Source organism: Dendrobium catenatum, unplaced genomic scaffold (genome assembly GCF_001605985.2).
Source record: "Dendrobium catenatum unplaced genomic scaffold, ASM160598v2 original_scaffold_12804, whole genome shotgun sequence".
NCBI classification, from domain to species: domain Eukaryota; kingdom Viridiplantae; phylum Streptophyta; class Magnoliopsida; order Asparagales; family Orchidaceae; genus Dendrobium; species Dendrobium catenatum.
Genome location: NW_021331264.1, coordinates 249,007 through 368,573, shown reverse-complemented (window position 1 = coordinate 368,573; position 119,567 = coordinate 249,007). Strand labels below are relative to the sequence as shown.

Genomic DNA, 119,567 nt, shown 5'->3' with positions numbered 1-119,567 from the left:
CTTAAAGTTTTTGGGGAGGTCTCGGGGCTATATACAAACCCTGCCAAAAGCTCAATCCTTATCTCCAAAGATACCACCATTGCTACAAACATCTGTACAATCCTTCAAATTCAGCAATCTTACAATCCCATGACTTACTTGGGCTTGCCCATTTTCTATAAAAAGCTTAAAGTCGCTCACTTTCAACCACTACTCCAAAAAGTCGTTGTTCTCTTAGATGGTTGGAAAGCTAAATCATTATCATTGGCGGGCAGGGTACAATATATCAAATTCACCATGTGCAACACCTTGGCTTACTGGATCAGGGGATCAATAATATCGAAATCTTGCTGTAAACTTATCAATCAGATGTGTTCTAGATTCACTTTTTTTGGAGACATTAATATGAGAAAGCTTCAAATGGTATCTTGGAAACAAACTTGCCTCCCTAAATGCAATGGTGGTTTGGGAATTCCTTCTATGGACTCCCTGTATCATAGCTATGGTTGTTCTGTTATATGGAGGTTTTTAAATACAAAAAATTTACTTTTTGACTGGTGGAGGGAAAAATATTATTCACTATGGAACACTATGGCTGTGAACTGTACTTATTATTGGAAAGCTTTGTGTAAGCTTGCTGAAGACATTAGGAACTGTATTACCTTTATAATCAATCCGATGAGCTGCCTATCTGTTTTTTGGGACCCTTGGTGTGGGGGAAATTCTATTGCTAGCTATTTGAAACAAGAAAACACTATTGTTGCTTACTCTCAATACTTTGATTGGAAGGTGAAAGATTTAATTTGGGGAGCAACCTGGGCTGTCCCCAATTTTTTTGACAGTAATATTTCCAATTCTATCAATGCTGTTGCTATTGAGATTTCTGATGAGAGCCATCTTTGGCTGGGAAATCAGAACCCCAAGTTTGTTCATTTCAGGAAGCATTTTTTTGGGCATCTGGAGACTGTGAATTGGCACAAATACATTTGGCATAAGAGAGCTTCATTGCGTTTTTCTGTATACGCCTGGCTTGCTTTTAGGGGGGGATTGAAAACGTCCGATGCGTTAGCTAAACGTGGCATTATCAGTCATAATTCTTGCAGCTTCTGTCATTGTGATATGGAAACTCTATCTCATTTATTCTATGATTGCAGTTTTACTTTCAATGTTATTAAAAAACTGCTGCCCTGGTTGGGTTCCCTTTTGATGAAACCCAACCTATTTCAAGTCTATGATAGTATTTTTGAGCAAAAATTCAACAAACATGATCGACACTACTATCTGTTCACTGTGTCAGCTGCTATTTACTACCTATAGAGAGCAAGAAATGATAGAATGTTTGGGGGAATCATTGACAGCCAGCAAACAATTATTGTTAAAGTGAAAAAAGCTATCACACTCAAAACTCATGGCTGGAAGCACTAGTGTCTATTGCCCGTCCCGTTTCTCGTTGGGAGTTGTTTACACTGCTGGAAATTACTGTGATGTTTCTAGTGCCTTTTGTTTTTGGCCCCTTGTCTCTGGAATCTGCTTATTCATGATGAAGATGGGGCATATAAAGAATTTTGTGCTGCCTGTAAATTTTGCTTTGCTTATAGGATTCCAGGAAAATTTTGATGCAAAGGACAATGATGAATGCTGTTATTATAGCTGCCCCTCGGACGGTCTCCATGGCAACCAGGGGCTTATGCGTTCAGGCTGGTCCCACTCGAGCATCTTTGCCTGAACGCCCTGAGTCCTTTAGGCTTTGCCATTTCTTTTTTCAGCTGCTTTGTATTTTGTTTCTTTAGAACTTCCATTCTCTCATTTTTTGAGTTCTGGGAGTTTTAGTTTTTGGTCTTTTACTTTACTTGTAATTTTTTCTCATATATGATAGGGCTTTGCCCCAAAATTTCCCAAAAAAAAACCTTTATCTTATTTCTTATTTTTAATTAATAAAACTTTTAAAAAAATTATTCTCTTTCACTAAGTTCGCATCCCAAAAAAAATCTTATGAGATCGCACAATCAACACTTTTGAATTGCCCAATTTACAAAGCAAGCGTTTAAAAGAAGCTCAGATATTTAATATTTTAAAATTTTTGAATACTAATTTATTAATTTATAAATTATGCGCCCATTAAAATAATCTCAGAAAAAAATAATAGAAATTATAAGAGAGAGAAAAAAATTACAATGATTGCAACAATTCTTTTATCATATAATCAATATAAACAATAAGATATGTAAAAAAGTAATTGCATAATGATTTTTTTATAAATTAAAAAAATTGGCCGCAAATGACATTTTTTTGCAAGCCTATTTATTTTATATTTATTATTTTATATTTTATGATTATAATAATTGAATAGTTGCCTTAATTTCATGTCATCATAAATACTACATTCATTGAATAGTGGCATGTGGCAGCTGGTAAATTTTAGAAGATAAATATTTTATTCAGTTCAAAATAGGATTATTTACATAATTGTCCAAAAAAAAAAAAAAATTTGCATAGAAACCACTCAATTATTATGTATTGCATAAATTTGCTATTCTTTATATTTGATAAGATAATATTATAAAATTGGAAGTACTTGCATGATCTATTGTAGTTCTACTAGAGATTATAGGAGATGTACTAGACATATTTTAGTCAAATAATGATGGTTATTTGAATGACGGTAGTCGGATGATGGTGGTTAGATGATGATAAATGAACAATGATAGTTAGATGGTGGTCAAATGAAATTGATTGAGTGATTGAGGTCTGATGACGATAATCAAATGACGACGATAGCTAATGACGATTGTTTGTGCTGAACATCCGGTAGAGCTCTAAAGTCTTAGATTTCCAAGCTTCCTTTAGTATCAAGTATAAGAGAAATTATTCTATGCAGAGATCAGACGCAGAACATCATACCGAGATCAATTAGAATGCGCCAAGCTAGTGGTACCGAGCTGCGGTACAAAGCAAAGGGGTGACGTGGCACATTCTAGTTGGTCTCAGAATGACGTTCGACGTCCGCACAAAATAATTAATCCAAGTATAGACTCCCTCTTTTTATTTGGAGAATGGAGGTTTGTTTATGATTTGTGAGAGTTACATTTTGATAAATTTGACAACAATTTCATAATAGTCCATCCAATCACCCAAATTGATCATTTGTTCATAGGTTATTTATCCAGCATTTAAGTGCCTTAAAAGGTCAACATCAAATTATGTTTCTCTCGTTGGATTCATCTCGTGGAAGTACTACTCTCTTTGAATAGAAGTATAACTTTCAAAAGAATACAGAGAATGCAATATCGAGAGACCAATTGATTCTTCATTTAATATCTTGAATCTTATAAATATATTTGAAGTGTTTTATTTGGATTCATTTAGACTTTGTTTGGGACAGATGCTTCTTAAAGCGGCTTTCTAGCACCAAAAAAAAAAAAATTTTTTGTGCTAGAAGCTACTTTAAAAAGCAAGAAAAAAGCCGTCCCAAACAAAGCTTTAGACTTAAATTGGGCTACTTTTTGTATCGTTAAGGTTGATATTATTGAATGTTCAGTTCGCCTAATTGAAATCGGAGTTTGAATCATCTTGATTTTAATTCTAAAAGTTTTTAATTCAAATATCGCCTCAAGATTCATGTTAATCAAATGAATTGAATTTTCTTGATTTATATTGTCAGCCCCTTATTTTCGTACATCTTATATCATTTGAAAAAATATATATTTAGTCTTTAAAAAAATATGCATCGCAAATTTATAATTAAAAAATATTATAAGATGCCAAAAAAACTTTTTAGCATCAACGTAGACATCTTTTCAAAATTATGAATAAGTAAATTCCTATAATTTATAATTTTAGCTTTTTTTTTAAGTTGGCATGTGAATTGAAGCAAAAATGCTAAATTTTTTCCTTCAAATTCTTTAATGTTTCGTTTAGGATGAATTTTTTTTTTTTAATTTTTAAAGTAATTTTTTATTTTTAAAATTAAAAATTTTACATAAAAAATTACTTAAGGATTAATAAATATATTTGAATTTGTGCATGCTCTATTACTCTAAATAATATCAAAAAATAAGTGATAAATATTAAAAAATTTCCTAAGATATATATATATATATACACCTGCATGCAACTTAAACAAGAGCGGTTCCTTCAAGTTTCTCTCTCTAAAAAGCAGAAAATCTGCTCATTAGATTCCTCCGTCTGCATTCATGGTGGTCTCTCTCAGTGAGAGTAAGTTGCAGTGAATTTGGCGGGTGGATAAGAATTGGAGAGGAGTAGATTCGAGGAGGAGATGCGGTGAATTCTCTCTCTGTTATTCTATTTTCTTTCGTTTTCTCTCTCTGAATATCGGCAGCCAAAATATCGGCAAGTTGCTCCAGTCCCCACAGGAGAAGAACGCATCGCTCTCTATCTTATTAGTTATTATTATATTTTAATTTTCGTGGAGATATTGCAATCTATAAATTTCTGTAGAAGGATTGATATAGAGGGAAAGAGATTGGGGAGAGGGAAAAAGGAGAAGATTTGCGGTTTTCCTTAACTGCGACTGCGTCTCTCTGGCGGTTGAAGAGACGAACCGCTTCTATTTGAACAAGAATACCGGATAACTTTTTCGTTCGTACCCTAACCTTTAATCGGCTTCTGGTTATCCGACTTTATTTTTACCCTTTTTCTTTACAGTTTTTACAGCCGGCAATCTCCACTTTCAACCCGGTAGATTTGTTTTAATGAGGATTGAATGTCTTTGATCCGTGGAAGTAGTGCATTTTACTGTTTGGGGTTAAAAGTTATTTCGTAGGGATTTTTGGGGGTACGCGTTGATCTGGATTGGTTCCGATTTCTTCACCTTTGATACGATCGTATTTCTGTGATCTTAGTGGGATGAAGAAGCATTCAAGTCCGGAATGGGACTCGTTATACGGAAGAAGGAAGGAGGACGGGACACGGACCACTGATTCTCTTCGCCCCACCACTTACCTCCTTTCTTTACCCTCGCATTCTCTCTCTTCGTCTCCACTTCTTTGTCTTTCTATATCTCTCTATTGCGCGCGCAATGGCCCCCGTTTCTTTAATCGCCCACTCGACATCTGGAGCTGCATTGAGACTGGAGACTCTACAGTCGGTCATGAGTCAGAATAGAGTGAGAATTTTTTATTTATTTTTTTAAAATGGATGGATGGAGAAGCTTCGTCGCATGCCAAGCTCCTGTCTTTCTAATCTCCCAGTCGTTTCTTTTTGATTAATTTATTTGTGATGGTTGCTTTTGGCCTTTGGTTAGCTAATGGCCTTTCAGCAGTTTAAATGCAGGGGAGCCGCTACTTTGGTAGGCTCTTGGTTTAATGAAGCTGGCCTCCGGCAGACAACGCAGCCATCATATGCCGGGAAACAAGTATAATAATCGTAGTCAGAACAGGGTTGATAGGCTGCTGCGGGATAGGGAGCTCAGGAAGCTAAGTAAAACCATTAATATCGAAGATTACGATGCAGCTGGAAGCAGTGAGGATAACAATGGAGGTGATTGCTCCCGGGAGTCTGATCGCCTCCCTGAAGATGAGATGAGAGGGGCAGAGAACGCGCGGGAACATGAGGATGAGATAGACTCGTCTCTCCCAGCTGGCATGAGGATTCTGGGGGATGGATGCAGAGCTTCGGAGGGGAAGCCCATGAAGCAGAGGCTGCTGGTGGTGGCTAACCGGTTGCCTGTGTCTGCTGTTCGCCGTGGTGAAGATTCCTGGTCGCTGGATATCAGCGCTGGGGGACTTGTCAGTGCTCTTCTTGGTAAGTAAAAATGAAAAAAAAAAAATCTTCTTCTCATTACATGCATTACTGGAGAATATTTATGATTTCTAATAGAATTGTGATGATATGGTTGTCTATATTGCCTGCAAGCTGTTTGATTTTTGTTTTCTCTCCCTACTTTTATGCATTAGAGAAATTGGAGTTCTGAAATCTATAAACTTTCTTACATGCTTGTACAGGTGTGAGGGATGTTGATGCTAAATGGATTGGATGGGCTGGTGTAAATGTGCCGGATGAAGTTGGGCAGAGGGCACTTACAAAAGCACTGGCTGAGAAGGTCTGTTTTTTTTTTTTTTTTAAATAATTTCTTGGTTCAGATTCTGTCTTTCTTAGCTTGTTGGTTAGCAAATCTGTTTCTTTTGTAGCAGAGATGTATTCCAGTTTTTCTTGATGAAGAAATAGTTCATCAATATTACAATGGCTACTGTAATAATATTCTGTGGCCGCTTTTTCACTACCTCGGGCTTCCCCAAGAAGATCGACTAGCTACAACTCGGAGCTTCCAGTCTCAGTTTGACGCTTACAAAAGGGCGAACCAGATGTTTGCAGATGTAGTGAATGAACACTATGAAGAGGGTGATGTTGTTTGGTGCCATGATTATCATCTAATGTTTCTTCCTAAATGCCTCAAGGATTTCAACGGCAAGATGAAAGTTGGTTGGTTCCTTCACACGCCTTTTCCTTCATCGGAAATTCATAGGACACTGCCATCTCGTTCCGAGCTACTTAAATCAGTTCTTGCAGCTGATTTGGTTGGGTAAGCATATATTTTTCTTTTGATGGCGATGGCCATTTGTGATTGGCACATGAGCTCATAAAGCATGACACTCTGTAATCCACTGTGGAAACTCTTATCCACATGGGGTACACTCATTTTTATGACGGTGATAAAATGAGATGGATATAAAGTACCTAACTCTTTCCCTTTTCTCAAGGGGCGGAACCAACCTTAATTTTCAGGTGGACGAACTTATAAGTAACTGTTGGTGTTGCCTTGAATTTGGCTCGACCCTTCACTACAAGAAAATGGGTTAATAGCGAAAAAAAAATAGAGTAAAAAAGAAAATGGTATCTAAAGATATCTTTTTGCTACAAAAAGTAATTAAGGTCTTTAGATAATAAGGGAACTTGATATTAGTCACTAAAAATAAAAAAAAGTCTTATAATTTTGTCGCTAAGAAGTGTAGAGAATTATTTTTTTCATATATATATATATAATTTTGTCTTAAAATTTTGTAGCCATTTTAGTGACTAATGATTTTTTGTACTTGAGTACATAATATATTTTAAAAATATCATCAACATTTTATATAATGATAATTATTCTTAAACAAAATTTAGGTTAAAGTATGGATGATTTGTTTGAAAAAAAAAATCAAAATGAAGGAATTGATTAATCATTCAATTTCTATAAAATGTATGTTGGAGTTGCCTTGAGTTTGGTTTGACCCCTCGGACGTCCAAGGGGGCAGCGTCCCCAAAAAAAATTTTGTTGTAAGGATTTTTTTGGAATTCAAATTAATAAATAAAATGATGAATTCTCTTTACTATTTGTTGGGGGAAATTGCTTAAAGGCCATATTATTTTTAAACTTTTAGGGGGAGCAATTGCCTAAAAACCCTTGTAATAAAGACTAAAAAATAGATGGAGGGGGACAAATTACCTAAAGAATCATATAATAAAGATTTTTTTTTTAAAATTTTTTAGGGGGGCAAAGATCCGCCCCTGCTCTTCTCTCTCTCTCTCATTTGCACACTTGTTGGGTTTTTTCGTTTTTTGGAATGGTAGCAGGGATTGGGCTTTTTGAGAATCCCCACTTATTTGAAACCTTGTACAACTACCATACACATGCTTAACCCGTTTTATTTAACAATGGGCCTAGTTTGGGTAGGGTTATACCATTAACTTAAAAAAAAAATGAGAATATCTAGTTATTAGGTACTACTTGGAATGTCTAGTAATATGAATGCATCACAGATCCTTCCATTTTTTTCCTTCTTTCCTTTCAATCACTTCATATTGTTATGCATGGAGTTTCCTTTTTTTATGTTTTTTCTTTGAGTTTTATGTTGCATTTAGTTAGATCATTTTACATGTATAAGTTTCTGCAGCAACTAGTTTTTACAAGTTTTATTGATATGACAATATTTTTTGATGAGTATAGAAAGTAGGGATGCAAACATTTAAATTCCATCTTAATTTTTTAGGAACACCTTTGACGTGAGCTGTGGGTTTTCTTATTATAAATATTATTTTATGATGGAAGGGGATGAGATCATATATAATTTCACGATTAAAGATTCAAGCAAAGACTTAAGGATATTTGAATAGCTGGCACAAAGAATTCTCATGAACCAGCAATAGATTAGTACTTAAAATGGTTCGTTTAATATTGAAGGATTGAATTTTTCTTTTTAGTTCTGCTATGTGATTTACATTTGCATAGTGAGCTCTTATTACCTCGTTGGGAAACTGACCTTTCTATTGAATTACAAGCATCTTCTTCTCTGATGGTAATACACAGTTTTCACACATACGACTATGCAAGACACTTTGTAAGCGCTTGCACTCGAATTCTTGGTCTTGAGGGCACACCAGAAGGAGTGGAGGATCAGGGAAAGCTGACACGAGTGGCTGCGGTATAATTTGTGTTGTTAATTTCTTCTTTCATTTTTATATGAAGTATTCCCTTGCTGGTTTACTTTCATAGTTCAGAGCTTGTAACTTCCTTGTTAAGTTAGAATGCTTAGATATATTTTTGATTAGAAGTGCCTTGAATGCTCACTTCGTTTTTGTGTTTTGTTCTTTTTTTGGCACACATAATAGTTTCCTATTGGCATAGACTCTGATCGGTTTAAGCGAGCTCTTGAGCTCCCAGCAGTTAAAGTGCATATCAATGAATTGACGCAAAGATTTGCTGGTCGGAAGGTATGGAAGTTTTTGTTTATTATCTTCAAGCACTGTAAAAAGTGATTTTTTATTAATAAAGAATAGGACAAATATTTGATTTATGATCTTCAGATCCAAACTGTATATATTAACTTTATGACCGGTTATTCACCGTTCTCTGATATGTTAGGTGATGCTTGGTGTTGATCGTCTTGATATGATAAAAGGGATTCCTCAAAAAATTTTGGCTTTTGAGAAGTTCCTTGAGGAAAATCCAGAATGGCGTGATAAAGTTGTCTTACTTCAAATTGCAGTGCCTACAAGAACAGATGTTCCCGAGTGTATGTTTTTATTATCTTTAATTATTCTTTCACCGACTTAATGGTAGAGTTCTATTTTTTACCCGTATCTTTTTATATTATGTTATGATGAAATGGCCTCATATTAAACTCACATGTGTGTATATATATACATTCACGTCAGCATATGTTTTGTCCTTACAAATGATTAAAGGTATATATGGCTTGGGTGGCCCAAGACGGGCTTTGTTAGGGTAACAATAACAAGTACAACAACATCAACAACATCAAGCCTTTATCCCACATTGACTACATGAATTCTTTTTCTCCATTGTGTTCTGTTAAGAGTAAGATTCTCATTTAAATCTAATAAAGAAAAGTTATTTGTAATATTTTCTAACCAAGTCTCTTTAGGTCTATATATTACCTTTCTTAAAATAGTCCAAATCTAATACATCTACTCACCTAACAAGGTCATTGGAGGGCTGTCATTTTACATGACCAAACCATCTAAGGCTACACTCTCTAATCTTATTTGTCACTGGAGCTACTCCAACCTTTTCACAGATATGCTCGTTTCGTATACTAACTCTAAGAGTAAATTCACTCATCCACCTAAGCATCCTCATCTCAACAACACTTAACTTAATATTATACTTCTCTTTTAATGGCCAACATTCATAAAAAATTTATATACATCTAGGGTAATAATAAAAAGTAGATGCATAGAAAAGAAAAAACCAAATATAGTAAATATATAAACAAAGGCATATAGAATTTATGTGATTTAATGAGATTCACCTACATACACTGTCACATAATGATCAAATATTGTAATAAACTTTGAAAAGTTAGAGATAAGGATGGATAGACTATTTCATCTATGCTAATAGCCGAGAGAGAATCCATATACCTATTGTGAGAATAAGGGTTGGATGTGATGAAGTAGCATTGTAATTACTCTTCTTTTTCTATTGTATGAGACTTATGAAGATTTAAGGTGAGCTACTCATGACAACATAAACGTAGCATGGATAAAGAAGAAGATATTATTCAAAAGAATATTATGGGGATACAAAGATAGTTTGAAGGAGTCTCGCCAAAGAACGCGAATGGAAGAAAGCCACCAAGCTTCTCCTTTCATCAAATATAAGCAATGCCTTATATTGTTTAACCCAATATGATTTTTTGATACAACTCACTTAATATTTATAAACACTTAAATACACATTATTATAATCTCTTGGAGGAAATATAAAGAAGTTCCAAAATCTTTATGACTTGATTGCATAATTGAGGAGATTCTTGATTATAAAGTATACAAATCTTCCTTTATTGCATTGAAGTCTTAATGGAAGGTGGAGAGAGGGGAGGGTGTCTCATGTTTATTTTTTATTGTAACATTTTTTCCATCTCTCTTGGGAAAGAGAATAAATCCCAATAATAATTATTATAATGATCAATATCATCTTTAATTTCTCCAATCTTAATTAAAGATGTTAGCATAATCTTTTAATAAATGAAATAATATTTCTTTTATTATTTTCTTGATAAAATTGTAGCTTAAATTCTTTGTAAATTTAAGTGATAATTATAAAGATGGTAGCAACTTATCAATTTTCAAAGCATAAATTTTTTCATAAATTGATGATGATTGAATATCATATATTATAAATGGATGATGAGGAAAATGTTCATCAAAATTTTCATATTTGCATCATGATGAGCAACTATTTGCATGTTGATGACTCCACTTAAAAATTCAAAATCTTATTAAATTGAGAAATTTAATTCTTGCTTATAAATGTTCAATTTTACTTTGATCTTAGTGTGCATCAGAGACTAATTTGAAGCATCTCTATGGATGAAACTTATCTCCTATGGGAACCAAAAACAGCAATACCTCCTCTCAATTGAAGAAATTGAAACCTCTTCATAAGAATACCTACAAAAAAGAAAAAGAAAAAAACTCCTCTCTTTCTGTTGGAAACTACTACTCCCCTTCTCTCTCTTTTCTTTGTTTGCTTGTTGTTGTGAGATGCCTCTCCTTTTAAGGTTCCATTTATAGTCACAATAGAAAGAGGAGTTGTTCTTTAAGCACTACTGGATCTCTGAGGGCATGCATTCGGGGTGGGCCTCCTTGCCAATCAAAGGGGCTTGTCCTTGTTTTTTTCCTTGCATTTACTTTCAATTATCATACTTGTATGGAGTTTTGCTTTGATAGTATAGCCCTTCCCACCTTTTGCTTTTTTGTTTTGGGAAGGCATAGGATCCATACTTTTGTGCTTTCTTTTTAATCAATGAAAATGCAACTTTCAAGAAAGAGGATTGAAATGTAGAAGTAATTATAATATCCTCAAAATTTTACAAATTCTCTTAAAAAAAAAAACTCTTAAAGAATTGAATCTTATCCTTACAAATCTCAATCTAATATTTACAATAAATATAAAATCTCAATCATATCTTTGATATATTTGATAATTAGAACATTTTGATTCCATAAAGTAAATAATATTTCACTTGGATGAATCAATTTTTGGTGTACTAACTTTAGTATGGAATTTTTTCCTCTAAATTTAACTTTAGTATGGAATTTGTTTTCTTGAAGGGTAGGAGATAGAGTTCTTTACTAAATTAATGGTACTTTTTTTGTCACAAAAGGGAAAAAGAAGGAAAAAAAAAATCTTGTGACTTATTCAATTCTTTCATAAAGCTTTCAAATCATAACATATTCTTATTGGATTTAATGGAAGCTACATATTCAACAGTTTATCTTCTACAATTGTGACACTTAATTGTGGGCCTTAAAAATTTGTGCACTAGCCTCTTGCTGGGAGATTTTAGTGATGTTTTTGGGTCAAATTTTTAGAAAGTAGATTAGATTCGAGACTAATGTGGCTGCTGGCAGCCCAGCTGCTCGGGTGGGGCCCAAGACCTCTTTTATCATCTTAGGAGAAGAGGCTTGGAAACTCTTTAGGAAATATATAAGGGGCATTTATTAGGGGATTTTGTCTGTTTAAGGGGGGAGATTGTGGAGGGTTAGAGTTTATGCTGAGTTCTATTTTTTACAGCATTTTTGGTTGGGTGTTTGGGTTCCTAGTGGATGCTAGGAATTATGAGGGAGACGATTCACCTCTCGAATAGTGAATCAACTTTTATCTTGTCTTTCTTTGCTTGGAGATTAGTAAATAGATCCCTCTTGGTGTTATTTCTGAATCTATTTGGAGTGAGTTGATATTTTCTTTATTGTTGTGTGCTATTTTGATCATCAAGTCATATCAAATTGGTATCAGAGCATGATTCATGGTCTATGATGCCAAGAAAGTTGGTGCTTTGAAAGAGAAACTAGAAGAAAAAGTTAACCAATTCAAATATTAAGTTGAGGAATGGATTTCATCTTTGGAAGGAAGGTTTTCTAACCGGACATGTTGAAGAAAATATTTGAGCTTCATACCCAAATGGCAAAATCGGAGCTGGTGGGTGGCCAAGGAAGTGGGGGAAACCCCAAGATCGCCACAATGGGGGGTGATCGAGAGGTAGAATCTTGGCGACGGGGAAAATAGGCCACCTCTTGAACCGATAACCAGGAGGGAATTTGGTGAAGGATATGGCATGAGAATAAATTGGGAGAACGAAATGAGGAGGGTTGATTTTGAGGAAGAGGATATATATGAAAGGAAGAGAGGTGGGAGAGAACAATGGAGAGATCACAACAATCGCCACATAGGAGCCAGAGGTGGAAGAGGAAGTTGGGGCGGTGGGGATCCAAGAGTGAGAAAGTTGAAGATGCCCTTTTTTTTAGGGGCAAGATGCTCATGGGTGGATTTATAGGATGGAGAGATACTTTGCGATGAATGGGCTGACGGAGGAGGAGAGGCTCACAGCGGCGGCTTTTTGCTTTGAGGTAAATGCATTGTCTTGGTATCAGTGGAGAGACTTGAGAGATCCAATCCGATCGTAGAGGGAGTTAAAAGATAGTTTATTAGAATATTTCGAAATCAATCGGGAAGGAGATTTCTACGAACAGTTCTTTACTCTGGTTTAGGAAGGGACAATGATGGTCCATGCGGTTTTTTCTAGCATGGCGGGAGACCCAGTTTTCCATAGTTTTCCCCTGAACAGGGGAGACGTCGGGAGGCTGTCAAAATTTTGGGTGAACATGCTACTACATTCGAGCCTGATTTGAACTCAAAAGGACAAGGACTTGGACATTAACGTATTAAGTTCAAACTTTAACAAAAGACTTAAAATCAAACTTAAGCAAGAAGAGTTTGAATTCAAAGAATTGAACACTTGAACTCGTTTTTGATCAAATGAGAACTTGAACTTGGACAATTTGAACTCAAGCAAACATTTGAGTTGGACCACAAGGGACTTATGAACTCAAACCGAACTTGATTGAACTCTAAGGAACATGAATTATGACTTGACTTGAATGTCAAAAGAACAAAAAACTTGAGTATGAACTTGCAATTCAAACAGCAGGGGACTCAAACGAACGGAAGAGGTTCGCTTCGAGCCTGAACTATACTGGGACTCAAAACTTGAACTAGATTTTGAACTCAAGTGTGACAAAATTAAACACTAATTTAAACTTGAATTGAGCATAAACCTAACTCAAATTTAAATAAATCAGTGAGACTTGAGCCAAGTACATGAGAGCTTGAAAATATTGAACTTGGACCATGCAGTATCAAGTGGGGTTTGATAATGAACTATGCTCAATTTGAATTGAATGATCCATAATAATTCAAGTCGAACCATAGCACAAGGAATTCAAATGAACCATAAGAGATTTGACAATGTGGAGTTGGAACCAAGCATGAAGGAGCTTGATATAATGCTTAAAATGAAGTTATGAGTGGTGAGATGGCAAATCCTAATTAAGTGCAAGAGGTACACACTGGACATAATGGTAGAGCCTCATGGACAACAACAATTCATATACAATGAATGTGGCACCCTACAAACCGTTGCAAGAAAGAAGTGGAAAGGATATCATCCATACTCTTGATGCAAGAAATTTGCAATAGCATGATCTATTCATAACATAAGGGAGTTTATAATGTATGCAACAAATTCCCTATAGACATTAATAAAAAAGGGGGTGAAACATGTAGCCTATAGCCTACGAGCAATAAAGTTCCCTGCAAGAAATGTTGCAGTTCATTGATCAATGTGCATAATGAACTTGATGATAGATCAATAACGAATGCAACTCATCCGACGAGCAATGCTAATCTACAGATGGACAACTACACCCACTTGTGGATAATAATACTGACAATTATCTTATGTATACACTCAAAGTGATTGAATGAAAAGCATTTAGTGAATAAAGCAACTGTTTTGCATCACTGTCTTGTGAATAGCAAAGAGGAAGTTGATAATAATCAGCACAACAATCATGCAAGAAGATGTGACAACCTCTACTTCGTCCACTCAAGAGCACTAACAAAGGGATATATATAGTAGAAGATACTAAAACTTATCTACGAGTGGCACTAGAAGATCCACATTCAGCGCAGTCTGCCCACACATAATGGGAGAAAACTTGTGATGTATAAAAAGAATTTATATCCATGCAATAATGGTGAATGCATCACTGATATTGGTGGATTCTCTACAGGCATGAGATAGAAGAGCGTGGAAAGCGCAGATGTCCGCTAGCACTGACAAAAGATTCTCCATATGTATAATAACATAATTATGGATGATGATCAGTAACATGCCACCGGATCTGCAACACTCATGTAAGCAGACAGAAGGCGTCTACAAGTTACAATGGCACGCCACTGGATCTGCGACACTCATGCAAGCAGACAAAAGGCGTTTACAAGTTACAATGCCACGCCACCGGATTTGCGATATTCGTACAAGCAGATAGAAGGCGTCAACAAAGTCTGAAATAAGTACCCCCGCACATGCACTGTAATTTGTATACACATAAGTACACAAAAGGGGTAAATATAATCAAATCCGCATGGGCCCCGTCGAGCGTGTTATTGGTACACACGTGACGTCTAGGTATGCTACGTGGGTCAATAAATTTGAACCCAATCCTCCTAAGCAGGTAGATAAGAGTCGACAAGGCTTTACAAATAATTATAAAATGCCCCAAAACATCCGCATGGGCTCCGGCGAGCGTGTTATTGGTACACACGTGACGTCTAGGGATGCTGCGCGGGTCAATAAGTGAATTCAAGTTTGAACCCGATACTTCTATGTGGATCAATAGGAGTCGACAGGGTTCGAACAATCAAACAAATATACGGTAGTGACGACCAGTATATTTGTTTTAATACATTCATATTATGCCTTCAAAGCCTATAATAATGAGAATTCACTGATTAAGGTATAAAGCTTATGAAACCCGATCCTCTGTCGACAGCTCGATAAAGTTGACAAGATTCATTCACAAAATTCAAATATTTTCTAATGGAAATGACCCCAAAATACCTCGATGATGGCCGTGTTGAATGCAAATCTCAACCGAAGGGGTCCATTTCCAGTATTTCAACATGCCACCCATAAAATCCAAAATCTAAAAAAATCCAAATTTCCCCCAAATTATCCAGATCCAGATATTTAAAATTAAAAATCAACCATCTAAACACTTAAAGCAAATCCATCCACCCTTCGCAATAGTTTGCCGAGGTGGATAAATCTGAAAATTACTTCAGCTCACAAAGAGTTAAATGCCTAGTCGAAAATATCACTAGGATCTATTCTCAAACAATATCCTGCCAATAAGGACGTGGTACGTGTCCTCTGACCAGCGGTTTTGTCGCCAAATGGCACCGCAGGATAAACGGTTATGACCCGGGGCCCTCTGAATCGAGTGGTTTTGCCGCCAAATGGCACCATGAAATACCGGTTATGGCCAGAGCCAATACGCTCCTTAGTGACATCAAATCCTTGATATATGAATTAATAGGATATGATCGATAGGGCACAAAGCCCTCTGTTAGTTAAGGTGGATTCAAATTTGTCCCCTTGTACAAACATCCCCCTAGGTTTACAAGGTCCCCTTGGACGAAGCAACCCATGACTGCCGACAAGGATCCTTCTGTTAGGTTGGGTCGACTACCTCCTCTAACTAAGTAGACCAGGGATCACGATGGCCCGGGACGACGAAACCATGAGATCTTGATCGGGTCCATCATCCATTCCCCTACCATATGCTTTAAGTGCAAGATGGTGAAAATTTCTATTTTTAAATATCATTTCTTACAACTTTCCAAATTTCCAAATCCAAACCCATTGCTGCTACTATATGCCAGATAACGCATATCTCTACGTATCTGATTGACTACTAGCCTTAATCGAAAGTTCTCTCTCGTTACTAGGAGGGGTAATTAACTATAGGGCTTGTGCCTATAGGAAACCAGAACTCAGATCATAAAGACCTCGCAAAATGAGGGCAAAATCTCTGGGTAATGTCTTATCTACAAACCCATCTGCCTTCCAAAATTTACCCCAGAACTTATTCCGTTAAAACTCCATCGCCGAATAAAAAGCACGAGTGGGCGGAGGCCGGGGCCGAATTTTTGGAGCCCACAGATATTCTTATTGCTATTGTAAAAAACTTGTCCTTTTGCTGGAATTGAATTTGTAGCATGTCGTCCCTCCCGAAGAAATTGAAGACCTCTCCCTTGCAAGCACTTGAAAAGAAAACTCTTCCCTTTCTATATCAGTTGGCACCTCCACTCTCCTCTCTATCTCCTGTTTGTTTTCTTGTTGTTTTGGGGATGCCAAACTCCTATTAAATCTATATGTATGCTAATAATATAGAAAGAGAATAAGAACATGGAGTTAATTATAAGATTCCACAAAATTTTACAAAATCTCTTAGTGCGCAAAAGGATTCAACCATATTTTTGCAAATCTATATCCATTATTTGTGATAAATAGGAGATCTGTATCATATATTGTAGAGATTTGATAAAGTGGGCATTTTGACTCAATAACTTCAATAAGCTTTTCTTATAGCATTTAGCTGTAGCCCAGCCAATTGTCTTCACTGCTCTGGATTTCCAGTTGGGCTTCCTTGAGTTCTTGTTAGGCAATCTACCAATTATCAAGTAGATATATACTTTTCTCTTGCACTAGGTAATTTGTAGTCTTGTAATTTTTAACTTGTTTACCTTTTTTGCAAATGCTTATAAATTTAGCTTGGATTTCGTTTGTTTGTTTTTTCTTTTACAGCAAACTACAATAAAAACTGACTTTTCTTTCAAAGGGCAATTTTTTAGGCGTTCTTATTTTTTTCCCTGTCGAACAGATCAAAAGCTAACTAGCCAAGTCCATGAAATAGTTGGACGTATAAATGGACGGTTTGGTACACTAACTGCTGTTCCTATACATCATCTGGTTTGTCTTAACTACTCTCTTCATTGGTCTGTTTATTCTTATTCTTCAATTTTATCTAAGGCGATTCCAGATGTTTTAGATTGTAGTGTATTCTTGTCAGATTGTTTCATGGTTTATACTATTGGATTGTAACTGCAGGCTTTTTGTTTGTTGTAATCATTCTCCTATTCCTCGACCCGATGTTGAGTTAATATGCACTTATTAATATTGAAAAAGTGGAAAACTTGGAAATTGATGTGATTAAAAAACATTATTGATCAGAAGGAAAAATCCAAAACTCTACTAATTCTTTAGTCCCAGTTCTTGTCTAATGTCTCTCTTCTATGCCACTGATAGCATCCCAAGGCATATAATGTGCAGTCCTGGCGTCCAGCTTGGAAAAATCCTACATTAGACCTTGGGTCGTAAATTTTCTTTGCTAACTAGTTTATTTTATGAAGGTCTGAGCTATCTGTCTTTCTGGGTTTTATGAGACTTGTAATGCAAGTATTTTGTGTAAAAGGTTTATTTTTTAATGATTCTTCCTTTTTGCAGGATCGTTCCCTTGACTTTCATGCATTATGTGCTCTATATGCAGTTACTGGTAATTAATTCTTATATTTAGCAGATTTATGTTTCTCTTTTTGTGTGTTATGTATGCAACATGATGGAGAATGTAGGACATGAGAATAGGGGTATGAACACCATATGATACAGACACACGCATGCTTATTATTTAAAATATATGACACGGATATATCATTATTGTATAAAATCTTAAAAATTAAGAAAATTTTATAATAATTACACTAATTAATTAAATATGAAGTGAATTCATACAATCATAGATTTATTTCAATTGCCATTTGTCGCCCTTTTAGGAACTTGGGCTATCATGGAGATTTCATTTAATCTTAATTCCTTGTCTTTTCGGAAAATTTTCAGATGTTGCTCTCGTAACATCACTTAGAGATGGCATGAATCTCGTAAGTTATGAGTTTGTAGCCTGCCAAGGTGCAAAAAAGGGGGTGTTGATACTAAGTGAGGTAAGAACTTCAAGATTTCTGAGTTTAATTGAAGTGCAATATTGTGTAACTTCATCCATCTTTCCATATTTCTAATGTTGATGCTTGAGATTTCTAGTTGTAATGCTTGTGTATTAGACTTGTTTTACGTGCAAAACAAATATTGCTTGATTGATAACAAATTCTTGATATTCTTGTCACAATTCTTACTTTCTTGGTTAGCAAATACATTTGTTGGTTCTACTTCTTTGGGCTAATTCTATTTTTTAAGTCTTCCTCGGCAAATTGGAAGTCATTTCTAAGGAGTTTTGAGTGTGGGCATAATCCAAAGAAAAATATTAAATACAAATATTTACTCATTCAGTTATTTTTCTCATTTTTATCTCATTGGTATTTTTTTTTTCTTGTCTTATTCTCTCTCTAAACTTGAGCATGATTCCTTCATGGATTATGCTCCATGAAGATATAGGAAAGCTTGACGCCTCATATGTCAGACAATCTCACTGGTCACCAACCCCGATGATAGCCATTATTTTATGTCTTATGAAGGGCTCCAACTTCTAACTATCATCTAGCCTTCAGAGGACACTATCGATCACACAACAGAAAAATCTCTGTTGACATCGATCAAGTTAACTACTAATCTCCAATCACTGAACCAACACTTCTCTTATGTTTGCTCAACAATTAGTTTAATAAATGAGAAGAATGAGTGATGCATGCCATATCATGCAATTATCATTTTTGATAAGCTTAAAAATGGTGGGTAACAAATTTGAATATGTTAGGTAGATAAGATAAGGTTATAAGTAATAGTTTGTAAGGAGTATAGATAGATATTTTATGAATGTATTGAAGGCACGGGTAACAAGTACATTATTTGGTTTTCACTTTAAAATTAAAATTAGTGAGACAATCAGACACAATATCCTGCGTAGAGTTTGAATTTTCAATGTATTGCCTTGAGAGAATTTTCTTTGTGTCATTCTCTCTTCATCATCTATAACTTGATCAAGGTTTTCCACTACCAAATATAATCAATAATAAACCTTTACGATTATCCTTGCCCTGTTATTTTGCTGCTTATTGATTATGAAATGTCTTCTACCTTGCAATACCCATTTATTTTTTAGAATCTCCAACTAGGAAAAATGTTTATTCTGCATTGCACTTTTAAGAACTCCAATAATAGATTTGAACATTACCTTCTTTTTTGATGTTTGACTTCATGTCATTTGATTTTCTCACTCAAGTTCATGTCATAAACATCATTAAGGTTTTTGTAGACCCCCCATGGATTAGTGGCAACTATCATAGTTCTAACCTAGCTCTTCAAAAGTGATGATAACAAGCTCAATGAATGGACCTTTTCTTCAAAGTTGATATCTACCGAGCTCAACTGAACTTGTAATTAAATTGAACTCATTGATATGCACTGCTACGGAAGTGTTCTCAACCATCCTAAGATTGAAAAATACAAGATACAAACATTAACTAGTCCAGCGGAAATACAAGATAAAATATTTGCTTATACAAATAGTTTCCCCACATTCATCTGGCTAGTATTCTCCCCCTCTTATATTCCCTCTCCATCGTTTATGCACTTTGGAGCCGGAAGAAAGTCTGTCACATCCTATGTCGAACTTGCTTTTGCCGATCACAAGACTCTATAATAGTCATTTGTTTCCTCTTGTGAAGGCCTCTAGCTTTCAACCATCACCGCTAGTGCTTCTGATCACATTTTCATTGAGGAAACTACCGTAACTATCAACTTCCAATCATTCCATCGGCCACATCTACAGCCACTACTTTTTCACCTAGTTGAATGAAGGAGAATAGTAAGTGATGCATATCAACACCTTTGAGAGCCTAAAAGTGGTAGGTAATGTTGACCTCAATAACAACTTCGAAACCGACTCGACCAAACAGTGAAAACAACAAGTGGAAGACACAACCTTGTGCGAATACTGTTCAAAATGCGTTGATAAAAAACCAAAATCACTCAAACAGTGAACCAATTGCAAAATGGAATATGTTGATGCATTTGGGACATCAAAAACAGCTTAGATTGATACTCATATTGAAGGGGCCATTATAAATTCATCTCCAAGCGATGTGACAATGCAATATCTATGAACGGAACGACAAAAGTATGCAATAAAAAACTTACTTCATAATAATAATAATATTTATTTTTATTATTACTATTATAGTTATTATTATTTGTCCGGGTGCAGTGTTAAATAGGCAATTCTTGGCTGCCTACAAAGTTTTTAGGTTAGATTAGGTTGATTATTTCCTTTGACTAAGTAGATTAGAGTCCATGATAACTTGAGATAATGAAACTATGAGTTGTTGATTGCGTTTGTCATCATTCTTTCCACCATTCGGTTTAAATATAAAGTGATAAATTTCAAGTCTTATATCAAATACTACCATACACTAAGCACTTAGCTTTTAACAACCAGCTTTAATCAAAAGTTCTCTTTTGTCACCAAGAGGGTAATTAATCAGTGAGACTTGTGCATTTTAGAAACCTTGAACCAGGGCAAAATAAAGGTAAATGTTTTGTGTATTATCTTATCTTCAAACTACTTTGCCTTCTAAAAATTGAGCTGGAACTACTTAAACCCTTTCAACAGAGTCAGGATATAAATTTTTGAAGCCCATATATAATTAATTTATGGCTAGGTAGATGAAATAAGGTAATACGTAGAGGTTTTAGGAATGGAGGGAAAACACATATAACAAATACGTGTAATAGATATGGACTTCACATTTAAATTTTGTGAGAAAATTAGGCTTCACATCTATCATTGTGCCTTACCTTATGGATTATAGAGAATGCCTTCACTTAAACCCAACCAATACACTTTTCTTTAAAGCCCACTGACATACACCTTCACACATACGCCAATTCATGAATCTTTTTTCGGGGCTTCCTTCTTGCATGCCTTTTTGTTTTGTTATCAGTATCAGCGGCAGAGGACCTGTAACTTCTTTGGCCAGGCCTTAACATCTTTCTCATTACACTCCCCTCGCTTATGTAGAATTCAGTGAAGCAGGACTTTTTGTAATGGTAGCGATGTGAAACGTAAATGCCATGTACTTGTTTAGGTGGCAAGATTAATTAAATCCCAAATCAATTTGGGGAGAGAGAATGAAAATTTGAAATTAAATTTCAGATTAAGTGGAATTGCCGGGATGAATTTGAATTTAAATTCAAATTTAATGGGGAGAATTAAATTGGATGAGAGGGAATTGTGGGAGGTAATTATGAAGGCTTAATGAGGGGGCCTATTAATGAGATAGGAAAGAGATTATGCCCAATGAGGGGGCTGGCCACATAGAGAGAGGGAGGAGATTATTTGTCATAAGTAGAGTGGGGCCCACATTACTAATCAAAGATTCAATAAAATCTGAATTAAAATTCAGATTTTGAAAGAAAGGAAAATTTTCAATAATGGGGCTATCAATTAGAATTAATTGGAATTTCAAATTCAAATTAACATCCAATTAATATGAAAGCCTTAAATCAAGGAACTATTTTAGGAAAGTCTTCAATGCCTCTTGGAAGCAAATTTGAATTTCAAATTTGAAATTCTCAAGAGGGAGGCCGGTGGCTTGGTCGTCCCAAGGAGCCGGTGGTGGGATTGGCCTTGGATGGCCGGCAGTGGACTTATGGGGGCCGGTGGAGGGGATTTGGGAGGAAGAGAGTTTGGTTAGGTAGAGAATAAATAAATTGGGTTTAGGAAAAAGAAAATCCGGAGCTACACACCTCGAGCAACACCTCCAATAGAATTCACAAAGAGATCTACAAGCGCCACTTCCTCAAGAACTCACAAAGAGATCTTGGGAATCTCGGAACTCACAAAGAGATCATTCCACTTCCTCAAGAACTCACAAAGAGATCTTGGGAATCTCGGAACTCACAAAGAGATCCTTCTCCTCTCATGAACTGACTAAGAGATCAAATAAGTAGAATAAAATTTCATTAACAATTCATCATCCCATTACATAAGAAAGGGCCTCTATATATAGGCCTAAGAAACTAAAACAAGACACATATGCTCCTAAGGCTTACATAGGACGACCCTCTTATGTGAGGGGTGAGGGTAAAAACGGAAAATTCATAATAAAAATTTAAAAATTACAAATAAAATATAAGATAACGTGGGATGTTGACAGCCGTTGATCTTCAGCTCCTTGGATAGTCATGGACGGTTGGATGTCCGCATCAGGTAGTCATTGACGAGAAGAGGGAAGCCTCTAGCTGCAACGTCTATGTTCTACTTGTGTCTGAGCTTTCCAGAAATGTTTGGGCTTAGTAACGAACTGGTGTTTGGATGGACAGGAGTTTTAATGTTCAGGAAGAGGAAGGATAGGAGAGGAGGGAATAACAAAGGGATTTTTTTTAATTACTATAGATGAATTTTTAATTACTTTTGCAATTAAATTTTTTAACAGGTGTTGTTCTGACAACCTACATGGACAAAAACAGATAAACATAAGGAATATAAAACATAAACGTGAAAGATTTAAACAAAATACCTGGCTGATCGAATTGATGTTGCAACATAGGTTAAATTGGCGAATTTTCCTCCTTTCCTTTATCCGCTACATGTCATGTACACTCCTGCACACAGTTAATTGCATGTAGCTTTTCTGAATTGTTCCTTGTTTTTCAGTTTTTCCTCTTATTTCCACACTTTCCACAGTTCTTCTGGATGAAGTTTCCATGCTATTTAATTTTTTATATAGTTTGCAGGTGCAGCTCAATCTCTTGGAGCTGGCGCCCTTCTTGTAAACCCATGGAACGTCACAGAGGTTGCTAAGTCAATAGGTTATGCGTTGAACATGCCTTCTGATGAGAGAGAAAAGCGCCATAGGCATAATTATGCCCATGTAACTACACATACAGCTCAAGACTGGGCAGAAACCTTTGTAAGGTGCGGATCTGATCAATATTGTCAAATACTATATAACTTTCTCTTGTCAAATGCCAAGTTAGTAGCATATTCACCATCTCTGCTAGAAATCAGCTAGATATTTAAAAAAAAAAACAATTTGATAGCTTATTTGCTTTGTAGAATGCTTAACCCTTTTTAAATTTCCACACCCTCCTGCCACCTGGATCTCCAACAACCACATGTTTGTATGACTATGTGAACACATCTCATCCCTTCTCATTTAATTAATATCTATGCTAAGCGTATCTCTCAAATGAGTAAATGGTTTGCCATGTGTATTATCATGCATTTATTAATAAAAAATTTCCCTTTGTTAACTAGCTTCTTTCAATTCTTATTCTCATTTAAATATCTTTGACAGCACGTCCTTTTGTCCAAATTTATGGAAAGAAGGTTTCATAATTTGAGATGTTAACATTTCTATTTCCAAATTTATAGGTTTTCTTTCTTTCTCAGATTTTCTATTCACATTCCCTAAAAAAACAAACCTTGCATGTTGCTTCCGTTTTCTAAATTTATCTTGTGGACCCTGTTCCTGCATCTCAACATGGTTTTATGGCTTTTGTTTGTCTAGTTTGCTTCAATTATGGTGCTTTGATTTGAACTTTTCTAGAAGTAAACTCTCTCTCTCTCTCTCTCTCTCTCTCTCTCTCTCTCTCTCTCTCTTCTTTTTGGACAACTTTGCTGTCTCACGTATGAGGCACACTTTTGGGGTCGTTTTTGTCTAGTCAGAAGCATATTTTCACAGGCATTTTGATGCTCTAGGACATTATATACAGATCATGATCTCTCATTCTTTTTAATCTTTAATAAAATTCAGGCACTTCTTGAATGTTTCTCAACGTGGTTCTAACACACAATGGAAATAGTTTGAAGATAAAAAATGTCACTCTTTGCCTAATATGAACCAAATTCATTTTATGTTAGTCTTTTTTCTTCTGGTCAGTTTCCCTTACCACGGCTATCACTCGGGTAGCTCCTAAGTTTTGCCTTCTGCATTTTATCTACAAATACTAAAATGTATATGCTGCTATTTAATAGTTATTTAAAACACATTATATTTCATTTGTGGGGTTGTGCATAGATTCACAGTTGCAAATATAATAATCATGTGCCTACTGTGTGTTCCTTATTTTTTAAGCATAGCAGTGTCAGTGTAGTTTCGTAACCATACTTCATACTCTCATCCCTTGTCCACACCTAAACTGAGAAATTATTCTGTGCGGAGGCCGGACGGAAAGAACCGTCCAGATTTGATGCGCTTTAGCTGTTTTTTGCTGCGTTTTTGCAAATACTCAGTAAAAGGGCAACACATATACATTCATAATTGCACTTTTGCTACCCTTTTACTTAGTATTTGCTAAAGTACAATTATGAATGCATATTTATTGCCATTTTGTTGAGTATTTGCAATAGCGTAGTAAAAGGGAAGCAAATCCGGACGGTTTTTGTCGTCCGCACAAAATAATTTCTTCACCCAAACCTCTCCTCTGAGGTGAATATACCTGCTCGTGCACGTTCTTTTGCCTTATTACATTTTTTTTCCCTGTAGTGAACTTAATGATACTGTTGTTGAAGCTCAGCTAAGAACAAGACAGGTCCCACCAGTGCTGGATTCTGATTTGGCAATTCATCAATATTTACGGTCCAAGAATCGACTTTTGATACTGGTATTGTCTAATTGTATACTCCAACTTTAGATTTCATTAAAGAACATAAAATTCTGCATGCAATGTTTATTTTATTATTCTGATCATGTGTGAATACTTATTATAATCATCAGAATGGCTTCATGTTAATATGTATTTTTTAAAACTGAACCAGCTACTCTATTGCATGTTATAACAGTTTGAATTTGATGCCCTTTGGTTGAGCTTGTATTCCTGTTCGATTTTGTTAATACCATTTTTTTATATGCTTAAGCAAAGCACTTGTTCAAAACCGCAGGGTTTCAATTCAACACTAACAGAACCAGTTGAGTCTTATGGAAGGAGAGGTGGAGATCAAATTAAAGAAATGGAGCTTAAGTTACACCCAGAGCTGAAAGGCCCCTTGGCGACATTGTGCAGTGATCCAAAGACTACCATTATTGTCCTTAGTGGAAGTGACAGAAGTGTCCTGGATGATGTACAACTCTGTCATTAATTGAACTTTCTGTTGCATTAGATATTTTCCCTCCCTTATACATTCTTCTTTACTCCAGAATTTTGGGGAGTATAACATGTGGCTGGCAGCAGAAAATGGGATGTTCTTGCGTCTTACTGGTGGTGACTGGATGACCACCATGCCAGAGCATCTAAATATGGATTGGGTTGACAGTGTAAAGGTGCTTTAAGTTTTATGATATTTAATGCATTCCTGGTTAACATTTAGTGCTTAGTGATTATTGTTTTCAATTTCATTGGATTTTCCAGCATGTTTTTGAGTATTTCACGGAAAGAACGCCCAGGTCGCATTTTGAACATCGGGAGACATCACTCGTCTGGAACTACAAGTATGCAGGTAGTTCTCAAGCAATCAATGTCATCTTTTGTCCTACAACTTTGCACCTTCCATGCTAATGCTACCTTCTTTCTTTGTTTTCACTATTTATGAAGATGTTGATTTTGGAAGGCTCCAAGCAAGGGATATGCTACAGCATCTATGGACTGGTCCAATTTCTAATGCAGCTGTTGATGTTGTCCAAGGTAGCCGGTCAGTCGAGGTTCGTTCGGTGGGAGTGACGAAGGTAGGCAAATTAATCTGTTTGAAACCAACTTAGATGCTGAAATTAAACTTCCATGTTATAGGTTGTACATTGCATATTTCATGGGAAGATTGGCACATTAATTCTATGATATCATAATTTTTATTCCTTGATTTTATATGTTTGGAAGTTGATAAAATAATCTCAAATTTCAAGTTCTTGCATTGTTCATATTTTTTATGTTTTCTCTTCCTCTAGTATTTCATTATAGTTCATCCTATGCTTCAAGGACTATTGTTGGTGGCTTCGATTAAAAAAAGTGTTCCAAACACCTAACATCATATCTTGTTTTATAGTTGTTTTCATCAAATTCATCTTTATGGAATTTACTGAATTTTTAATATGTTTAATACATGCAGGGTGCTGCAATAGATCGGATTTTGGGAGAAATTGTTCATAGCAAGAACATGGTTACACCTATAGATTACGTTTTATGTATCGGTCACTTCCTTGGAAAGGTTGGTTTTACTTGACCACTTGAATAGCCAAGCTTACCTGTTCTTATGCTATTTATTTGTTGCATAGTTGTTTTGAATCATTTTATCTTGTGTTTTTTTATGTAGATTATTAGAAACCAATATATGAGAACTAATTTTATAAATGGGAAAATCATGAAATTGGTGAAAAGAAAGCAAGCTTGAGTTTGGTCATCATAATCATCATTATAGTTATCAAATCCTATTTTTTTATTCGTCTTATTGAGTGTTGCATGAGGTGTTAAAATCTGTTTTTTGATATATTTTTGCACAAATATTATCCATATTTTTTTAGTCAAATTCTTATTCTTCTTTCTATATTAATTTTATTTATCATCTTTTTGGTGCATCTCTACCATTCATTGTCCATGCCCAAATCACTATCTCATGTGGATGAGTGACTTTACCCTTAGAGATAGGATATGAAATGAGCATATACGTGAAAAGGTTGGAGTAGCGCCAGTGGAAGATAAGATTAGAGAGAGTCGCCTTAGATGATTTGTTCACATAAATTTGCGGCCTTCTGATGACCCGATTTGGAAAGTAGAGGTATTAGATTTGAGTTATGTTGAGAAAGGTAGAGGTAGATCTAAAAAGATTTCATCAGAAAATATTAGAAATGATATTTCTTTATTAGATTTAAACGAGAATTTGACTTTTAACAGGACACCACGGAAAAAAAAGGATTCATGTAGCCGACCCCACATAGTGGGACAAAGGCTTGATTTTGTTGTTGTTGTTGTTCTAATTTTCATTAGATGTTATTTGAACAATCTTTCTAGTATAATAATATTTGAATCAATTCTTTCTAGCATTTTCACACGTCCATATTAACTTTTTTTTAATTTTTACCAGTCCCAAGTTACAGATTAATGACTTAACATTCTCCTCAATACTCATATACATACAATGTATTCCAACTTTTTGCATTTTATTAAGTTTACTTTTATTATTTCACGCTATTTTCTTATTGTAAATTTGTCACATCAAGATGAAATCGGGCAATGATTTTCATTTGGGCTTTCAAAAGATGATGACAATTAGTAGTGTTGAAAAGTAAGAGCTAACTTGGAACAAGTTGTTTTATGAAGCTAGAATCTGCTTCCATTCTATTTTTCTTACAAATTATTAAAAAACAAAATATCTTTAGTGTTGGTTTCTCTGTATGTTCCCATTAGCACTTTGTCTGTCATCTTTCTTGTTTTGGAAGAAGATTATCGAATGATTGGAAACAATTGTTGCACCAGATTTTTACAATTATCATCTGTAAAAAAACATGACTACATACAAGTAATATTAGCTTTGTTTGGTATTTGAATAATTTGGAACGCTTGATTACTATTTGTCAGGATGAGGATATCTACACATTCTTTGAACCAGAGCTCCCTTCTGATCCCCCAGCTTGTTCCAGAACAAAGACAGCAGAAATTTTCAAGGCATCTGCTGATAAGAGGAATACAGGGAAGCCCTCCAACATAAAAAACACAATGAAAGCATCACATGGAAAGAACCAAAAGGCTTCATTATCATTGGAAAGGAAGGTTTCCTCCTCATCATCTTCTTCATCATCTTCGTCGTCAACAACATCATCCAATCATAATAACAATCTCAGCCCTTCAAGATCATCTCATGATGTCTCGTCGTCCTGGCACGAAGGATCGTCGGTGCTCGATCTCAAAGGAGACAACTACTTCTCCTGCGCCGTCGGACGAAAGCGATCGAGTGCAAGGTATTTTCTCAACACCTCAGAGGATGTTGTGTTGTTTTTGAAGGATTTGGCAGAGTCCTGCGACCAAAATGCTTTTATCAACTCCAGCCAACTCTTCCTGAATGCTGATAGAATGAGATAAAGCTTATTCTGGTAGGAAGAAATTCATTGCAAGCTGATATGCCCCATTTGATTATGAAAGAAGCTTGTTTTGCAAGAGAAGGGCCTTTGTAGGAATGGTATTTTCTTAGGTGTTTGATAATATGTTGTATATCTCATCTCTTCTTCATAATGTTAAACAGTGTCTCTTTGATAACATTATATGAGTAAGTGTTGTTGTTGCTGTATTTTCTATCTTTTTATATTAATGGAAGCTACTCCTTTTTTTTTATTTTCATTGTAGGGAAGTTATGCAAAACATTATTTTTAAGTCAATGGGTTTTATTGTAAAATCACGTTTTCTAACTATAATATCTAAATATTCATTTGCTTCTTTTGCCTTTTTTTAATGTTTATTTCTGCCCTTCATGTAGGTGTTAAGACACAAGCTTTTGGCTTCAATTGGGACGACTGTCTTATTATTTTATAAAGTAATTTTTTAATACAAAAATTTTTTAAAATAAAAAATTTTCTGCTAAAAAAATTATTTCAGAAAGTAGCAAGAAAGTTGTCTCAAATGAGATCGTAAATGTGTGCGTCAATGTATTTTTATTATAGATTGAAGAAGGCGAATAATTTATATTGAATTTTGACTTGTAGTTATTTACAATTTGTCATGACTAGATAAAGCTTCTAACTATATTTCAAATATTTGATTTACTATTTGAGGAATTAAATATTTTAAATTTTGTGTGCTTATAAATAAAATGAGGGCCTTCTTGAAGAGAAGAATTCAATGAAGTTGAAGATCATTTAATTTTAATATTATTATCATTAAAGCACTCAAATATTAAAGAATAGATTACGATCAAGAAGATTAATATGAATAATGTAAATAAGTGTTTTGATTTATTCCTATTGTGAGGTGGGGCTTGGAGCTTGGAAATAAGTAGGCTTGGATCTTGAGAGCTTTGCCAAACAATTGACATCTATGGTTATTCCCGCTAACCAACCGTCACTTGATTATAGTTGTTCAATTATTTATCTAGGCTAAGGTGACCCAATTATTTTACATGATCATTGTCGCTCTACTACCGTCATGGAACAACTCTCGCGCAACCATCAATGTTTGACTTCATCACTTGTCATCAACAATAAAGTTCATGCGCATCATCGATACCAATGCTGATATTTCATGACCAATACAGCCGACCACCACCATTGACAACAATAAAATTGATTCTCACCATTGTCATCAACCCTTGTGCTCAAAGCCCATATCAAGACTAATACTAGATTTCTTGGCCTCTTATTTTCCTAACAACTCTAAGAAGAATTGATCAAATAAACTACCAACAATCTCAAGAAATTTCTTCATGTCTTCTTCAACTTGACAACTTCCATCATCATAGTCATCATCCATAAATTTTGACTACTACATTATATCAACTCTTTTACTACGTCTAAGAAGGCAGCATTTATAATCTATAAAATACAATAATATAATCATTTTAACCAAAAGTCAACACTTTTGATTTTTATCCTATAACTCATAACAAAACTGCGGTTAATTTTATGTAAATTACTTGGACAAGAAGAGGTCTCTTCTTGTTCTCTTCCTGGTTAATTATAAAGCCAGCTTAGCTAATTCAATACATTAATCAATCCACAATCTTGCGGTGAATTATTCTGTGCGGACACCGAATGTCGTCAATAGCCTAATAAAAATGCGCCACGTCATCCCCTACTTGGTACCGAGCTCGATGCTGCTCGGTACTGAATGACGTGGCTGCACCTGATTCTCCTCTGGAAGGTAAGTTGTGTCAGGTATCCGCACAGAATAATCTCTCAAATCTTGCAACAAAAAGAGCCAATTGGCGATATGTTTAAGGAAGCAGTGAGTTGTTAATCTGATGTTAGTTGCCGTAATATTCTTGAATTTGGGATGTTATTAAGAAAAAAAAAAAGTTTATAGACCTCTGTGTCTACAAAAGCAGATATGTTGATCAATGAATAACGTATTAGCCAAGCATTAAGGGAAAAAAGGGGGTAAATGAAGAAGATTATGAGAAAACATTATCTTCTAATTCTTCTTCCTCTCTTTCTTATGCTCTCCCTTCTCCATTCTGCTTTCTGTAACGATCAACAGTCCAAGGTTTGATCAATCAAGCTCTGTTTTTTATCTAATTAAAGAATCCGTAAAGAAAATTTTCTTAATCCTTCAAAACCACAGGTTTTCATAGTGTACTTAGGCGAGCACAGTGGAAAATCAACAGCCGAGCAAATTCAGAACCATCACCACTCGTTCCTTCTCTCAATCAAAGAAAGGTTTGCGTCATGAATTTCCACGAAAATTTCTTCTTTTCTTCTTCTTGTTCTTCTTGCTGTCATTAAATCTCATTTTCATCTATATCATATCAGTGATGAATCTGCAAGACAATCTCTTCTTTATAGCTATAAGAACAGCATAAATGGCTTCGCAGCAACTCTTTCAGAGCAGGAGGCGGCTAAGATATCAGGTAAAACTCTGAGCTGAATGAATATTTGACTGATTTTTTGTTCTGCGCATCAAAAATTTATAGATTGAACACTTTTTAAAGCAAAATTTAATCTTGTTCTGATCAAGATTTAATCAGAATATTATTCAGACTTAATCTTCTTTCATTTATACAGAGATGGAGGGGGTGGTTTCAGTGTTCCCAAGCGAGGGGAAATCATCTCTTCATACAACTAGATCTTGGGATTTCATGGAGACCTTAGAGGGCTTCAATGGTCATGACAAAGATTTCATTGCACAGAACGCAAGCTATGGGGCCGATATTATTATTGGAATGCTTTATTCTGGTAATTAATTATTAATCAATTTAATCCTTTCCTTAAGAGGCTGTTTGGTATCGGATTTATTCCCGGATTTAAGTCGGATTTACGCTAAATCCAGCCAAACGGTTTTTGTGCGCTCATTAAATCCCGGGATTCCGTAAATCCTGGATTTAGGGATTTACGGCTTAAATCCCGGATTTACTAAATCCCTCTGTTCGGCGGATTTAACGGGATTTAGCCGAAGAAGCGCGCGAAAGGGAGAAAGTTACCTTCACAGCCAGCGAGGTCCCGTTCTTGCTTCCGATCAAAATGTCGAAATTTCCGATCCGACAGGAAGGGAAAGACGTCGAAGGAGCGAAGTTGAACAGCCACGAAGGAAACGAAGAAGCGACGCATGCAGTCTCTACACCTCCTGCGAAGCAAGAAGCCTAACAGCAACGACTAAAAAAGAAGATGAAAGGCAAACCTAGACGCCTCTAAGTTATTATTGATTAACTTAACTAATATATTTTAAAAAGATTAATAAATAAGTAAAATAATTTAATAATTAATTGTAATAATTAGTGATAAATTTATATGTAATAAACTGTAATGTACAATTAGTAATTAAATATAAATAAGAATTAGCTTTATTAATATACTAATGTGTATGTATATTAAATATTTTAAATAATTGTGTAAATATAATTAATGAATAATTGTGGTACTTAATATATATAAAATTATATACACACTTATTTTTTATTTTTAATTATGAAATTTATTTTTTTAATTTAAGTAATTATATTCTTCCACATTAAATCATAACTGTCATAATATTGAAATTGTACCAACAGTTTATAATGATTTAACAAAATTAACATTTGACATACCAAACAGTTTTCATGATTTAAAAACATCGGATTTACAAATCTGAATTTATAGGATTTACTAAATCCCACTAAAGTTAAATCCACTTGGTTGCCAAACAGCCCTTAAGAGAGGAACTTTTATTACGTCCGGTGCAAGGACGTAGAGGAACGTCGCGGTCGGAAGCAATTTTCCGTCAAAAATTAGGTATTTTCTCGGTACAACTAGGTATTATTGATAATAATGAGGAATACCGTTCTCTGAAGAACCAATACGAGTTATACCGAGCTGTACGAGAAATACCGAGTTGTACCGAGTTTTCTTACCGAGTTTTTCTAAGAAAACTCGGTACAACTTTGGTATAACTCGGTATTGGGTCTTCAAATGATGATATTATTCGTTATTGTTTGGTATTGCTCGGTATTTGCTCGGTACAACTTATTTTTTGGCTGGAATTTACCTCCGACTGGACGTTACTCAACGTCCGGTCGGAGGACGTAATAATTGTTCCTAAGAGAGAGAGAGAGAGAGAGATGCTAATGTGATGAAAAATGTACATGCAGGTATATGGCCAGAATCGAAGAGCTTCAGCGACGAAGGAATGGGACCTGTATGCAAGCGATGGAAGGGAGTTTGTGAAGAAGGAGAAGCTTTCAATTCCTCAAACTGCAACAGGTGAGATCTTTCATAGCTGCTCTTTTAATTTTTATTTTAAAACATTACAGACTACCTTTAAAATAATTTTTTGTCAATTTTCTTCCATAATAAAAAATGAAGCAGAAAGATAATCGGCGCGCGATACTACCTTAAAGGCTACGAATCCTACTACGGCGAACTCAACGTCTCCTACGCCTACCGCTCTCCTCGCGACCACGACGGCCACGGAACTCACACATCGTCCATCGCCGCGGGCCGCCCCGTCTCCGCCTCCTTCCTTGGCAGCTTCGCCGGTGGCACCGCTCACGGCGGAGCTTCTCTTGCCCGCCTCGCCATCTACAAAGTTTGCTGGCCCATTCCCGGCCCCAATCCCAACCTTCAAAACACCTGCTTTGACGCGGACATGCTCGCCGCCATCGATGATGCCGTCGCTGACGGCGTCGACATCCTCAGCATCTCCATAGGAGCCACCGGAAAGCCGCCGAGGTATGCGGCGGACCCCATTGCGTTAGGAACGCTGCACGCGTTGAAGAGAGGGGTGGTGGCTATTTGTAGCGCCGGAAATTCCGGTCCGGAGGCGGCGACGGTGGTGAATTTGGCGCCGTGGGTGATAACGGTTGCGGCCAGCAGTATCGATCGGGAGTTCGACGCGCCGGTTGTGCTTGGGAATGGAGCTGTTATTATGGTAATTTATTTTTAATTAACTCTTACTCTTTAAAATATAATTTTATTTTTTATAATTAATTCTTAATCTTTAAAAAATATATATATTTTTATAATTTAAAATTACATAAGAGCTAAAATATTCCTTTTATTTTTTTTCAAAGAATCATAATAATTTCCGATTATTTAAAAAGATTTCATTTTTGATATATTTTGCCACTATTTTCAAATTGAGACGGAATATTATAATAGGAGCATGATGTATAATTTAAATTAGGAAGAAAAAATAAAATATTTAAATTTTTTTAAAAAAGAAGCAAATGAGCAAAACAGAATGACGCATTCCACTGAATGTGTCAAATTTGGCGCATTGCTACAGTAATTTCATACTTTACTTCGGCTAATTGGGGTGAACGCGCCAAATAATTTGACTAGTTCTGAATCAAACAAACTGGTACATTCTTTAGAATATGGCAACTGATTTGACTAGTTTATTTATTTTTAAATTTTTTTAATATTTTGTTCTATTCCTGATTTAAAAAACACCTTGTTTGTAATAGTTTTATTATTATTTTTCAAAACAATTTTTTAGTAAAAAAATTTCAATTAAAAATTTTTTATAAATGACTCACATAACATCTTAAACTATCTTATAGACATACTAATTTGATTCATAATTAAGAAATGAAGGAAACAAATTAAAACTTTTAAATATTGAGAGACTATACTTTTCATTTAAAAAAAAATTAGGATCGCTTCAGTCCTTTTTAATTATAAATTATTTTAATATGTGTATAATATAAATTATTTTTTTAAATATTACATTTTTATAATTTTGTTATTATTAAACTTTGATATAATTTTTTTTATTTATCTTCATAAATTAATTTTCTTGGTCAACCTTACACATTCAGGGTCAAAGCATATCACAGTACAACGAGAAGATGAGGAAGGCCTACCCTTTAGTTTACGCAGGGTACATATTTTCTCCTCCCTCTTTAATGAATATCATGGAATTAGCTCACCAATAGATCAATTTTCATGAACAGGCAATGCCTTCCGAATTCTCTTGCGAGGGAGAAAGTGGAGGGGAAGGTGGTGCTGTGCTTAACCGGCACCGGGTACTGGGTGGCGAAGGGTGCGGAGGTGAAGAGAGCTGGCGGCGCAGCCATGATAATCGGCAATGGCGAGGCCAAAGATAACAGCTTTCCGTTGGTAGCTTACGTGCTTCCGGCGTCGGCAGTTTCGAGGCGACAAGCGCTTCAAATACGAAAGTACATTTCGTCTGATCGGAATCCGACGGTGGTGCTTGGGAGATCAAGAACTGTGGTCGGAGTTACTGGTGCGCCTGCCTTGGCTCCTTTTTCCTCGAGAGGACCTAATTCTGTGGAACCTAATATCCTTAAGGTATATTACATTGAAAGCATCAATGATTCGTTTTTTCTTTTGCTCCTTTCTTGTGACGACCTCAAGCAAGACTTTGATTTTCCCTTTCGCTCTTCTCTCACCCCCAAACGGAGTGGTGCCATTCGCCACCCGAAGATGATTCGCCACGGAAGCCAATTCCTCACGGAAAAATCAAAGAGCAAATGATACCACTCACAAGAATAGAGAGAAACCACCAAAAACCACCACCATAAAATGAATTCATGATACAAAAAAATAACAAAGAAATAGAATAATAAAATTCTTGCATGAATGTGAGTCACAAAACAGAGGAGGCTATACGGCTACACAAAGCTATACATCCCAAACTAAAAAAATACAAACAGAGCACATAAGCTAAAATAAAGAAACAACGTCAGCGCCAGTGTCACAGAGACCATACGTCATAGATATTTATGTCTTCTAAGTTCTAAGAGTCATGTTATTTGCATTCTTAATTTTGATCTTACAGTTCCTCTTGGCTCCAATGATAATGAGACGATAAACATAACTATTTTAATATATTCTAACATTTCAATTGAGACTACAAACATAACTATATATACAATATCATTTAATTAATTTGAATATTTATTTCCCTTATTAACAATCAATTAAAATTTGATGTAGCCGGACATTACAGCACCAGGGTTGCTCATACTTGCTGCATGGAGCGAGGTATCTTCTCCCACAAAGTTTGATGATGATCATCGCATCGTCAAATATAACCTCTACTCTGGAACATCCATGGCTTGCCCCCATGCCTCAGCTACTGCCGCCCTCCTCAAGTCAGTTCATCCTCAATGGACCTCCGCTGCCATCAGATCTGCCATTATCACCACGGGTATTATTTAATTAGCCAAGCTAGCTAGCCATTAAAATTAATTTCTGTTCTTCTGTTTCTCTGACATGACCATTTTATCACAGCAACTGTGAATAATGTCCATGGAGAACCTATGGTTGATGAAGCTGGGGGGATGGCTGGGCCCATGGCGGTTGGGTCGGGCCATCTTCGACCCAACCATGCAGTAAACCCGGGCTTGATCTATGATGCCACATATGCTGACTATCTGCTCTTTATGTGTGCTAGCACCAACAAGGAAATTGACCCATCATTTCCCTGCCCAAAAAGACCATCATCGTCATCTGATCTGAATCATCCATCAGTAGCAGTAACAGTCCCCTCAAATGGTAGCAGTACCATTGCAATCAATCGGGTCGTCACCAACGTGGGCCAAAAACCCGCCCGATATGAGGTTAGCATTGTAGAGCCATTAGGTTTCTCAGTGAAAGTCCAGCCGAAGATCTTACAGTTCAAAATGCAAGGAGAGAAGAAGAAGTTTCAAATCACAATCAGTGCCAAATCAACAGTTGCAGGTATCAGAAAAGTGCCATTTGTTTCGGGTTCATTTACGTGGTATGATGGGATCCATTATGTAAGGAGTCCAATTATTGTGAATGTCGCATGAGTGGTTTAGTTTAATGAAAATTCATTAAAGTAATGGTAAGTCTCTTAATGATGTTTTATACGATCTCTAGTGATTTGATTTTGTTTGAAAATTATGCATTTTTGTGCAGTAGTATATGTTTGTTGCCTATCATTAAGGTATTTTGAAAATTTTTGAATTCAATCCATTTGTACTTTAATTAATGAAATGCAATAAAAATGTGAAAGAAATATTGTATTATGATATGGTGTATTATGATGTATTATGATGTGGTGTATTGTGATGTATTATGATTTGATGTGTTGTTATGCTGACACTAGTAGGTAATCTAGGTGGTATTTTAATTTGTTACCGAAATGTTGTGTGCCGGAGCCAATGGGCGACTGAGATGGGATTTTGTTACCGAAATGTTTTGATGCCAGTATTAGTGGGTGACGACCGATGTGATATTTTGTTATGGTAGTGCCAGTGGGTGTCGAGGTGGGATTCTGATAGCAATGATATATGAAAACTTAGGCTTAAGAGTTATATATTCTTATAATCATTACGAAGTGTTCATTTATAATTCAGTTAATTTTAATATTTATTTAATTGTATTCGATATCAGTATATGATTTAATTAAATTTTTAGTTCATTTGTTTTGGATGATATATAAAAAATTATTTTGAAATTCAGAAGTCTTTCGCTTTATATTGCACTTAGTAGTGGCTCTATCTAGTTTAAAAATTGGTAGTTTTCTTTCAGTGCTTCTCCAACCGGATCTTGGGGTTAATCTTTTCGTAATCGGACACAATATGAACTATATGATATCAAGTCATATCGAGATGGGTTATGACAACTTAAACATATATGAAATAATTAAGTTTAAAATTAAAATTGTGTCAAAATAAGTAACCTTAGCCGAGAGTGTTATACCATGATGGAATGAGTAATTAACTATGAGGGTTTACAATCATAAGAATATTCAATCTCAAATTTAACTAATACTTAACATAATTATGAGGAAAATTTTGGTAAATTAAAATTTAATCTCCCTCATGAAAAATGAAATCCTAGGTCACAAGGGAGGGCTAGCTTGTGTCATTTTTCTTGAGCGAACACCATGGGCGGATCCCCATGTAGTTGAGGGGGGGCAAATGCCCCCCCTCAAATTTTTTTTTTTTTAATTTTAGTGAGATATTTTGAAATATTTTGAGTATTTTGGGTATTTTGCCCCCTCTCAAAAAATTTTTTTGCCCTCATTTAATCAATCCTAAGCATTTTTGCCCATCCCCCACAAAAAAATTTTTTTTTGCTCACTCTAAAAAAAGAAGCTGGATCCGCCCCTGGTGAACACTAACCTTCTCAACCAAATTATTAATACTTTATTTGAGATCTTTTTATTTTTTTATTTAAAAAATGTTTGATTTGCATTTTTGGTTATATTTATTCTTATTATATTAAATAAATCAATGTGCATTTAAAAACACGCAAAATAAAATTTTTATACTTTTATTCTTTAAATAAAAACCACCTTATCACTGCCCTCCTTGGCCAACCACACATCAATATCATCACTATTACCTTATAAAAATTCAATAAAAATAATAATAACATGCACTTATGGGAAACTAAATAAAAATATTTTATTTTTAATTAAAACATAAATAAAATGAATAATTATTTTCTTAAATTTCATAACCACTTAAATTATAATTAGAAAAATCATAGTAATTAAACTAATTAGTTTCTCCTTCTTCTCCCATGCATTCATTTGATAGGGATGAGTTGACTAGTTGATGTATGGACCATATCAACTTGCATGCCATGCATGCATGCCATAACATCCAAATCAAACCTTCAAATATCCATCACATCCTCTTCACAATCGCGCATGCTCCAGTGCCTTTCTACTTTCAAATAAATAAATAAAATTTTTAATTTTATGTAAAAAAAGTAAAAAAAATGTGTATGAATTTAAGATTAAATTTTATTTAATATAAAAGATAGAGTGAAAAAAAATATTGAAAATTTTTGCTTAAAAAAATTTGGTCAATCATAATTAGTGGGTCTCACTCAGATGATTATGCCAAAAGTCAGTTACTTGATGTTAATTGAAGTATTATCCTTTGCTTTAGGATATGATAAAAAATATTTAATGATATTTTTAATATTACTAATAATTAAATTATATAATTTGTTTTTCAAAACATGGGATTACTTCTATCAATTTTCATTCATTTCAATAAATAAGTTTATACCAAAAAACTAATATAAAAGTTATAGAAGTTTTTTTTTTTTTTTAAATTTTGCAATAAGAAAAAAATCAATAAATAACACAAATTCAATTCTAAGAATAAAAAATAATTATAATAAAAATATACAAATATAACTTTTTTATAAGTTCTTTCCTAGAATTTATTTAATTTAGGGATCTTATCCTTATATTTAGATTCTATAATTTAACAAAAAAGTAATTAAAAAAATAAATATATATAATCTTAATGATCTTCATTTTGTCATCTAATCTCTCATTATTTATCCTCAAATATCTCATTTTTAATTATTTTTGTCACTATTGTTTATATTATCATCTTAATTTAACGCTGTTGTTGTCAGGCCCCAAGTCCTGGATGAAAAAATTGAAGGTTTGTGTTAGATAGTCGACAGCTGGCATAAAATTTGTCGAATAATCATGACTTGAATCATTTTTCACATGAACCTTTTACAGAAAAAGGCAGACCCTACATAGTGTAACCTTAAAACCATTCTTAAGACTTGATGTTGTTGTTGTCATTGTTGTTAATTTTTGCTCTTTTTAATAAAATAAAAATGGCTTTTGAAGAATCAATTAAGTTTAAGTTCAAATTAGAAGGGGCTCAAACTCTATTAGGAATATTTAAACCCCTAATGTCTCAATTTTATTTTACGAAATTAATTTACTATTTTTTTAAAAATGGAAAAAACCAAATTTACTTTTAACCCCCTCGGTTCTACGAATTTCTCCAAGACCTCTCTGTCTATAAAAACAGACAGATTGATTAACATGTGAGCTAATTATAGAAAAGAAAAATCGAGTAGGAAATGTTTAGAAAATCTTATCTTCTTCTTCCCCTCGTTCTTTTGTTCTTCTATCCTGCTTCCTCTAGCAATCAACATTCCAAGGTCTGCTCAATCAAGCAGTGCTGTTTTTTTGCCTATTAAAAGATTAAATTAAGCTAATCAGAAATTACCTCACTTAATATATCCTTCAAATCCACAGGTTTTCATAGTGTACTTAGGCGATCACAGTGGAAGATTAACAGCCGAGCAAATTCAGAACCATCACCACTCTCTCCTTCTCTCAATCAAAGAAAGGTTTGCGTCATGAATTTCCACAAAAATTTCTTCTTTTCTTCTTCTTCTTCTTGCTTTCATTAAGTCTTGTTTATGTCATATCAGTGATGAATCTGCAAGAGAATCTCTTCTTTATAGCTATAAGAACAGCATAAATGGCTTCGCAGCAACTCTTTCACAGCATGAGGCGGCTAAGATATCAGGTAAAACTTTGAGCTGAATGAATATTTGACTGATTTTTTTCTGTTCTATCTTCTGCGCATCAAAAATTTATATATTGAACACTTTTTAAAGCAAAATTTAACCTTGTTCTGATCAAGATCATTTAATCAGAATATTATGCGGACTTAATCTTCTTTCATTTTTATACAGAGATGGAGGGGGTGGTTTCAGTGTTCCCAAGTGAGGGGAAATCATCTCTTCATACAACTAGATCTTGGGATTTCATAGAGACCTTAGAGGGCTTGATCAATGGTTATAACAAGGATTTCATTGCAGAGAACGCAAGCTATGGGGATGATATTATTATTGGAATGCTGGATTCTGGTCATTAATTATTAATCAATTTAATCCTTTCTTTTATTCAATGTTAATACAATGAAATTTGTACATGCAGGTATATGGCCAGAATCGAAGAGCTTCAGCGACGAAGGAATGGGACCTGTAAGCAAGCGTTGGAAGGGAGTTTGTGAAGAAGGAGAAGCTTTCAATTCCTCAAACTGCAACAGGTGAGATCGATATTTTCTGCTGCTCTTTTAATTAATATAATTTCTATCTTTAAACTATAATAAAATAAATCTAGATCGTAATCTTTAATTAGAGCTTGCTTAACTCTAATTACTTTCGAAGTTAAAACAAGAAAGACAACTTGTTTTTCTCTTCGGAGCTTATATATATAAAACTTTATCTTCCGTTTTGTTGATTTGATTTGTTTATGAAAATAAGCGTTGTAATTAAGAGCCAAATGAACAAGAAGACTAATATTGTCTGGAAGACTTGAGTAATATAAATACTTTAACCCATCGTTGTCCTCTTCGAGCTTAGAATGGCAACAAAAACATACTGTCCTTGAGGACAAAGTGATTTGGCTTCTTCTTCAGATGCAGATAAGGGATCTCTGATGATAAGAATCTCGTGAACTTGCTCCTTGCTCGCTAAATAATTTCCTTCAACACTTCAAATTTGAAATCTAAAGAGAGGGAGGGAGGGAAAACCCTTAACTAAAAGAAGGCTGCTAACCCTTAAAAATCAAGGTGTTTTTTTAGTGTAATGGCTAGAATTTTCATAAGAAATTTTGCATTTAAGCGTGCTCATCATAGAGCAATTCTGGGATGGATGCATGACCTACTGAGAAGTTACACTAACAGGTCAAATCCGTGAAGCTCTTAGCCTAAAGCGGACAATATCTCGATAATTAAGAGTTTGAGCCTTTACAAAGAGATTGGTTCTAAAATAGCTGATTAATTAATTTTTTACTTAAAAAACTATTTTAAGAAGCATTAAGAAAGCCATCCCAATTTTGCCCGAATGACTTGATACACTTTATGTAACTTTCATTTATACTTTTTTACTTTTTTTTTATACTTTTTTACTTAAATAGATAAATATTGTTGAAAATAATATTTTTTAAATTTATCATATAAATGAATAAATTTGAGTATTTAATTGTTTCTATTTTTATCATTTAATAAATAGTTTGATAAAATGTTCAAATAAGGTATGTTACTTTATATTTCCTTATGGTTATTATTATATATTCAATAATGGCATACAAAAGAATCAGATTAAAAGAAAAATAATAATTTTATTTTCTAAAAAAAATAGTATTAGTTATATATAAACAATAAAATTTTTAAGAAAATTAATTAAATTCTAAGACCTCATAATTGGAACACATTCATATAACTTTAGATTTGTGAAAAAAAAAAATTATCAGAATATTTTAATTAAAACATTAATGATGATTTATTTAAGTTAAATATAATATTATTAACAATGAATAAAAAGCAAGTCAAGTGATTCTAATTAAAAATTTAATATAATTTTTAAATGAATAAGAATTATATTTAATATTTTATATTAAAAAAAATTTATTATATTTATCTCGCCGCCATCGACGACGCCGTCGCGGACGGCGTCGACATTCTCAGCATCTCCATAGGAGCCAACGGAAAGCCGCCGGACTATGCGGTGGACGCCATTGCGTTAGGAACGCTGCACGCGGTGAAGAGAGGGGTGGTGGCAGTTTGTAGCGCTGGAAATTCCGGTCCGGCGGCGGCGACGGTGGTGAATTTGGCGCCGTGGGTGATTACGGTGGCGGCGAGCAGTATTGACCGGGAGTTCGACGCGCCGGTTGTGCTCGGGAGTGGAGTGGCCATTATGGTAATTAGTTAATTAATTAATTACGACTTGCAATTTTGAAGTTGGTTTTTCTAATTTTTCTTTTTTTAAGGGTCAAACCGTAACGCCGTACAATCAAAAGAGAAGGAAGCCGTATTCATTAGTTTACGCTGGAGACGCTGAGGTTCCTAATACGCCATTAAACGCCTCTGGGTACTTATTTACAACTTCGTTAATTAAGCTTATCAATAAAATAAAAAAATAATAATATTTTTTTAAATATTAGAAATGGACATCACACCTCTATTTGACTTCTATTTTTATACAAATTTTATAAATAAAATAAAATTTTCATAAAATTTATTGTAGTATGATATTATAAAAGACTATTATTTGAGTTTTTGGAAATTAAAGAAAAAAATTATAATACACTTAATTTGGTCTAGGGGTGCCAATGATTAACATGATCTAAAATATTTAGTTAGGTTCGGGCCCAGAATTCTATTATGGTTTACCCGCGACCTGATTTTAACATGAAAATGACCTATTTAAATTTTCCTATAAATTTTTTTTTATTTGTTGGCGTGATTTGTTTTATCAATTTCTCTAAACTCTATAATTCATAATTTATGAAAATTTAAAAAAAAATTAAAATGAGTTATTTGATCAGGTTCGAGTCCACTATTTAGGTTGTAATAATTCTACAACAATTTTTATAAATAAGGGAAGAAATTTTTTATATTTATTTAAAATAGTGCTATATAAAAATTAATTAATTATCTATAAATTAGATGCATATCAAAATAAATTAATCTAATTTTTCTTCATAATAAAAAGAAAAAAATAGTTCATTTTTAATCACAATAAATCTTAATTTTTTTTATTAGTAGCACTTATTATTAATTAAAATAAATTTAATAATTATAAGAATTTATTATGAAAAAATATTTAATCGGAATATCTTAAGCAATATTTTTCTGAACAGACAATGCCTGCCGAATTCTCTCTCGACAGAGAAAGTAAAGGGGAAGGCTGTGCTGTGCCTGAGAGGTGCCGGATTGAGGGTGGCAAAGGGAATGGAGGTGAAGAGAGCCGGCGGGGCGGCGATGATTCTCGGCAACGGCGAGGCCAACGGCGACGAGATTCCGGTGGACGCTCACGTGCTTCCGGCGTCGGCGGTTTCCTCGCGGCACGCGATTCAGATCCTCAAGTACATCGACTCTGATGTGAAACCGACGGTGCTGATTGGAAGGTCGAGAACGGTGGTCGGAATTAGTGGTGCGCCGGCGATGGCGGCCTTTTCGTCGAGAGGGCCTAATAGATTGGAACCCAATCTCCTTAAGGTAAGTACATAGTTATCAGTAATTTTAAAATTTATTTCTTAATCAAGAACTTAACTTTTCACGTATAAATTAGTAAAATTTATAAAGTATTTAGCTTTAAGTTTCATTTGGGACTGCTTTTTTATTGCTTCTTAAAACAGCTTTTTAGTACAAAAATTAAAAGCCGCTTTAAGAAGCAGTAAGAAAGTTGTTCCAAACGAAGCCTTAGTCTTTCAACGCATTTCACCTTGATCTGTTGGTTGAGAGCTTTAACTATCAACCAATAGGTCTTGGATTCGAGCCTTGTATATATAATGTATGTGTGAGTTTGACTAAGTGTCTTTTTGAACGACTTTTTCATTGCTTCTTAAAACAGCTTTTTAGTACAACAACTTTAATTTTTATACTTTAATCTCCTATTTACAGCCGGACATTACAGCACCAGGGTTGAACATACTCGCCGCATGGAGCGAGGCCTCATCTCCCACAAAATTGGAAGATGATCATCGCATTGTCAAATATAACCTCATGTCCGGGACATCCATGGCTTGCCCCCACGTCTCAGCCACAGCTGCCCTCCTAAAATCAGCGCATCCTCTATGGACCTCAGCTGCCATCCGATCAGCCATTATGACAACCGGTAATTCTACGCAGCTCATCTTGAAATCTTGGTTGGAAGCTTTACATTCGAGTCTTACGTATGTGATGCATGTGTGAATCCGACGTATTTGACAGCAAGTGCGAGCGATGCGGAAGGCGAATCCATGGTGGATGATGCTGGAGGGTTGGCTGAGGCCATGGCATTTGGAACAGGCCATCTCCGGAGCAGCCATGCATCAAGGCCAGGGCTGATATATGAAGCCTCCTATGCTGACTATCTGCTCTTTATATGTGCCAGTGCTAACGTGCAAATTGACCCGTCAGTTCCTTGCCCGCAAAGTCCATTATCACCGTCTGATCTCAACCATCCATCGGTCTCGGTAACGATCTCATCAAACGGCAGCAGTAACGGTGTTACCACCAGGCGAGTTGTCACTAATGTGGGCCTAGGCCCAGCTCGATATGAGGTTAGCGTGGTGGACCCGTTGGGTTTCTCGGTGAAAGTCCGGCCCAAAATCCTACGGTTCAAAATACCGGGGGAGAAAAAGAGTTTTCAGGTAACGGTCAGGGCCGCCAAATCAATGATGGATGTTGGCCACGTGTCAGCTGTATCTGGTTCATTTACATGGTTAGATGGGCTCCACCACAATGTAAGGAGCCCGATTATCGTGAATATAGCTTAGTAGCAGATGCTCATTAAAGTTGCTTTTATAATTTTGTTTTAGTGATAATAATGTATTAAGATTTCTTTTGGTACAACTTTTAATTTTCTAAAATATTTTTTAATATAATTTTTTTTTATTACAAAACTATTTTAAAAAGCAAAGAAAACTATCCTAAATGAAACCTAAACCTTTTACAAATTCAAGCTTCATTTGGGATGGCTTCTTAAGTAGCTTTTATGTACAAAAATTAAAATATTTGTACACAAAAGCTGCTTTAAGAAGCAGTAAAAAAGCTATCCCAAACGAAAACTTAGTGGACTAAGATTTCATTTGGGACAGCTTTCTTATTGCTTTCTAATACGACTTTTTAGTACAAAAATTTTTAATTTAAGAAATTTTTATACTATAAAGTTATTTTAGAAAGCAGTAAAAAAATTGTTCCAAATGAAACATAAAACTTTATTTGGGATGGCTTTCGTCCTGCTTCCTAAAGCAACTTTTTAATATAAAAAATTTTAATTTTTATACTAAAAAAACTGTCCCAAACAAAACATAAGAGAGATTCTATTGAACCTTCAATGAGCAAAATGTACATTAAGTCGTTTATCACATGAAAAATTAGTAGATTTGCAGAAAACTTAAGTACAGATAGGATTAGCAAGCCAATTAGATGACAGGTTAGATAATTACTTGCCCTTAGATATCTGAGATCTAAAATCTCATAAGAGAGATCACCTTAGAATTTCACAAACAGATTGATTTGCTACACAAAGGTGCGTAATAGTTCAGAAGACAAACATTGGAACATACAAACAAGTATATTGAAAGAGTCTGCAAATAAACCAATCACATAATAATTTTTTTCATAAACACATTTACAGAATGATCAAACTCTTAATAATAGATATAATGAAGGAAACACACTTCCTGCAAGTGGCAGATTGCACGCAAAGCAAAGGGCAACAAGTGGTAAGTTTCTAAGGCAAAAAGTTCTTACAAGTGGGTGAAAAGAAGCCAAGCGACGACAGCCAACATGACAATGACGACAACCGATAATAACAAGCACAAGCATGAGCAGCCTCCTTTTGTCCGCTTGTTGAGGATGGCCAACCTCTTTTGCACACGCTGCATGTATATAACAGAAAAAAATAAAAAATAAAAAAAATAAGGGTGAAGAACAAAGAGAGCGAAAGAAAGTCAACCAGCTATAAATCATAGAAAATGACAATCAATCAAGCATTAATTATCAATCAATATTACCTAAATGTGATAAATTTGTAGTATATAGTTCGAGCAAGTAGGTGTGGAACAAGGAGGATCTCAAAATCAGAAATTTTCAAAATTTTAAAGAATTTTGCAGAATATCTTTAGAAGCTTCTAGAAAGTTCTCAGAAATTCAAGATTCTTCCCAGAAGTATCTAGAAGCTGATGAGAATAAAAACACCAAAACCATCTATATAGCATAAGGAGTTTAAATTTTGAAATGGCAACGGACGTCAGACACTCTATAGGGAGGGATGCCAATGATTTTAATTGCTTTGCGGAGTGGTTCCAATTTTCATGTTTTAATTCTTGATTATTTAAGATTGGTTGGCCATTTTATTAGGCTAGTTTATATTCTTTAAGTTTGAAATTTGAACTCAGATTTAAATTATTTATAGACTTTCTTCTTAAATTTATATTTAGGGAGACCAAATGTATGCAGTTAGAAGCAGTTTGGATATGAAATAAAGCTGATTACTTCATCACTTAATGGAAATTTACGTCTGAGTTCTTGTTAGAAGCATCACATCAAGCAAAATTTATTTGTTTTCAATGATTAGTTTATGTAATTTTATTTTGTAATTTGAGTAGTTGATGATGGCCTTGAGAGAATGTGTATTTTCCATTTCCAAATGTTTGTGCTGGTCTATCAAACTAGAGATAGGAAGTTTTCTTAGGAATGTAAATTACTATCTTTGATTGAGAAAAAAAATCTCTTCCAATTTTTAATCTTGTGATAACAACTAAGACGTGTAATTCCTTCAAGTGCAATAGAAATGAAACTATTAACTCCGGGTGAAGTCATCTATTTAAGATAGTATGACGCTTGGAATTCTTACTTAGACAAGATATTTTCTTTCTCCAATTTATATTACATAACTTGTTATTGGCTTGTTATTGCTCCTAATTTTATTCAAATTTGACGCAACTAATATTCAAATTATGATGATTAAATAATAATTGCTCACTGATTTTGCGTAGTTCAAATTTCTAGATAAATACGATTAATAAAATATTGCTTGGATTATAATTCTCGCATATACTATTTATATTTAAAGAAAGTAAATTGTTAATTATTTAGTGGATAATGATTGATGAATCATAATTTCTCACAATATTAAAGTTGCATTACAACCCTGAATCATCCTACATCAAATTGAAATCAAAGTTTATAGTCACAACAACATGTGAAATATACAGAAGACATTAATTAGGATAATAAAAAAATTAATTAATGATACAGCAATTTAAATAAAATCAGGTAGGTTCTTATTCTACTTAACAATATAACTATCACATGACTCAACATTGAAGCCCTAAAATTGAAAAGGTTATAATCTTAAGAAATTTTTAGGAAAAAAAAAAAGAAAAGAAAAAGAAATTTTCAGGATGAATCAATAAATTGAAAGAATTTTTTAACATTATCACTTATTTAATTCGAAAGTAAGTTGTAGTTGTTGAAGCAAAATTACTAGGGCGTGCACAATTGCTTTGATAAAGTGCTTCAAGTAAAATTAAAAAAAACATGGGCTGACATGAAGCATACAATTAAAGGGAAATATCTAACAATTTAATGAATAACATAATGGGTTGCACAATCAAATTCAGAATTGTAAATAAAATGATTCAAGCGCTTTTGAATATTATGCAAGGTTTATAAGTCTTAGGCAAAAGTTAATGAAAGAATTAAGCGACAAATCAACAAAAATGTTATTTGCGGTTTCAATTACATTTTAAGTATTGAGGCATCTTACAGGTATTCTATTATGGTTATTGCAACTAGCCAATTCTTAAGAAAAACTCGATAACATCTCAACCATAAAAATACACATATACAAGAAACATATATAATTGAAATTGATATAGTTGAAGAAATGATAGTTCATGAGTATAATTCTAAGTGATTCATTTAATATGTTTCTCCTTTTTAATTTATCTCATCATCTCTTAAGTTAATCCTCCTCAGCTCTTCTCTTTGATCCTATTTTCATCTTGGTGGCTATAAATGGTGGTCATCAATACACCTACAATCAGGAATCCACATCAGACATTCAAAACAAAAAATGCACTGTGGAAATGAAGACCTCACCCCTTAAGGCTCCCTATGGTTTAAGGTTAGGCTTCATGGCTGATACTAATCTCAAGAATGTTATGTTAGATCTAGTATTTTCAACATTTTAGAAACTTGCAATGAACAAATCAATTATCATACCCATTAACAGGCTCAAATATAAGCACCCAAGTTCACTCGGGTCTAAGTGTCACCTGAGATGCCATGGAGAGCATAGTGCACATTTGCGTAGGTGGCACTCACTTAAACATCATTTTAATATTGGAGAATTTTTTATTATTGCTTAATTATTTTCTTGTTTGACTGACCAAAAGCCTTCATTAAGTTTTACTATGCGATGTTGCTCCATTTTCTTCAACCATGTTTAGCTTAATCCTTTTAATTTTAAGAGCAACTTCTTTTTACATTCTAGCATGCGACACAACCATTCTTCACATTCTTCTAAATCATAATTTTTTATTTTTACGGCACGCCTTTGTTGTGTATTTTCAAATTGTGTAGTTTTCTGGTGTTAATATACAATATAATATTATGTAAAACTTTTATAACATCAAATTTTATTATAAACTTCTTAATAATTTTATTGGCTAAGTTCCTGCAAATGTAATTAAATATGATACAATTCTTATTATTATTTCTATAGCATAAATTTTAACGAAATCACTAGTTAGCCAAATAAATATTGCCAATTTTAAATGCCCAAGAAATAGCCACTCTCAGTTTAACAAAAACTTCAAACAAAAAAGCCATAAAACAGCCTCAAATATGAGTATATGACATTTACAAAGCATTAATTGACTAAATACCTTCAGTAAATCAACCTCTAAATTTTAAAAGAAAGGTTTTATGCCTATTACTCTACTATTAACACTCCATACATCACACAATAGAAAAAAACATAAAATAAGATTCATAAATCCAACTCCAAATAATTGGGATAATTATGATGGTTATGTATTAAAAATTAGCACTTAATTGAAAAGGGAGAGCGTCTTGCCTATTGATTTTGGTCATTGGCAACTTTGGGCCTTGCAGCTTTATTATCTTCAAACTTATAAATATAACATGAATTTCCCCATTTAGGTAACTGTTTCAAAAATTCATATGCTAGTGAATTTAAGGGTTTATTTTTTTGCATTACATTTAGATCCAGATATCATGTAGTATCACACGGGCCAGAAGTAATAAGATTCAAACGCCTACAATTAATGACTTATAAGGAAAAGAAATGCATTTAGATTATTTTTCTCCATCGTGTATTATTAAGAGTCAAAATCTACTTAAATCTAATAAAATAATGTCATTTCTAACAGTTTCTAACCAAATCTTTTTAGGTCTATCTCTACCTTTCTTACTATAGGCAGAGTCTAAATTCAATAAAAAAAAAATTATTAACTGATTCACTCATGTCTCAACTATAAAATCTTGGCATAATTAAGACATGCCAAATTTCACCACAGCCAACTTGAGGACACATTTAAAAGAAATTCATAAAGAAAAACATGAAAACATTGAAAGAAATGACTAACTAGAATGATGTTACCTGCAGCCGAGAGTCTGTAACATCAACATGTTCGTCTAAATCATCCTGAAAAGGAAAGCATTAAAAAATTCTACAGCAACAAAAAGAGTATCAAAATGCTCAAATGCCAATGGTAGTAACGCATACAATTAATCTTGTCTGTAAATCCAGCTCTTCATTAACTGCCAATGCAATATGTTTTGTGCTCAACACTGTTTCCTCCAGCTGTTCAAGGCCCTCGTCTTGCTCTATTTATTAAAAAAACAATAAACAAGTATATAAACAAGTACCAAACGCAGAAACACAGCAATACAACTCAGAAGCCTTAAATATACCTTTCATAATTTGCCGTTGCAGAACAACCATACCATTGTTATCCAACCCTGTAGTTCTGTTTATCTCATCAGACTTCTTACTTTGACCAAGTAACTCTTCCCTGATAACACGAAATTAAACATTAAAAATCTAATGCCCTACATAAGTTTTTTACTCGTTAGCATTATTTTCAATGGATAAAAACTATTCTAAAATCCCATACAACAACAACAACAACAACATCAAGCCTTTATCCCACTACGTGGGGTCGGCAACATGAATACTTTTTCTCCATTGACATTTGCTTTGCTTTTGATCTCATGAAAGGAAAAAAATGGCAAGATAAATGAAAAATACAGCAGCAAGCTATCGTCATATTACCTCGTAGCAAAGTTTGACATGTTTAACGCAGATGCCATTTGCTTTGCTTTTGATCTCAAATTTGAAAGCATGTCTTGGCGCTTATGCAGCTCCTTTTCCGTTCTACAGATGTACAATTGGTTAATAAAATGCCAAATCATTTTTATATTCAAAATGTAAATCATGATGGTAAATCCTCATTCAAAAACCATATTAGAAGAATTCAATAGAATGTATCTAGATTGGGGGAAAAAATCAAATTGGACCAAATAAAACTTCAAGTTTAGGTGCATTAATGATATTGCGTGCATGTTGCTTAACAGAAGAAGAGTGAGATACCATTGTTGATTCATCATCATCATTAGTATTCTCCAACTACTTAGGATCAGCGTAATTAATCCTCAACTTATTATTCATTTATGTTTAATATTAGAGAAGTTGAAGAAAAGAAATAATTATTGTAAAGTAACATGAGAAAAGGATCAAAATGATCCCTTAACTCTTTATGAAGGACCAAAATGATCATCAACTATATTAAAGGAGCATTTTGGCCCCTTAACTCTTTAATGAGGAACCAAAATGGTCCCACAATGGGATTATTTTAGTTCCTTTTTAAGGACTTGAGAGACCAAAAAGATCATTCAATATAACTGGGGACCATTTTGGTCCTTCCTAAAGAGTCAAGAGACAATTTTGGTCCTTTTCCCAAACATAAATTTACCACCAGTACACATTCAAATCTTGACTATTCTCTGAGAAATGTGTTAAATGATCTTATGAAACTATTTGCCAAAATCTTCATTGTATTGCATTTCAAGTAAAAAGAAAAAGCTATATTCTTCTACAACTTCAAACAAATTACACCAAAAGGGGTGAAAAGAGAGGGAGGAGTGTGTTTCAACAAGAGCTAGTATATAGATAAAAATGTATAGGACTGCTTCTAATAAGAACCACAAGCTCGGGAAAAATCTACATACATTGGTTGCTTGCTTGGAAGCTTTAATAGAATAGACTCCAAACTATCCAATCTAGTCCCAAGAATTGTAATCTTCCTTCGAATAGCAGACATATGACGCTGGGTTTCAGGTCCTGATGGAGGCAAAGAACCCTTATCCGAAATCATGGAATTGATATCCTCAGCCAACCTTGAAGCATCATTCAACTCTTTCATCCATGACTCCAAGGAGGTTGCCATCACTGCTACATAAAAAAAAGAAAAAAGAAAAAAAAAAGTGATATCACTTAACAAAAAAACATGGAAGAAATGCATTGAAAACTTAATAAAATATGAAAAGTATGACAACAACAAATTCTAAAACAAAGAAAATAAGATCAAAAGAAAATGGCATACTAGAGCAGATACCAGAGCTAATACATGCTCAAATTACTAAATCCTAGAAGGCTGATGATCAAGCAAAATGAATTTCCCTTAACGTTTAAATACATGACAAAATAAAGGTAGGATTCTGTGGAAGGAAATATTCTATGGAAGCATACGAGCAGCAACAAGGGAAATAACAGGTATCTCTGCATCACGAATGTATTCATCTCCAATTCAGCGATACAATAACAGGGATGATAAACTGATGCTCGATAGAAAAGGACAATTAGAAAAGAAAAATGCTTCAAACAGGAAGATCACTCACAAACTAGAGCCAAGGAAAACACAATGAAATCAGAAAAGGGGAGAGACCAAAGACGAAATTACCTAAGTGCCTAAGAATAACGGAAAATCAGCCACAATGAGTGGAGTGTGTAGATGACCCCATCTATTTTAAGTCAAGCCGCAAGTGGCAGCTTCTCATCAGAGGGAGGATATGTAGATGACAACTTGGTGCCAAGGAGGAGCGCCTGGTTTAGGGGCGAAGTAAAAAATAATAATTTTTTAAATAGGGGCACAAATTAACAATTTTTAAAGTCTAACAAAACTGAATAAATCTAACTCTATATCACATTATTTTTCAGAATGGTGAAACACCATAAAACTGTCTCTGTAAATGAAAATTTTTTTCAAAAGGTTGAATATAGATTATTATTCACAAATCTAACAAATACGAATGAAATATAACTTTATATCATAATCATAATATACGCTATTATAAATCATCTTAAATCAATTTATGTCAATCTTAATTCTAAAAACAATATTAAAATAGTATTTTGAAAATATGTGAAAACAAGTATAACTACATTTTCTGAAGTTCAAAACATAAATTTATAATCTTTAAAAAAATACATTCAGTCATACATAATTTCTCATCTCATTTATCATAAAATATAAAATTATAATTAGAAAATAATGTCAAACAATGAAACAAACAAGTCGGTTGATCAGTCATCTATAACAAAAAACCTAATAATAAAAGAAAAAATAGGTGCGTGGAGATAAAAATTTTTTACAGAGATGAGATTAGGGGGGCAGGCTGCGACGTTATCAGTCTCGAATTGATATCAAACTTCCGTCAGGCATGCAATTTGCAGAACTAGAGAAGACAGAAAACTCTAAGGAGCTGTTCGGATGCAGACTTTGAGCAGGATTTAAGCACTACTTAGCCCAAATCATTCCTGACAGTAAAAAATTACAACCTTAAGGGGCTGTTTGGATGCAGGATTTAGGCCGGATTTGAGCTAAATCCAGCCAAACGGCCAAAAATGCAAAACCAAATCTCACGGTAAATCAAAGCCGCGGTTGACGGAAAAGTCCCTCTTTTCGTGGTAAATCACGGATTTACGAATCCTTTGGTTCGGCGGATTTACGGAATTTGGCCGAAGAAGCGCGCGAAAGGGAGAAAATTACCTTCACAGCAAGCGAGCTCCCGTTGTTGCTTCCGATCAAAAAAATGTCGTAACTTCCGATCAAACAGGAAGGGAACGTCGTCGAAGGAGCAAAGTCGGCAGCGAGTTTACGGGATTTAGCCGAATAAGCGAGCGAAAGACGATAAATATCGTTACCTTCGTAGCGACGTTGCTTCCGATCGGACAGGAGCAAGTCCTGAACCTTTTCAAAACTCCATTCACGCGAAGCCGAAGCAGCAAGGAAGAAATGGGGATGAGCAAAAAGCAGACCCTAGACGGGCCTAAGGCTCTTAAAAAAAAGAGGATATTGGAGATGGAGATAAATCTGATTTTGGAGAAATTCTAGGCATAAACATCAAGAACATTAAAACCTAGAATCCCATACACAAACATCAAGAAATCAAGCAATCAACAACTGTAGAAAATCAAAATAAGAGATTTTTATAGAACAGAATCAACGGAAAACACGCACCTCGAACGCAGAAGAGGATGTTGGTAATGGAGATGGGTCTGATTGTTCTTCCGGGATCCGACAATCGCCTTCCCCTTTCTCCTTCCCCCTTCTTCGCCTATCCCCCTTTTTTGACTCTCTTCCTTTTTCAGGTGGAGACTTTGGTAATTTGACATATCAGATAATCATATCGCAATGGGTATTTATAAATATGCCACAAAATTTTTATAAATTCATTATTAAAACTTATATTGATTTATATATATATAATTTTAAATATTTCAATTATATCAAAATATTGATATTAAATTAGATTAATTTAAAATAAATTAAAATTTATAATATTATATAGAATTTAAATGTTATATAAATAAGTATAAATATATAAATATTACAAATATAAATAGATAAAAAATTTAGGATATGTATATAAATTCTTTAAATTTAATTTAGGAGTGGAGTAAAATATAAAATTAAATAAGAATTATTATGAAATAAAATATTAAAATTAATAAATATACTCGTATCAAATTTGTGCTAACGGGACATCAATCTTAAAGTATTACGAATTTGAAAAAAGGCTCTGCTAGAGTTTGGCGATTTGTGAAACCCCTAGCCGCCCTTCGTCCACCTTGAAGTTTCTGCCTCTGTGAGGGGCTCCGGCTTTTGCTGGTGGCTAGTTTTTCCTCCCTCCACATGGAACCCCTCCTCTCCCCGCAAGATTTCCCCCCACTACCCTCGACCACTACTCCACCTTCTCCTAAGGGCTATGATCGGCTTTGGTCCAGCATGGTGGCCTTACCCGAAACTACCACCTCCTCCCTTCCCATCTCCTTCTTGGATACTCCCGAAGAGATAGTGCCTTTCAACAAAGAAAATATAGTTGCGGCCGCGGCTGCCCCTGAATGGGATCTTTGCCTGGTCGGATACTCTCTCGGTAAGAGGCCTTACTACGAATCTCTTCTTTCAGTGGCAAAAAAAGTGTGGAAACTTAAAGGTACATTTCTTCTCATAGCCCTCAGTGACGGTTTGGTCGAAAGGAGTGTGGCATTTCTTAGGTACCCTTCATTTTCCAAAAATGGTCTCCTCTCTTTCAACCGACTAGGGAAATTTTTTTCCCAGTTTCCATTTTGGTGAAGATCATTGACCTTCCCCTCGTGTGCTGGAATTCGGAAGGTATTTCGTGGATTGCTTCAAAAATTGGTATCCCTATAGCGGTTGATGCTCTAACTGCTGCAAAAACTAGACTGACATATGCCCGCATTTGTATTCAAGTGTCCGCCACTTCAAAATTCCCAGATTCCATCCCTATTTCCTTGGAAGAAAAAGTTATTCACCTTAAGATGCAATATGAGTGGAAACTGAATTTATGCTCTCACTGTAATACACTGACTCATTCTGCAGCTGCTTGTCCATCAAACCCTAACCCAAAACCTCCTTCTGAGCCTCCAACCCATGGATGCAGCTTCTCCAGATCGCCTCAGAATAGATTCCAATCTCGACCTCCTGCTCCTAAAGGCAATAATCTACTCAATTCTTCACAACTCTCCTCTCCACAAGCCATTAAAGACACAAACAAAATTCCCCCTGCACCTAGACTAAGGCGGGCTTGAATTTCTCTCACCCCGCTTCTTCTAACACCTTCACCCCACCACAAGTTATCATAAACACTCCTTCCTCTCACCCAAACCCAACAATTGATCCTTCTTCCATTCCTAGTTGTTCCTCAAACCCTCCCATAACAGCAACCTCCACATGCCTCATTTCAGAACTAGTGGTTCAATCATCCCATAACAACCCCACCATTCCAAACCTCAACTCACCCACCGATCCTTCCCTTGGGAAGACGGAGGAGGTTCAGGAGGAGGCTCCCTCTTTTTCTCTGAAGACCACTATAGACTCCACAAAAAATAAATTCAATGTTCTTCAGAGTTGCAACAATGAGCAGGATACTCTCTCTTCAGATAATTCCTCATCATACCATGAAGAGCATCATAGCAATTCTACTAGCAAAACCACCACTTCAGCCCAAAAAAAATCCTCCAAGGGGCGAGCCAAAAAACCCCCAAATGCCAAAAATAAATGATTAGTCCTTCCATCACAGCTTTGGAATGTTAGAGGTTTTTCCTCCTTTGACAAGGTTATTTGCTGCAGGAAACTTGCCCAATCTTTGAGGCTAGATATGTTATGTATTCTGGAAAACATGATTCACCTCTCTGCTTTGTCTGATTCCCTTTTTTGTAACAACCACTTGGTTTTTGATCAGGAAGAAAGCTGCAACAATTTCCTTGCTCCAATTCTGAAAGAATTTGGATTAAGTGGTCCCCTGATAGGATTTCCTTCAACCCTTTTTTCATATCTTCTCAGATGATCTCTGGTATGTTTTTTTTTTTTTTTTTCTAAGCCTTTTCTTTTATCTATTATATATGCTTCCAATAATTTGGATGAGAGGAAGGGGCTTTGGGAGGATATTACTTCTATTGAATCGTTGGAGGAGATCCCTTGAATTTTAACGGGGGATTTCAACTGCTGTAGATTCCCTTCCGATAATCTTGGGGATAATGCTCTAATGCAAAGTCGGCTGCATGATTTTAGTGATACCATCTTCAATATGAAGCTTAATGACATTGCTTCTGTGGGAAATCCTTATACTTGGTTTAACAAAAGGCTGGATAAGCTTATTCATATTAAGACTGATCGGATGCTAGTGAATGATGATTAGATGGCTTCTTTTCCCAACTCTCACTATGTCGTAAAAAGCCCCTTTTGCTCTAATCATTTTCCAATTGTGCTTCTTCCTGGTGAAAAACCTTCCACCCCTCATAGATTTCTTTACAAAAACTATTGGGCTAAAATTGATCAATTCTGTATGACATTGATGTCCATTTTTTCTTCTAAATATATTGGGCATCCTTTGGTTGATTTTTGTAATAAGCTTAAGCAGTTGAGCTCTCAATCAAAGGTAATAATTGGGCCAATTCCAATTTATTGGGTCGACATTTGGATTCTCTTCATCAAAAGCAAGAAGTTTTACAAAATATGTTAAGCAGGGATTACAACAATCCTGGTATCTCCCTTGCCCTCAAAAATATCAGTAATCTAGTGTTGGCCACTTCTAACTGGACTTCTTGGATTATGCAAAAGGCTAAAACTAAATGGCTGTCACATGGTGAAGATGATTTAAAGTTCCTCTTCTCTAGAATTAAGATTAGAAGAAACTACAAAAAGACTGTTTTATCTCTCACCATGTCGTCCAACTCCTCTTCTTACACTGACGCTATCAAGACTACCATCAAACACTTTCAAATCCTTTTCAATACGCAATCCCTACAGTCAGTTGATAAAAATATTTTTCCTAAAAAGAACTGTATCCCGCTTGATCTCATTGATAATTTTATATTGCACATCACTGATCAAGAAATTAAGAAGGTGATTTTTTTAGGAGCCTCTTGCTCTGCTCCTGAACCTGACGGTTTCAATTTTAATTTTTACAAGAGATCTTGGATTATCACTGGCCCTTCTATTTGCAAAGCAATCAAGGTTTTTTTCACAGTTCTTATATGCTTCGGGTTATCAAGAATACTGCTATCACTCTTATTTCTAAGAACAGCCACGCTTCTTCTAGATCGGATTTCAGACCTATCTCGCTTTGCAACACCATCTACAAAATCATTACTAAAATTTTGGCTTCACGCCTTAGACCCATAATGCCTCTCATTATTAAAGGGAATCAAACGGGGTTTATTCATAAGCGAGTCTCCACTAACAACATTATCCTTGCTAAAGAATTGCTCTTTCATTCTAGAATCTCCTCCAAATATAGAATCATGTGTGCCAAGCTTGATATTAAAAAAGTCTTTGATAATATCTTTAGAGATTTTATTTTAGCAAGGCTTTCGCAAAAGGGTTTCCCTAGCTTGTTCATAAAATGGGTGGAAGCTTGCATTAAGGACGTCAATTTTTCTCTATGTATTGATGGTGCCATAGAGGGATACTTTTCCTCTACTATTGGGATCAGACAAGGTTGCCCCTTAAGTCTGTTACTCTTCTGTATGGTCATGGATGCTTTCTCTTTCCTTTTGGATGATGATACTAAATTCCAAGCTCCTATGGTGGATGATATTCGCATCTCTCATCTTTTATATGCGGATGACCTTCTCATCTTTGGAAAAGCAGATGTTGAAAATTATAATAGTTTGGTCAAGATCTTGGAAACTTTCTCTTCTGCCTCCGGCCTTTACATTACTTATAGCAAGAGCTCTATCATCCTTCCCTCTAACTGCCTCAATGCTGACGCCATTTGTAGCACTCTTAAAATTCCTATTCCCTCTAAGTGCATTACTTATCTTGGTATTCCTATCTCTTCCTACAACCTTAAAGTTGTATATTTCTCGAGTTTGATGGAGGTTATTAGCCACAAATTATCCGGTTGGAAAACAAAATGTTTATCATTTGCTGAGTGATTACAATACCTTCGCTTTACTATATGAAATACCATTGCTTATTGGATTAGAGGTGCAATTTTACCAAAAACTTTTATGAAGCAAATTGATAAACTTTGTGCAAAACTTCTCTTTTTTTGGTGACATTTCTCTTGAGAAGTTGCATATGATATTGTGGAAAAATACTTGCAAACCCAAAAATCATGGAGGTCTTGGTATCCCTTCTTTAAAAGCTCTACATTTTAGCTATCATTGTGCTCTCATTGTCAGGATCTATAACAATAGGGATTTTTTGTCCAATTGGCTTTTGTTTAAGTACACTTCCCCATGGAAGCCTCCCCCATCAAAAGCTACCCATTTTTGAAAGTCTCTATGTAAGAATGCAATTACAGCTAGAGAGAAATTCCATTTTAATGTTTGTAATACCTTTCAAATTTCCCTTTATTAGGACTATTGGATTGAAGGTAAACAGATTGCTGAGGTTCTTGGGCTTTCTCTTTTGCAAGGGCTCTTCCCCATTAATGCTTCTATTGACGTTTTATTAAAAGAAGATGGGTGGCAGGTTCCCATCACTCTTTCCCCGACTGCTCTGAATATTCTGAACCTGCTTCAGTCAGATAATTCGATTTGACTGCATTGGAGTGATAGTAATAGGATGAGTCTCACTAAGTATATTAACTACTTTTATAGACAGCTTTCCACGGTTAATTGGCACAAAAAACATGCCTTGCGTTATTTTATCTACTGTTGAATGACGATCTCTAATGGTTTAAAAACTACGGACAACCTTATATGAAGTTAATCCTCAATTTGTTCTTTTGCAACTTATGTGCTGAATCTTCTTCCCATATATTTTTCGAATGTAACTTTTCTTTTGTTATCATAAGAAATTTGTTGCCCCCTCTTATTAGCCATCTGCTAAGGCCTAATTTGTTACAAGTGTTTGAGAGCATTTCTGAGGCAATTGTTAAAGTCCAGCCTGTATATTTCCTTTTGGCCTGTTGCTCGGTATACATGATCTGGAAAGAAAGAAATCAGAGGAAGTTTGGAAATTCTCAAGCCTCAATTGTCTCCCGGTTTCTCACATGATTCGAAGAGCTGCTTTCTTGAAAATTTCTAAATGGAAAAACTCGGTTATGCTGCTAGACTGGCTGTAATCTCTTCAGCTAATTTTTTGGGACTTCTCCAGCCTTTTCTTGGCTGTTCTGGAATAGTTTTCTGCCTTTTTCTGATCCAATTAGCTGATGGGTTTTGTTTTTTGATGGCGATGATGTTCGGATTGCCCCTCTCTCCTTGGACGGCAATTTTTGTCCATTCATGATGCTGTGGCTGATTTATTATTTGTAACCAGGGGAATATTTGATCTTCGGCAATCTCTATGGTTGAGCCCGCCTAACCCCGGGTTAGATTGTTCCACCTCCCTCTCTAGTTTATAGTTCAATTATTTGTGCTAGCCTTTTCTTTATGCATCTTTTGGCTTCTCATGCTCTTTAGTGTATTTTGCTTCACCTTATTTCTCTTACACATGTAACTATTTCCTGTTTAATGGAATAGGGCTCTGCCCTCATTTTACCCAAATTTTTTTTTTTTTGTGCTAACATATTTAACATTTAATAAATAAATAAATGTACATGTAAAAAATGATATCATTAATTAATTAATAAATGCCACAAAAATTATTACTGAACCCTTTTCATCAAACTCGTATACACCGAATTAAACTTACTCTATTATATATATATATATACCACATCACAAAATTATCTTGATCGGGCACGAATCTCGAGACAAAAGCTAGTTAGAAACTTAAAAAATTAAATTCGGAAGCTCCTGAACTCCGATTTCAGCGAACTTACAGTCAAACTGAGCGTCTTGGAAATATGAACCCAACGACACCAAATTTGACTCAATCCGAGCCCAAATGAGTCCAAATCAAGGACCTAAAGCGCTGTTGGAAGGTTCGAACCACAATTTGAGTTACCAAACGGTCTCCAATTTTAACGAGCTTATACTCGAATCGAGCGGCTCGACGAGACGAATCCAACGAGCTTAAGATCGCCGAATTCCGACATCATTAAGGCCTCCAAATGTCCAACGAACGGTGCACGATCGAAGGGTTCAATATCGGCCGTCCATTCAAACCATTCCCTATTCGCCCATGATCGCACACCTATTTACGAGCCATGCCACTCCAGAAAAACTATAAATAGAGCCCTCATTCTTCACAAAGGGGACTCAAGTAAAGAGAGAGAAGAAGAAGGAAAAGAGGAAAAGACGAATCCTCTCCTCCTCGACCACCGCCGGAGCTCTTCCCGCCGCCTGAATACGCCGGAACTCTGCCGAATTTTCGGGAAACGAGGGATTCTGCAAAACTTTGTAAATTTGCTTCAAGTTGTAATCTGATCGTCCCGATTTATGGGACGAATCAGTTTCGTGTAATATACAAAAACACTAGTGAAATTTTACAACTAGGCGAGACCCCGTGGTTTTTTCCCTTTTTGGGTTTTCCACGTATAAATCCCGGTGTTCTTTCATTTTATTGTTTGTGTGTTAAATATACGTGCAACGCTCGGACGCGAATTTACAAACTCTACTGCCGCGTATTTTCTAGCACGCAACATATATATATATTACACTTAAAACTTAAAAGTAAAGAAGAAAAATAATGAATGCAATGGTTTTAATTGCTTTCATTTGAATTAAATAATTATTTGTAGTGATTTTATTTATTTAAATTTTAATAAATTATGTACATTTAATTATATTAATTATGATATTTTATTTGTAAAATAATTCAATTTGTTTCAGAATTTTCATCATTTTAGCTTAAATTATATCAAATAATTGATTTATTAAAAAAATAAAAATCACTTTGAAATAACAAATCTTTTTCCCAATTGAGATTTAACATTCTACCATATTCTCAATAGCTTAAAGCAATCTTAACACAGCTTATAAACTAAATTTACTTACCAAATTTATTCCCAATATTTCACATAAACAACACATAGGAATTCAACATATATAGTAATAGTAGTCATTGGCTTTGTGGCTCATACAGATCAACAAACAAACTAATTGCCAATGCTATTTTAAAAATGAAATAAACCTTTCAATGGAACAAAAGGAATTCTGAAAATTGAGGTTTCGTTTGGGATAACTTTTTTATTGCTTTTTAAAACGAAATTTTAGTAAATTCTATTTTAAGAAGTAATAAAAAAGTCATCCCAAACGAAGCCTGAGATTTTTCCAATCGGGTCACCAATTGCATTATTTTGCTTGTTTCTTGTTGGGCTCAAACACATATTTTATGAGAGATTCTTTGATCGATAGAAGCTCTGGAAACTCTCTCTTCAATTTGGAAGCATCCAATTCGTTATTGCTGCGAGGCGCGACGATCACCTTCGCTTGTTCTTCGAGCGAGAAGTTGACCCAACTGAAGCTGGGATCAATGTAAGCCTTGTACATCTCCAGGATCTCATTGTGGCTCACAACACCTGGGTTGGTAAAATTCCATATGCCTCTACAGTTTCTCTTAGCCATCTCAATAGAAATTGGAAGCAGCTCATCCAATACAGTCATGCTGTTTGGAATATTCACAACCTTATTGTATCGACTGATCTTTGTAATGAAGTTACGAGGATTGTTCAGATCAGAAGATATCGGCATTCTGACTCTTAAAGTGCAGACATTTTCATATTCTTTCAGAAGCTCCTCAACCTGCATCACATAAGACAGTCAGATAGATGAGATTGTTATAGATTTTGAGAACAATTTGTTAAAGAAGCTTACCATAGCTTTGGTCTTGGAGTAGAAGGAACCAGTAAAGTTTGGGCTATCCTCTTCCTTGAATCCAATACCTGAGCCTTCCAGGTGATTTAGATCATATTCAAATATACACCCAGTTGCATAGTTCATCAGTAATAATCCGTTCTCCAAGCAAAGATCTGCAAGAGTCAAAGTGCCAACAACATTAACGCGGATCGTTTCAGGCTTATGAGATTCACACCAGTCGACATTTGGTCTGCCGGTCACGCCGGCGGCATTGAAAACATGGGTTGGTTTCACATTATGAATGTCCAACTGGAGCTGGGAACGATCTTCTAATCGGCCTTTTCCATACTCATATGATATGCCTTGTTTCTGGCATATCTTCCCAAGAAGGCCACCAATCCATCCAGTTTTGCCATATATCAAGAACTTTAAAGGAGTTTTTGCAGACAAAGAGGAGGTTTTTGATAATGGTGTTACCATTTGGCTTGGATTGTTGACATTATTGGGTGGAGACAACAAGCTTTTGATTTCATCAGGGCCATCAGAATGCCTTTCTGTGCCAGGCATCATTAGCATTCTTGGATGAGGTAAAAGTGCTCCTGAGACATCTCCCCACCAGTCAGGATTATTTGTGTACCAGTCAATTGTCTTTCGGAGACCCTCTTCCCATGTAGTCCTTTCTGACCAACCCAAGATTTTCAGCTTCTGATCATCAAGAAAGTATCTTTGGTCATTGAAGGGCCTGTTGTCGACAAACTTGATTGTTGTCTTGGAATCCAATGAGAAAAGCTTACAGATATCTTTTGCTACATCAATCACCCTCCTCTCCTTCTTTGTCCCAATATTATAAACATGCCCAATCTCTCCTCTATGAAGAACAACCTCGAAAGCCTCGGCAACATCTTCACAATAGAGGTAGCTTCTGACATTAGAACCATCTCCATGAATTGGAAGGGTCTGTCCTCTCATTGCTAGAAGGATGAACTTTGGAATCAGCTTTTCTGGGAATTGATTAGGTCCATAGACATTGTTACCGCGGGTTGTTATCACAGGAAGGCCATAGGACCTTCCATAAGCCATAACAAGCATTTCAGCTCCTGCTTTGGTTGCAGAATATGGATTCGTAGGGAGGAGCTGAGAAGCTTCGTGGTTACCGACGATGGCATTCTCATCGGTCTCTCCATAAACTTCATCTGTACTGACATGGATAAATCTTCTAATTTGACCAGTGACTTTGCAGGCCTCCAGCAGAACATGTGTTCCATATATATTGTTCTTGGTGAACTCAAAGGAGTTTCCAAAAGAATTGTCAACATGAGTCTGAGCAGCAAAGTGCATTATGGTATCAATGGACTCCGTAATCAGAAGATAGTGGAGAAGATCGGCACTGGCAATATCACCCTTAACAAATTTCAAGTTGGGAGAAGATCGAGAAGGGGAAAGGTTTTTAAGGTTGGAGCAATAATCAAGCTTGTCAAGTACCACGATTTTGTATTCAGGGTAGTTGCGAATGAGCCTGTTAGCAACATGGGATGCAATGAAACCAGCAGCCCCAGTGATGAGGATGCTTTTAGGCTTATAGACTTCCATTCCTTTCTACTTGCTGAAAAATATCTCAGATTCTCAAACTGGAAACAAACTCCTGGAAAGAGCTATCGGATTTAGTGAATGAAAATGCAGAAGAGAAACATAAAATTTAGTTTTTAGACAAAAAAAAAAATGATGAACCTTTCTCTTCCATTAAAGAATGAAATTGTAAATACCCACACAATGCAAATATGATTGACAAGCATAAACATGATAGTAGAGAATTTACAACTTTTTATTTCCTAAAAATGATACATCATAGGTTTATTAAGACCTGTTTTAAATGTTTTTGAAAGAATTAAGTAAAAATAAAGGTTATGTGAATGCAAAGACGATAAAATGTATTATAAAAATATGCTTGGATGAAGGTCATAAAAGCCTCCCAGGAAATCAGAGGAAACAATAAGCAGCAGAAATAAATTAGGACAAGAGAAAACTATAAACCAGAAGTCCCAGTAAGAGCAAAGACGTCATTTTCTGCTTAAAAATAGAAATTATAACATCATGCTATATAATATCCTTTGAAGGATCATGAAGTAATTTCACTTGTGATCCAATAATCAAATCCTGAAGGAGGTGGGAAATCCAACCATCCACCTCAACGAAGTTCATAAAGCAAAGCTATCACCATGATTTAGGCATCAAATTGTGAGAAGATTAAAATGATCTAATTCATTAATATTTTAAAAACTCAATCCAACCATCCACCTCAACGAAATTCACAAAGCAAAGCTGTCATCATTATTTAGGCATCAAATAGTGGGAAGATCGAAATGATATAATTAATTAATATTTTAATGACTAAATAATCATGAAAGAAATTGTGAAGATTGTGAGGGCATTTCCAGGAGTTCATCAGCAAAGATAGTTAGTCAATGGAAGGCTTGATAATCAAGATCAGGAGCTGTTAAGTCTAAAAAAATGGATTGAAATTCAAATTACAACAGGATATAGAGGGCTTTTGATTTTTTTGGGATAATTTTATGTTTGAATTCAAGTTGGATGATTAAAGTGGAATGCATTGGACTTGTTATGTGATCGAAAAGTACCCCTTAAACTAAAGGGAAAATTCTATAAGATGGATGTGAGACATGCAATGCTTTATGACGAAGAATATTGGTCATTAAAATAGAAGCATAAAATTAAGTTAAGCTTACCAGTAGAGGTGTCAACTGTCAATATTTGATCTAATCTGAAACCCGACCCAGACTCGACCAAGAAAATTCCAGTTTCGGGTCAACCCGTTTGCGAAACGGGTTGAGTTCGAGTTTTATTTTTCGACCCGTTCATAAAATAAGGTAGGATTTAGGCTGACCCAGAAACCTGAAATCAGCCCGGGTTGACCTGGAAACAAGCTATCACGATCCCTCGCTCCGGACTTCGCACCTCTTACCGGCACTACCGCACAACACCGCTATTGCTCGTTCACGTTTGCCCACGTCCAGTGCTCTCGTCCACCCAGCTCGTGTCAGTGTCGTAGCGCATCCCTCGCTCGCATCCGCACTTGCTCGTGTTTACCCCGCCCGCACCCCCCGCAAGCTTGCTCCTGCCTCCGGCACCGCACCCCACACACGCCCTCTTCAGCTGAACTAGATCACGCCCGTTGTGTTCATGGTTCGCAGGTCAGGTCAGTCCGGTAACCCGCACGGGTCAAATTCGGGCTGGAATTTCTGACCCGTCTGCAAAAACAAATTGGGTTTGGGTCATGTCAAATAGTAGCGAGTCAATACAGGTTCGATTTGAATCCGACCAGTAACCTGATTTTGACACCCCTACCTAGCAAAGATGAGGATGTTAATATACTAAGGGAGGGCCACCTGGCCGGCCCAAACTGCTTAGGCTAGCCCAACCGACTAGCCCAACCTTAGTTGAACCAGCCCTTTGGCTAGGCGGAACCAAAGGCAACAGAGGGGGAGATTTCAATCTGCCTTGTGAGGCCTAGGGGAGCTATTATTCAGTACATAAGGAGGAGGAATCAATAGAGAGTTATTTACAAAGGTTTCATATTTGTGTTTATGCTGTTTAGGAAGGTTTCCTAATTATATTTATGTTGTTTAGGAAAGTATTAATTATATATGAATGTTTCCTAATTGTGTTTATATTATTCAGAAATGTTTTAATTGTGTATAATGTGTGTGAGGGCTATTTAAGGAGGAGTTTTGTTTAGGGTTATCATGAGATATGTGATGAGTTTATTTTCTAGGATTTTATGTGAGTTTCCTAGTGGCGACTAGAGTTTTTGGAAGAGCTTATCTATCTCTCGAATAGTAGATTAATTATATCTCTCGTTATTATTGAAGAAGTAATAAAAGATCAGCCCTCATATTTATATTCCTGCTTTTTTGTTCTATCTATTTTGTTGTTTTTAATTCCAAGATACATCAAATTGATATTAGAGCAAGATTTTGGAGAGATAACAGCAAAGGTGGTGGATTTGTTGGAAGGCTAAGTGGGGCAAATCAAATCCGGGATAGAGGAAAAATTCTCAACCATCGAAGGCTTTCAACCACGAAAATCGAATGGAGAGCCGATCTGGAAGGTTGGAGGACGTAAGGAGGGAAGCTCATGGAGATGCAATAAAAAACTCCATTGGTTGTTATGATTGCTAACCCTAACCAATATTTGACATTGGTTGAATCTAAGGGAAAGGAGACCGAACGGGAGGAGTTTGACGCGGAGATTTTCCTTCATCAAGAATCACCTCCTAGGGCTCTGATAAGGGGTGAAATAAGTTTTCAGATGAGGGGACCACAAAAAGGAAATTTTGTGGTGGATGTGGTAGGGCGGACAACCACTATGTGAGGCATTTCGGGCAAGGGAAGTGGGCGACCGAAGATGGAGGAGGTCGAGCTGAGCCATGGAGATCAGGTCATGTAAGAAGGATGAAAGAGAGGTGGGATTCCCACCCTTGATGCACGGAGGGAATTTTTGGAGGGAGAGGAAGTTGGAGTGTAGATGCTAGGGTGAGGAAGTTGAGATATTTGAAGAGGACGATGCCCATGGGTGGGTGTATCGGGTGGAGAGGTATGTCGTGGTAAATTGTTGACCAAGGAGAAGAATTTTATAGCCGCAGGGCTATGTCTGGAGAGGAAAGCTCTAACTTGGTTCCAATAGAGGGAGGCTAGATATCCGATCCATTCTTGGGAGGAGTTTAAGGATTACTTGTTAGAGCGTTTCCGAGCCATTCGGGAAGAGGATCTACATGAGAAATTCTTTGCCTTTACTTAGGAGGAGACCATTATGGAGTATAAGGAGAGATTTAAGTTGTTGTCGGGGAGGTTAAAGTTGATTTCGAAGATAGTGCTGGAAGAAAATTTCATGAAGGACCTAAAGCCCGACATAAGAACATACTTCTGACTGTTGAGGCTGAAAGGGTTGAGGGAGACGATGAAGTTAGCCCAGATAGCGAAAGATCAGAGACAGATGGAGAGAATTGCAATATCATGGTGGTCGTAGATCGATTTTTCAAAATGGCGCACTTCATTGCCTGCAAGGAAACATTTGATGCTCACAATATTGCCAAACTTTTCTTTAAAGAAATTGTTCGTCTTCACAGCATCCCTAGAGGCCTTACTTCTGATTGTGATATCAAGTTCATTAGCCATTTTTGGAGGGAGCTTTGGAAACGCTAACACGCTTAAATTCAATTAAGCTCTTCATATATCCACAAATGGACGGGCAAACCGAAGTTGTCAACCGTACGCTTAGTAATCTACCACGTTGCCTCGTCCAAGAGCACCCTAAATTATGGGATGAACTTCTCGGCCAAGCAGAGTTCTCTTTCATATCAATGCAAAATAGGTCTACTGATATGTGACTCTTTAGTATTGTTTATACTAAATTGCCCAACACAGTTCTTGATATTGCAGTTCTACCAAAATCCAAAAGCAAGTCAGCTTCTATCCTAGCTGATCAGTTCACCGAATTGCTTTCCAATATCCGACTGAAATTACAATCTTCAAATGCTAAGTACAAACAAGCTGCTGATACACACAGGCGTGAGAAGCTTTTAAGTCCAGGGGACCTTGTTTTTGTTCGGCTACACAAAGAACATCTCCTTACCGGTAATTACTCAAATCTAGGGAAACGAAAATGGGGCTCGTTCCCTATAAGCAAGAAGATCAATGACAACGCTTATGTTATCGATTTACCATCTGATTTTAATACTTCCCAAACCTTTAATGTCGCTGACATCTACTCTTATGTGCCACTCGATGAGAGTGCACCACAATTTGAATCAGTTAGCACATAAGCTTTTCACGACGGCGGGGGCATATGATGCGGAGCATCCTTACCTAAGGAAGAGTTGAGGAACATCTTACATTGCACTAGTCATATATTTTTGTTAGCTAGTTTATGCTCCACTACCACAATATTATAGTTATTTATATAGTACTATTAGCACCTTTTATCGTTTTTTGTCTTTTTTACAATATTGAGGGAGGAAGGATATAGATGAAAGAAACCTAATAGCTAAAAACAGTTTTTCATCAATTTTACCAAACAAAAGTATAGGTATTGTTCTATTGTTCTTGGCTTCCTCTGTTTTGCTAACCTTACAGAGATCACCTACATCATCATCTAAGGCAACTCTCTCTAATCTTATCTTCCATTAGAGCTACTCCAACCTTCTCATGTATATGCTCATTTCATATCCTATCTCTAAGGGTAAAGCCACTCATCCACCTAAGAACCTCATCTCTGCAACACTTAACTTAGTAGTATGCTCTCTTTTAAAGGCCAACATTCAGCACCATAAAGCATTGCAGGTCTCACCACAATCTCATATAATTTTTACTTAAGTTTGAGGAGGACTTTTCTAACACACAACAAGCCCGATGCATTCCTCCACTTCAACCATCCAACTTGAATTCTGCTGATAATATCTCCATCTATTTCACCATCACTCTGAACAATAGATACAAGATATCTAAAATGTGTACTCTTATTAATGACTTGATCGCCCAAAGTTACAATCCCCTTACTAGGTCTATTACTACTTAAATCACACTCCATATATACAGTTTTAGATCTACTAAAGTGAAAACCTTTAGACTCTAAGGTTGACCTCCATAATTCATGTTTACCTTCAACTCCCTCTCTAGTTTTATCAACAAGAAGAATATCATCAACAAAAAAACATACACTAAGGTACATCCTCTTGTAAATGTCTAGTGAGAACATCCATGGCTAAAGCAAAAAGATATGGGCTTAAGGCTGATGCTCGATGTAATCCAACCAAAATAGGAAAATACTTGGTCAAACCACCTTGTGTTTGAACACAAGTAGTAGCTCTTGCATACATATTTTAATGATTTGAATACAAGCGTTATTAACTCCTTTCTTTTCAAAAACTCTCCATAGCACTTCTCTTGGAACTTTATCATACACTTTCTCTAATCAATAAATATCATATGTAGATCCTCCTTATTCACTCTATATTTCTCCATAAAACCTCTCAATAAATGTATGGCTTCCATAGTAGACCTACTTGGCATAATCTAAATTGATTTTGAGAAACATTAGTATCAAGCAGCAACCTACACTACATAACTCACTCCCATAGTTTTAAAGTATGACACATTAACTTAATTCATGAACAAACCAAATTTAATATGACAAGATTTGCAAAAGCATCATAACAAAACAAAGCATTACTAAAAAAGGAATTTAATAAAAAAACTATGAATTCAAGCATTAAAACTTAAAAATGGTCAAAATTTTATAATCTTTTTAATTAGTATATAAAATAAAATGATGAACTATTGGAATTAACTCCAAATTGCATTTTAGAGCAATACATGATGATCTAATGCACAATTCACAGATAAATCAAGATCAGTTCTTTCAAAACCTAAATGTCCATTTGGTTTCCTATAGTCAATCCCCAACTAATAAGAACCAAAAATAAATAAAAAATAAAAACATATACACACAGGAATTTTATTGCACCCTGCCTTAGTAATCACTAAAACAAAAGGCGTTTCCGAAAGGCCGACAACCGTATTTTCACATAGTAGAATACATAATCAAATTCTACAAAAATGGTTCGTATAATTTCTTATATATGTTTAGAAATGGCTTCTCAAGTGATTTTCTTGGATGAGATTTTTTTTATTAACCCAATAAGCACCAAGACAAATTAAAAATTGAATTCTAACTACCTAATTTTATTTTAAAAACTATGTCAAAAATAACAATTATCAGGATTCATCTTAGAGCATGAACACCACAACCTCATTGAAACCCACTAATCCACTCACACATTTTGCACTTAGAATAAGCATGAATAAAATCATAGAAAGTATGTTCAGTAGGTGCACGAAATCTAAACGAGTGAAAGTGCTCATAAGGAGCTAAATCCATGAAATTCAGACAAACAAAACAAGGAGGCTTCTTTGTTCAAGATCCACCCAAACGCCATCAAACTCCTTTCTTTTACATAACAAATTTGGGAAAACCTCACCTCTCCCTTTCCATCAGCAAATCCAGATCAATTTGAAAAAAAGCGCTTTTTAGAGGATAAATTATCCTGAATCTGTATACAATAACCCTAATCACATCCCAACCGGATAGTAAAAAATAACAAAAAAGATCAACACTTATCCTTAACTTAAATGACAAAGATAAGAGAAATGGCATTAGGAATTTCGTGATCTACGTCTCACAAGAAAGAGAGAAAGAGAAACATTAGGGACTGTTTGGCAACAGGATTTAAGCCAACTCCTGCCAACCGTTAAATCTCACGGAGGAATAACTCCTCTGTCCCCTCTTTGGATCGTAATCCAAGATTAAGTAAATCCTGAAATCCGGCGGACTCACGCAATTTGGCCGAAGAAGGGCACGAAAGGGAGAAAGATAGTTACCTTCACAGCGAGCGAGCTCCCCTCGTTGCTTCGATCAAAATGTGGTGACTTCCGATCCGACAGGAAGGGAAGGTCGTCGAAGGAACCGAATAAGCCACTCGTTGCCGCGAAGTCGAACAGCAACGAAGAAGCCGACGAAGCGACTCGTGCAAAATTATGCTCTTCAAGCCACGGGGAGAATTAGGACGGACTCCTCGTTTTGTAGAGGGTGGTGGAGAGAAAGAACGGAGACGATAGGAGAAAAGAGGTTGACGGCAAGAACACGGAAAAAATTTGGTTCCGTTTTATGGAAAGCTTATTAGGTGCAGAGCGGAGCCCGGACGCCAATCCGGACCGCAAGTAATAATTTTTCCGTTTTATAAGGAAATTTACATCTATACCATTTAAAAAAATAGTATTTACATACTAAGATTTTAAATATTATTTTTTTGCATATCAAAAATTTAACTAGCATGCTAAAAAAAATATCAATTTATACATTAAAACCTATCACTAATGTGAGTGAAAGGAGAAATTATTTTGTGGAGACGGGAAGCATAATGTCATCTAGAGACCAATCAGATTGCGTCATATCAACGGTTCCGAGCTGCGGTACAGAGTCATGTACCGAGCAAATTGGTGATGTGATGCATTTTGATTGGTATCCGAACTGCGTTCGACATCCGCATAGAAAAATTAATTGAGGAAGAGAGAGTTTATAATGAAACTCACCATGACAATGAAGTTTAGGGTAAAAATTATCATTTGGGTTTAATATTCAAACTTTATTGTTCATAGTTCATAGATATAATTAAATTTTTAAATGAATAAATATAAATGAGCTTTTAATTCACCTGTAAGGTTATAGAATGGACAAATGAAAAAATGGCACGTGTGAAATCTAATATTTTGACCATTTATGTGCCGACTGTTATAGATGTGTTGATAAATGCTTTAAACTGTGGTGAAACTGTGAAAATTCAGTTTTGTTTATTTCAATCAAATCCAATTTGATTTAAAATTTATTATAAATATATATTTATTTATTAAATTTTGACCAATTTAAACAAAAAATTGATGAAATTTAGGAGTTATAATAAAATTTGGGATGAAATTCAAAAGTTTATTATGGAAATTATGGATTTTGAATTTTTTTATAAAATGTTATATAGGATTTGTACCATTTGAAGGGATTGGAGGAATGTCAAAATAAATAAATAAAAATTTTAAAAAAATTTACTATGATGTTTTGTGAGAAAATGTTTACTCATTTTGTTTTACAAATTGAAAATACAATTATAACCATCATAATGAATGATATTTAAATTGAAAAGTTAGGGTCTGCTTAGAAAATCACGAGTAATATTTATGAGGAAGATATCAACAAATCTTATATTTGTAACTTCAAATTTTGTTGAACTAGGCATTTAGATGAGACTCAGCTCATCTTGATCTGTTAGTAGAGTGCTTCGACTATAAACAAAAAGGTCTTGAGTTCGAGTCTTACGTATCTAATGCTTATGTGAGTTTGCCTTAACTGACCCGTACAAATTACAATCAAGATTAGGAACGTTAATAATTGATACAACACGAAAGCCGACTCGAACTCGACCTGATTTCAAAATGGGTCAGGTTCGGGTTCCCGGATTCGACTCATTTGAAAAAACATGTTGGGTTCGGGTTGATCTGACAAACCAAAGTATACTGTCCCCATCTTTCTCATTCACAACATAAAATATTTTTATTTTTTATTATTTAATATAATAAATTATTTGATATGAATCGGTCATTGTACCTAAAACAAATTACATAACTTTACATAATTTTATTTATATTTCATAAGTAACTCCTGAGTGACTGAAAACCTTCCATATCTTCTTCAACCGAATAATTCTCTTTTGTTTATGCAAGTTGATATATCATCAAAAAGTTATCTTGATCGGGCACGAATCTTGATGCAAAATCAAGTTGGAAACTTTTGAAATTAAAATTGGGACCATTCGAACTCCGATTTCAGCAAACTTATAGTCAAACTGAGCGTCTCGGAAATACAAACCCAAAGACACCAAATTCGACTCAATCCGAGCCCAAATGAGTCCAAATAAAGGACCCAAAGTGCTGTTTGAAGATTCGTACTGTTTGAGTTACCAAACGGTTTTCAAATATGACAAGCTTATAGTCGAATTGAGAGGCTCGATGAGACGAATCCAACGAGCCCAATATCATTGAATTTCGAAATCATTAAGGCTTCCAAATGTCTGACGAACGGTCCATCATCAAGGAATTCAATATCGGTCGTCCATCCAACCACTTTTTGATCTCTCACTTATTTACGGGTCATGCCACTCCAGAAATCTATAAATAGATCCCTCATTTCTCATAAAAAGGGATCCAAGCAAGAAGAGAAGATAAGGAAGAAGTTATTCCTTGACCACCGCCGGAGTTTCGCCGGAGTCTCGTTGGACCACCGCCAGAGGCCCTCACCTTCGTCGGACCACTGCCGGAGGCCCTCACCTTCGCCGGACCACAGTCTGAGGCCCTCAACTTCGCGAGACCATCGCCGGAGGCCCTCACCTTCGCGGGACCACCGCCGGAGGCCCTCACCTTCACCTGACCACCGCCGGAGGTCCTCATCTTCGCCGGATCATCACTTAAGAGCCGGAGTTCTGCCTGACCACCATCTGAGGCCTGAAGTTCTGCCAGACCATCACCTGACACCCGGACTTCTATCGTATAAGTATTACTTGTAATCTGATCGCTCTCGGAGGCAAGTCAGCCCATTGTAACCGACTCAAATTCTAGTGGAATCATTTTCAACTAGACTAGGCTCTATGGTTTTTCCCCTTTCAAGGGTTTTCCACGTAAAAAATCTTGTGTTCTCTATGTGTAAGCTGGATATCTATGCAACGCTAAGACATATATTCTAGCCGGCAACACAAGTATTTGCATCTTCAAAGATTGACACAAATCTCTTAGGGCATCTCCAACGAAAAAACTCATTTTTTTACTTTAAAATACAATAATATTCATATCAAACAATAATAAATATCCAGCTAAAAATCGTCATTTTTAACATAAAAAAAAAAAACTCTCTGTATATTATATCCTTTCTTTTTTATTAAAAAAATGCATTTATGTGAATGGTGCAACTCAATATTAACGTTACACTATTTATTTGAGAAGATAAAAAAAAAATGTTAGCATTCAGCGTTTGAGAATAGGCTCATGATAGCTGCAAACATATATTTGGTGTTTGGTTAGAGATGCCCTTACGAATTAACTCATTTTTAGATATTTTTTTTCTCTAAAATTATATAGATCTTAGTGCAAAAAAGCAAATATATTATTTAATATTTTTATTTAAAACAAGTTAAAAATTACATCTCCCTTATTTCTAAATAAGGGGTAGAGATTCGAACGATAAAAAAAATTATGAAGAAATTGATGTAGATAATAAATAATAATTCCTAATATTCATGTAATATTATTTTAAGTTCTTTTTTTAATAAACTAGCAAAAATTTTATCCTTCTTGTTTTAGCTCATTAAGTCGAGAATTAATTATTACTATATTTTGTTCATACATAATGAAAATTTACTAACCAACATATTTAATTTCTATAAATATGCGAACATTATTAATTCCTTTTCTCTTCTCTATGTACCAAACATTTTGGTGAATTGTTCTATACATTAATTATCATATTCTAAGTAAGTTATAGAAAAGAAATCATACAATGAGCAAAGCCAAATATTTTTTTTTTAAAAACAAAATTTTATATATTAAAAGACAACCAAAAGGATACAACAGCAAAAAGAAAAATAAAACAGACAAAAGACAACAATAAAGAAAAAAATAAGCTAAAAGCGAGCTCAGACTTTGGTCAAGGCTCCCAACGTCCCAGTCATCCCGCACGGACCCTCCAGTAAAGTGTAAGCAAAGAACCATCGAACCATCCCAAACCGCACACCAACGGTTGCCACGAGCAAAAACGCCGGAACGTGAGCAAAGCCAAATATATATAATAATAAAAAAACGTACAAAACATTTACATATAATAACCTAAAAAATGCGAATTAAATGAAATTTCATCACAAAAGGTAACTATAGATGTGCAAATGTATAAATATAAACATACAAAATAAAAGTATATTTTGATCTGCTGGTTTGAGAGTTTTAATTATCAACTAAAAGAGTTTTTGTGTTTGATGTGCAAATATATGTTATAAGTAATTCTTACCAACTATCTTCATATTATTTTTTATGATAAAATAAAGCTCAAAAGACAATCAAAATTATCAAAACCAAGAAGGAATTTAAGCAAACACAATAGAACTAACCATAAGAAGCTGAATCCACTTACAAAATATGAACCACAAAGAAGTAGCAAGGAATACTACGATACATAACATCTTAAAAGTACAAAACCAGAAGAAACCGGACGACTTTCAGTGCTTCAAATGGCCTTCGTTAGCCTTCTGGAAGATCTTTCCCTGCTCTGCGGCCATCTTCTCCGATTGAATGGCTGTATTGAAGGCTTCCCTGACCTGCTGAGTGTTAAAATTAAAGTTTTTACTCGCCATTGAGTTAAGAAGCGAAGCTGTTCCTTCACGCAGTAGGGCTCCATAGCCATCTTCACGAGTGTTTCCCAAAGCTTCAAGTACGCTGAGGTTTCTTCCGAAGAGGATGCCGGCTGCCGGTGACGTGCCAAAGACTTGGCCTATTGTTCCCCAATAGCCGAAGAGAACCCAAATGGCGGTTGGGTGAGTGAACCAGTAGCTGTAAAAGAAGAACTTTTATTGTTAATGGCGGAAAGTGAAAGGTGTTCGACGAAATAACAGGAGACTTACTTGCATGAGAAGGGTGGGTGGTTCGGGTCCGGGATTAGAGGAGATGGATTGGTGGGGGAGGGGGGAGTGAGGGGAACTAGAGGAGTTGGTGGAGTTTGAGAGATTGGTGTGGTTGGGCTTGGTGGATTCTCAGGGAGGGAAGGAGTAGGAGTAATGTAGGGTGGAGTGTTGCAGTTACAGCCGCCGCCACCTCCACCGCCACCGCCGGAGCCCCCGTGGGATGGGGTGGTAGGCGGAGAGTAATGGATTCCACCGCCATGAGACGGCGTCGTTGGAGGAGAATAATGGATTCCACCGCCGTGGGATGGAGTTGTGCCAGAGCTAGGAGGAGTTTGACATAACGGGCTGTCATGGGAATCTGAAACCAAAAATTAAAATAAAAATGGCATAATTATAAATATATATAAGAAGTCTGTAATTAAAAATTATAAAATTTGTTTAAGATTAATCAAGTAAGAAGCCTTACGACTTGGCGAGCTCCATGCATGGGGATCATTGCCGTAGTTGTTCTTCTGCTCTTCAACCTCAGCAAGATTTCTGCTTGTGACCAAGCAGAAATGGGTAGCAGACAGAACCCACAAGAGAAGCGAAATCATCATCTTCTTCCTCTCCATCCCAACAACGCAAAGCTCAGAAGCTCAGAAGCTAGAAATTAAATTCTCTATCTTAGATGAACCGAAGCAATGGCGCCATTACAGCATTGGCTCTTAAATACAGAGAAGGAAACAAAGATTTGATTGTAGCCATTACATGGCCTGTACAGTTTCATTAATACTGGAAGAAGAGGAGAGTGAGGGGTTAGTTGATGTGTTGCAGAAGCATTTATGTTAGTCATAACTCTTCCCTGTATAAAGTTCTTCTGAAAAAAAAAAATCAAATTTTGATGGAAGGGAATAGCTAGCTGTCACTTTATTAGATGTTTCAGATCAGTAAATATGCATGGGTTGTACAAATTTAAAATTTTTCTTGGATTCGGTGGGTGTGAAGGAGTTCCAGGCTTGTACCTTTCCCATGAGCTGAGCTTCTGATCAGGCCATTAGTATCATCACAGTATTAAAGAACTGTAGCTTTAGTTAAAAGACCTAAGTGCTAACGCTAAGGACCAACAAGCTATGAGATTGAGTAAGGAGTTATTAAGATTATTTTTTGGGAATATGGAGCTGATTTTTATAATCATACAAGGCTTTGAATCTGTGCCCTAACAAAAAAAATAATGATATCAAATTACTGTTTTTTAGACAGTTTTATCATTATTTTAGGCTTTGTTTATTTTTTATTTTCAGATTTGGCCACAGATTTTCACTATTTATAAAAAATTATGCTAAGAAGTTACTTTCTGAAACAACTTTCAAAAGATCACTTTCTATGTATATATAGTAATTTTATAACCACCTTTATAAATAAAAAGTTATAGCATCAAATGGTCCCTTTAGGTACTACTATCTTACTTTTTCTCACTTAATTTTAGAAATTTTTATGATAGGATGCTATTTTGTACAATCAGAAAAGTTAAATTTTTTTTCTCCACAATAATTTAACAATTAATTTTATAAAATGTTACAGTCATAGTTGATATATCATCAAAAAATTATCTTGATCGGGCACAAATCTCAAAACAAAAATCAAGCCAGAAACTTCAAAAATTAAATATGGGATCACATGAACTCTAATTTCAGCAAACTTACAGTCAAACTGAGTGTCTCGGAAATACAAACCCAATGACACCAAATTCGGCTCAATCCGAGCCAAATGAGTCCAAATCAAGGACCCGAAGCGCCATTGGGAGCTTCGTACCACATTTTGAGTTACCAAACGGTTTCCAAACATGACGAGCTTATAATCGAATCGAGCGTGAATTTATCTAAAAAAAAAAAAAAAGTTGTTCTTACTTTGAATTAAATGGGTCACGTGACTGTCATTGGAGCAAGTATGCTTGGTCTGACCAAATAATACACGAGGGAAATTAACATAGCTTATTTTATTTAATTGGTTTAATTTATGTAAATAAATGAGTGATTTTAGTTTTATATTTAAAATTCATACTAAAAATACCTAAATGAGATAAAATAAAGTTATAATTTTCTCGCAAGGAAAAAAAATATTATGTTATATAAATAATTTTAATAAGAATATTCTAAGGTGTAGAGCTTGTGTGAAACAGCTTTTCAACTGTTTTAATTTTTAGGCCTAATTATAATTGTATTTAACTATTTTCTTACAATTTAAAAAAAAATTGCAGTGGAAAGCTTATCTTTTATAACCAGATCTAATAACAGTGGCTGTAAGAAGGCGAATTATTGTGTCCGGTCATCGGATGTTCGGACATCCAATTCGGTGACGTCACGTCACTCAAATACACTGGGTCCCGATGTATTTTGGTGTGTGGCGACACCAGATTGGTGTCCGGACGAATCCGGACACCGGACAATATAATTTGCCCTGTAAGAAAGCTATTGACTGATTTTTTTTTTAAATAAAAGATATTTGTAATGTCATAACAGTTTTCAAAAGAATTATTTTAGAGAAAATAATTTCTATGTAGCCTTGATAAAAAAACTATAACTACCCCAAACACACCTTTTAGTTTATGTCAAGATGTGATTAAGACTTCGTTTGGGACGGTTTTCTTATTGCTTTCTAAAACATTTTTTTAATATAAAAATTAAAACTTTTGTACTAGAAAGCTGCTTTAAGAAGTAATAAGAAAGCCGTCCCAAACAAAGCATAAGACTTCATTTGGGACAGCTTCTGCATTGTTTTATAAAAAAAATTTGAAAAGGAAAGTTTGGCACTAGAAAGCTTGTTTAGAAAACAATAAGAAAGCTGTACCAAACGAAGTCTAAGAAACCGTTTGGGACGGCTTTCCAAGTGCTTCATGAAGCAGCTTTTTAGTACAAAAATTAAAACCTATATACTAAAAAGCTGCTTTAAGAAGTAGCAAGAAAGTCATCCCAAACGAAACCCAACTATTTCATAGAAAGCATGTATCTATATTGTGTGTTGGGCTCTTTTATTTTTTAGTTTTTGTGGATCAGTTAAAACTAACAAAATATATTTGTTTATTTATTTTAATATTAAAATTTAAAAATTAATTTAAAGGGTGGGGAGTACTGTGAGAATTTAATACAAAAAATTGACTTGTTCTTGACTAAAATGGAAATAATTAACTAAGGCTTTTGACAGGTTGGCCTGACCCGAATAAAACCAGGGGTTTGAGATGAAATCTCAGCTCAATTATCAAGAACCCTTAATTATGTTTGACCCGATTCAACCCGATAAACAAAATTTTTTCATTTTATACTAAAAAGCTGCTTTGCAAAGTAGAAAAAAAGCCATCCCAAACGAAGCCTAAGTGTTCTTTTTTGAAGCTGCCTTAGAAAGCATGTATATATATTGTGTGTGGGCGCTCTTTTATTATTTTAATTTTTGTGGATCAGTTAAAACTAACAAAATATATTTGTTTATTTATTTTAATATTAAAAATTTGAAAATTAATTTAAAGGGTGGGGAGTACTGTGAGAATTTAATACAAAAAATTGACTTGTTCTTGACTAAAATGGAAATAATTAACTAAGGTTTTTGACAGGTTGGCCTGACCCGAATAAAACCAGGGGTTTGAGATGAAATCTCAGCTCAATTATCAAGAATACTTAATTATGTTTGACCCGATTCAACCCGATAATGACCGCCACGTGTCAACCTCAGGTCCTCAACCTCCACATTTACCCAAATACCCTTTGTTTAATTAATGCAACAACTACCCACACTGCCTTTTTTTTTTTAACTACCCACACTGTTATTTCTAAAATAATAATAATAAAAAGTTGATAAATTGTACGCTATATAGTTTGGCATAAACAAAATCCTTAAAATGAGAATGATATTCTCCAAATTTTAAGTCTTCCTTTGAAGAGAAATTATTCTGTGCGGACATCGAACAGTGCGGAGGTAAATCATAAGACGTCACATCACCCAATACCGAGTGGTACCGAGCATCAATACCATGCAAAAAGATACGTAGCTAGTTCTAGTTGTTCAACTTATGACTTTTGATTATCATTATGTGACATTAAATATTTTTTATTAGATGATTTTGATTATATGCTAAGTTAATAAATGATTTTAAATTGCAAGGATATTAAGATTATTTCAAATTAAATATGGGTTATTGATGATATTAATGAAAATTTGTAGCTAAGGAGTAGGAGAAGAGGAAGAAGGGAGGAAGAAGAAGATGAAAAAAACTAAGATAGTTTTTATTAATTCACTCGGATTGCTATAATACTCATATATATAGGAGAGTGAAGAGCTAATAAATTCACACAAAAGAGAGGAGAGAGAGAGAGAGTTGATTGAAATATAAAATCTTAGAGCAGTTGTCATAGCCATATGATGCTAATTGAAGTAGTTGTGAGAGCCGTGGATCGGAATACATAGTGGAGGCTCTTCGCAAGTGGGATTGGGCTCTGTTTGGCAGGATTGCTCGTGGAGTTAACATAGGAAGCCAGTTAGATCGCAGTAGAAGCACAAGTAGTTTGATTATAAAACCTGGTGCAAGGTCGAGATTATGAGGTGTTTCTCCAATTTTAGATTATGTTGATCTTCATGTTATCACACCTGTAAATTCCTATAAATATGAGGTATATGTTGATGTAAAGTTTTGAGAAATTTGAATACAACTTTAGTTAGTTTTCCTCCTCTAAAATCTGTCTCCTTTTTACTCCCTCTATCTATCTTGAAAGAAGGCTCAAGAAGCTCTCAAGAACTCCTCCCAATTTCTCAACAGATTTTCATATAAATCCTTTGTGTTCATTTGTGTTTTACAAATCATGATTTATATTTCTCTTTGTATTTGATTCATAATCTCCTAATAGTTTTTCATTTAAAAGTTGATGTTGAAGTCTTTGTAGGAACAATGGAAAATGTGTTGTTACTTGTAAGGAAAACCCTCTTGCTCAAGAGGGTCTGAGAATGTAAAGAGAACCATTGTCTTGGATTCAGTTATAGTTCATAAATGAATTTGTTGAGGCAACACAAAGCCTTGTGGATGTGCCATATAGACATTAAGTGAGGATGTTGGGGAGGAACATAATGGAGATATCAAGTAGAGTGATCATTCTATTATGATGAAGAGTAAACAAAAGGATTATTAGTGCTGTTGTTGCCAGGTCTAGTGGATGGCATAATCTTCTGTAGAGGCGATTTGTTTTATGTTGCCATCAATCAAAACATTTTATAATTATGATTGATAATTACAACTACTGCTACAATAACAACGACATCAAGCCTTTGTCCCACTAGGTGAGGTCGGCTACATGAATGCTTTTTTTCCATTGTGTCTGGTTAAAAATCAAATTCTCATTTAAATCTAATAAAGAAATATCATTTCTAATATGTTATAATCAATTCTTTTTAGGTCTACCTTTACCTTTCTTAACATAAGTCAAATCTAATACCTCTAATCATCTAAGACGCCTTTCTTTAATTTAATCTTATCTTCCACTGGAGCTACTCCAACCTTTTCACGTATATGCTCATTTCGTATCCTATCTCTAAGGGTAAAGCCACTCATCCACTTGAGCATCCTCATCTCTGCAACACTTAACTTAGTTAACCTAATTTTTTAAAAGATTCATGTCATGATTATTTGACAATTTTTACGTTGGCAGTCGAGTACCTAACGCAACCCTTCATTTTTTTTATCCAGGGCTTGGGACCTGGCAACGACAATGTTATGATTGATAATTACAACTGAAAAATAAAATTTGAAGGAGACAAATTCATCAATCTCAACCTACAACAAAGAACAAATTAGCAAGAAAACTTAAACTGGATAACAACAATAGTTATACAATAAACCATCAACATATTACATATCCTTACACATAGGCTTCAAAAAAGAACAAACTGTAACAGAAGCAAGAGTTATAAGGCTGGAAAATGATAACCAAATAGTTCTCCAACTCAGCCTAATTATAAGTAATCTGAACCTTCTTTGATTAATCAAAACCTGGAAAGATATAAAGAATTGAGAATAATTTGTAATATAATTAAAGAATAAGTTTAATGGTTGAAAAGTTAGTTTAATTAGCAGAAAAATACCTAATTTCAGATCTAATTCATAGCCGAACAAAGGTTGTTCTCCAAGCAATAATGGTGTAGGGGATTGCTGCAATTAAGATTAGTCAAAATATCATTAGATCAATCATAGTTAAGAAGGTTTATAACATTATTAGGGATAATTTTATTTTATAAATAATTATTATTTTTCAGAAAATTTATGTCTAATGAATTATTTTATGTCTAATCAATCATAGTAAATTTTACTTAAATATGCTAATTAAAATAATTAGTCTATACATAATGAATTATTTTATGTCATTTTTTTGCTCCAAAATTTTGTGGTATTTTATTTAAATATCTAAGTTTAGAGTCTTTCAACACAAAAATCTTTAGAATTTTTAGAGCTAGCTTAATATATTTTGAAATTCAAGATAATTATGTATTAATTAGAGATAATGAAATAACTATATTATAATTAATGAATTTAAGCTTAATTTATATTTTATTATACTTTTTTGAGTTGTTTATATATAAAAAAAAAAAAAAACTTCCATTATAAAATTACTTTTGAGGGATTTATTGAAGAAATTTATGTTTCTATAGAAAGAAAGGCTTCTTATGCTGTTTCATTTAGTGATCTCTCTCTATCATCATTTTACTATATATTTTGCATTATCTTATGTAATGTAATGCTGTTGTAGATTTTATTTGATTTAAGGATTTAGTTCAAGTGAAGTGTATTAAAGATGAAGATAAAAAAATACTTTTATAAGAAGAAGATATTCAACAAAAGTGGGTGAGATATTTTTATAACCCTTCAATGAAGATTATGAGAATGCGATTGCCTTTAGTGACCTTAGCATCCTAAATGAAAATAAAAAATTTTATTTTTATCAGCGTATTAGTAAAATCCAAATTAGAGAGGCTTTAAAAAAGAGGTGTGGAAATGATTAGGAGAAGAAGAAATTTCTTGTCTTATTAAACTTTTTAATAATATTTTGAAGACTAAAAAGATGCCACATGAATGGAGAATGAGTGTGTTGATTCATATTTTTAAGAATAAAGGTGATGCACACGATTGAGCGAATTATAGAGGAATTAAGTTAATGTGTCATACTTTAAAACTATGGAAGAGAGTTATGGAGCATAGGTTGCAGCGTGATACTAACATCTCTCAGAATCAATTTGGATCCGTGTCGGGTATGTCTACTATGGAAGTTATACATTTATTGAGAGGTTTGATGCAGAAGTATAAAGAGAATAAGGAGGATCTATATATATGATATTTATTGATTTAGAGAAAACATATGATAAAGTTCCAAGAGAAGTGATATGGAGAGTTCTAGAAAAGAAAGGAGTTAAAAATGCTTATATTCAAGTCATTAAGGATATGTACGCATGAGTTATTACTTGTGTCCAGACACAAGCTAGGTGGTTTGACTAAGTATTTTTCTATTTTAGTTAGATTACATAAAGGATTAGCCTTAAGCCCATATCTTTTTGTTTTAGTCATGAATGTTCTCACAAGACATTTGCAAGAGGTTGTTGCCTGTGTATGTTTTTTGCTGATGATATTCTTCTTGTTGATAAGACTAGAGAGAGAGAAAGTTGAAGGTAAACTTGAATTATGAAGGTCACCCTTAGAGTCTAAAGGCTTTCGTTTAATTAGATTTAAAATTGAATATATCGATGGTAATTTTAGTAACAATAGTTCTAGTGGAGGGATTGTGACTCTGGGTGATCAAGTCGTTAATAAAAATACATGTTTTAGATATCTTGGGTCTATTATTCAGACTAATGGTGAAATACATAGGGATATTATTAGTAGAATTCAAGTTGGATGTTTTAAGTGGAGGAATGCATAAGGCTTGTTGTGTGATAGAAAAGTCCCCTTTAAACTTAAGGGAAAGTTTTATAAGATGTTGGTTAGACCTGCAATGTTTTATGGTGTAGAATGTTGGCCATTAAAAGAGAAGCATAATATTAAGTTAAGTGTTGTAGAGATGAGGATGCTCAGGTGGATGAGTGGCTTTACTCTTAAAGATAGCATACAAAATGAGCATATACGTGAAAAGGTTGGAGTAACTCCAGTAGAATATAAGATTATATATAGAGTCTCCTTAGAGGGTTTGATCACATAAAATGATGGCCTTCTGATGACATGGTTAGAAAAGTAGATGTATTAGATTTGACTTATGTTAAGAAGGGTAGAGGTAGACCTAAAAGTACTTGGTTAGAAAATATTAGAAATGTCATTTATTTATTAGATTTAAATGAGAATTTAACTTTAAATATGGCATAATGGAGAAAAAGGGTGCATGTAGCCGACCCCACATAGTGGGAGAAAGGCTTGGTAATGTTGTTGTTAGTTCTATAGGTGTAAACAAGTCAAGTTCTTATTTAATTGAGCCAAGCTTCAAATTCAAGCTCAAGCTCTACTCGGTCATTTGCTGAGCTTGAGCTCGACTTGAGTGAAAAATATGAGACTTGAGCTTGACTCACTCAAACTCGATAAGAAAACAAATTAATTTAGTAAGATTTTCTCCTTGGTGTGCCAAAGCACTTCATCTAATACTTTCTCCTCTCTAAGAAACTTGAAAACCTTTAAGGTCTTCATGACCATCAAATGTTTGTAAGCCATACCCCTAGATGGGATGTCTAATTCATTATTGACTTGCTAGGCTTATTGTGAAGTTAGCATACATTGATGCAATATGAGAGGTGGGCAACAAAATCAGTGAAGGGGTGTAAGTAACATGTATAATTAAGAAACATGGAAGAGATGATGCTTGCTAAAGAGTAGACAAACAAAGCTACACTAAGAATTTGTTTGGAATGATTTTGTTACTGTTTCTTAAAATAGCTTTTTAATATAAAAATGAAAAAAATTATACTAGAAAGTTATTTTAAGAAGCATTAAGAAAATTATCACAAACTAAACATTAGTGATACCAGTGATTAAGCATGCATTGAAATTGTATAAAGTGTTGCTGCTAGGGTGGTTGACTGAGAACTGGGTGATGAAGTTGTATGAAATAGAGCATGTCATGATGTCAAGTGAGGGAGCAACAAAGCTGAATGAAGTGATGAAAGCAACGATGCTAACTAAGGTTTCGTTTGAGATATTTTTTTTATTGTTTTAATTTTCAAATCGCAACCCAATTTTTTATTTGGTCAGAGTTTTTGCTATTTTCAAAATAATTTTGTATTAGAAAGCTACTTTCTACCACAACTTTAAAATGTTGCTTCTCTACAACAGTTTTATAAAGAAATAAGAAAGTTGTCTCAAATGAATCCTATGAGTAGGCCAAATGTTACATGAAGTGGTGCAAGAGGCAGGCAATGAAGCTACACTTTGATATGCAAGAGAGAAAGCTACATAAAGCGATGTCGGTCATAAAGGCCACTAAAGAAATGAATGAGGAAACAGCATATAGAAATGTTGATAATGAGATATGTGTGCTACTCTCATGAATTCTCTCTTCTCTCTAACAACTTGAGCGATAAGGAGCAGAATTTTTTGGACCTTTATAAACTCCAAACCTCTCAGGATGACCAGTTTTGCAAAAATGGAAGACGAGTGAGTGCTCTTTTGATGTGAACATGATAATCAAATAGAAATATGATTGTCATCGCAAAAGCAAAACAACAAAAAAAAAAAAGAAAAAGAATTGCCCCAAATAAACTCTAAGCAACATGAAGGGGCTGTTTGGTAGCACGATTTAGGCTGGATTTGAGGCGGATTTGAGCAAAATTCAGCCAAACGACTTAAAATGCAAAACCAAATCTCATGGAAAATGAAAGCCGCCGTAGATGGAAAATTCCGCCTTTTCGTGCTAAATCCTAGATTTCTGAAATCCTGTTTTTTGTGGCCGGAGAGGAAGAGTCCGCTCATTAAATCCGTTTTATAGCCAAACAGTCACACGGGATTTAATAGAATTTATCATGAATGTTACCAAACAGTTTTCAGGATTTAGGACCCTCAGGATTTCCGAAATCTGAATTTAGCGCGGGTTTACAAAATCCTACTTACATCAAATGCTTAGTGATACCAAACAGTCCTGAAGTGATACAAACAATTAAGAAGGCAATGAAGTTGCATGAAGTGGTATTGGCAATGTAGTTGACTAAGAAGTAGGCAATGTAGCTTAGTTACCTTTTCGCACAGTCCACACCCATCAAGCTGTCGATCCTTCACCTTCAGATTTAATTACAGAGATAAAAACACTTCAATACCAAAGCTCTCAAACAAAGAAAATTAAGAAAACAAGAAGAGAATTAGAACAAAACAAACCATCCTGTGGAGAGTTTCCATTTCAGCTTGAATCTTTCTATCTTTTTCCTCTCTCACCTTCTTCATGGCTACCTCTAGGTTCTGCTCGATCACCTGAAGAACAGGCAAAGTATACTCTTCTCCTTCATCAATCCTCATAAACCTTATCTCCCTCTCCAAAATCTCGCACATCCTCTCAACCTCCTCAACGTTCTCCCCTCCATTCTGCCACACAAAAAACACAGTTCAACCAAAGTGTTCTGTTTTTTTAAAATAACAGAGTCTGTACTCTACCTGATCCTTCAAAATCCTTGTCTGACTAGCCACCTCATACCTCCTTAACAGTTCCTGCACACTGCACCCGTTCATGATCAGAAAAAAAAAAAATCCAAGAATTAGTTCATGGAAGAGCAATCCTTACTTAGAAACTGAGGGCGAGTGGTAATGGTACAGCTTGCCAGAAGAAGAGAAGAGAAGGAGAAGGAGATCGGCATCACAGAGTACAGCGAGCTCTCTAGCTTTCTTGAAGAGGCCATCCCTTCTTTTATAGAAGGTGGATTGCCTCTGCGTTGGGTTCTCTATCCTCTTTATCTCTAACCTTCCTCTCCCCATCATCACCAAAAACGCAGAGCGAGAACAGAGAGTTGCAGCACAAGCCAAAACCAGGGCTTTTATCTAAGCTGCTGCTTTGTAACCTAAGGCCGAAGAGAGAAACTTGACATAAATATGGAAAATTGAGACTAATTTCCAGCTTTTGAGAGAGAAGGACAGAAAAGATTGGATTTTTGAGCGATGGAATCGCATGCTCTGTTCTGCACGCAAAAATGACAGAGTAGAGCTTCGGTAGAATGACATCAGGATTGAGAAATGAGTCATCCATGAAACGTCAATCGGTCTGTGATGTGAGAAGGAGGTGGAAGGAATCAATCATGGCGAGGAAGGCGATGAGGTTGAGCCCATTGGCCCGGTGTAGAACAGGGAGGCAATGGAGTGGCTCTCAGTTAACAGAAGTCGACGCTCTCTCTCTCTCTTTCTTGTTTGTTCTGAGATCTGTCTTTATTTCATGGGGTTCCTTTGTCTCGGGGGTGGTGAACAGAGAAACTTTATTCCGACGTGGTTTATGAATCTATCAACAGTTACTGCAGTATCTTATTTGGGGTCCTTGACAAAAAAAATCTAAATTTACAGTATGACAGTTTTTTTATTGTTTTATAAAATAATTTTTAGTATAGTATTTAAAAATAATTAAAAAAAACTCTCTGAAATAAAGTTTAAATATCTTATATCCTAAATTAAATTTTTGTTAAAAAAACTTTGATTTTGGTTGTTTCTAGAAGATTATGGAATATGAGCGAAAAGGATGTGGACTATAACAACTAAGTTCCAGCTGAGGTACAAGTTATCATTGAGCTAATCCCCACCATCTTTGCTAACTGTTTTACTCTATTTACTAATTATAGTTACAAGGTTTTTACTCATCGCATACATTTATATGAGAATGAGAAAACTGAAAGCATTTTTTATCAGTATAGTTTCCTGGTTACAATATTTCTATTTGTTCTTCTTCCTATTCGATCCCTTTCCAGGTTCGGATGAAGCTGTTGCAACATTTTGGTATCAGAGCTAGCTAGCCTCGAAATAGCAGAAGGAATTTTGCGTAGGGAGCCCTGACGATGATTGGAGCTTGCGGGCCTTGTGGGCAGTTCAGAGTAATTTTACTTGGCGGCTTGATGATCTAACCATAGAGTATATTCGACTCTCGGTAGAGTTGAGGAATGACATGGCAACTCTCAAAGCTACAATGGACTTTCACCTAGATGTTCGCCCTCCGCCACCTGCAGCCGCGCCAATGGCGCGACCTCCAGCAGCAATAAATCGGAACCAGAGACGACCTCCGATGATATTTCTGGAACTTACTGATTATGAGGAAGAATTTGTTGTTCGTCCCCGCCTAGATGATCCATATTTTGTAGATGTTCCCATTCCTTATGATGATGTGCCAAGGAAACAAGGGTGACAACCTCGATAATAGGCAAAGTTTCATGTAAAATTAGACATTCCCTTCTTCGAAGGCCGATAACACGTTGAGGATTATTTGGTTTGGGAGAAAACTGTTGAAACCTTTTTTTAATATATGGCGATAGATCCTGAGAAGCAATTTAAATATATGGCATGCTGATTAAAAGGTGGTGCGGGTGCTTGGTGGTTACAATTGTTACAGACAAATGACGATAATATAAGGGGCAGGTTCATAGTTGGTTCCAGATGAAACAACTTCTACGAGGACATTTCTTGCCAACAGATTACGAACATATGTTGTATCTCCAATAGCATCATTGCTCCTAAGGATCTCAAACTTTTGGAGATTATACTGAAGAGTTCTATCGTTTGAGTGTTCGAAACAATCTCAACAAATCTGGAATCAGCTGGTTGCTCAATACATTGGAGGGTTAAAGGAGGGGATACAAGATAAATTGGAGCTCAATTCAGTGTGGACTCTCTCTCCAAAGCAGTCAATTTCGCTTTGAAAGCTGAAAATTAGTTGCAGTGTCATTCCTGTAGATACCAAAATCGTCGCCAAGTTAGCAATCATTCTACTGCCAACCCTCCAAAACTTCAATCTATTTCAAATCCTTCACCACAAGTTGCTTCAGTGAATAATAAGCTTCAAGGAAAATTCAGGACCAATACTAAAGAAAACCCTTATACCAAGCCCATTCCATTGAAATGATTTCGATGCCTACAGCCCGAACATAAGTTCAATAAATTTCCCAATAGGCCTCAGATACACATGTTAGAAGAAGAACAAGCGGTGGCTGAACAAAGAAGTTGATCCTGAAGGAGAGAACTTACATGGTGATGAGGGAAAATCACTTGTTTGCATTCTTGAAAAGATACTTATTGCTCCTCGTCAAACCCTTCCTTCACAATGAAATGATTTGTTCAGAACTCGTTGTACTATCAAGGGCAAGGTTTGCGACATAGTCATTAATAGTGGTTGCATTGAAAATGTTATATCCTAATCAAAAAGACAAAAAATCCCTATCAGTACAAGATCAGTTGGATAAAGAAAGGCACCGAAATTACAGTTTCAAATATGTGTTGTTTCACATTTTCAATTGGGAAGCATTATGTATGTGAGGTTAGTTGTGATGTGTTAGATATGGACTTGTGCTACATCATTTTGGGCAATCCATGGAAATTCAATACTAGTGCCATTCACGATTGCATGTCCAATCAGTATTCATTTGCTTGGAAAGGGCATCAATTGCGATTGCTTCCCCAAAAGTCAGAGCAAATTTCTCAGGTTGGGAACAAAAATAACGCTGCTTACATAGTCTCTAGCCGGTCTTTTGTATAGTGTAGTATGAATTGCAATTCTAGTTTTCTCCTTGGTAGCTACTGATAATCACAAGACTTCAGGTTTTCATATAATTCCTACATAAGTACAACAACTATTAATTGAATTCTCTGATGTTTCCCCCCTGATTTATCATCCCAACTGCCTCCTCTGCGTAACATATAACACAACATTGAGCTAATTCCGGGACCAGTGCTACCTAACCAACCTCACCATCGCATGAGCAAAAAAGAACATGACATTCTTCAAGAAATTATTGAAGACTTGCTAAGAAAACAAATGTTTAAGCCCAATCTCAGCACTGTACCCGCTCTAATAGTCCCAAAAAAGGACGTGCAATGGCGTGTGTGTATAGACAACTTGGTTATCAATAAAATTACTATCAAATATCGTTTCCCCATACCTCGCATCTCAGATTTATTAGACCGGTTTGCGGGATCTATAATGTTTTCAAAGTTAGATTTGAGAAGCGTCTATTATCAATACGAATAAGACTTGGAGATGAGTGGAAGACAACTTTCAAGTCCCGGAAGGTATATATGAATGGAAGGTAATGCCCTTTGAGCTCTGTAATGCTCCCTCGACATTTATGAGGCTAATGAATGAAGTGCTAAAATTATTTAGGGACAAATTTATGTATTGGCGTTTTTGATGATATACTCATATTTAGCCCTTCTTTTGAGATTCACGTTCAACACCTGAAACATATTTTAGAAAACTTGCAAGTCCATCAGTTGTACTTAAATTTGTCTAAATGTGATTTCGTTACCAACACTATATATTTATTGGGTTTTTTCATATCTCCCAACGGTATTAGTATGGATCATCGCAAAAATTCAGCCATTCAAGAATGGCCTACACTGAGATCTATTTTTGATGCTAGAAGCTTCCATGGGTTGGCCAATTTCTATAGATGATTCATTAGAAGATTTAGTGTTATCATGGCTCTATTACTGTCTGCTTAAAATCGAAGATGTTTAGTTGGTCTATCAATAAACATTATAGTTTGATATAATCAAATCAACTCTAAGCACTGCTTCGGTACTAGCTTTGCCAGATTTTGATAAGCCCTTTCAGGTTGATACTGATACTTCATCCACAGGCATTAGTGTCGTATTATCACAAGGAGAACAACTAGTTCAAAATTTCAATGAAAAACTAAGTGGCCCTCGACAAAAATGGTCAGCATATGTACAAGAATTGTGTGCAGTCGTTCGAGCATTGAAGCAATGGGATCATTACTTACTTTAACAGGATTTTGTGCTTTGTAGTGACAACCAAGCTTTGTAGTACCTTAATAATAAAAAAACATATTAATCGAATGCACGCCCGATGGATTGTCTTCTTGCAAAACTTCAGCTTCGTAGTCAAACATAAAGCCAGAATATTGAATCACGTAGCTGATGCTTTAAGTCGCCGAGTTACCCTGCTTATACAGTTACAAAAATTACTTACTATCTTATAGGAAATGCAGAATTTGTACTCAGATGATACATATTTTGCTGAATTGTGGGCTCTCTGTTCCGTTGGGTCTCCAACCGCTGATTACACTATTTGTCATGGCTTTTTATTTAAAGGTAACTCTCTTTGCATTCCTCAATCTTCTAAGAGACAACAACTAATCAAAGAGGTGCATTGTGACGGTTTAGTCGCTCATGTAGGTAGAGATAAGTCTTTAACCCAACTACAATATCGCTTTTATTGGCCTCATATGCGTAGGGATGTTCACCTATTTATTGAACGATGTTCTGTTTGTCAAACCTATAAGGGCAATACTCAAAATAACGGCCTCTACATGCCACTATCCATCCCTGATTCAATTTGGGAGAACCTTAGCATTGATTTCGCTTTGGGTTTGCCAAGAATCAAGTGAGTCGTTGATTCAATAATGACTGTAGTTGATATGTTTTCAAAAATTGCTCATTTCATTCCATGCAAGAAAACCTTTGATGTTTTACATACATCTCATTCATTTTTTGAATAAATTGTTCGTTTACATGGGCTACCTCATAGTATTACTTCCAACCGTGACGTTAAATTCGTCAGTCATTTTTTAAGAGAATTGTTGAAAAGACTTAAAACTGCTATTAAACTTAGTTCGATATGCCACCCCCAAAGAGATAACCAAATTGAAGTAAATCGAACTTTGGACATCATGCTTCGTTGTTTGGTGCAGGAACATCCTAAACAGTGAGAAGAATTACTACGTCAGGCTGAATTTGCTTTCAATACTATGCCCAATCGATCAACTGGTCGCATTCCATTCAGTGTAATATTTACTAAAGTGCCTAATCAGCTAGTGGACATAGAAGTTACACCGAAATGCAAAAGTACTGCAACTGCTAATACTATGAAATTTTTTTTGAATATGCTCAAAACTATGCAGTCCAAATCTTTGCCAACCGTTTTATTTCTTTTTTCTGTTTAAAATAGTACTTCAATTTACATTTACTTTTACTCTATTTATCAATTATAGGCTTCATTTGGGACAACTTTCGTACTGCTTTTTTAAAACGGCTTTCTAGTATAAAAATTATAAATTTAAGAAACTTTTATACTAAAAACTGTTTTAAAAAGCAAGAAGAAAGCCGTCCCAAACGAAGTCATAGTTACAGGATTTGTAGAATGTGAAAACTGAAAGCAGTTTTTATCGATACAATTTTCTGATTACAATATTTCTATTTGGTCTTCTTCCTGTTCGATCCCTTTCCAAGTTTGGCTGAAGCTGTTGCAACAAAAAGAATATCACACATTAGAAGTTTATTTCAAACTAATAGCAAATATGATGAATCATTTGATTAAATAAAAATGATTAAAACGATCAAATATAATAAAAAAAAAATCACAATTTATATGATTCAGCTCAAACTAAAATAGTTTCATTAGACTTAGGCTTTTTTAGGAAGATTTTTTTTATTTTTTCTTAAAGTAATTTTTTAGTATAATTTTTATACTAGAAAGCTTTTTTAAGAAATAGTAAAACCAAACGAAGCCTTTATGTGTTGTTAGTTTTGGGTGGAATTTGATTGTTGATCAATTGGATTTAGGAGTGTCAATATTTGACCTGACCCAAAGATCTGACCCAAACCCCACCAGAAAATTTCGGGTTTGGGTTGACCCGAACCCGAATTGGGTTGGGTTCGAGTTGAGTTTTTCGACCTCGGGTTCGGGTTGACCCGGGAACTTGGAAATGACCTGGAATGACCCGACTGCTCGTTCTGCCCGCGTGCATCGAGCCACTCCCGCGTGATCTCTAACGTATGCAAAAACGGGTCGGGTTCGGGTTGACCCGAATAATACCTAGTCAGTTTCAGGTTCGACCCGAACCCGACCTGTGACCCGAAGTTAACACCCCTAATCGGATTGCACTGCCAAACCAGATCTTAATTTTGTCTGTCGAATTTGATGATAAAGAGCTCGTTGGAGTTCTAAAATAATTTTTTGGTGTGGTGTGGCTCAATAATTTTTTCATGATTTCGGACTTTAAATGATGAATCAAAGTATACACCATTTCTCTCTTCTACACTGATTGTGGGCTTTGTCTATTCTCTTACTTTCCTGTCATTAGTTATGAGGAAGTAAAATCTGGAAGAAAAATATTAGCTTTTTAGGCAGCTGATCAGCTGATAGACAGAAAAGTAATTCCCTGCTACAGCGAAATCTTCTCTTTGCATATAAATAAAAAATATTCGGTAGATAGTGTTACAATTTTATTGGATTTAGAAGAATTAGGATGGCTTCCAAGTTTGTAAAGATTTTTTCCAAAAGGAGATATTGTGTTGAATAATTGAATAATAACTGATAATTTAATTAAACCTTACCAAAGTTTTTTTAAAAAAAAACATTCAAATTTAGATTTCGTTTGGAACGACTTTCTTACTGCTTCTTAAAGCAGCTTTTTAGTACAAAATTTTTACACTATAAAGTTGATTTAAGAAACGGTAAGAAAGCCATCCCAAATAAAGCCTTAGTATGAGTTTGAAATGATTTTCTTATTATTTATTAAGGTAGTTTTCTAGCATATATATATTTTTTAAATAATTAAAAATAGCGGCAAAAAACTATTCCAAACAAAGTACTAGGTTTCATTTGTGATAGCTTTCTTACCGTTGTTTAAAGTAATTTTTTAGTACAATTTTTTTTTTGTAAAACAGTGAAAAAATAATAGCCAAAAGTGTCCAATATTAATCATAATGTCAATGAAGAGAAACTTAAATTGAATTTTTTTGGGCAGTTGAGCAATTCATTTTTTTTAAAGGAGGGAAGTTTAGTTAATACCATATGACAAAGGTTAAGTACTTTAACTTTTCTTTAAAGTTGTTTATGGAGATTTCAATATAAATTTTCAATTGTTTAAACTTTTAATTATAATTGGTGACACTGTCATTAAGTTTGACATTTGAGAGATTAGTAATTTAGTATTGTGGTTTTTTTAAAACTTAATCATCTTTATTATGGTGAAACCTATAGTAGTGATGATAAAACATAGCTATCAATTGGGCATGCATATTTGTAGAATTTTTTGTTATATTTATGCTAAATTAATCTTCCATATGCTCTTTACAAGTCCATCTTGTTGTGCGGAAGCTCTAAGATTCAAGAAGAGAAAGGTTTAGTTTGGGGCAATTTTCTTACTATTTTTTAAACTGGAAACTGCTTTAAAAAGCAGTAAGAAAGCTGTCACAAACGAAGCCAAAGTCATTACACGCACAAGAGTATATTTCAACATTGTTCAACACTTCATCTACATACACTTGATAAAGAAAATAACGTTGTTCAACACATTTACGATGGTTGTAGGCTTGAATCATAGTTATAATCATTCTTTATATGCTATTTGAAGAAATTTGGTTGACAAAGAGTAAAGATCTTAGTTCTATTCTTCTTGCTGCGATCATTAGAGTTTTTTGTTCTATATAAGCTTTCTGTAAATCTTTTGTATTATTTTCTTCACATATTACTAAAAGAATTGAGATCGAGGTTGCCCTTTAATATAGAGTTCTTCATAACCTGAACCATGTAAATATTTGTGTTCTTGCTTAGTTCTTTCCAAGGGCGGAACCCCACACTATTAATTAGGTATTTTTTAGTCTTATGATCTTTAGGCAATTGCCCCCAATATAATTAAATATATTGTGTATGTGTTATTGCTAGGGAATGATGAACCAAATACAAAGAGAAGCGGAAACCCCAGCAGTGCCCCTTGACCCTGCGACCTAACCGCTGCCCCCTTGGACCCCCAACATATATGCGAACAGTTACTATAAGTTTGCCCCCACTGAAAATTATGACTAATTCCGCCCCTGATTCTTTCCAATGCTTTTGGTAGAAAAATCATTCTGACTATAATTTTAGTTTTACTATTATTTAAATATGATAATTGCCATAATAATTATGATTGTTTAGAAAGGTTTTATAATATTGAAATGAGCCACCAATTTTCAATACATCTCCCATTAAAATGTGAAGCTAAAACTATTTCAAAATTCTTATTAGTTGTTAGACGACCACATTATTTTCTTATATAAAAATGAATGATAGATATATTAGAGCAAAATAATCTCTCTCTCTCTCTCTCTATTAATTACTGATGAGGTCAACGTTATGTTTCTTTACTTGTTGTCAACATATGTTGTAACAGATTATGTCACAGTTCTGTTCCTTATTTATTTCTTAAGAAGTCAACTTCTTTTTTGACTTTTTCTCATTTTGATTGTTTATTTCATTGAAAACATCTATTTGTCAACCCATACTATATCTAATTTCAGATTTTTTTTTGGGATGTACGTCAATTAATGCAAATGACTTTCTTATTAATTCTTAAAATAATTTTCTAGTAAAAAAATAATAATTTTATACTAGAAAATTGCTATAAGAAATAATAAGAAAGCCGGCCCAAATGAAGCCTAATGAAAGGCTTTGTTTGGGACAACTTTCTTACTATAACAAAATTTTTAATTCAAAAAAAAAAAAAAAATTGTACTAGAAAGTTGCTTTAGAAATTAATAAAAAAAATGGTCTAAAATGAGATTTTAGTTGATAGTCAAAACTCAAAAAAAAAAAAAAAAAAAAAAAAAAAAAATCAAAATGAGCTGCTTTTTACAGCATCTTATTCAACAAATCATTTAGCTAAAAAATACTTTCGCAGTTTATACAATCAAACTAATCCATCGAAAATGCATACAGTAATTAAAAAAAATAAAAAAAAAATTTTCATAGGAAATCATTTTCTTGGAAAGTTCAATTTGATAATATATTGGAGGCATATTTTTTGAGCGAGATGCCTCTTGGACATCTTTCTTAATGTTTTATAAAACAGCTGAATAGAAAATAATTTTTTAAAATTATTATAAAAAATAGTTTCTTAATACAATTTTTTTTCAAAAGTATAGTAAAAGCAATAGCCAAATCAAAATTATAGTTACGGCCTCAAAAATAAAGCAATAAAAAATTGCCCCAAATGAAGCCTTAAAATCTGTTGAGGACGATTGCAGTTTTTTATAAAAAGATTATAAAAATGTTGTGAAAAAAATGAAATTTTTGAAAACTGACATAGAAAGCAACTTCCAAGAAATTTTTTTTAAAGCAATGAAAAAGCAGTAACTAAACAGAAACCGTTGTTACGATTTGAAAAATAAAACAGTTCGAAACGAAGCGTTAGTCTCAATGAAAAGTTCTTTTTTCTAATATTCCTCTTTATTATGAATCATAAAAAGCTGAATTCCTATTGAATTATGAGTTGGAAAATATAATTAACTATGTGACAATCTCATAGATATAGTTAAATTTCCAAAAAATAATGACCTCTTTTGGCATAAATAAATCAAAATCCTACATCATGATTTTATCAAATTAAATCAAAATATGCACAATTTGATAATTCAAAATACAACTAACTGATCTCAATCAATCCCTTCAACTAATTTTGAAAAATTATGTATGGATTAGGGTTTTTCCTAAGTTATTGCTAAATTTCTATAAAATAAATTTAATTTTTTTATTTCACATATTTAAATTATTATAACGGGTCTCTGGGAGTGCTTTGGTATATATAATTGACTTATAATCTCAATATTACAGTCTAATTCAATTTTATTTAAAATTCATATTATATATTTTATTTATCTAATTTTTAATTTTCTAAATTTATTCTGTTTATAAAAAAGATTTATATTTATTTATCTTTGGCTTGAAAATTTGATTAATTCTTTAATCAATTGTGATATTTGGACTATTAGCCTCACTTCAAAACAAATTGGCCAAAAATATAACTCTCATTTTGCTATTTTGAAGCCATTTGTATTAAGAGAACCATTGAATAAATAACTAATTTGAAGACTAATTCATAGCCATAAATTAGCAAAAAAATGACAAATGTTTAACTTTTCTGTAATTTTTTTTGCAGCCTATTTGACTAGTTTTGATAAAGTGGAGATCAAATATAATATTAATTATGGGAGAAAGGTAGGATTGCAAATATACAAATTATTATTTTTTTGCTTGATAAGTGAAAATGTTCTGTTGATGTCATTATCTTGTATATTTATAGTACTTGACTTATCTTCTTTACATTAAAAATGTAAGAATTTGTTATAGTTGTCATTTTTTTTTTGTAAAGTTATGTGATGAAAAGTTATATATAATATTAGTAACATTTTTTTATAAAAAAATGAATGTAAATATTTTAATTACACTTTCTAAAGAGTACATATTTATATCATTTAAATAGTTGAAATTATCTATGGCTAAAAGATAATTATATAGTTTTATTGTTTCTTTTAAAATTTAAATCATATCATCAATGTTCACTTTTATATTTAATCACTTTTCTAAAGCTAAAATTTTTAAAAAGTGTTTATTGATATTTTGAAATTCTAATGAATGGAAATAGTTTCACATTGATATTTTGAAAAATTTTTAATTAAGATGTAATTTAAAATTAATGAATTTTTACTAAGAAATATTATCAAATTGCGCATGGTAGAAATTTTATCATATGTAAGTTAAATTATATGATTAAGAGGAATTTTTATATTCCTTTAAGTTAGCGAAGAAGGTATTTGCGAATGAATATTATCAGTTACGAGGCTTGTGAATGCGTTGGAAAACTTGATTGACAATAAATGAGATATTTGAATGAGTTATTGTAAGGTATTAAAGTGAGCCAGCAAGAAGATGATATTGAGTTGGATCTTAAAACTATTTGGTGTTGTTATTAATCACTATTTTATTTAGAATTCATGGGATTATATCTTTGTAAGTTGTTATTCCAATTTTTTGAAGAATATATTGTAAATATTTTTCTCGAGACTAGAAGAACTCATGAGAAGTTAAATGTACCAGAATGCCAAGGAAACATCAAATAGAAAACCTAGATGTTTCATGCAAAATTCAAAATTATGATTTTGTAATTAGAGTTGAAATTTCATTGTTGTTGTTTCTAGTAATTAAGATGTCATCGACATAAACAAGTATGACCCCACCTAGTTTTGATGAGAGTAGAGAAAAATAGATGGATTGAATGTGCTTTGGTAAACATCATGCCTTAGCAAATATCTGAAGAAGGTGACAAACCATTGCTACAAGACTTGTTTGAGAACATGCATAGATCGTATTTATAAGCAAACATGATTTGGATGTTAGATATTGATGAAGCTAGGCAGTTGTCACATAAAAGATAGTCAAGCAAAGTTAGTCATGTAAGAAGGCATTTGAGACATCTAATTGAATAATGTCCCATAAAAAAATGAAGAGCATTGGTGAGAAGAACACATACAGTGGACATCTTCATAAATGGAATGAATGTCTCAATGAAATCAAGTCCATGCTCTTGATTAAATAAAGCCTCCTACCATTAACAGAGCCATATTATCAGCGTGATTGAACTTGAATTTATAAATCAAACAACATCTATGAACATTTTATTTTGGTGAAGAAAAGGCTAGCTTCCAAGTCCTTGTTATTCAAGATCCATAAATTCAATTAACATTGCCTCATGACAATGTTTGTATTTGCTTGCCTAATTATATCAAGTGGGTTTAGTGGCATATTGTGTTTGAGTAGGAAATGTATGAATTTGTTTAGGCTTTAATGATCTTATTTAGGGCCTAGTTATCATGTGATGATTCATGCAAATTACTTTTTAATTTTAGGAAGAGCTGTTTGAGGAGACAATAATAGTTAAAGTTGAAGTGGTGCTTGGTGAAGAGGTTGATCTTGAAATAGCTAGAAAAATAGTATTTGTAGGTTCATGATTTGGGGAGGTAAATGAAACAAGATGAGAGTTAGATCAGTGTTCGGAGATATAGATGAAGAGAATGGATGAGATAACAAAAATAACATGCTAAGAAATGATGAGTTTACTCGAGATATATAGGATCATAGTCAAATCATTTGGTTGCTATGTTGCCAAAAATTATGAATAATTTTTAGTTGTGATAGATAAAAAGATAGAAAAATCGACATTATAATGAGTCCTTGTTTGGTTTTAGTAAGGAGAGTGTAATAGCCACCGAGAAAGAAAAAAAGGAGAGAGACAAAAAAGAATGTGTGGTTATTTGGGTAAAGGCTAGAGAAAAATCCAAATGATCATAGGTTTAATTGAGTCCACACATAATTCCAATGAGTCAACACAAATTCTATTTTTCATTTTTTTCTTAAATATAAACTATAAATTATTAGCCAATTGCTTCTTTATAACTTAGAAATCAATTAAAATGACAAAAAAAAAAAAATCCATGATTATTGATTCATTGCTAATGCTTGGATAACAAAATTAAACTGAGTAAAAAAAAGATCTGGTCTCTTTAAATTAATTATTTCAAAATAATTAATCAAAATTCTAACTATTGAAGTCATTGGTGTAGAGAGAGCCATTGATGCATAGCTAATATGATGATAAAGTCATAGTCATTAACATAAAATGACAAATCAAGACATAAAAGTCAATGCTTATATTAAAATTTTCCATGTTTTTTTGCAATTTTTCTGACAATTGTTGACAAAGAAGAGAACAAATAAAAAAAATAAAGATGGAAAATAAGGTATGATTGCAAATATACATTATATTATTTGTAACTTTAATTAAGTACTTGAATTTTGTACTATGAATCTATATGTTGATGTCACTATCTCATATATTAATATCATTATTAAAAATTTCTAGGAAATTTCTCTCGAAGTGGTTTTTATCTATTATATCATTAGAGAGAATATCTATAACATTTTGAGGTGCTATAATCAAACATATTTTTCTCAAAAGTACTCGGTGCACGTTTGAAGTTCACTTGTATCAATATTTGTGAATCACTACTAATAAATCAGACTTTTGCAACACTTTTAAGACCTAATGCAGTGATTTAAACATCTACTAATTTATTTGCAACGGTTTAGGAACCGCAACAAATCCGTTGTATTAGCATTCGCTGGAATGGATTTAGCAGTGGTTTTATGCTGCTGTAGGAAAGCTTTAGCAAAAACCACTACAAATCGCTGCTATAAACTGCTACGAAAACATTAATTTTTTGTTAGTGACAAGTACTATGAAATTTGAAGTTATGGCTATGCAAATCTATTTTGGTTGTCCCCTAATTGATATATCATAATTAGTAGCTCCTTAGTTATAAACTAACCACATTTATTTATTTATTCATTCTTTTCATTTCATAATGATTCAAGTGCATAGAAGTTGATTGCCATATAAGTTTGTGCAATGTATTGTCAACCTTTAGCTAATAGACTAATAATTTGGATATGGAAGATAGAGAAGAGGGACTCATAGTTAGCCACCTCCTACCCAACCAAAGCTTGGGTGGCTTTGACATGGATTTGATCTATTTGCTTTTCAAAACTAAATGACTAATAATTTGGATTGTCAGATTGAGTTCGAGTCCGTTCCAAAGTTGAATGTAATATGACACTTTTATATATTATATGCATCAAAATATTTGATTCAAATTTGACTGGATTCATACTCGCCTAACCCAAATTCAATTCATTTATTGCATGAATCGTACATTTTTTTTATCAATGCGACACAGTTTTCCTGAACATGAACCATTTGACTTTTTAACATGATTTTGAATAGTAAATCCGATGTGAATTTTAATTGGGTCAAGGTCCTATACTCGAACATGACCCAAATTTAACTAGGTTAATCCAAATCAGGGGCAGATCCACCTTAAGCCCAGGGGGCGCTACCCCCTTGGACCTCCGACATATATGCGAAGCTTATGACGATCAATAATATAAACAAATAGGGGTTGAGCCAAATTCAAGGCAACTCCAGCATATATGGTAAAAAAAATTCTCTACACTTTTACTTATAAGTTTGCCCCCCCTTGAAAATTAATGTTAGTTCCACCCTGATCCAAACCTAAAATTTTCTTATCAAGTTCATTTCATATCATCATTTCGGGTCACTTATTGACACCCGTGACAAATACAATTACCACAGATATTAAATCCTCAATAACTCTGAAAATTACCAAATAAAACCTTGACATGCAAAAAGAAAAAAAAAAAACTATTTGTACTATAGATTTACATAACTTCAAAGCAAATCGACCAAAATTTTAACTCTTCATAAAATGATATATGCTTTTGCATGACTGCTTGTTGCCATCATAAAGCCAATTGTGTGGAGAGAGCCATTATTCAACAAATAACTAAATCAGATGACTAAGTCATAGCTATTAATAAGCATAAATGACATATAAAGTCATCAAAATCTATGCTTTATATTTAACTTTTCTATGGTTTTTTTCAGCTTATCTGACAGCTGCTGACAAAGTAGAGATCAAACAGAAAATCAACGATGAAAACAAAGCATGAATGCAAATGTACAAATTTTTATTTGTTGCTTTGATAAGTAGTTCATTGTTATATGTGCTACGAATCTATATAGAACTGTTAATGTCTTTATCTCTTATATTTATGTTGCTTGACTTCTCCTCATGCATTAAAATTTAAGAATTTTGAGTTATATATATAGTTTTTTTTATTAAGATGAGCTTAAAGATTTATGAATTTATTTTGAGATTAGTGGAACGTATGATGTTCACAATTATATTAATTTTTACATAAATCGAAAGGTTTTTAAACCCATTATGATGTAAAATATATTAGGATATCCTTAAATATTTTTTTTTCATATATATTATCATAAATTTAAAATCAAAGTATTAGTAAAATCTTTCTAAAAAATTGAGTGAAAGTGAACAACTAAATATCTAGAAATTAGGGTTCGAGTCAAGTCGACTAGGTTCAAGATAATTCAACTTGGTCTACTTGGCATCAACTCAAAAGGAACTCATCAATTCAACAAATGAACTTATCTCAAGCAGGTGATTACGCGCGATCTATAAATTCGTCCCATGTAGGTGAATACAGCTAGCCTATCAAGTCAGCCCTAGCAAATATGACCTATGACGAAGTTACCGTTAGTGATTACTCAAGTGGGCAACATATTTCATATGAGAAACTATAGGTATGATTGTTTGACTATTTATCCATCTATGCACGCCAACCCAACGACTTCCTATGAGCTTGATAGACGACTTCATCTAGTTGAACATTCTAATTAGGCTACACGCGACTACTGTATTTATCTTTTATTTTTATGTAGTCATGTATATAGTTAATTCTATAACGCTCAAGTCTCAAATCAAATTTATAAATAAGGGATTAAAGGGTGAGCTTAATTTATAAAATTTTATATACTTAATATCTTTTTCTCTCTTTGTTTCTTTGTTCATTTTCACTCTCAGTACACTTTGTCTTAATATTCTCTTATAGATAAATTAATAAAAAATATGATTCACAGGTAGATAAATTTTCTTTGAATTTAGGAAACTCAATAGATTGGAGAGAAGAATAAGTAGATTGATTGTTTATGATCTAAATTATAATAATCAGATAGAAGTCATACTAAAAATGGTGTATATGTAATTATATATAAGAGTTTGGATAATATTAGAGACATTAATAGAATTGGAGATAGAATTATATTTAAAGATTATGTTGAAGCTAAGATTATTAATGTCATAAGTCTTTATATTCCTTGAGTATGTTTGAATGTGTTCAAAATTAAAATTTTGGAATGACGTAGAAGAATTATACAAAAGATATCTATTGAAGAAAAAAATTATTGGAGGAGATTTAAATGGACATATTAGTAGAGAGGTAGAAGATTTTAAAAATATTCATTTGCCTAATTTGAAGCAACTAATAAAGGGGAAGGGACTATATTAAGTTTTGTTCTAGCTTATGATTTTGTAATTGTTAATATCTTATTTAAGAAGAGAGAGGAGCATCTCATTCCTAATAAGAATGAATATAGTAAAAATCAGATTGATTATTTTTGTATAAAAAAGTTTGATTAGATTATCAAGATTGTAAAATCGTTCATAATAAAAGTTTATATAATAAGCATCACTTAGTTTTAGACTTTAATATGAAGGGGTACAATGTAAAAAATAAAGTAAAATATTGTCTAAGATTAGATAATAGAATTTAAAAAACACCAAGAAATTTTTTTTTAAGAGTAAGATTCAAGATCTTATGATTTTAACCATGCATGAGTAAACTAATATTATGAGAAAAAAAAATATCCATTGACATTAAAAATGTTATAAAGGATGTGCATAAAATATCAAAAGGAAAACCTCTAATTAATAATAAAAATAATTGGTGATGAAATCAAAACATGTAAAAAAAGATAAAAAGTAAGAAAATTTATATCAAAATTAATTTAGGTGTAAAAAAAAAAAGATATAAAGAGGTTTGTAAGGAGTCTATAATATGCGATACAAAGAATTTAGATTTTAATAATTTAAATAATAGATTAGATACTAAGAAGGGTAAAATATATAAGCATAAGTTAGCTAAACAAAGAGATATAAGAAATAAAGATTTAGTTCAAGTACAATGCATTAAGGATGAAGATAAAATAGTGTTTTTGTTAGAAGAAAAAACTCAATAAAGATGGATGAGATATTTTGATAATCTTTTCAATGAAGATTGTGAGAATACGATTAATTGTAGTGATGATATTAGCTTCCTAAATGAAAATAGAGATTTTTATTTTTACTGACGTATTAGTAAAAATAAAGTTAGATATGCTTTAAAGAAAATGAAATGTTAAAAAGCAGTTGAACCTGATGATATTTCAATAGTGGTGTGGAAATGCTTATTAGATGAAGAAATTTCTTAGTTTACAAAACTTTTTAATATTATTTTGAGGACTAAAAAAAATCATATGAGTAGAGTAGTGTGTTGATTCCTATTTTTAAGAATAAATATAATGCACAAGAGTACCAAACAAATTACAGAGGAATTAAGTTAATGTGTCATAGTTTAAAACTATGGGAGAGAGATGTTGAGCATAGGTTACGATGCAATACTAATGTTTCTCACAATCAATTTGGATTCATGCTAGGTAGGTCTACTATGGAAGCAATACATTTATTGAGAGGTTTGATGGAGAAGTATGGAGAAAATAAGGAGGATCTACAAATGATATTTATTGATTTAGAAAAAAAAAACATATGATAAATTTCTAAGGAAAGTGAAAGAAAGGGGTTACAAAAGCTTAGATTCATATAATTAACGATGTGTATGCATGAGCTGTTACATGTATTCAAACATAAGGTAGTTTTACCTAGTATTTTTTTTATTTTAGTATGATTACATCAAGGATCAACTTTAAGTCCTTATCTTTTTGCTCTAGTCATGGATGTTTTTATTAGACATTTACATGAGAATGTACCATGGTGTATGCTTTTTACTAATGATATTCTTCTTGTTGATAAGACTAGAGAGGGGGTTGAAGATAAACTTAAACGTACTATGGAGGTTATCTATAGAATGTAAAGATTTTCGTTTGAGTAGATCTAAAATTGAATATATGGAGTACAATTTTAGTAGTAATAGATCTAGTGGGGGGCCTGTAACTTTAGGTGATGAAATCATTAATAAGAGTACAAGTTTTAGATATCTCGGTTCTATTATTTAAAGTGATAGTGAAATAGATTGGGATATTATTAATAGAATTTAAGTTGGATGGTTGAAATGGAGGAATGCATGGGGCCTATTTTGTGATAAAAAAGTACCTCTCAAACTTAAGGAAAAAATTCTATAAGATGGTAGTGAGATCTACAATGCTTTATGACGCAGAATGTTGGCCATTAAAAGACAATCATAAAATTAAGTTAAGTGTTGCAGAGATGAGGATGCTTAGGTGGATAAGTGGCTTCACTTTTATAGACAGAATGTGAAACAAGTATATATGTGAAAAAGGTTGGAGTAGCTCCAGTGATAGATAAGATTAGAGAGAGTTACCTTAGATGGTTGGGTCACATATCAATGACCAGGTTAGGAGAGTAGATGTATTAGATTTAGTCTATGTTAAGAAAGATAGAGGTAGACCTAAAAAGATTTGGATTAAAAATATTAGAAATGGCCTTTTCTATTAGATTTAAATGAAAAATTAACTTTTAATAGAACACAGTGGAGAAAAAATGATTCATGTACCTGACCCCATGTGGTGAGATAAAAGCTTGGCATTATTGTTGTTCTTGTACACCTTGGCGTGATATATGAACAATTCTAGATTCAAGAGAAATTATTTTTAACAACACATTTTAGGAGTATTATTAATGCTTATATACCTAAATCACTTATGGCTAGTAGATAATTATTTACTCATATTTTCATAGTATTATAATTTAAATTTTCAATCATATCATCAATAGTCATATTTTGTAAAAAGTGTGATTATAAGATAAAAATATAAAAGATGTTAACTTTAGTAAAAATATGTCTAAGATTTGACAGCTTATCATATTTCTAAATAAATTTAATTATAGTTCAAATGTATATAGCCTTTCATGGAGAATTTCATAAATATACTCTAATTATTTAAAGAGAATCAAATGGCTATTTTTGATAAGCTTCAATTAAAAATCTTGTTTGATGGGGCTTTTGTTTCATAAAATAATTTGAGAAATTGTAGTCATTAACATGAATCTTGAAATAACTTTTTATTTTATGTTATCCTAATTGTGCTAAGACTATAATTACATTATTTCATATTATATTATTTTTTGTTTATTATCATCATGATTTATTGATTGTAATCTATAAATTTGGGTCAAGTGTTAGGTGCTGCAAATTTTTTAAGGGCACAAATTTCCACAACTTTTTTTGACTATGACTTTTATGCCTAATATGGAATCAACTTCATCATTAAGAATCCAAATTAAGCTACCACAGATTCCAATTTGGGTTAGCCAACTCTCCCTTTGGTTTTTCATTTGAAATTTAATTAATCTTTAATTGATATTATGCCCCCTTTCTCTATGATTGATATTGCACCTGCATATTTGAACTAACATTATCATAAAGTATAATTTGAGTTATAAATAAAATTTATTTTAGGGCTATTTTGGATGTAAAGTTTTTCAAATGCAATTGTTTTAGAAATTTCAGTGATTGTTTTGAAGAAAAAATATATCCAAAAATAAATTTTTTAGGAATTTAAAACTCACCATTAAATTTTTTTTGGGTGCTTTTCAAACTCACTTGATCTGGCCAATTTTTGAATACACTGCAAATCTTCATTACTACTACCCGGCCACTGCCAACCACCGCTACTCAGTGCTGGCTGATGCCGCTGCCGTTGTCTATTGTCATCGCAACCACTATTGCCTCTTGCCAACTTCTACCATTGTCGCCCGCTCATCACCCGTCTGGTAAACCATCAATTGTTGGTCACCACTTCCTACTACCTAACATTGCCATCAAACTATACAATGTATTCATTTTACTCAAATCAAATGAAAAAAATAATCTCTCATATTTATTTTATACTTGATTAAAAAATTTCAAATATACTACGTTTATTTTACTTCTACTCTATATTTCATTTTTTTTTTCAAATTAAATAACCCCATTATAAATGTAATACCCTTGACTCTAACAATTTGAAAGTTAAACTAAATTTAATTTAGTAGCTTTTAAACTGACATGAATTAATTTAGCTCAAATTGAAATAAAAAAATTAATTTCAAATTTAGTTCAACTCACTAAAAAGTCTACTTGACATCAACCTTACTCATATTCCATTGATTATTGATTTGACTTTATGAGCCATTAGGCTTAGCCCATTATTCATAATGGATGACACCTTCAAAATTCACCTTGCATGCTTAGTTTGACTTTTTGAACCATTATTAATTATAAAAAAAATTATGTGAGAATATTCTAATAAAAATAATAAATTAATTTTATATTTAAAATTTATTTTTATTTTCAACATATAAAGTAAGAATAAATATAATGGTGCGTTAATATAAATTTAAATGATAATAACATATTTTTTAAATATAATTTAAAAAACTTAGTGAAATTTGTATCTAATATGATTAAAAACAACACATTTTAAGCAAATTCCATGATCTTATTGCAAGAAGTGTAAGTATTAGTGATTAAAATAATTAATAATTATTTTTAGCCATAAATACTTTTAACCATACAAATAATGATCCCATTTTTTCTATAAAAATGTGGCTAAAAAATGACTAAAATATTATTTTTCTCATTTTAAAACTATAATTAATAACATTAATTTAAATTGTATTAGTTAAAAATAGTATTATATCTCAAAATTCTTCTAAATTCTTACTCTGTCCTTTGAGGGGATATGAATTTAGTATTAAATAAGCTAACTTCTCAATTTTTTTTTAATAAATTTTAAATAATTGTTTTTAAGTAATGACATTTTCTTGACCTTTTAACTTTCCCAAAATTTACAAAATCAAAAGTGCCAAATCAAACAAATTGAATAGAATGACAAAAGAGAAAGGTTTTGGAATAAATAATTGTCTTTTGCATGTAATTCTTTTCATTAAAGTATTATCTGTAACAACTAAATGTTCTCATCATAGTCTTATCAATAACATCTAAAATTTACAGATTATTTAAAAAATAATAATTCATTTTTAAATAAAATGATATTTGATCTTTGATATATATTGCTTTGTAAATGTCACTCAAGGTTAAAATAATGGGGTATAATGGTATATATATATATATATAGAATAATATTCAATTGCAATAAATAAAATGTAAAGTCGAAACGAAATTATGAATATTCTCACTAAAATTTGATTAAAATAAATTTAAAATTATTTAATTAATATTCAAATGAATGTAATATAAATTTTAATGTTTTAGTGTTAGATTTACATCAAAAGAAATTTAATAGTTTTATATTTTAATATAATTAAATTTAGAATAAAATATTCTGATAAAATTTTTATCAAAATATTGCTAGAGCTCTTTCCAAAAAAATGATTCATCATTTCTATTTTTTTAACAAGAAAATCAGGAAATTATAAAATTTTTACCAAATCTGATAATTTTTTTGTTAAAATTGAATGAAACACCTTTCTAAAATTATTAACTTTTTTTTAGTTACAAAATAGAAAAGCTAATGAAAGACCAAAGAAAGATGAAGGGCAAGTAATTATAAAATAGAAAAAGCCAAAAATGAAAAGCTGAATACTATTTCTTTGTTTGTAGGTATAAAATATACATATTTAAGAAAAGGTTTTATTGTACTTGTTTTGTATGTAAAAAAAAATCATTAAAGTGGAGGGGTTTATGTAGTAAATTAAAATTCATACCATTTTAAATTAAATTCAATTAAATAATAATATTTAGCAAAATTTATTATTTCATAAATTAGTCCATCAGCTTGAAAATGATGTTATTTTAATACTTTTTTTAAAGGTGGTGATTGATGAATGAATAGATGTTTCCTATTTTAAGATTAGTGCTATTAGTGATTTGAATTCATTCATTAGATTATATTGATGGACTTAGAGATTGATCAAGATGAAGCTGATTATAATTACATTGAAATGTTAAGAATTATTCTAGTTAAATATATTTCATTATGCTTAAACAAAATAGTACATTTAAGGGCTTGTTTGTGATAGCTTTCTTGCTTCTTTGCTTTTTAGACCGCAACAACATTCTCTGTTTAACTATTGCTTCTTTCTTGCTTTCGAAAATTTTTGTGCTAGAAAGTTATTTCATACAACAGCTTTAAAAAAAGTTATTTTCTCCATTATTACCTTACAATCACATTTATAAAAAGCTGTAGTCGTTCCAAGTAGACATTAAATCTTGAGGCAATGATATTTATCCCTGATTATTATTATATAGAAATCATAGAAATATGATTCTTGATTCTTAATGCTTTTGATTAAAAGATCACTATCTATTGGAGCCATGCACATATTTTTGTGAGAGATTTCAACTAATTAAAGCCTTTAATAAAATTTTATTTTGAGCTTAATACATCTTTCATCCTTTACTATAAACTACATGAAATCTCACTTTTATCAAATTTATACTTCAACACTCAAATTTTCAAAATTCTTAGTATTGAAAAAAAAAAACCTTTGAAGCTAACATTTCACTATCCATAAAATAAAATATGTAGATATGTAAAATTAATTATCATATAGAGACCAATATTCATAGAAAGAGTGAAAGTTAGAGAGACATAAAATTCCTTCATATTCATTAAAATATCTATTAGATATGTATCATTATAAAGGATGGCATTTTGGCATTTCTTGAAGAATAAAGACAAATAGTCATTTATGAAAGCTACTTAGGATTAAAACATTGACCTTTAACCAATTCAATAAATAAACTTCAATCAATCATTTCAAAATCCCTTCTCAAATTAAAGTTTGAAAGAAATTATGCGTATACTTGTTTTTTATTGAATATAGTCGTATATGTCTTCTTCATTAACCAATATGAGACCATAACAAATATCAGTCTATGCTTAATAAAGATTGGATCAAAGAGGTTAACAATAACCATGAAAGAGTCTTTTAATAAAGACTAAATAAAAGCCAATAGCTAGAATTTTTTATGATTATTTGGTTTATATATTGTTAAGGTATGCAAAAATATTGAGTAATTAATATTTTTGGGTTGGAAATAAATTTGATTATTAATTGATGCATACCATTCAATTTTGATCACTTCAGTTCATCATCCCTCCTAAGTGTTATTGTAGCTGATGGTTTTGATTGCGATCAAGTGGTTTACGTAGTTTGTATCTCTCATTAATCTTTGATTTTTTTATCATAATTGAGCAAAGATCAATAGCAACGATAGATATGTGCGATTATATAGGGTTCTTCGTGTACAAATAATTACACAAATTATTCTTAACTATGAAGAAAAAGACATATATAACTAAAAACAAGAAAATTACTTAGAATTTCATCAAAGCAAAACTATGAACAAATATGAACTACCAAAACTTCTTGTTTTGAAGAGGACAATATCTTTTAATTAAACAAGCTATTAAAATCATCATTTTCTTTCAATTTTGAACTACCTTTAAGCTTATTCAATACAAATTTAATCACCACTAAAAAGTAGAAGCTACCATTTCTATATTAATAATAATTAAAAAAAAAACTAGAAAGCAGATTTTAGGGGATTAATAATAATTAATCACAACCATTAGTCTTAATTATAATTAATGATCTTAAATTGTGATTTAAAAAAAAAACTCAATTATTTATTAATAGACAAAATATACCCTTTTATATGAACAAATTTAATTTTAATTATAATCATAAAAATGTTCTTTTCACCCAATTTTTTTTAATAACAGGAAATTAAATACATTTAGGGTTTTGACAAGTTAATGACTTATTTTTTTACTAATTATAAAAAAAATTAATAATAATTTTAATTAAAAAATATAATAATTTACTTAGACCTAATTATTTTTGCCTTATTACAATTAAAATATATTTTATAATTGCAATATCTGATCAAAATATACACTCCACCGTCAGCCCATTTTCATTTTTTTTTTATTTGAAATGTCTCATGCAACCTTTCTAACAAGAATTGTTCTTAATTACCTTCTCGTAATTTCCTTAATCAATTTTTTTTATTAAAATAGTAAATAAAATTTTTAATTAGAATATCAAATCTATAAACTCCACCGTCAGTCCACTATTTTTATTATTATTATTTTAATTTTTTGTATTATGGTGTCTCATTCCACCATTATAATCAACCATTGGGTACCTTACAAAGTCTTTGTGAGGGTGACATATGCAAAAATAGTTTTAATTCATGCAAATTAAAAAATTACAAAATAATAATAAAGAGAGAAAGAGAAAGAGAGAGAGAGAGGAGGGAGATTTTGTCCACTATGACAAATTCTGTAAAAAAATAAGTAGGAATGTAATTAACTAATTATCCATTGAGGATTGAGGAATAGTCAACACTTATTCCCAACCATAAGCCAAATTTTTATTAATTGCATTGCAATTAAAATTTATTTATGTAAGAAATTAAGAATAGTCAACATAAATGTTTTAGGCTTTTAGCTTATGACCAATTATTATTTTTTGCAATAATTACAAAATTGTTGCCTTTATGCATTTGTATTATGAGTGAAAAATTACAAAGAAATGGTCATATTTTCAATAATGACATAAATTATTTTGCAATGACTTTATCCTTATTTTTATAATTTTAAATATTGGTATGACTAAGCTGCTTAATTGTAGTATTATAGACTTGGCAGATGTTGGCTGAGTATATGAGAAGAAACATAAATTTTAGAGACTAGAAGAAGGAATAATAGGTGTGAAAGTTTGAGAAAACGGAATAAAATTTGTAATTCCTAAGTACATAATTTGTAATTCCTAAATGAGTATTTGACTTTTAACAGAACACAATGGCGAAAAAGGATTCATTTAAACGATCTCACGTAGTGGGATAAAGGTTTGATGTTGTTGTTGTTGTTGGAGTCTAAACAGGAAAGATCCGTCCAGACTGTGAGTGTACACGCTGTTTATAATTTTTGTACACACTTTGGTTCAAACTGTATAGACACTGTTTGTATATATATAGTGTTTACACTCACAATTTAGACGGATCTTTCCCGTCCGGACTCCGCACGAAATAATTTCTCACATAATAGGCATAGTAGCAACCTAGAATTTATTACCACTTAGCTATATAATTATATGTAATAAGGCAAATGCATGCATAGTTTTTTTTTTCTTTTTTTACATAAAAAGGAAGGCTTTCAAATTTTGTAATTTTTTTATTTTCTTAGGAGTTCTTTCAAACTCATCCACATTGTAGGCTACAATAAATATTTTGTATAAATAGAAAAGTAAATTGCCTTCACACTTTCCATTCTATTTTTTGGAAAGAAAATTTACCAAAATGACATTTTGATTTTAGACAAATCAACAAATTGTCAAAGCAAATCCCTTTCATAATTAATGTTAATTGAGCTTTTTAATTATATATATATTTTTTAATCTTTTTGAAGATTGATTTACAAAAAAATCAAATTTAAATGAATTTAATTATAATAAATAAATAAATACAAAGTATTATTACAAGTTACATTTTTAGAAGTTCAATAATTACTGAAAGTAATGGCATACTTTCCAAATATGAAATGAATGAAGACTAAGTTTCGTCTTATTGCTTGAAGGATTCCAAGATTTAATGATTAATGCAATTATTGTTGGGTTCTCATAAGGATTCAAGCTGGTTTAATCATCATTGCTTCTCATATTGTTGGTTGGAAGCTTCTTCACCTTTGTTCACAATATCATGATGAGCTAGTGAAGGATGTGCAACCATACATTAAAAATGATTAAATTTTTTAAAAAAGTTTTCATATATAGTGAGAATATTTTAATCATAAATTTAAATTAGAAAAATAGATTAAGTTCAACAAGAAAGTTTTTATTGGATATTAATATGATAGAGTTCTAAGATATGATGTTGCATGTGTTCTTGACCAACGAATCTGACCCTATTTATAAGTATGTATAAAGACTGATTTTTTTTTAATGAAATTTCAATATTTTTTTTTTCAAAATAAAATTTTATTAAAAAACCAAAAAAGGTTACAGCCAAAGTAAAAGCAAGTAGAAAAAAGACCACAAAAAACAAAAAAGAAACAAATACAAGCTAAAACATCGGCTCAGAAAACGGCCAAGGCTTCCAGCGTCCACGATGTCCCGCACGGACCGTCCAGTTAGTGTAGAACACATCCCAAGTCGTCCCAAAATCCACACCAACGGTTGCCACCAACAAAAAAAGGACCGGGACGCTAGCCCCGACCACATCATTGCCCTTAGCCTCATAACGCTGCAAGTCGAACAATAAATCCAAGCGAACCGGAAGAGGAACATCAAGAAGAACAACATAACAAAATGAGAACTCAACGTCTACGTCGACTTTTCCCCCAAAATTTTCCTCGAGTAGCAACATTTGTAGTATACTTAAGAGAAAAATCATTGTCAGTCTCATGAAGTTCAGATTCCAATTCATCATCCGACGAATCACAAAGCCAATCACCCTGTTTTCGAATCACCAAACCAGAGGAATTACCCACACAGGTAGCCATTGCTTGTGCATCAATTTCATTTACGGGAACATCAACTAAACTATTGGTAGAAGGAAAACCTTCCACCCTGCCCAGAGGCACAAAACCATCAGCACCACCTACAGATTTTTTTAAAAGCTGTACACCCCCATTTGAATTTACTACACCCAGAGTCGGCGAACCATCAGAAATCTCAGCAGTCACTGGATCAGCGCCCACCTCCGGCACCAGAACAGGGACCTCAATTGGAATATTAACATCCGGGTCAACACCATTAGGCGGGGTAGAAGCTACCTGACCTCCCAAATGCAACAAAAAATCATTCATGCGCGTAGCTACAGGGGGAAAGAAAGGCAAAGCATTTGGAGATAATACATTCCCTCCAACAACCTCTCTAGTTAAACCAAAATTATCAAGATCAGAAACCGACCCAGTCAAAACCTCATGAGTTATATTCACCATAACAGGCTCAGCCACAATACAGCCCTCATAATTATGCAACACCTCTAAATTAGAAACATTAACACCCTCCAGATGCAGCTCATCATGAATAATAGGAGACTCGACCAAGACCTCGGTAACGACCGAAGGGGCCTCCACCACAGGAGACGGAACAACCAAATCCAGATGAGGCATCACACTAACAGGATTACAAATCACCTCATTCTCATTCAATTTACGGTTCTCAACATCTTGAGCCTCAGCAAAAACATTCTCAGCTAGAGGAAGATTAGAATTCAGAAAATGCTTCGCATAGGGTGCACAATGACCTTTAAGGTGTCCTAGACATTTGCAAGACTCACAAAAATCAGGGAAAATTTAAAATTGTACATTTTGAATATACCCAGAATCCTCAGGACCTAGCCATATCTGTTTCGGATAAGTCCTAGTCACATCCAGTTCGACTAAAACACGCACGAGAGAAGGTCGAGAACCAACCAAAGTAGCTGAGTTGACCTTCAAAGGATTGCCAAACATTGAACCTAAAGCGTGAAGGATACAGGGAGTAAAGAGACGAGGCCTCAGTTTGGGGAAGGATATCCAAATTGAAATGACCGGAGATTCAGATCCAATGTCCAGAATAGGCGACCATTTCGTAATCTTCATAAAACAATAGTTCACCATATAAGATCGATGGCAAAAAACACGGCTGTAATCAAGCTCATTTGACAATTTAATCAAAACATGCGTTTGATCCAGAACTATGACAGAGAACTCCGCTTTGAGTTTGAGGAAAAATTTTTTTTTTTTTGAATGGCATCCAAAGAAGGGCGTTTAGTGGGAAAAAAACCAACTAAGGCAAACTGAAAAGGCAAAGAAAGCGCACAAATTTCTTCCTCCGAAATCCACAAAGACGGTAAACCTCGGAAAGAACCAAGCCGGAGATCAGGAAATCTCTCCGAAGATACAGAGCCAGATAAAGCTTCAGCAAAAGATTTAGATTTAAACGAACTAACCAAAAAACCAGGGTCCTCAACCCGACGGACCGCCATCCAGCCGGAACGGCCGGAGAAGAACGCGCCAAACAACAGGAAAATGAAAGGGAAGTATACAATACCAAAGGAAATCGCACTCCCCAACCGAAAGTATGTATAAAGACTGTTGTTATAGAATTAATTGCATAGTATGATTACATAGAAGAAACATCAATTGAACTCATTTTAGGTAGCTATGTAGCAAATTGGTTTGGCTTCTAAAGATAATTTCATCTTGAGGTATTTTCGAGAATATAACTAATAAAAGAGCTAAGTTTATACTCCAATTATTTGAGACAAATTTTTGAAGGATTTGACATCAAAGTATATTAAAAGGAAATGAAAGACCTCAACATCATATAAAGGAAATGTTTATTAGCCATTCATTTAACATAGAAGAAATTATATCATATAAAGGACTTAGTCAACATCCAAATATGCATGATAATGATTTTGTAAGATGAAATTATCATCACTTGCAACCATCTAATTGGCATTTGTTTCTTAGAGGTTGAGTATTATTACATGTGAAGTGCTACACCATATCAATATACAAACATATATTTATCGTGAGATGAAAAGAGAAACCAACATCTAAGGAGATATGATTTGGAGATAGTAACTATCATCAAATATTGTGGATAACTATCTTGAATTCAACTCTTTAGAGAAGTGTTCTTTGTGACAATGAAAAAATTCTTTAGCATACGGGGCCATGAAGAGATTAATCAAAAGATTAAAGTCCAAGTTGATAGTTAGGAATTGAAAAATGTGTAATTTTTATAATGTTTATAATATTTTTCTCTTATGAATAGTGTTAATTTTTACTTTTTATTTTAATTTAAACTAATGAAAAGAATTTTGCTTGGTGGGTTTCACCATTCACACGTCTTTGGTGCGAGGAAGGTGTGTTATCCTATTTTTTATTCTCATAGAATAATCATCTTATTTCATTCACTGTATCATCCGTTACGGTAACATTTTAATCATCTTCTCCACCATCCATCAAGTGCAAGAACTAGTTATAGGATTTGTCTATAGTTTCATTGGGCTTCTACACATTCCAAACTAGACTCACCGTCATTGTCTTTTTCCCATGGTATTTTACAACCCTAGCATCATCAACATCCATTTTTAGCCTCTATTGTAAGAAAAAAACCAATTTATTTTGCACTTAGTTCATCTCCTATTTGGTTAGCCAAGACTAACAAGCTCCTAGAACATCACCCCATGCTCCTCCATAACATCATCCATTTTTCTCCATATTATCTCCAAGAATGAATTAGTTTATCCCACGCATTCCCACTGGCCATCATCATCTAAATCACTATGACAATTTAAAACTTTTCTTATTTTTACCATACAAGTCTCCTTCTATTAACGAGATTATCATTCTTTATAACGTACCATTCACACTAATAAAATTATCTAAGCTAGATCATGCCTTTTGAGTTTTTCACCATCAAATTAAAAAAAAAAAATCCACATCTCATATAAGTTGCTCATGTTATTTTTATTATACACGTGATTTTTATTCAATGTTACGATGATAAATTCTTTATATTTAAAAAAAAAAACTCTATACATAATAAGAATTAAATATAAAACTAAAATAATGTATGGATGCATCATATCCCAAATCAAAATAAAATTTTGAACATCTTGTTAGTCAGCAAAAAATTATTTTATGTAAATTTATATTAATTTTATTACCCTTAGTTAAATTGAATTTGGTCATGATGACTGTAATTCCTTATCTTCGGCAGACCGACACACCAGGGCAAGTAAAGAAAGGGATGCCAAAGTCAATGGCTTAGCTTTGAATCGGCATCAATGATGGAGATGAAGGGGAGAGATTCCAAGATGAGGAATTTGAATGCCAGGCCGGTTTATGTCTTTGCCCTGGTCCACAGCCCAAACATCCCACATCATTTTAACCTTTCTTCCCCTACCGGACATTCACAGATAAAGTGAAGGAGATGATTTAAAGCCTCCACCCATTCTTCTTCTTCTACCTCACTCTTTCTTTCTTTCTTCCCCTTTTCTCGTTTCCCTTCTTCTTCTTACCTTCGCGAACCTAATTGCGCTATTCTCCACCCTCAAAAAGCCAATTTTTAGCACGAACGTTTAGGTAATGGAAAACGGCTCATATCCGAGAGGGAGAGAGGTCCCATCTCCTCACGCGACCTCTCCCAATTCCAGTACCAGTAGCAGCAGCAGCAGCAATGGAGCTTCTTTGCCTTTAAAGGTGCCGCCTTTGGCAGTTTCTGCCGCCGCCGCTGCCGCTCCGGCGACTCCCAAGGCAATCCCGAGACCCATCGATCCGAACCCATACCCGACTACTTTCATCCAAGCCGACACCACCTCCTTCAAGCAAGTAGTTCAGATGCTCACCGGCTCCGCCGAAACCGCCGCAAAGCAAACCGCCGCCGCTGCAGCTGCAGCCATCGCAGTCGCGCCGAAGAGCTCGATCCCGCCGACTGGGAAGCCGACGGGCCCCAAGAAGCCTGCTTTCAAGCTCTATGAACGAAGGGGAAGCATGAAGAACCTGAAAATGATCAGTCCGATGATCCCGTCTTTCGCCGGTAGATCCAACCCGAATTCTCCGGCCGCCGCAGCTTTCTCCCCGAGGAAGATGCCGGAGATCTTGTCCCCGAGCATACTAGATCTGCCATCGCTGGCGCTGAGTCCCGTCACACCGTTGATCCCCGACCCCTTTAATCGCGACGTGTTGAAGGCCGAAGAGCGAGCTATCGCCGAGAAAGGGTTTTACTTCCTTCCTTCTCCGAGGACGACGCCCGAGCCTCCGAGATTGCTTTCTCTGTTTCCTGTTTCGTCCTCTGAAGTTTTCTCTACTTCTTCTACTTGATCATGAAGCTGCTGTAGCCTTTATAAAATCGATGGTTATCTCTCTTCATTTCTTTCTCTCACAGTCTCTCAGGTTCGTGTTTTCGTCGTCTTCTTCTTCATCAGGAGAAAAGGTTGAGTTGCCATTTGGTTGATCTCTGATTCAATTTTATAGCATCAGCACTCTTCTTCTTCCCTTCTCTCTTTCTGCGTTCTGTAATTGAGTAAATTCTCTAAAGCTTCAGGTGAATTGAATGATTTTCATAATTTGACTCCTTTCCCTTCTCCTCTCTGCTTTCTATCTTTCGGGAAAGATTGTATCTGTGTTCTCAGCTTCTCATGCTCTGCCATGGAACATTTCAGGTGAACAGATTGGCGAATTATGTATTTTTTCATGCTTTGAGGAATTGAACATTGATGCTTGGATTAGAAATTTGGATCTTTGATCTAAATTTCCCCAAAAACCAAAAAAAAAAAAAAGGAAATTTGGATCTTTGAAATCATTGTTGGAAGGTGCGGTAAAAAAAAAAAATAATGTTTCCAATCCGGCCGAATCAAATTGCTCTAATTTAGTCAACAGGAGACTCCGATTTTCTCTCATTCTCTCTCTAGACTAGGATATTGTTATTTCTCTATCTAGACTGAAGACCAAGCAAGGATTGCGGCGATGAGACGCTGTTGTGGCCGAGCAGCGGATCCGTTCTTGACGGTAAGGCCAATGGCAATCACGTGATCTTTCGACTTGTGTCACGTGCTATGAGCCAGGTCGACACGGAAAGGTCAGCTGCCATGCTGACTAGTCGTTGTGGGTCCCGCCAAGACGGGCGGCTGTGACGGATGCGTCATCGGTCGCTGCACTATCTGGATCCGCTGTTTCACTCAGAACACGAAACGGCAAATAATAAATAGGATATAGCAGGTTCCCGGGTTGACCCGGTGCTTCTGCTTGGTCCGGGTTGCTTGGAAAGTTCGGGTTTCCGGTCCTACATAGCCGGTAATTTACTAATTTTAGTTATTTGTAAATATAAACGGGATTTTTGGCTTTATATGCCTTATAGAATGCGTAATTTGAGAGAGATTTATATTTTATTTTAAGGAAAATGGGTTAAAAAGTTTATTTTCGGATGAATTTATCTCAAATGAGAGAGAAATTTTTGTATTCACGGATTGCTCTATAGGCTAAGAGGCAGTTTGATTTGTTAAAGAAGGAACTCCTCATAAAAGAAATATAATATAAAAAGAGTATAATATATTTGAAATATTTTAAGCTGTTTGGATGAGTGAAAAAGAAATGAATGAGACTATGTTTTTTATTTAGCGTTGTTGTGAGCTAGAATATATACGACGATAGAGTTGTAATTTTATGTCTTAGCGATGCACGGATATCTAGCTCACACACAGAGAATACAAGATCTTTTACGTGGAAAACCTTGGAAAGGGAAAAAATCACGGGGCCTAACCCAGTTGAAAAGATTTCACTAGAATTTGAGTTGAGTACAGTGGGCTTACTCGTTTTTTAGGGCAATCAGATTAAAATATCAATCTTATGGTTGAAGTCTAGTGTTAAATCTGGCATCACTTGAAAATTGGGGTGTCAGTTAGTAGTCAAACATTGATTTGACAGAACTCTGGTGTCAGTTGAAGGTCTGGCGGAGTTTTAGTGACTCAAGTGGTGGTCTGGTAGAGTTCAAGCCCTTAGGTGGTAGTCCAGCGAAGGTGAGGGCCTCAGATGGTGATTCGGCGAATGTGAGGGCCTCAGGCGGTGGTCCGGTGAAGGTGAGGACCTCAGGTGATGGTCCAGCGAATGTGAGGGCCTCAGGTGGTGTTTCAACGGAGCAACAACGTCAGACGGTGGTCCTGCAAAGGTGAGGGCCTCAAGCGGTGATCCGGTGGTGGTCCGGCGAAGGTGATGTGACGCCGCAGGCATCCATAGTAAAAGTATTCGTCTTACATTCTGATCGAACTCCATTCCAGTTGCCTTGCTCGGACCTGAAATTGTCAACCACATATAATGAGCTTAAATAGCCCAGCAGGTCACCAAAGCCTACAACTGAAATTAAAGCACGGTACTGCTATCAATATGCATCTCAGTCAATCGAATCCATAACAGTCAATGGTCAATGAGTCTATGCAGCGGAAATCAAATCAGTAGTTAATGCAGAACGGAAATCAATAGTCGATGAAATCAATAGTTGATGCAGCGATAGAAGAACCGATAAATCAAACTCAATCAATAAGTACGTCAAATCTCAGAAGAATCCGTCGATTAGTCAAATCAATCGTATCGAATCAATCGATCAAATCAAGTCAATGAAATCGATTAGAAAAGCAGTACAATAAAGCTCAATCTATACTAGCAATGAATCAAATGCAACAGTCTAATATGGTGCAGAAGCAATAGTATCAATGAATCTATAAGCAATAATATCAATGAATCTATAATATCCATGTCCATATCAATGCATTTATACAATATCTATATCCATCCATGTCCATAGCATCAATGAATCAATATAATATCTATATCCATCCATATCAATATCAATGCTCAGCGATCAATCAATGAAATCGATGAAATCGTACGATACAGTAAATCCATAAATCCGATCAAATCAATAAAGCAGTAAAACCATAAAGCAGTAAATCCGTATGTCAATACAGTAAACATGCATTCAATACAATAATACTGAACAAGTACAAACAACTGGCTATGTTGCTGTTGTAGAATCCATATTGCTGTTGTAAAATATTCATACGTTAGTTTCAATAAAAAGAGTCGTCACTCTATTGCCCATCGGCCGTCCGTCGGCATATCTATAAGAACTCCTTATGACTCCCATCCATATATCCATAATCAATATTTAATGGAAAGCCCGTCGGCCCACCATCATGTACAGGTCAATTCAATCTCCAACCAATGTTCAACCAGGTTCCACTTGTGTTCCAGTATCAATAATCAATCAATAATCAATTCAATAGTCAATATTAAAGCAATCATATCAATATTCACATTCATATCTATTCAATCTATCAATCTTAGAAAAATCAGAAATCCTACGAAAATTTGGCAGAGTAACGGCAGTCTACCGATTTACACAAAAAAACCTACAAAATCACAATTCACTAAATTATAATAGAATGTTCATGACAACAATATAAGACTATTGTTATACTGAATCCATATCAAATAACATCCTGATATTTTTCTATTCAATTAAAATCGCGTAGAACCAATTCCGACCGGTAAAATCATCGTAGAAAATACTCAAATCGTGTATAATATTCATATCTATAACATTCTAAAAGTTGTGCGGTGAAAGTTGTGTCAATACAAAACCGGGTCCGAAATTCGACTACGAAAACACAAATC

At 34.1% G+C, this 119,567-nt stretch overlaps 8 protein-coding genes across 16 annotated transcripts; 4 read left to right on the top strand and 4 right to left on the bottom strand.

Moving 5' to 3' along the window:
* The first annotated feature begins 4,091 nt into the window (after window positions 1-4,091).
* On the top strand, window positions 4,092-28,623 carry LOC110100383 (alpha,alpha-trehalose-phosphate synthase [UDP-forming] 1). Of its 7 annotated transcripts, none has more exons than XM_028691563.1 (19): window positions 4,434-4,578; window positions 4,645-5,104; window positions 5,261-5,742; window positions 5,943-6,040; window positions 6,132-6,520; window positions 8,288-8,402; window positions 8,590-8,691; window positions 8,843-8,993; window positions 17,236-17,324; window positions 17,859-17,907; window positions 18,249-18,349; window positions 23,090-23,277; window positions 24,851-24,968; window positions 25,246-25,425; window positions 25,502-25,624; window positions 25,713-25,800; window positions 25,896-26,026; window positions 26,404-26,502; window positions 27,870-28,623. In XM_028691563.1, exons 3-19 carry the CDS (start codon window positions 5,304-5,306, stop codon window positions 28,368-28,370), a joined length of 2,961 nt encoding a protein of 986 aa, XP_028547396.1. In that variant the 5' UTR covers window positions 4,434-4,578; window positions 4,645-5,104; window positions 5,261-5,303; the 3' UTR covers window positions 28,371-28,623. The 7 variants fall into 7 exon arrangements, with proteins under 7 accessions (XP_020683520.1, XP_020683514.1, XP_020683518.1 ...); XM_020827860.2 differs by having other exon boundaries at window positions 5,258-5,742; XM_020827861.2 differs by lacking the exons at window positions 4,434-4,578; window positions 4,645-5,104 and adding an exon at window positions 4,092-4,260 and having other exon boundaries at window positions 5,272-5,742.
* Window positions 28,624-30,902: 2,279 nt separating this feature from the next.
* On the top strand, window positions 30,903-36,210 carry LOC110100384 (subtilisin-like protease SBT5.6). Its single transcript, XM_028691553.1, has 7 exons — window positions 30,903-31,171; window positions 32,560-32,671; window positions 32,777-33,338; window positions 34,231-34,326; window positions 34,361-34,723; window positions 35,372-35,585; window positions 35,669-36,210. The coding sequence occupies exons 1-7, from the start codon at window positions 31,003-31,005 to the stop codon at window positions 36,208-36,210; spliced, it is 2,058 nt and encodes a 685-aa protein (XP_028547386.1). The 5' UTR covers window positions 30,903-31,002.
* A 3,043-nt stretch (window positions 36,211-39,253) lies between these two features.
* LOC110100367 (subtilisin-like protease SBT5.6) lies at window positions 39,254-44,450 on the top strand. The gene is made up of 10 exons (XM_020827823.2): window positions 39,254-39,334; window positions 39,432-39,526; window positions 39,611-39,708; window positions 39,878-40,051; window positions 40,122-40,233; window positions 41,605-41,887; window positions 41,958-42,058; window positions 42,831-43,188; window positions 43,594-43,807; window positions 43,903-44,450. Exons 1-10 carry the CDS (start codon window positions 39,254-39,256, stop codon window positions 44,448-44,450), a joined length of 2,064 nt encoding a protein of 687 aa, XP_020683482.1.
* A 781-nt stretch (window positions 44,451-45,231) lies between these two features.
* Window positions 45,232-53,385, bottom strand: LOC110100380 (syntaxin-52). Of its 3 annotated transcripts, none has more exons than XM_020827849.2 (7): window positions 53,232-53,385; window positions 50,941-51,160; window positions 49,985-50,086; window positions 49,624-49,724; window positions 49,436-49,536; window positions 49,310-49,354; window positions 45,232-45,557 (listed from the first exon to the last, which is right to left on the bottom strand). In XM_020827849.2, the coding sequence occupies exons 2-7, from the start codon at window positions 51,156-51,158 to the stop codon at window positions 45,426-45,428; spliced, it is 699 nt and encodes a 232-aa protein (XP_020683508.1). In that variant the 5' UTR covers window positions 51,159-51,160; window positions 53,232-53,385; the 3' UTR covers window positions 45,232-45,425. The 3 variants fall into 3 exon arrangements, with proteins under 3 accessions (XP_020683508.1, XP_020683509.1, XP_028547387.1); XM_020827850.2 differs by having other exon boundaries at window positions 50,941-51,163; window positions 53,232-53,384; XM_028691554.1 differs by lacking the exon at window positions 45,232-45,557 and adding an exon at window positions 47,529-47,719.
* Window positions 53,386-60,607: 7,222 nt separating this feature from the next.
* On the bottom strand, window positions 60,608-70,186 carry LOC110100372 (trifunctional UDP-glucose 4,6-dehydratase/UDP-4-keto-6-deoxy-D-glucose 3,5-epimerase/UDP-4-keto-L-rhamnose-reductase RHM1). The gene is made up of 3 exons (XM_020827828.2): window positions 69,880-70,186; window positions 61,445-63,068; window positions 60,608-61,372 (listed from the first exon to the last, which is right to left on the bottom strand). Exons 2-3 carry the CDS (start codon window positions 63,014-63,016, stop codon window positions 60,923-60,925), a joined length of 2,022 nt encoding a protein of 673 aa, XP_020683487.1. The 5' UTR covers window positions 63,017-63,068; window positions 69,880-70,186; the 3' UTR covers window positions 60,608-60,922.
* Window positions 70,187-74,306: 4,120 nt separating this feature from the next.
* Window positions 74,307-75,322, bottom strand: LOC110100378 (protodermal factor 1). Its single transcript, XM_020827844.2, has 3 exons — window positions 75,175-75,322; window positions 74,709-75,066; window positions 74,307-74,637 (listed from the first exon to the last, which is right to left on the bottom strand). The coding sequence occupies exons 1-3, from the start codon at window positions 75,320-75,322 to the stop codon at window positions 74,307-74,309; spliced, it is 837 nt and encodes a 278-aa protein (XP_020683503.1).
* A 5,251-nt stretch (window positions 75,323-80,573) lies between these two features.
* On the bottom strand, window positions 80,574-86,097 carry LOC110100382 (MADS-box transcription factor 32). The gene is made up of 6 exons (XM_020827854.2): window positions 85,466-86,097; window positions 85,339-85,399; window positions 85,066-85,269; window positions 84,928-84,969; window positions 80,811-80,877; window positions 80,574-80,718 (listed from the first exon to the last, which is right to left on the bottom strand). Exons 1-6 carry the CDS (start codon window positions 85,657-85,659, stop codon window positions 80,708-80,710), a joined length of 579 nt encoding a protein of 192 aa, XP_020683513.1. The 5' UTR covers window positions 85,660-86,097; the 3' UTR covers window positions 80,574-80,707.
* A 29,184-nt stretch (window positions 86,098-115,281) lies between these two features.
* LOC110100387 (VQ motif-containing protein 4-like) lies at window positions 115,282-116,741 on the top strand. Its single transcript, XM_020827865.2, has one exon. The coding sequence runs from the start codon at window positions 115,485-115,487 to the stop codon at window positions 116,217-116,219; it is 735 nt and encodes a 244-aa protein (XP_020683524.1). The 5' UTR covers window positions 115,282-115,484; the 3' UTR covers window positions 116,220-116,741.
* The last annotated feature ends 2,826 nt before the right edge of the window (window positions 116,742-119,567 follow it).

Excerpts from the sequence above, each read along its gene's own strand:
- LOC110100383 (XM_020827861.2), top strand. The coding sequence starts at position 5,304 with ATGAAGCTGGCCTCCGGCAGACAACGCAGCCATCATATGCCGGGAAAC. Across the intron at positions 8,994-17,235 it reads AAGAACAGATGTTCCCGAGT|ATCAAAAGCTAACTAGCCAA; the intron begins GTATGTTTTTAT and ends CCTGTCGAACAG. Across the intron at positions 26,503-27,869 it reads TCGGTCACTTCCTTGGAAAG|GATGAGGATATCTACACATT; the intron begins GTTGGTTTTACT and ends ACTATTTGTCAG.
- LOC110100384 (XM_028691553.1), top strand. The coding sequence starts at position 31,003 with ATGGAGGGGGTGGTTTCAGTGTTCCCAAGCGAGGGGAAATCATCTCTT. Across the intron at positions 32,672-32,776 it reads AATTCCTCAAACTGCAACAG|AAAGATAATCGGCGCGCGAT; the intron begins GTGAGATCTTTC and ends AAAATGAAGCAG. Across the intron at positions 35,586-35,668 it reads ATCTGCCATTATCACCACGG|CAACTGTGAATAATGTCCAT; the intron begins GTATTATTTAAT and ends ATTTTATCACAG.
- LOC110100367 (XM_020827823.2), top strand. The coding sequence starts at position 39,254 with ATGTTTAGAAAATCTTATCTTCTTCTTCCCCTCGTTCTTTTGTTCTTC. Across the intron at positions 39,709-39,877 it reads TGAGGCGGCTAAGATATCAG|AGATGGAGGGGGTGGTTTCA; the intron begins GTAAAACTTTGA and ends ATTTTTATACAG. Across the intron at positions 40,052-40,121 it reads TATTGGAATGCTGGATTCTG|GTATATGGCCAGAATCGAAG; the intron begins GTCATTAATTAT and ends TTGTACATGCAG.
- LOC110100380 (XM_020827849.2), bottom strand. The coding sequence starts at position 51,158 with ATGGCAACCTCCTTGGAGTCATGGATGAAAGAGTTGAATGATGCTTCA. Across the intron at positions 50,087-50,940 it reads CTTCCAAGCAAGCAACCAAT|AACGGAAAAGGAGCTGCATA; the intron begins GTATGTAGATTT and ends GTACATCTGTAG. Across the intron at positions 49,355-49,435 it reads ATTTACAGACAAGATTAATT|GATGATTTAGACGAACATGT; the intron begins GTATGCGTTACT and ends TTTCCTTTTCAG.
- LOC110100372 (XM_020827828.2), bottom strand. The coding sequence starts at position 63,016 with ATGGAAGTCTATAAGCCTAAAAGCATCCTCATCACTGGGGCTGCTGGT. Across the intron at positions 61,373-61,444 it reads ACTCCAAGACCAAAGCTATG|GTTGAGGAGCTTCTGAAAGA; the intron begins GTAAGCTTCTTT and ends TATGTGATGCAG.
- LOC110100378 (XM_020827844.2), bottom strand. The coding sequence starts at position 75,322 with ATGGAGAGGAAGAAGATGATGATTTCGCTTCTCTTGTGGGTTCTGTCT. Across the intron at positions 75,067-75,174 it reads TGCATGGAGCTCGCCAAGTC|ATTCCCATGACAGCCCGTTA; the intron begins GTAAGGCTTCTT and ends TTTTGGTTTCAG. Across the intron at positions 74,638-74,708 it reads CACCCACCCTTCTCATGCAA|CTACTGGTTCACTCACCCAA; the intron begins GTAAGTCTCCTG and ends CTTCTTTTACAG.
- LOC110100382 (XM_020827854.2), bottom strand. The coding sequence starts at position 85,659 with ATGATGGGGAGAGGAAGGTTAGAGATAAAGAGGATAGAGAACCCAACG. Across the intron at positions 85,400-85,465 it reads CACTCGCCCTCAGTTTCTAA|TGTGCAGGAACTGTTAAGGA; the intron begins GTAAGGATTGCT and ends GAACGGGTGCAG. Across the intron at positions 80,878-84,927 it reads GGTGTGGACTGTGCGAAAAG|CAATCCCCTACACCATTATT; the intron begins GTAACTAAGCTA and ends TCTTAATTGCAG.
- LOC110100387 (XM_020827865.2), top strand. The coding sequence starts at position 115,485 with ATGGAAAACGGCTCATATCCGAGAGGGAGAGAGGTCCCATCTCCTCAC.